Here is a 144179-nt window from a genome sequence, read left to right on the forward strand (position 1 = left end):
CCCAAAGCAATCACACGATCATCGAAATATTCATTCAGGAAATTAAAGGCGTCGGCCGTGCGATGTGGCCGGGCACCATCTTGCATAAACCACGAGGTGTTCGCAGTGTCGTCTAAGGCAGTTTGTACCGCCACAAATTCACGAAGAATGTCCAGATAGCGAGATGCAGTAATCGTTTCGGATCTGAAAAATGGGCCAATGATTCCTTTGGAAGAAATGGCGGCCCAGACCAGTACTTTTTGAGGATACAGGGACGATGGGACTGCAACATGGGGCTTTTCGGTTCCCCATATGCGCCAGTTCTGTTTATTGACGAAGCCGTCCAGGTAAAAATAAGCTTCGTCAGTAAACCAAATGCTGCCCACATGCATATCGCCGTCATCAATCCTGTGCACTATATCGTTAGCGAATGTCTCTCGTGCAGCAATGGTAGCGGTGCTGAGGGGTTGCCGCGTTTGAATTTTGTATGGATAGAGGTGTAAACTCTGGCGCATGAGACGATACGTGGACGTTGGCGTCATTTGGACCGCAGCTGCAACACGGCGAACGGAAACCTGAGGCCGCTGTTGGATCACCTGCTGCACTAGCTGCGCGTTGCCCTCTGTGGTTGCCGTACACGGTCGCCCTACCTTTCCAGCACGTTCATCCGTCACGTTCCCAGTCCGTTGAAATTTTTGAAACAGATCCTTTATTGTATCGCTTTTCGGTCCTTTGGTTACATTAAACCTCCGTTGAAAACTTCGTCTTGTTACAACAACACTGTGTTCTAGACTGTGGAATTCCAACACCAGAAAAATCCTCTGTTCTAAGGAATAAACCATGTTGTCCACAGCACACTTGCACGTTGTGAACAGCACACGCTTACAGCAGAAAGACGACGTACAGAATGGCGCACCCACAGACTGCGTTGTCTTCTATATCTTTCACATCACTTGCAGCGCCATCTGTTGTTGAAAATTGTAACTACTGTAATTTCGAAAGTTTGTCCGCCTGAAAATGTACTGTTGTCCCAAGCATATTGCAACAAACGGTGTATTTCTATCGCTGCTCGTTTAGTTTTTATTGCCGTTTCAAATATACCGGTCATTTTTGAAACACCCTGTATTTCTCCAAGTGTACGAAGACTCATTACAAATGATGCAGCAAGAGATAAAAACAACTAATACAACAGCAACAACTATGACTCTCTCTGAACTAAGCGTGAATGATGGCATCACAGTGAAGTGCAAATGGGGTGAGCGGCTGCCGCCGGCCATCCTGTATCGCGGCAGCAGAGGGCGCTTGTAGACCAGGGCCACTGAAGGCGTGGCTCATCTGGAGTGCACCATTGGGTCTTCCAGATCCTGTGTGACCGCTATTGGCATCACACAGAAACTTGCAGTTCCGTTGCCAGCTTCGAGATGCCTGTGGCTGGTATCGATACGTGATACCACATATGCCAACCGTGGTCTCCCTCTATAATTTTGACGCTACACACTTCAATACATTGCCAACTGACCATTCCTTGATGCCTCAGGATGTGTCCTATCTACCAGACCCTTCTTGAAGTCAAATTGTGCCACAAAATTATCTTTCTTCCCAATTACATTCAGTATATTCTCATTAGTTATTCAGTCTACCCACCTAAAGTTCGCCATTCTTTGGTATCACTGTTCTCTTGTTGTCTGAATGTTCCATAGTTCACATAGGAGGCTGCTGTCCAGGCAAATACCTTCAGAAAAGACTTCCTAATGCTGAAATTTGTATTCAGCGTCACGAAGTTTCTTTATTTTTTGGAAATGATTTTCTGGCTATTACCAGTCTGCGTTTATATTCTTCCAGCATCTACCATAAGTCGATTTCTTGCTGCCAAAATAATAAAGCTCATAGACCACTTTTAGTGACATTTCCTAATCTAATTTCATCATCATCCCTTGATTTAATTTGACTATATTCTATTGTCTTTGTTTTACTTTTTGTATTCATCTTGCAACTTATTCTCAAGACACCCATCCATTCCATACAATTGCTCTTCCAAGTCCTTTTCTATCACTGATAGAACTACCAGGAAACATAAGAGATTCTATTTCTTCTCTGTGAATTTTAATTCCCTTCCGAAACTCTTTCTTGGCTTTCTATACTGCTTGCTCGATGTATAGATCAATCTGTATCGAGCATAGGCTACTAACATTCTTCACTCCATTCTCAATTAATGCTCTCCTTCGCCTCTTATAGAAACATTCTGATTTCTGCACGACCTGAAAACTTTTCCCTCTTTGTATTTTTCCAACTACTTTTAGAATTACCAAGAGTGTATTCCGGTCAACATTGCCAAAAGTTTCCTTCAAATTCACAAATGCAGTTTACCTTTCTTCAACTTACCTTCTTATATACGATGTAGGATCATTATTGCTTCACGTGCCCGTACATATCTCCCGAACTGCTCTTTCCCAAGGTTAGATTCTGTCATTTTTCTCCCTTCTTCTATAGATAATTCGTGTTAGTATTTTTCAGCCACGATTTATCAGATTGTCAGCACTTAACTTCTTTGGAACTGTAATTATTTCATTCATCTTGAAATCTGAGCGTATTTTGCTATTTCACATATCTTGTATACCAGGTAGGATAGTTCTGTCATGTGTAGGGTGTTCTCTTTAAGACCTCAGTAACACTAAGGGAATTACGTCTGTTCCGCGTCCACGGGACTTCTTAGGTGTTTCAGTCCATGTCAAATTCTTCCCACAATATTCTATCTCACGTCTGATCTTCAACTGTTTTCCCTCCCCTTAGTGTAATATTGCCCTCAAGCTCCTTTTCCTTGTACAGCCATTCTCCATATAAATCATTCCCTTCAGCTTTACCTTCATCGCTTAGTAGAGGTTTGACAGCCGAGCTCCTAATATTTACACAACTTTTCTTGTCTCCAAGGTTCCCTTTAATTTTCCTTTCCCACTGTCATGCATGGTTTTACAACCTTGCATTTCTCTTCCAGCGATTCCTATCTTGCTGTTTTGCATTTTGTGTCAAACTTCGTTCTAGACGTCTGTATTTTCTTTTGCTTGATTCATTGCTCTGTGTTTATAGTTTCACTTTTCGTCATTTAAATGCAGTGTATCCTGCATTACCCAAGTGTGTCTATGGGGCTTTGTCTTTATGTCTATTTGATCATCTGCTCCCTTAACTATTTAATGCCTCAAAGATACCCATTCGTCTTCTGTTGTATTCCATTCCCCTCCTTGAGTCCATTGTTGCCTATTGTTCCCTTTGAAACTCATTAATTCTCCAGTTCTTTCACTTTGTCCAGATCATGTCTCCTTATTTTCCTACTTTCCTGCAATTTATTCAGTTTTAATTTGTAGTTCGTCACAGATAAATTACTATCAGAGTCATATCCGTCCCTAAAAATATTTTTCAGTTTAGTATCTGGTTCCGAAATCTCTGTCTAACCGTTATGTAATCTATCCGAAATCTTCCAATGTCCCAGATCTCTTTCACATACATAGCCTGTTTTAAGATTCTTAAACCATGTGTTAGCAATGATTGAATTCCACTCTGTGCAGTATTCTACATGACAACTTGCCCTTTCATTTCTTTCCCCATGTTTTACTATTTTTCCTTCTCCTTTGTTTCCTGCTATTGAATTCCAACTTTTTTTATCTCATCATACATTCTCTTCATCATCTATGGAGCTATCTATATATATATATATATATATATATATATATATATATATATATATATATATATATATAGCTTGTACAGCTGTGTAAATGTTAGCTTCTTGTATATGCTGGCTACGTCCACCGTGTTGTTCATAGTGGTTTACCTGCCATCGCATTTTCTTATTCATTGTTGGACGTACTCTAAATTACCCCTACTTGATTTTGTATGTATAACCTTACATTCACCTGACCAATTGTACTGTCCTTCCGGCAACCGCGGTTTACTGATTCCCACTGTAGCCTCAACGTATTTATTTTTTTAGATTCTTTAACTTATCTACTCTGTTAAGGAAAGCAAAAGTAAAAACCCCAACTCGTAGTACGCCCACCCCTTTGACAAGTACGTGGTTCTTACCGCCAGAGTAACACTTTCTAGACAGTAAGTGTTACATGTAGCAAGTTTGGTTTAAATTGATGCAGTGGCTTAGGAGATGTGGAACATACACGCATTGCTACACTTTTGCGTTAGGGCATACTGAAAAGTAGTGCCTCCTAATTTATTATGAGAAAATTCTTAAAGCTTTTTAAATACAGCAAACGTTATTAATTTTCTATATCTTTATTCCTCATGTGTAAAGCCAATTTCTCAACGGAGTCACCCTAGCGATCAACTCATTTCCTTTTGAGCCTGGCAACAACTTCCTCAACAGTCACTCTTGCCTCTCTCCCCCATCTCTGCATTCTCACAGAGGTCAGAGCGAAGGCCCATTTTACATGCTTACTTCATTAAGCCACACAGTAGAGATTCATGCCATCGGTAATAAATGGCAATGCCGTGTGGCTAGGGCCTCCCGTCGGGTAGACCGTTCACCTGGTGCAAGTTTTTCTAGTTGACGCCACTTCGGCGACTTGCGTGTCGATGGGGATGAAATGATTATGATAAGAACAACACAGCACCCAGTCCCTGAGCGGAGAAAATCTCCGACCCAGCCGGGAATCGAACCCGGGCCGTTAGGCATGACATTCCGTCGCGCTGACCACTGAGCTATCAGGAGCGGACATGCCATCGGTAAATGTAAGGAATGTAGTTTCTCGTTCCTTCCAGCCTTTAGCAGTACCAGATCGCTAGTTCAAGTTGCTACTCTTAAACTGTCAAATCAGTCAATCATCCAGATAGTTGCCTTCCCAGTTACTGAAAGGCTGCTGCCTCTTTTCAGGAACCACTTTTCCGATGGTATATTAAAGTCAATGTCACATTGTTCTATTCTCTGTCAAGAATTTTATATCCTGAGAAGAAGGCAACTATCAGGATATCCGGTGCTACAACCTCCATATTACGAGACAATGAATGAGCTGTCTAAAGCTTAACATCTAATGCTGACTTCTACGTAGCTTCTAACGAAATTTGGTGTGTTTTAAATATGACTACTTTATCGATTTTCTAGTTAGTGGTCAATGTCGGTATTGGGCATGTCAGTGCATTGTTAGTCTGGAATGGTGAAGAATGGAGAATGTATGAACATTGGTCAATTTAATACTTTACCTCAGTCAGTTTTAACAGCATTTCAACAATCAGTTTTGTATTAATATTTCGATTATTACATTAAAATTTTTATAATTAATCGTAAGGGTAGGGAGCCCGTAAAATAATTGTGGGAAAGGATTACAGAGATTTTAATAATAATTTGACTTCATCGTGATAAGACTGTCAGACTTTAACCCACAGTCACTTGAATACTTTATTAAGGAGCTTCCTAGCCCAGGATACTAGAATTACTAATATCTAATCACAAATTTCATGTTTTACATGTTAATAACGACTCATCGCCAATTACTTGATAGACAAGTGAAAATAATATGTAAATGGAAATAACTGTGGAAGAATACCAGGAACGTTGTTTTTAGGGCTCTCGGGTGTCCACAACACCCGAGAGCCCTGGAAACAACACATACTCCAAGAAAGCCTCCGATCACATATCACCAGGAATGTGTTTCCTTTTCAGTTTGATAGTCATATTGTCACAAACACTGACGGAGACCTCACAGAGTGTTACACTTGAAATTATTTCTAATCTACTCCCAAAAAGATCTTCCCTTTTGACCTGAAAAAGAAAGTTGTACAATCACATATACTTCCATTTATTGATTACAGCAATATTATCCTGCAACGCCTTTCTCCGGAAAGTCCATGGGTCTGGAACTGGTAGCTGTGTTCGTTGTATCTGTGATGTTCGACTCTTTGATCACATTTCAATATTACACGCAGAGCTATCATGGCTGCGTGCAGACAAGAGCTGAGTTCTTTGTCTTCTCTACTGTCTTAACAATGAACATTGTCTCTCATATCCCTCCTCGACGATAATACTCTTGTCTGAACAACATGGCAGCGACACAGGTTCCCATCAGAGCAAAATCCCTTCCGTCGCACTCCATCACGTAGCCACTTTGTCGAAGTCATTTTTGGTAGACGAAAGCGACTCTGGAATAACCTCCCTTATTATATCAGACAACTGAATAACATCTTCGGTTTCAGGAGACAGTTAAAGACATTATTGAAACAACAATAATGGCTACCATTGTCCCTGTATGCACTAGTTACCTCGATAATTTTTCCAACCCCTTTTTCATTTCCCAGTGCTCTTAGAAGTACTGCCAGTATTGATTTCATTAGTTCTTAGTCAGTACTGTTTATTCACATCGTCTCTACATTCACTCAGATCATTTTGTTACTATTTGTCATATTAAAATTATTACTATCTCTTAACTAACTATGACGTAAAAAATATTGTTTTGCGTGAGACCTCGACCGATGTAATAGATGGCCTGAAGGTCGTAATCTGATCAGGTTAAATACATAAATAAATAAAATAAGTGAAATACGCTGTTTATTTCTCAGTGATGGACGTGGAATATTGCCTTTATTCCGAAATTCACAATATTAGAACAAGAAATAAGACATATGGAGATAATTATTTCCTTTACAGGTGTCAGTTGGTAACCGTGCCAGTTACAACTCTCCTGTGCTTTCTCATACGTTCCGTTGGCAATCTCTGCAACTAAAGAACAGCTTAAGCGGCGCTTGTAGGGTTTCCAACCAGCACCAGACCCACGCCGGCTTCCAGGGTCACAGACTGTGGAGACACCGTTGTCCTGTAAAACAAAACAAAAACACACATTAGCCACGTGATGTCGCATAAAAGAGTGACGTGAAGAAGTCAGAGATAGTCGGTATTATGATGCGATGTAGTGTATCATCTAGATTAGTAAAGAATGTCATATCATATTGGTTACGACAGGGTGGGAAACGTTCTCATGATCAGAGTAGGTGGTTCGTGAACAGTGGAAATGTAGTGTACACACAAGAATTGAGACCAGTAGATTTTGCTTAGATGTTTAACTAGTTCATTTTAGTATGAAAGAAGTGAGTATTTGTTACGTAAAGAAATCTCTGGAGTATCAGGTTACACAGAATTAATATAATTTTTGTCATCTGTTTTTAACGTAATATTACTAAATTAAGGGGCTCCGGAACGCCCTATACTTGCAATGTGAAAATAACGCTTATAAATTACATCTTTCCTCACAAAGTATTTGCGGTAGGAAGTTGAACTTTTTACAGATTATTTATTGGAATATGGGCTACAACTTAACAAAGGGATTTTACAAAATTTTAGTTCAGTTATTAAAGATGATTTTTTAGCAATTGTAATGAAAATTCACATTTTTTTGCAATTTTTTATTTATATATTCAAAAATATACAGTTTTTTTTTCAAAAAGGCTGTGTTAAATTATGCAGAAGGTATTGTGTAACATTTACTGAAAGTTTGAAACAAATATGTTTGGAAGATCCTTAGAAAACATGTAATTAGTATGAGAAAATAAAAGTTTTGGGAATCGAGCGACAAAGATTGGATTAACTTTTTAGTGCATTCCAGGTCCATAGGATGGATTATCTTCATCCTCTGCAAACTCCTCCTCCAGCTTCCTCTTGCTCCTCCTCCTGTTTACTCTTGCTTGTATTTCTAGACTCTTTACAGCCCTGTCTGCAGCCCGAAGGCGTTCCTTGTCTAAAGCAAGCATCGCTCGTACCATGTTAGAATGTTATTATTTACAGTAATAACACATACCTTTGGCTTTCCAACATTTCTCCTTTTCTTAAAAGCCTTCAGAGGATTTCTAATAACTTTACTTTTACTCATTATTATGCTTCAACAAAACAGAGACTCAAGAAACAGAATTAATTACGAATATTTTCGAGATAACGACAGAGTAAATAAACATGAAACAATCGACAATCACACCAGCGGTATATATTGAACCATCACAGGTTAGCCACAACACATACTTTATCTCACATCACTAAAATGTACCTGATGAACACGGACGTTAATAATAACACCATTTGACAGCAGTTTAACAGCGCCACAGTGGGTCACGCCCATGTAGAACACATTTCAAAAAAAATTTAAAAATAGTTGTAGTCTTAGGAATTGAATAAATTATATATCTATTAAAAGGTAATTTCTGCAGATTCAGAAAACGCAAAAAAGTAAAAATTGAACTTTTCATGATTTTGAGCCTTTCCGGAGCCCCTTAAAAAGTTTTGTATGCATGATAGAGCCATTACAGTTATGCCCTTAATCAAAACATGGATGTAAAAAGAATTCAAGAAAATTTATTGTAAAAGAAAAGGAAATAATCGATTGAGAATTGATTTTTGTAAAATGACATAGAATTTTATGGAAGAAAGATAATTTTGTAAATCACATTCTCAGTTAAGGTGCTGAGCTGTGTGTCTGCATGAAGTAGCTCTGGCATAGAAATCATGGCGAAAAGTTTTTAGGTAAGTTCATGATAACAACACATAATGTAGAACTCATAGTAAAAATCTGTATGAATTGGGTGCTTGTAATTCGTCGAGAGCAGAACTTTGTAGAGACATTTGGATGAACTATCTGAAAACTTATTAATAAAACAAGAACAAGATTTTGAAATCGACGTATTTTATATACAAGATGAGAATGAGGCTCTTAAAATTTCAATCTTATCCGTATTCAAGCCAAACCCTGGACCATGTTGCACTAATTACAATGTTAACTACAAGAAAGCTGCAGATAAAATGAGAAATGTATTCTGTCTGTGGTACCAGAGATCGCGGTGCCACTCCAAAGTCGGCAACGCACATCGGTGTCCAGACCTTAGTGATATCTCTTTGCAGCCCGCAAGGACGAATGGGAGTGACTTAAGAAGACACACCCCTTCTCTTAACACAGTATCGCCCTCACACGGAGGTCAATATAGAGCCGATCCTGGAAGTGCTCTGCCCAGCTCGTGAGGTCAGCTGAAGCAGTCACCATCATCATGTAGTACTAAAGAGCTATTCACGTCTGAGACGCAATTGTACGTTTGTAAGGGGTGAACAGTCTACTTCAGGAGAACATTTTGTTAATTAGTGCATCAAGTGATGCTTTAATGGCCAATGACAGTTGTGAAATATCAAGCACTCCGGTGTCAAACGATTATATCATGTTCAGGAAACATTTGTATTCATTCATGTAATAACATGAACTAATATATCATATGTTGTAGATCCAATGAGCGGTCTCCCAGAGCAATCAAACAACCCACAGTTATAGCTGGACGATTGCAGTTTCGTCTGGTCATAACACTGTCATTATTTAATTGAACTTGCCTCTTCCCAATTTATGTGAGGAAATTTGCAATCTCATGTTTTCATATTTACGCATTTGTTTCAGATGAAAGAAGGCTAGTAAAAATATGGTACTAGTTTTCATAGAAATGGAGATGGAAATTGATTCGTCACATACAATCATAAATCGTAACAAGCAAAAAATTTAGTTCATTTTTTTACGGCACGAAACGTTTCACATAACAAAACGTACAAGAATTTATTTTCGCTTTTTTTCCTAAAAGAACATTCACTTAGTCGAAAGATTATGTCATTGTGGTTCAAATGGCTGTAAGCACATGGGACTTAACATCTGAGGTCATCAGTCCCCTAGAACTTAGAACTACTTAAACCTAACCAACCTAAGGACATCACACACATCCATGCCCCAAGCAGGATTCGAACCTGTCACCGTAGCGGGCGCGCGGTTCCAGACTGAAGTGCCTAGAACCGCTCGGCCACAACGGCCGGCTTATGTCATTGTGAATTTGTTATTCCACAAAACATGACAGATAGAGCACCACATACTTTACATTAGAAACTTTTTTCAGTCGATAAATTCTTTTTAAATGGCAGCACAATCCCCCACTTGGAGTGTTGAGCTGGGCAGTGATGAACCTGCCACTGCGTGTCTTCACGTAATTCCGCGTAATGTATATGTGTAGCTCGCAGGCGCAATCAGTGGGCTAATTTGTCAAATTTTCCTTGATTCTCAGTACCCACAAAATAATGAAAGGAAAATACTTCACCGCTTACTACATTTTCGCAGTTCGTGCAGTAAATGTTTAACATCGAGTGTGACGTTTTGATTAATTGCTTCTTTACTACTACTTGTATTCGCAACACATGTAGCGGATAATATTCTTATGTGGATGTATCTGCAAAATTATGTCATTGTGCGACGTGAAGTTCAGGAGATAAGACGCCATAAACATTGAGATGCGTGAAAAACTCTCTTAACAGGATAACCCATGTGCAGTCACGCGTTTTCAGCTGTGAGTTCGACTCTTTAAAGAATCAGCGTATGTGTGTGTGGGGGGGTGGGGGGGGCGGTTACTGGTATTTCAATAATACACTCCTGGAAATTGAAATAAGAACACCGTGAATTCATTGTCCCAGGAAGAGGAAAATTATTGACGCATTCCTGGGGTCAGATACATCACATGATCACACTGACAGAACCACAGGCACATAGACACAGGCAACAGAGCATGCACAATGTCGGCACTAGTACAGTGTATATCCACCTTTCGCAGCAATGCAGGCTGCTATTCTCCCATGGAGACGATCGTAGAGATGCTGGATGTAGTCCTGTGGAACGGCTTGCCATGCCATTTCCACCTGGCGCCTCAGTTGGACCAGCGTTCGTGCTGGACGTGCAGACCGCGTGAGACGACGCTTCATCCAGTCCCAAACATGCTCAATGGGGGACAGATCCGGAGATCTTGCTGGCCAGGGTAGTTGACTTACACCTTCTAGAGCACGTTGGGTGGCACGGGATACATGCGGACGTGCATTGTCCTGTTGGAACAGCAAGTTCCCTTGCCGGTCTAGGAATGGTAGAACGATGGGTTCGATGACGGTTTGGATGTACCGTGCACTATTCAGTGTCCCCTCGACGATCACCAGTGGTGTACGGCCAGTGTAGGAGATCGCTCCCCACACCATGATGCCGGGTGTTGGCCCTGTGTGCCTCGGTCGTATGCAGTCCTGATTGTGGCGCTCACCTGCACGGCGCCAAACACGCATACGACCATCATTGGCACCAAGGCAGAAGCAACTCTCATCGCTGAAGACGACACGTCTCCATTCGTCCCTCCATTCACGCCTGTCGCGACACCACTGGAGGCGGGCTGCACGATGTTGGGGCGTGAGCGGAAGACGGCCTAACGGTGTGCGGGACCGTAGCCCAGCTTCATGGAGACGGTTGCGAATGGTCCTCGCCGATACCCCAGGAGCAACAGTGTCCCTAATTTGCTGGGAAGTGGCGGTGCGCTCCCCTACGGCACTGCGTAGGATCCTACGGTCTTGGCGTGCATCCGTGCGTCGCTGCAGTCCGGTCCCAGGTCGACGGGCACGTGCACCTTCCGCCGAACACTGGCGGCAACATCGATGTACTGTGGAGACCTCACGCCCCACGTGTTGAGCAATTCGGCGGTACGTCCACCCGGCCTCCTGCATGCCCACTATACGCCCTCGCTCAAAGTCCGTCAGCTGCACATACGGTTCACGTCCACGCTGTCGCGGCATGCTACCAGTGTTAAAGACTGCGATGGAGCTCCGTATGCCACGGCAAACTGGCTGACACTGACGGCGGCGGTGCACAAATGCTGCGCAGCTAGCGCCATTCGACGGCCAACACCGCGGTTCTTGGTGTGTCCGCTGTGCCGTGCGTGTGATCATTGCTTTTACAGCCCTCTCGCAGTGTCCGGAGCAAGTATGGTGGGTCTGATACACCGGTGTCAATGTGTTCTTTTTTCCATTTCCAGGAGTGTAGAATGCATTGCACTATATTGGACGGAGTATGTTCTACAGAAAGTAAAACAATATCGAGTGAGCCCCAAGAAGGAGTAATGGGATCGCTAACAATGAATATGCTTAAATAGATTGTTGGAAATGATCAGCTGACAGTGCTATCGCCTGCAGTGAAGTATCACCATTGGACTATCGCAAGGAAATGCAGAAAGAGATGCACAGTTCCACTTGGTACAACGAAGGGCAGGTCCCTTTAAAGGTGCCTAAATGCAGTATACCATTTTAAAGAGCAAAAACAGATACTATCCCGTTACAAAAAGAGCGGTGAACAACTCGAGCACATCGTAACTGTCGTAACGACACTGCTGGAGAAAAAATGCATCGCCCTCGAGGACTTTGTTCAGAATCGCCTGGGTATAACATGTGCACAGTGAGGGGGTGTAGTGTTAGTTGTCACTGTCTTCAGTGATGGAATGGTACTCGGGAGGCCTTACTGTACACCCTCTGTTTTGATTCTACAGGCAGTAATTGTGCTACGTTTGCTGAGTTTAGAGGTGAACCGTGTTTGCAACATTCGTTCTAGGGTACAACCATGCGCCACCGCCGAGTGGGTTGTCATGTTGAACAGCTTCAGCCTTTTGAACTGGGTCACATCGTGCACCTACAAGAAGCTGTATTGACTTATTGCTGCACGTGTTGGGCACAATGTATCGGCGATGTCAATGATTTCAACAGTGGTCCGTGGAACATTCCCACACTTGTAGACCAGTTTCCGGGCGACCGCGTACTAAAGGCGCACATCAAGAGCGACGCATTATGAAAGCAGCAAGGAAGAAATCAGGGCATATGTCGCACCTGATGTTTCGCTGGGGACCGTCTGCTTGCAGCAGGACTAAGATCACGTGTGTCTCTGGACGGGTTACCATTGGCACCATGACACTACCAAGCATGGTTATTCTGCTGTTGTAAAAGAGCTGGTTGGAGAGTGGTATGGTGCCTTGTTGTTGCCAGAGATGAGAGGGGTTCTGTCAGTTTGCGAGTGATGGATGTATCCGTGTATGGCGTAGAGCTGGTTGTTGGTTGGGTTGGGGAAGGAGACCAGACAGCGTGGTCATCGGTCTCATCGGATTAGGGAAGGATTGGGAAGGAAGTCGGCCGTGCCCTTTCAGAGAAACCATCCCGGCATTTGCCTGGAGTGATTTAGGGAAATCACGGAAAACCTAAATCAGGATGGCCGGACGCGGGATTGAACCGTCGTCCTCCCGAATGCGAGTCCAGTGTCTAACCACTGCGCCACCCCGCTCGGTGTAGAGCTGGTGAGGAGCCTATTCAGGACTGCATTCGCCCATTACACACAGGACCCATCCCCATGTTATCTGGCGCCATCAGTTACAACTCGCGGTCACATTTGGTATTTCTGCTGGGTAAAGTATCCAGTGCCCGTTACATCGTCTATGACGTTATCGCCGTGCCGCTTCCTTTCATTGGACAAGAAGCTGATGTTCTTTTCAGCAGGACAGCGCACGTCTACATGCGGCTGCTGTGAGCATCATGCTCTTCGTGCTGTACCAGCTGCAAGGGCTGGCAAGATCACCCGAACTCTGGAATATTAAATAGGTGGGGGAATGATGAAGTGGGAACTTACTCTTTCTCCAGAGCCTGCATTGCCGAACTGCAACAAAAGGCACAAGATGTTTGGGACAGTCTATCGTAGGTTGCTACTCGGCACCTTTATGATCATTTACAGGTGACAAAACAAACCCGCGTTGCTACCGGAAAGGGGTATGCTCTGTATTGATGCGACTGTTTGGACGGTCTTCTCAGTGACATGTGATTTTGTTATAAGATACTGCTACAACTATGAAGTACCTGTCGCCTCACTTGTCAATAAAATGATCTTATCCTTGACTGTGTTGTATTTTTATTTTCCGGCAGTGTATTCAGGAGTAATACTAGGAGCCGATATGAAACTGAAAGATTACGTTAAATAAGTATTAGTGAAGGTGAATGGCAAGCGTTCTGAGAACGTGAGATGCATCCGTGTTTGGAGTCCTTATCAAGTACGCAATACAGTAGGTATCGGATGAATTCAGACGCTCCAAGATTCGTAGCTGGTCGGTGTAACCGACACCAAAGTGTAACAGATATGGTCGGGGAACGAAGTGGGAATCCTTTTTAAGAAAATTTAGAGAACCTGTATTCGAAGAAGACTGGGTAATAATCCTGTTGTTAGCACTGTATGTCTCGGCTAGGGATCACTAGGATAAGATAAGAGAGACTACGGCGTTTGCACAGGCGTATAGACAGTAACTCTTCCTTCGCTCAATACGCGAGTGGAACAGGATAGAAAATCGATAGACTTGGTTCAAACTACACTATACGATCCATTGTGCAGTGGCTTACAGCGTAGGTATAGGTAAGTAAGGAGAAGTTCTTTAAGCGGAGCGAAGCTAATGCACTTATGGAAGTAATCCCTGATTACAAATCTGGAAGGAGCAGTGCCGTCCCTCTGCTGCTGTAGGGTACTTTGGTCTAGTACACCATGTAACGGAACATATTAAAGGCTTTACTGTACCGAAGTATGCGATACCCTCCAAATTCAACCAGTTTAACGAGTATTTATGATTATAGAAAAGTTACTGTGTATGTTAACAATGATTGCATAACATGTCTGCATAAACAGTCAACCCATTAAATTATACTGAGTAACTGACCCACACAAAAGATTATATCACTTGATCACTGATACAGCAAATGTCATCATGTAAAAACACTAAGTTCATCTTAAATAATTAATATGAAGTACGAAAAATAGTGGCCAACTTAGGTATTTTGGATCTCCTTAAATAAAAATCACCCAGTGAAACCTATTTGTTCACTAGGAGCGTTTTCACTCAGTATTCACGTAAGCAATCCTATTTTAGACGAAAACCAATGTAATTCTTAATAATTCATGTTATTTACTTATTTATGCAAATTAGAGAAGTCAATTGACAAACTTCTAAAAAACGGCCTTTTTGTAACAAAGAATTATTCTGTCAAGTCAACAAATCTGTCTGTCATTTTAACAACATTTATAAATTATGTCACTCGATGCAAATTAATAACTTTTATGCACAAATTATGATAACAGGTGTACATGTGACTTATAAACTATATCTCTTTTTAGTAGTTCTTTGACAATGTTATAAATACAAGCAGCGAGAAGGGTCGAGAGGCAGTCGGAATGTCACTTTGGTAAAGTGTGTTTGTGTGTTATTGTTTGAGGCGGATAAACAATGCAAAGAACATGTAAAGAAAGTACTACTTTGTGTTGTGTCATGGTCTTTGGTGGACAGTGGAATTAAGATGGCCACCAGAGTAATAAATATTTGAAGTTTACATATTTGTTGGTTTCGCTCGTTCGTTATCATCAAAAGCACATAAAAAACACGGAACCTCATGTTTTTAACCCTAGACAACCAGATGTAGAGCCAGCATCAGCATCGAGAGACAGCAGCGATCCAGCAAGTAGCAGCGATTACCACAACACAATGCATTTTAATGGCACCAACCTAACATCAAGTGCTAACAAGCTCCGTAAATGGGAGTGAAATAGTGCGATTATAGCAATTAGCAATATCTACGACCAGGCGACCATTACAACCACGGACCTCAGATATTACTCTGCACCGTGAAGCAGACGAAGTAGGAATTCGAGACACCATACAATAATAAATGTGACCAAATAAATCTGGCTCGGAAAGTATTTACGATAAGACTTACGCAGGGTTGAGCCTTATTAACAAACATCACAGAAGATACTACGAATAGCTACACCTAACGCCAATGCAGCGCTGTGCTCAATTTCTAAAACTGAGACACGTTTAGCATCTCTGTCTGAGGGATAGCACCTGTAAGTAGGCTGTTTATGTTTTCTTATTGGCAACGTTACATAGCGCTCTGTATGAAAATCACTGGCTGTGCTGTGTGCAGTCTGTGGCTAGTTTGCATTGTTGTCTGCTATTGTAGTGTTAGGCAGCGGCAGCTGGATGTGAACAGCGCGTAGCGTTGCGCAGTTAGAGGTGAGCCGCCAGCAGTGGTGGATGTGAGGAGAGAGATGGCGGAGTTTTGAAATTACATATATTATGACTTGTGATGATATTAAGGTAAATACATTGTTTGTTCTCCATTAAAATCTTTCATTTGCTAACTATACCTATCAGTAGTTAGTGCCTTCTGTAGTTTGAATATTTTATTTAGCTGGCAATGGTGGCGCTCGCTGTATTGCAGTAGTTCGAGTAATGAAGATTTTTCTGAGGTAAGTTATTTGTGAAAGGTATAGTTTAATGTTAGTCAGGGCCATTCTTTTGTAGGGATTTCTGAAAGTCAGATTGCGTTGCGCTAAATAATATTGTGTGTCAGGTTAAGCACAGTCGTGTAAAATTGTTCTAAGGGGACGTTTCACACCAACAGCGTTTCAATCTTCTGGGTCAGCTCTTCCAGCCTTTGAGGACCGTTTGAGAACACCTGACACATGACTCTGCCCTTCAGGTAAAAATTATAAAAACAGAGATCTGGCCATCAAGATTCAAGGTGGCCAGGGGATTCCACTGACCCTTCTGACTGTCCTCTCTTCACCGAGCAGCTCACGCACTCGTAGCAAGATTCTCAAGCGGTGTGCGCCATTGCTTTGTCTTCCTTACAGCTGTTTGATCCACATGTGCTTTACATGGAGGACATACCGGTTAGCATTAACAGTTTGATGAAAGACTCGTGTTACGATGCGGACACCAGGTATTGCGCGCCATACACTAATCTAGGCATTATGTAACGGCTGTTCGAAATAATGACGGGGATTTTCTGATGCATAATGGCACATTTTCAGCAAGTACACACACTCTGACAGGGTAAACCGGGCCTCTTGCGAAGAAAAGAAAAATTGAGACCCCAAGAGTCCTGATTCCACTTCAGTCACAAACCAGTGATGGAACTCAACACGCAAATGTTCATCTGTATGCTTCAATCCATGCGCACCAGCAAATTTTGACGAGTTGCCCAGAAAATAATACACCGCATTTTTTTTCTCAGCCGAAAACAGCGCTACGAATGCGAAGCGTTACGTATGTATTATTTCAAATCTCCTGAGTGAGCGCGCGTAGTTTCCGTCACTTCCGAAGATAGCGTAGTTGTAGGACAGTTTCAAAATGGTATCTGTAGGTGATGTACGTTACAGGCAACATGTCGTCATTGAATTTCTCGCTGTAGAGAAAGAAACTGTGGGGAATATTCACAAATGGTTATGCAAAGTCTATGGAGCATCAGCTGTCAACAGAAACACAGCTAGTCGCTGGGCACGAAGTGTAAGGTCATCACAAGGCGGCTTGGCGGAGCTCCACGATTTGCAGCAGTCGGGGAGAACATCGACGGCTGTCATACCTGACCCCTCGCACTTCCACGTGTTTGGGCCATTACAGTATGCCATTCGTGGAAGACGTTTTGAGGATGATGGGGAGGTAATTCATACAGTGAAGCACTGGCTAAGCCACCAGAATAAGGGCTGCTGCCGACAGGGCACACACATCCTTGTTTCGCGGTGGAGGAAGGCCACAGGACGGGATGGAGATTACGTGAAAAAATAGCGTGTGTGGATAAAACACCATTCTTTCATGTGTTTAATTTTCATTATGTTCAATAAAGAATTGTTGAAGAAAATAAATGCGGTGCATTACTTTCTGGGCAACCCTCACACATACACAGACGGAATTCGTTTTTGATATGTTACGATCTGACATCTCTCAATTCCCACTTAAACAAATAAACGGCGTTGAGATTCAAAATGCTTTATGCATTTAGATTGAAGGAGGAAAGGGGGGGGGGGAAGGAAAGAGAAGGGAAGGAGCTAATGATATCAGTTGCATAGCGACTTTATGCGAAATCAATGGCGTCGAGTGAAAAATGTGTCTCCGACCGGGACTCGAATCCAGGACTATCTCAGCACACTCCGCTACTGATCCCCATTCCCATCTAGCGGCACCTATCCGCAGGTCCCGTTCATGTCCTCCATGGTAGCTAATTTTGGATTCCCGCCGGTGGTCGAACGTTGTTGTGCATCCACACTGAAAGTTGTGGATTCATTGCCCATCGAGACGAATCAGTTACATGAATACGTAGTGTCTGTTCTTTGCGACATGTCTGAAAAAACAGACACCATGCATTCATATAATTAACGAATGTTGTTCCAATCTTTCCTTCACTTGAGCAATGTCTGCTTGTGTAAGAACTCTTTTTAGGATAGTTGGGTTTTTTTCCGTTTCGTACCGTCTTGTCACTAAGTTTTGTGCTGCAGACTTCGCTGGAGGTTTTGCCAAAACTCTTCCAATATTAATTCTTCCGTAAACAGCTCTGCACAAGTTTTCACGAATTGTGGTTGGCATAATAGTTTGCTATCAAAACACACTGTTTTATCGTAAACACCATTTTGTGTTGCATTCAGTTGGTCAGTAAATACGTCTTCTCCTCTCACTCATTCAAAGGTAATCACGCAGTGTAATACCCGAGACACACCATGCAGAAGATGTACAAGTGCAAACATGTGCACCGAAATCACGGTTCCCAGCATTTTCGGTGATGGTCAGTTATCACGTCCAATAAGAAGTGTCAGTTTCGCCTCAATCTTATAATTTTATGGGCCAGCTGTATTTGGTCCACCCTGTGCATGCGGTCGTGGATTAAAGTGTACCTAAACAATTCTTGTGTAGTGGTGAGATTCCCTGTGTAATGATGAATCATACTATGTCCCTGCTAATATTATTTTTCACCCTAAGTAACTCTTAAGAACCCTTGTGAACGGTGTTAACCAACTGAAGCTCCTACATTGATGCCTCCACAGTTAGATAGACTCTTATCTCTGTCTATTACAAAAACCAACATAAGTGCCCCACTGCTTTAAGCTTCATACGTTGTCTTATCTACTGTGGGGGACTGATAGATTCTCCAGACCTTCACATTGGCAGCAATTCTATTGCGAGACGGCCTAACATGTCCTTAATCTTGTACAAAGAGCACGCGATTCTCAACGGAGATACGACCTCTTATCTGCACACAAGGAACAAAGAAACACGGGCACATCTGTGAAGATATCATACGTCTGTAGCAAACAAGCTGAAGGCTAGTAACACACACTCTTCCGCTTGTTGTCATACACGCCAATTCTACAATAATGACGACAACTCTACCCTCCTAACAAATTCCAAATTATTTTCGTAATGACGTGTTAGTCACAAGTATTGGTTCAAATGGCTCTGAGCACTATAGGACTTTAACCTGTGAGATCATCAGTCCCCTAGAATTTAACTTAAACCTAACTAAGCTAAGGACATCACACACGTCCATGCCCGAGGCAGGATTCGAACCTGCGACCGTAGCGGTCGCGCGGTTCCAGACAATAGCGCCTAGAAGCGCTCGGCCACCCCGGCCGGCAGTCACATGTATTCGCGAAGTTCAAAAAACTACAATGAATTCTTCACGATCGACGAATGATTTCCAACGACTCATCGAAAACTACATAACATTAATTATTTTCAATCCATGCCACAGAGAGGGGTATCTGCGACTTGGACAGAAGTTAAGGATGTTCATTCACGTAAGTGCAAGACAATGAAATTACATCACGAAATTTTGCTGTATTCAGTAGCAATATTAGTTACAAAATAACGTAAAACATTAATTTTAAGAGATTGTGTGAAGATACCCTTCGATGGAGTAAAAAGTAACTCAGCTTTAATATCCACCACATCAGCTACAAGACATTTATCATGCTGCAGCAAGTTGCTGAATACATATGTATTCATGTATCTCATTGCAAAATGTATTGATGTTAAATCCTGGAAGATTTTGCAGTTACTGGTTTGGTATTGCATTCATGCTTTTCTCTATTTTTTGGGGAAAAGTGAACGGTAGAGTCTACATGTTTAGTAAAATGGATAAACAGGAGGTGCTCTCATTTCTCTTACGGGAGAAATAATCAATAGATCCTGGCAGTAAACATTTAGCGTAACTGTTGCTCAAGTCAGACAACATAATCGACTAATTACTAGAAAAATATGTTTCTAACGGAGTAGTTAAACTAGGTACAAAACAGAAAATTTTTATTTAATTACATTTCATCATTCTGTGCTTCATGTGGGTCATTTAATATGAATGAAGTTTCAAACAAATGGTTCAAATGGCTCTGAGCACTATGGGACTCAACATCTGTGGTCATCAGTCCCCTAGAACGTAGAACTACTTAAACCTAACTAACCTAAGGACATCACACACATCCATGCCCGAGGCAGGATTCGAACCTGCGACCGATGAAGTTTCACACTGAGTGGTGACTTTATACACTGATTTTCTGACACATTGAATGCTTATGCTGATTTTCTGATACAATGAATGCAGAACCAGAAACAAAAACACTTTACCTTTAGACAAGCTTCTGCGATGGAGTGTCTGTACTGGTCAGATGGTATTAGACGTTTAAGGTACCATATTGGCCAACAGATATTATCTACATGCAGTGTGGCCAGAAATATTCAGCAAAGCTTGTAAAGGTGTTGAAGGGTAGGTTGTGCTGTAAAATAAGAGGTAAGAAGAAATTTGATTTAGTTAGCGTTGAAGTTAGCTAATCAGGCATTTGCGAGCGCAAATTCGAGGGCCCCGCTATATACAACTAGGATCAATTGTCCTCTAGCACAGATGATAGCGCACAAGGCCGCTCAGCCTTAGCCTCGGGTTCGATGCTTACTACCGTTGCACGGCCAATTTTTGTATCGCTCTCTTGTTCAGTTTTAGGAAACCAAACAAAGAACATGTTTGGCGATACCGTCTCTGGCGGGCAGCTTGAATTTGCAGTGACAACAGCCTGATTGCCTAATTTCAATGCTAATTAACTCAGTAACGGCGCAGCATATCGAATTTTTTTCTTGACAGTAAACTCACAGCGCAATGAACCCTGCAACATCCTTACAAGCTTTTCAGACTGTTTCTGGCATCCGGCATATTCCATTCTGACAGATCTTGTTAAAAAACTTCTTCCTCTTAACGGAAGAAGCATAACTTATGTTTCTCTTTCTGTGCGCAGTGTGCCACAAACGTATTCCACACTGTCGCAATTCATAGTTTAATGCAGTAAATGTATCATAGAGCATAGAGCATTGTAATTAAAAGCAAAAGCTGAAATTTTCTCAAAGAAATTTAACAGAGAGTTAACAGAGGTTTTTCAAAGAGTCTACGTAATACGTTGCCATTAATTCATATGGTATTATTTTTGTGGTTTGTGTAGCGAATGTGAAGTCCTTACTTTTTGTACTACAGTAGACTCTGAAGGATGGAATAAAAACCACACACTTCGCATTCGTCTTGTTCATCGAGTAGTGCGTCAGTTTTGCTCCTCTTGGTAATAAAAATTTCCATTTATTGAAGTGTGTACAGGGTGGCCAAGGAGAAACGGTGAACATTTAGGGATTGACAGGACGGATCATTCGAAGCAAAAGAAGTCTAGTAAACGTGGTCCCTAAAATGCATACATTAAGATCTATCAGCACTTCCTTCTTAGTCTTCGCTACTATGAAACACGTCTCTTCTGCTGAACAAGTGCTCATAGCTCTGAAGGTATACATTTTAGAGCCCTTGTTTACTAGATTTCAAATGACCGTTCCTGCCATAACCCTGAATATTGACCATTCCCCTTTGACACGGTTTAATATAAAATGTTACTATATGTAAGGTGGCAGAATAAATGGTCAGATTCGCACCTTACATGAGACCTCAACAAATCGCAATGAGCAGGTGAAGATGACATCTAATGTAAATCGACAGTTATGAGAACATTTGCCTATCAATATGTAATGCAAAAAGGGATGACAGTCAGACGGTAATTAACACACCATTCCTATGCAATGCATGTCTTTGAGCGGAAGGTAGAACAGGGAATGCGAGTCGAATCACTTTTAGTTTTGAAAAGCCAGCTCCACAACGGCGTAGCGAAACAACATTGTGGGAGTTACGCCGGCGACCACTTAAAGGGGTGGCAGGAAAGAGAACAGCGACCCTGGGCCAGGTGATACAAGCTGGAGCGCCGCCTGTAGCGAGGTTTGGTTGGTTGGTTGGTTTGAGGAAGGAGACCAGACAGCGTGGTCATCGGTCTCATCGGATTAGGGAAGGATTGGGAAGGAAGTCGGCCGTGCCCTTTCAGAGGAACCATCCCGGCATTTGCCTGGAGTGATTTAGGGAAATCACGGAAAACCTAAATCAGGATGGCCGGACGCGGGGTTGAACCGTCGTCCCCCCGAATGCGAGTCCAGTGTCTAACCACTGCGCCACCCCACTCGGTCTGTAGCGAGGGCATCGGTGCAAGAGCAGAGAAGGAGTTTTAGAAAACTGCGTTTCGAAATTCCAACAGGATACGAACAAAAGCAAGTGACGCATTTTCATCCACAGAGTGCGACACATGGAAAGGTCAATGTACTTTAGGCGTCTAGAACGGGCACAAAACGTCCGATTAGCGAAAACTCACTAGGAAGGAGAAAACTACTGAAGTTTCGATGCAGTTTGATAGAAGGACCGTTGCGAGTGGTAGAGGGTGCATCAACAAAATGAGAGGAACGCTCCTATTGGTCTAAAAAAGCCATGATGTGAAAAAGGAACCCAAGTGGAGGGAGGCAGTTCTGCCACGAGTAGGGAAAGAGAGAAATTTGGTGTAGAGGACTCTTCTCTGAACTGGTGTCAAGTGCATAACGGAGTGCATAACGCTCCATACGACACAGAGAAGAAATTGGTGTGGACACTGCATTCACAGCAGCTGCACTCCAGCTAAAATTAGCTGTAACAACGTTTAGCTCCAACTGTGGAGAAACGAACCAGCCAAATTAATTAATTGTTCTTGTGAGAACTGAGAGGGCACTATAATATGCACGCTGCTCCAACCATGCGTGTGTATATCGCCACATAATAAGAAAAGGGCTGAGTACATGTTTTCTCGCATAACGAGAAACATAGGGAAAGTTTCTGCTGGAAAGTTCAGCAAAGGCCAGATTAGTTTCGTAGGAATTTCAGTGGGAGAGAGCGGCCTTGCAGACAGCAACACGTCGCAGCTTAAGGTAAATAGCACATACAGAGGCGTAAACTTCATTGGTTCACCAGCTTGCGTCCACTGTAAACTCGAGCGGCCTTGGGTACTCTTGCGCTCAAATTTGTCACTTGACTATCCATCCACCGTATACTTGATTGTCATCCTAAATAGTACCGAACTTTGAACCGGAATCGGACGATTTTCGTAGTACTGACCAACATCATAACATATGTGTAGAAGCAATTTTGTAAAGAAACATCCAATTAAACTTTCACATTATTGTGCTTAGGATTAATGTAAAGAAACTTCCGATTTAACTTTCATAATATTGTGCTTCTTTCACAGAGTTAATATTTAATATTGTTGTGTATAAACTTATTTCACTTTTTGATGTTGGCAAAATGCATTATCCGTTGCGGTGTTTTTATGTCGGTGAGTTGAAAACTGTGTGAAAAGCTGTAATTTGGTGAGAAATATTGCGACATTAAACTTGTCAATTCATCTCACACAGGGTTCTCAATTCAATAATAAGCAAGCAAAAAAAATCATAAACCCCCTGCAACCTTACAAATTACTATAAATTCCTTGGAAAACCTCTCCAATTCTTTCTAAGACCTCTGACAAACCAATGACATCTTCACTATCTGCAGGTATTTTACCAAACAGATTATATAAGCAAATTTGGTCTATAAATTTAATTTGAACATTGTCATTTACCTAATTTTTTTTACAGAACTTGATAATCAACGCTTGCCATTCATAACCGTCAGTAAATTATAAAGTGCTAGAGAGGTTGTATACAACTTACTATCTTCTGACCACTTGCTGTTGCTCTGTGTGAGCGTGGAAAGTATTCTCAAAGTTGCAATAAAGCCATCTCTGAATTTCGCCAACACACACATTCTACTTTCTTCTTGATTTCATTATTTCTCAATTTGTATTGTGTATCTCTGAAAGATACACACATAAAAGGCACATATAAATCCTCACCTATAGACGAAGTGAGCCTTGAATTCAGAGGCCGTGGCGCCACTTACCCGCTCTGCGTGCTGGAGGAGATGCTGGCGGCGTGGACAGTCAGCTGGTCAGGCAGACCAGCGAAGGTGGCCGACAGGTCTACAGTCTCCACGTCGGTTCCCAGGTTACCCACCACCACCACCGTCGGTTCCCCATCCAGCGTCCTGCACAGACATCACACAATTGACAGACCGCTCCACAAATTATCTTCATCTCCCAGAACACTTGAACTCAAATGGCTCTGAACACTATGGGACTTAACATCTATGGTCATCAGCCCCGTAGAAGTTAGACCTACTTAAACCTAACTAACCTAAGGACATCACACACATCCATGCCCGAGGCAGGATTCGAACCTGCGACCGTAGCAGTATCGCGGTTCCAGACTGTAGCGCCTAGAACCGCTAGACCACCGCGGCCGGCAACACTTGAATTTCGGCTCATCAAACATTACAGTTTATCGCGTTATTTGGACCACTTAACCTTATAGGACAGATGGCTACCTAATTCTGTTTCATCTTTATTTATTCATTTTGTAAATCAACTGACTGCGTAGAAGCAACATCATCTTTGTACTTTAGCTGAAAATAGTTTCTTTCTTGCTGTTTTTACATAGGTATACTACAAGCTTGTATCGGCATTTGTGCCATTTTCAAGTGTTCCTGTCGACATTACATTTACGAGGGTTGGAACTTAAATAGTGGCAACTATTTATTCACAACTGATACAAAAGGGTTATATGTTTGCACCTGTTACTGCCCTTCAAAATAGGAAAGCATAGTATACCGTTAGCAGAGCCTGTTGATGGTGCGAATGGAGCGATCTAAAGTTATGGTGATTCAGTGTACTACTGTGATAGTGTTATCCTAACGCACTACGTTCCTCCAAGGCAGACCGTCAGTGCACAGTATTACAGTTCGTTTTTGGAGTATCACCTGCGACCAGCTTTGCAAAAGAAGCGGCGACACTTTCTGCACAACCCACCCATCATTTTGCACGACAATGCGCGGGCGCATTCGACGCAAGTTGTGGCTGCTCTGTTCGGTCGATGAGACTGGGAAGTACTGTAACATCCATCATACTCCCCGGATTTAAGTCCTTGTGACTTTGATTTGATTCCGAAGATGAAGGAACCACTTCGCGGCATTCGCTTCAGAACTGTTCCAGAGATTCGCCGGCCAGTAGATCGCTCCATTCGCACCATCAACAGAACAGGCTCTGCTAACGTATACTACGCCTTCCACATCGCTGGCAACGGGTTCTACAAAACACTGGTGACTACTTTGAAGGACAGTAACAGGTGCAAACATGTAACTCTTTTGTATCGGTTGTGAATAAATAGTTGCCACTAGTTAAGTTCCAGCCCTCTAATAAAACATTTTATTCCACATTTCTGTAACGCTACTATGAGACCTTTATCTTTTAAACTGAAGCGCCTAAGAAACTGATATAGGCAATCATATTCAAATACAGTGATACGTAAACAGGCAGTATACGGCGCTTCGGTTGGCAACGTCTATATAAGACAACAATTGCCTAGCGCATTCATTATTAGCTACCGCTGCTACCATGGCAAGTTATCAATATTAAAGTGAGTCTCAACGTGTTGTTATAGTCGGCGCACGACACAGCATCTCCGAAGTAGCGATCAAGTGAGTGTACCGTGAATAGCACGAATTCGGTAAAACATCAAATCTCCGACATTGCTGAGGCAGGAAAAAGATCCTGCAAGAACGGGAACAACGCCGACTGAAAAGAATCGCTCAACGTGACAGAAGAGCAACTTTCCGCAAATTGCTGCATGTTTCAATGCTGAGTCATCGACAAGTGTCAGCGTGCGAACCATTCAACAAAACGTCATCGATATGGGTTGTCGGAGCCGACAATCAACACGTGTAGCCTTCAAGACTGCACGACACAAAGCTTTACGCCTCGCCTGGGTCCGTCAACACCGACATTGGACTGTTGATGACCGGAAACATGTTGTCTGATCAGACAGGTCTCGTTTCAAACCGTAACGAGCGGATGAACGTGTACGGCTATGGAGACAGCCTCATAAATCCATGGACTCTGCTTGTGAGGAGGGGACTGTTCAAGTTGTTGGAGACTCTGTAATGATGTGGGTCGTGTGCTGTTGGAGTGGTATGGGACCCCTGATACGTCTAGATACGACTCTGACAGGTGACACGTACGTGACCATCCTGTCTGATCACCTGCATCCATTCATGTCCATTGTGCATTCCGACGGACTTGGGCAATTCGAGCTTGACAATGTGAAACCGTACGCACGTCCAGAATTGCTACAGAGTGGCTCCAGGAACACTCTTCTGAGTTTAAACACTTCCAATGGCCACCAATTTCCCCAGACATGAAAATTATTGAGTATATCTGGGATGCCTTGCAACTTGCTATTCAGAAGAGACCTGCACGCCCTCGTACTCTTACAGATTTATGGACAGCCCTGCAGTATTCATTGTGTCAGTTCCCTCTACCACGACTTCAGTCATTAGTCGAGTCCATGCCACGTCGTATTGCGGCACTTCTGCGTGGTCACTTGGGCCCTACACGGTATTAGGCAGGTCTAACAGTTTCTTTCGCTCTTAACTTTACTATGCTTACGTCTAGATGAAGTGACATCCATAAAACATCTTGAAATATAATTTCTTTCATTTACTGCATTATTAATATAGATCATGTACTCGTATTTTTACCTTCTATAGAAATTTCATATAATTTTTTGACAGTCGTCAAATGACAGGCCGTTCCATTTACGCCTTATGTTAACAAGTACATTATATCATATGTAATCACAGATTTTTTCCCAGAGGTAATTTTGCATTATCTTAATGCTGTCTATTGCTGTCTATTGTGTTGTGTTTTCCCTTTATCTATCACGTCAATACAGTTATCCAGACAATTTTTATGTTTGAGGTCCATTTTATGTCATCCGGATATCTATTATTTGTTTTTGTAGTTCTTTCAAAATGTTCATAGTTTGACCTTTTCGCACCCTACGTAAAATTTTCTAAAGTGCAAAGAAGATGTCATATTATGACATTATGCAACCTGCGGACCCAGTAGAGAAGAAGTTATTTAATATGACGCTCAGAAGAGAGACCATGGTAAAATACGGAAACAAATTTGAAATTTGTCAGGTGTAGAAAGCACCACTGTGGAATACCTTCACAGATATTTTGTTGTATCTATTCATGTTAGGAAATACACACATCAAAAAAAGTTTGGCCTCGGTTCCGAGAGTTCCGGAACCTGTACAGAAAATTGGAATAGAGAGCAACATAAACATCATTTCCGACCTTTTTATTGCTCATGAAAACCACACATTGCATGTTGTACCACCATACAGCGAGACCTTCTGAGGTGATGGTGCAGATTGCTGTACACAGCAGTACTTCTAACACCCAGTAGAACGTTCTGTTGCATTGATGCATGCCTGTATCCGTCGTGACATACTATCCACGAGTTCAAGGCACTGTTGGTCCAGATTATCCCACTCCTCAACGGCGATTAGGCGTAGATCAGAGTGGTTGGTGGGTCACGTTGTCCTTAAACAGCCCTTTTCAATCTCTCCCAAGCATGTTCGATAGGGTTGATGTCTGGAGAAGATGCTGGCCACTCTAGTCGAGCGATGTCGTTATCCTGAATGAAGTCATTCACAAGATGTGGACGAAGGGAGCGCGAATTGTCGTCCATGAAGACGAAAGCCACGCCAATATGCTGCCGATATGGTTACACTATCGGTCGGAGGATGGCATTCACGTAGCGTACAGCCGTTACGGCACCTTCCAGGACCACCAGCGGCGTACGTCGGCCCCACATAATGCCACCCCATAACAGCAGGGAACCTCTACCTTGCTGCACTCTCTGGACAGTGTGTCTAAGGCGTTCAGCCTGACCGAGTTGCCTCCAAACACGTCTCCGACGATTGTCTGGTTGAAGGCATATGTGACATTCATCGGTGAAGATAACGTGATGCCAATACTGAGCGGTCCATTCGGCTTGTTGAGCCCATCTGTACCGCGCTGCGTGGTGTTGTGGTTGCAAAGACGGACCTCGCCATGGACGTCGGGAGTGAAGTTGCGCATCATGCAGCCTATTGCGCAAAGTTTGGATCGTAACACGACCTCCTGTGGCTGCACGAAAAGCATTATTCAACATGGTGGCTTTGCTGCCAATTTTCCTCCGAGCCATAATCCGCAGGTAGCTGTCATCCACTGCTGTAGTAGTTGAAAATTAAACCTGCAGAATAGTGTACACCTTTCTGCGCAGTGCTTAAAGGACTCCTGTTGAAATGCATATGGTTTTTTGCCTAGTGTTCAGTGAAAATGCTGCAAGGTTTTCTGAATGAGTCAATATTGTCAAAAACAAAACCCATGATGGAATATTTGTACAGTGGTAACAGAGAGAGTTCATTTCATGGCTGTTCGATCACCTTGAGACAGTGCAATTTTGCTTTTACGGGAGTTCCGTGTCAGAACGTTTTACATTGCGTTTTGTTGCAGTTAAGTGTTAATCTGTTTTCTGCAAGTCACACGCTAATATTCCTGAGTAGCCTTTTAGCTACATGTTTTATATTACATTACATGTCTTTCGCAACACCACTTGTCTCATATGCCACGAGAAAATTTTTGAGCTATCTTTTATCATATTTGGCCGCGCGGAGTGGCCGAGCGGTTTAAGGCGCCATATCACGGACTGCGCGGCCCCTCCCAACGGAGGTTCGAGTCCTGCCTCGGGCATGGGTGTGTGTGTTGTTGTTAGCATAAGTTAGTTTAAGTAGTGTGTAAGACTAGGGACCGATGTTCTCAGCATTTTGATACCTTGGAAATTCACACACGTTTACCATATTTACTGACATACCTCTGACACACAGGATTTAATGCACATAGGTGCAAATATTTGCTGGTGACTGAGTTATTACATCAGTACTTACGTCATTAGCAGACTGATAAGTATAGCTATTGTAAGTAATATGTTTTTAGGTTGGTTAGTACCACCAAATATGCGTGGCAAGAGCAAACCCTTAATACTTATTCACCTCTGGGTAGCAGATCAGATACTCAAATATGGACGTGCGGACGCAAAGCAGTTAGGCTATACTGACAGGCATACCCCTCTTAGTGGTGCAGTTACGACCATGTAGAAAACACCAGGTCATAAAGTTTTTGATGTCTTTGTGGGAAGAACAACGAACACGCTGATGTTTGTACATGTTAACGTACCACATATAAAAATATCTGCACCTTACCCGTTATAACCAGTGCATCAAGATACGCAGTGGGCCTAGACGCTTAAGAACGGCTACACAACTGAGTCTGTATGGTAGAGGAGAATCGAAAATAAATGGATATTTTAATCCAACAAATGACAGCCAGTGCAGCAGACTGTTGAAATTCAGAAAAATTGTTTTGCCTGTTGACGCCACTACAACTAAAGTGTGAGAGGCAGACAGCATTGACTGACCTGGTGAAGGCGAAGACCCACTCTGAGATGATGGCGGTGTCGAGCGCTCCCCGCTGAGCGACGCGCCAGCCTCGGGCGTCCACCAGCTTCCTGTAGACCTTGATGTGGCTCAGGTCCGCCTCCAGCTCAGACTCAACGTTGATGCCCTGCCAACAGGCACACAATCACGTATATTAATGGCTACGTAAGTCAGATCATTCCTTTGCAATTTCTAAAATCGTTATGGGAAGTGGTAACCAAACGACTATTCAAATTAGTTTGTAGAATCTACGAGTGTGGAGATATACCATCAGACTGTCCCCAAAATACCATTCACACACTCCCGAAGATATGAAGGGCAGATAAGTGCCACGACTGTTCCACAATCAGCTTAACATCTCGTACTTCTAAGTTGGTAACATGAACGATTGATAGGAAAGAAAATTGAGAAACTCTTCGACGATGATAAGTTTGGATTAAGCAATGCGCTATAAATCATCAATAGGCTTCAAACCAATAAATAAATGTGCCTCTACTCTCCAAACGGTGTCTAGTTTAAAATGGAGAGTGGGTAAAAGAAAAGAGCCAACAAAATATTTGTACTATTGACGCGGAACTGACCCTTGTCAAGAAACAGGAGAACTGCCCATTACAGAAAATACTGGAAACCGCGATGCATCAATCGGTGGTGTCATGTGTCTGCGCGTGCACATCATCCGCATTCTCTGTCAGTACTTCGTTGTGTCCTGCACGATATCACCATTTTACAAAAAGCCGCGTGAGAAAATTCGATTTTTCAGGTGATCATATCTCAGGTTCTATTCATCACAGAGAGAGCGGTTTAAGTGTTTTGGATATCACTTGGCCTAGCGACTATTTGTCTACCTATCGGAAGAACGAACATACTGTAGCTATCCTATAATACTTTATGAAAATTTAAACATTACACATTTACTACAGCCCAGGCAAAATTAGCAAATTGGGTGATCTTCCTAATTAGGTGTGCTCTAGGACGAACCTATGGAGGCTTATGAAAGCACCAATTGTTCATGGGCGATTCCTGAGGAAACCACGAAAAAAACGTTATTTTTGGGTACCACAAGTAGCAATTGTGGAGATAGATACTTCTATAATTCCTGTTTATGGAAAATCATCGAAATTTTTATCACACATTGTTAGGTTTGTAATATTGAGAATCTTGAAGTCTTTTTTTAAATCATTATCCATTGCCTAGATCCAGATGCACATAATATCCGGTTTTAACTGACATAGTGAACACATAGAGAGGGTTCTGGGGTCAGCACATGAGTTAAAAGGTCATCTAACTGTTTTAATCCAGAATAATCTGCCAGGAAGTTTCATATGTTTTAATCGTCATTTTTCACCGACAAAACTCTATGACGCGCTGTCTCTTTATAATTAACATTCCACGCCTATACAGGCTGAATGGACCTGGAAATTATTCGACGGTGCGACGTGATGGCGGAAGTACCTTACAAAAAATTGTTGTTTTATAAGAAATTCTTTCTACTTGTACATCAAATACTGCATTTTTTGTTGTACTGTGGGTGCAGCCTAAAATGCTGAGCGTTTTTATGTGAAGTAATGTAAAGCGATTTGCGGTGGACGGAAGACCATTTTGTGTTAAACTTATATTAAGCACATTTGTTTTTTGTTTACATGTGTCAAAATATGTAAATGTCTCGAAGTGTATACCGTTAAAACTTTACTGACCTTAAGAATTCGTTTTACATAAGCAACACGCTCTGCTGTAAGAGAGAAAAGAAGTGAACCAGCTGAAAATGCTCCGGTCAGAGCACAAAAAAGGGCGTACATGTTCCTCCTTAAAAAGACTCTGATAGAAAAGCGGTGAACCAGTTGCATCAGTTTTCATTCCATCTTCCTAACCAAAAATTTTGACAAGCGAATATATTCGCCTTTTTTTCTGTTGAAAGAGAGTATCATGGAGACAGTGTCAGTGGAAGAGAGAGGAGACAGTGCCAGTGGAATGGAACACGAGAAGAGACATTGATGGTGAGAGGCAGAAAGTGGCAGTGAAGAAGAAAGAGGGATGGACGAAGACAATGGCAATGGGAGCCAAAAAGAGAGGAGGTTGTGATGGTCAGTGAGAGGCAGTGAAAGAGGAACGGAGGTGGATAGAGAAAGAAACAGTGTGAGCAAAAGAGAAAGGAGACAGTGGAAATGAAAAAGAGAGACTATTGGAACCTCTACAGAGGCTTAGGAGTGGCAAAGGTGTCTGGACCCCCAAAACTGGCCGGTGTCCTGCATCCATTACACTCAAGTGCTATAGTTTCCCGTTGTAAGAATGAAGCCGCCAAGTAAACCATCTTCAAGGACACATATGGAGAGGAGATATCGGTAGCTGAAGAGAAAGACAGCAGATTATAAGCAAAAAAAGAAAGTGAAAGTGGCAACGGAAGAGAAAAAGAATAGGACAGCGACAATGGCAGTGGGACAAGGAGATAGTGAAACTGGCAGAGTACGAGACAGTGGTACACAAAAGCGAGAGAAAGAGATGAAGGCAGTGACTGTGGGAGAAATGGAAAGTAGAAATTGCCAGTGGGATTGAAGGAGACAGTGGAAAAGAGACATATATAGACAGTGGCAGTGAGAGGCAGATGCTGAATATGAATGCTTCAGTACAAAGACAGGCTAGGAAAAAGGATTTGGAATGTTTTATGTTAAAAGGCCGAGAACATGCTCGCATACCAAAATTTTTGGTGCGGAAGGCGGAATGAGGGTTGAGACAGCTGGTTCCCCACTTCCCTGTCAGAATCTTTTAAGGAGGAGCATATTTACCTTTTTTGTGCTCCAACATGAACATTTTGCCGCTGGTTACGTTTGAGTGAGTGAGAGCAGAAGATGTGTTTAGTGGACCAATTGAATGCAATGTAAAATGGTGCTCACGATAAAACAGAGCGTGTTTATTATCGTCTGTATGCGGAACAGAATTCGTGGAAAACTTGCTGGGACTGTATTCACGGAGTTTAAGACTGGAAGATTTTGGCAAAACATCAAGCGAAGTCAGCCATGTGAATCTTAATTATAAAATGCTACGAAACGGACCGAATAGCTAATAAAAACCGTAACTATCCAAAAGGAGTCGGAACACTAGAAAACGTTCCTGAAGTGAAGGAAAGCCTGGAACAAAGTCCGACCAAATTTTAACGCCGTTTCTCTGTACAAGTGAGGATTAAAAGATCGTCGTGTCGAAACATTTTCAGAAAGTATTTGCATCTTAATCGGTACAAATTTGCTGTTATGCATAAATTCATGCGTCCAGACTAACCTCCGCGAATTGAGTTCTGCCAGTTCATTTTGAGGAAAGTAGAATCAGGAGTTTTCGGTTTCTCAGTTTTTCATTGCTTCAAATGAGGCACTGTTCAAACTGTCAGAGTACGTGAACTTACAACCATTTGCCAGTATGCAGCGCAAAATCCCCATCAGCATTCTGGAGAGTCGCTGAATAATCTCAAGACTACTTTTTGGTGCTCACCGTTTGGTGTTCCCACCGTAACTCGATTCTTTCACCAAACTGTTAATTTCAATCGGGAAGTCTAGAAATTGTTTAAATATTGTGTGGATAAAATCAGAGAAGACGAACGGATGTACGGATATTTTGAGTAATGTGGAGCAGCAGCACACACCGCTTGATAATCTTGACATCTATCAGATGTTCAGCGAGGAGAGGACAATTAGCAGATGCTGTGCAATCTCCTGGCCACCTTACCCCTTGCTCGCCTAATATCTCTCCTTGTGATTTTCACTTGTACGACAAACTGAAGGGTCAAGTGTATTCAAAAAATGTTCACACGCTGGGAGAGCTACAGTAAAACACTGAAAATGAGATAGCTGTTATCCCACAGGAGTAGTTGTCTCTCAGTTTGATAAATCGAGATGAGCACTGCATTGCATCAACTGCAGCCATTTCCAACATCTTCTGGGACTTTCGTTAACAGGGATCAATCCCATGCCAGTCTTATTCCAAATATTTTCCGAGACAGTTTTATTTTGTACATGTGTTCTGAGACATCGAGGGATCACCAATTTAGTATTGGAGGGCAGCGTGGAGGGTAAAAGTCGTAGAGGGAGACCAAGAGATGAATACACTAAGCAGATTCAGAAGGATGTAGGCTGCAGTAGGTACTGGGAGATGAAGAAGCTTGCACAGGATAGAGTAGCATGGAGAGCTGCATCAAACCAGTCTCAGGACTGAAGACCACAACAACAACAACCCTGTACATATTGTTATTGTTGTTGTTGCTGCTACTGTTGTTGATGTTGTTGTGGTCCTCAGTCCTAAGACTGGTTTGACGCAGCTCTCCACGCTACTGCATCCTGTGCAAGCCTCTTCATCTCCGAATAACTACTGCATCCTACATTCTTTTGAACCTACTTGCGGTATTCTTGATCTCCCCCTACAATTTTTACCTCACATACTTCCCTCAAATGCTAAACTGGTGATTCCTTGATGTCTCAGAATGAATCCTACCAACCGATCTCTTCTTTTCGTCAAGTTATGCCAGAAATTTCTCTTTTCCTCAATTCGATCACCTCATTGGTTACATGACCTACCCATGTAATCCTCAGAATTCTCCTGTAGTACAATATTTCAAAAGCTTCTCTTCTTGTCTGAACTGTTTATCCTCTACGTTTTACTTACATAAAAGGCCACAAAGATCTTCAGAAGAAACTTTCTAACTCTTAAACCTATATCCGGTATTAACAAATATCTCTTCTGCTGAAATGGATTCCTTGCCGTTGCTAGTCTACATTTTATATCCTGTCTACTTCAGCCATCACCAGTTATTTTGCTGCCCAAATAGCTAAACTTACCGCAACTCTCACTGTCACTAGTGTATTTCCCTCAACAACGCCGGATTTAATTCGACTACATTCCATTGCGATTGTTTTGCTTTTGTTAATGTCCATGTTACATCCTCCTTTCAAGACATTGTTCATCCCATGAAACTGCTCTTCCAAGTCCTTTGTTGTCTCTGACAGAATTGTAATATCACTGCAAAAACCAAAGTTTTTATTTATTCCAGCTGAACTTAAACCCCCTCTCCAAATTTTTCTCTGGTTTCCTTCATTGCTTGCTCATTTCACAGATTGAAAAACATCGAGGATAGACTGCAACCCCATCTCACTCCCCTCGCAACTACTACTCCCCTTTAATGTCCCCTGACTCTTATAACTGCCGTCTGGTTTCTGTACAAGTTGTATATAACTTTTCGCTCCGTGTACTTTACTCCTGCTACCTCCATGCTACCTGTATATAGAGATGTTTTTAAAAAAGTACAGTATTCCATATTTTGCCACATGTGGTATGGACCAAAAAAATAAAACGGTCCTAAAATGCAAACCTTAAGAGCTATGAACTCATGTTCATCTTCACTACTGCGAAACACATATCTTCCACGGTAAGCCCTTTGCTATTACGGACGACGTACAGAACGCTGTGAACAAACGAGTAGAACAATCAGAACACATTATTCTGTTACTGTGAAACAGCAGAGCTTCTAATGTAATCTGCTAACTGTTACATATGACCTGCACTTGCGATTCTTCGCTGAAAGAGTTGCCCAATTTGTAGTTCATTCATAGTAAGGAACCTTTTCTCCGCCTTCTCATGAAATCACAAACTATAAGTTTAACTTCAGGTTGGTCACAGATGCGCTAGTGCCCACTGATGACGCATCCCCATATTTGTTAGTCCATCACTAAGGGAGCTCACAAATACCCACGATTTCAAGTGTCCCCACACCCAAACATCCAAGTGAGTAACATCGATGCGACGAGCTGACCAACGTACTGGTCCTCCCCCACCAATTTACTACCCATTAGATGTGTGTACGGAGTTCTCGGGAATTTCGGAGATTATTCACTGTCCAGCCATCCATATTTAGGTTTTCTGTTTCTTAAATCTGTTAACCCAGATGCCAGGATGGTTCATCATAAATTTTCAAAACGGGTCATCGAACAGACGCACAAAACTATAGGCCTGTATCTCTGACATCGGGCTGTCGTAGAATTTATGTTATTTCTGGAGAACGAATATGTTCTCTGTAGGAATCAACTGGGTTGCGAAAACAACGATCGTGTGAAACTCAGATCGCTCCGTTCATCCACCATAAAGCAGTAGATATCAGCGCCCATATTGATGCTGTGTTCCTTGGCTTCCGAAAGGCTTTCGATACTATTGAGCATTGCCGACTAATGAACAAAATACAAATGTACGAAATATCAGATCAACTCTGTGATTGGACTGAAGAGTTTCCAGCTAACAAAACACAGCATCTCATTGTCAACAGACAGAACTCTCGAGGCTCGAAAGTAACTCCGGGAGTACTCCTTGGTAGTTTTATAGGACCACTACTTTTCTCAGTATATACAAGGTGGTCCATTGATCGTGATCGGGCCAAATATCTCAGGAAATAAGCGTCAAACGAAAAAACTACAGAGAAAGAAACTTGTCTAGCTTGAAGGGGGAAACCAGATGGTGCCATGGTTGGCCCGATAGATGGCGCTGCCATAGGTCAAACGGATATCAACTGCGTTTTTTTTTAAATAGGAACCCCCATTTTTATTACATATTCGTGTAGTACGTAAAGAAATATGAATGTTTTAGTTGGACCACTTTTTTCGCTTTGTGATAGATGGCGCTGTAATAGTCACAAACATATGGCTCACAATTGAAAGAAAATCAGCTCTCGGTCACTATTTTTGGTTTCGACACTGCTAGGAGTGTCTTCCACAGAATTTAAAAGAAAGAATGATCTATATTCTATAACATGCTCACAGAATTATGACTAAAAACGTATGATAGAGAATAAGTACGGAATCGTCGTGAAAGACTGGCAGTACTTACATGTCATTTATAAAATAATAAATATGCCAAAAGGGCATTAGTCACAAAGGTATTTAAGATAAAGAAAACTGTGATGGCGAGCCACTAAGAGCTGCTCGTTACTTGGGTGGTGCAAGGATCACTTACAATCAGCACCCAAAGATTTTTCAGGAACTGCTTTCCCACTCTAGTCATTATATGGGAACCCGTGAACTGTAACCTCATTGATTCTCTTCCTCATGTGCTCACTTCCATTTCGCTTGCGTTTGGGAAACATTTCGAAAGATAGCATTCAATGAAAACCACTCCGCATTGCGAACCGTGTATAAATGACCTAGTGGATAACGACGTAAGTTGCATCAGACATGATGCTGTTATACACAGAGAAGTCGCAACACAAGAGAATTATAACGAAATGCAAGGAGACCTGCAGATTATCGACGGTTGGTGTGGGGAGTGACAACTGATCCTCAACACTAGCAGATGTGACGTTTTGCAGATAAATAGGCATCCTCTCACATACTAACCCACTAACATAGCTGTTGCAGCATTTCGCTCAGTGACTGAAGGCTTGAGAAGTGAATTATGTATGCTGCTGGGTATTTGGAGGAGTAACGAACTGTAGTAACATGAGGTAGTTTTAAAAATGGTTCAAATGGCTCTGAGCACTATGGGACTTAACTTCTGAGGTCATCAGTCCCCTAGAACTTAGAACTACTTAAACCTAACTAACATAAAGACATCACACACATCCATGCCCGAGGCAGGATTCAAACCTGCGACCGTAGCGGTCGCACTGTTCCAGACTGTAACGCCTAGAACCGCCCGGCCACCCCGGCTGGCCAGGTAGTTTTGAAATGTTTCCTTATGCGGCTATTGTCGTCAGTTGTGCAGATACAGATATTCTAACTTGGACACTTGTTGCTCAGCAAGTGGTAAAATGGCTGTGAATGCGAGTTGGGGATGCAGAGCACTGACCTGCAGGTAGTTCTCGTTGACGGGCAGCCAGGGCTTGACGCCCTCGTCGGTGAAGCCTGCGTTGGCGCTGGTGTTCCACTGGAAGGGCGTGCGCTCCGGGTCCCTGGTGACCGACTCGTAGAGGTCGGGCCCCGCGTTGAGCGCCCAGGGGTCGACCGTGTCCTCCCACGAGACGTGCGTGTTCTCCATGCCGATCTCCTCCCCCATGAAGGTGATGGCCGTGCCCGGCAGCAGCAGCGAGATCATGTTGAACAGGTCCTTGCGCGCCACGCCCAGGCGGGTGCCAACGCGGGGCTGGTCGTGGTTGCCCAGCTGTGGACCACACGGTTCTGCTCACCCAACGTCGTTGCTTTCTCTCACTGTACTTACTCTTTAGTGCGGTGCAGGCTGTTAGAAACATATTAATGACCTTATAAAGTGTGATCCAGCTGCCCCTACCACTGAGTTTTATGCAATCTGCTTAGCCTTCAAATACCACATACCAGATTTTCGCCTTCTCTCGCTCGCCAGGAGCAAACTATTAATCCCATAGCAAAAGTGAATACAGCCAGTTTGTAGGAAATTTAATGCAATTAAATTTTGTGCTGGAACACATTTTCGTTAAGGCGAAATATTATTCAAGAAAAATGTACAAAAGTGACATTCAAACTCGAAAACCGTTGGCTCCAGTGAATACATACCCAAGTACATATTTTAATGACATTACACTTCCTACAAAAATGTCCCACTCATGTTTTCTGTAGGACTAATACACTACTGCTCATTAAAATTGCTACACCACGAAGATGACGTGCTACAGACGCGAAATTTAACCGAAAGGAAAAACATACTGTGATATGCAAATGTTTAGCTTTTCAGAGCATTCACACAAGTTTGGCGCAGCATTCACACCTACAACGTGCTGACATGAGGAAAGTTTCCAACCGATTTCTCATACACAAACAGCAGTTGACCGGCGTTGCCTGGTGAAACGTTGTTTTGATGCCACGTGTAAGGAGCAGAAATGCGTAACATCACGTTTCCGACTTTGATAAAGGTCGGATTGTAGGCTATCACCATTGCGGTTTGTCGTATCGCGACAATGACTGTTAGCACAATATGGAATCGGTAGGTTCAGGAGGGTAATACGGAACGCCGTGCTGGATCCCAACGGCCTCGTATCACTAGCAGTCGAGATGAGAGGCATCTTATCCGCATGGCTGTAACGGATCGTGCAGCCACGTCTCGATCCCTGAGTCAACAGATGGGGACGTTTGCAAGACAACAACCATCTGCACGAACAGTTCGACGACGTTTGCAGCAGAATTGATATTGGTGCAACACTTACCTATTACTCTGGTTGTGATACTGGCGTCATATTCTACAGTGTTCATCACCTTTCAAGTGGTTGTACCTCCCTTTGCACGTACTTCCGGCTAAATTTCTACACGACCTTACTGCTTCTTATCCTCTCATGGATAGTTCCTTACAGTTTATCACTATTTAACAAAACCACTCTCTATATATATCTATGAGACCATGGCTCCGGTTACCCTTGACGCTGCATCACAGACAGGAGCGCCTGCGGTGGTGTACTCAACGACGAACCTGGGTGCACGAATGGGAAAACGTCTTTTTTTCGGATGAATCCAGGTTCTGTTTACAGCATCGTGATAGTCGCATCCGTGTTTGGCGACATCGCGGTGAACGCACATTGGAAGCGTGCATTCGTCATCGCCATACTGGCGTATCACCCGGCGTGATGGTATGGGGTGGCACTGGTTACACGTCTCGGTCACCTCTTGTTCGCATTTACGGTGCTTTGAACAGTGGACGTTATATTTCAGATGTGTTACGACCCGTGGCTCTACCCTTCATTCGATCCCTGCGAAACCCTACATTTCAGCAGGATAATGCACGACCGCATGTTGCAGGTCCTGTACGGGCCTTTCTGGATACAGAAAATGTTCGACTGCTGCCCTGGCCAGCACATTCTCCAGATCTCTCACCCTGAAAACGTCTGGTCAATGGTGGCCGAGCAACCGGCTCGTCACAATACGCCAGTCACTACTCTTGATGAACTGTGGTATCGTGTTGAAGCTGCATGGGAAGCTGTACCTGTACACGTCATCCAAGCTCTGTTTGACTCAATGCCCAGGCGTATCAAGACCGTTATTACGGCCAGAGGTTGTTGTTCTGGGTACTGATTTGTCAGGATCTATGCACCCAAATTGCGTGAATATGTAATCACATGTCAGTTCTAGTATAATATATTAGTCCAATGAATACCCGTTTATCATCTGCATTTCTTCTTGATGTAGCAATTTTAATGGCTTCTAGTGTAGTTTTGGTTAGTGAGCGAGAGAATGTAAGAACGCTGTGTGTGGTTTAAAAGGTGTTGCTGGTTGCATAAAACCCAGAGACAGGTGCAGCCGAATCATTCTGAGTATACTGTTTCTTCTCCGTATATACTGGGTGATTTTGCTAAATGAGGGCAAACTGTAGGAAATTATCCATGAGACATAAGGAGCGAAAAAGCTCATTTGGACATATTGCCGGAAACATTTTCCAAGGGAGGTCCACCCACTTGAAGGTAGAGATAAAACATTTTTGACAGTGTGGGTTTAAATGATGAAAAGCACACATGACAACACACAGACAAGTGGGAATGTTCCATCTGTACTAGAGCTTTAGCTTTCCGTTCATGAGGGTCGTGAGCTGGAGCACCATAATGCAGTAGCCACATTACGCTTTGTACCATCAGTGGCACATCTTCCAGCAGGAAAGTAGGGCCACCTGCAGGAAGTGCAGACATGCCTCACCTGTGAGACGTTGTCAGAGGATGACTGGTTCCACCTGGCCGTCAGCCAATAATCCTCGGCCACGCATTGAGGCTTCACCATTACTGATGGTTAACTGCCAACATGTCATGGGGATTATCCGTAACGCACAGGTGGGTGTTGTGAATGTTCAAGGTAGTGCCCCTCGTAATGGTAGCCTCGTCTATGTATAGGGTTGATGACAGAAATCCCAGCACCGTAGTCACCTGTGCTACGAACCAGTGATCAAAGCGTCTCTGCAGAGGCAACAAGGCCTGCATGCATTATAACCTATACAGATAGACACAGTTGTCGTGGAAAATCTTCCATACGGTCGTCTGGTTTACTTGATATTGGCGCAACACTTACCTACTACTCTGGTTGTGATACTGGCGTCATATTCTACAGTGTTCATCACCTTTCAAGTGGGTGTAACTCCCTTTGCACGTACTTCCGGCTAAATTTCTACACGACCTTACTGCTTCTTATCCTCTCAGGGATAGTTCCTTACAGTTTGTCACCATTTAACAAAACCACTCTGTATATATATCTATGAAAACAGAGCGTCACATTACTACTCTTCATTATGAGATTACTACATGGATGTCATTACGAAATAATTTCGTTAAAGTCATGAAGCTCCTTAACTTTTACGAGGCTTCTTTAAGCGCTATATTCATACTACACTAACGCGAGTGAACTTTAAGATAATTTTATTATTAGATTAAAACATATAAGTTAATCTACTGTTCAACAAAGTACCACAAAATTTAAGGAATTTATCATAACGAACAACCGACATTTTAATTTTATTCCCATAATATTCTGCTTCCTAATTTTCCGACCATCGCTGAACAACTGTTTTGGTATCGCTGTCTTTTTCCTGTGTTGACAACCTAAATATTTTTTCCCCTCTTGTTCGCTTTTTTTCAGACCCAGGAACCAAGTGGTAAACACTAGGCACTAGATCAGACCTATACAGAGAGTATTGATCCTATTTCTAGTTTTAAGAAATGATGAGGTCTTGTGTTCGTTGAGCCCTTTGTGGACAGGTGTAATCATGAAACAAAAATAACCCCTATATTAAGTTGTCACACCTTATGTTTTGGATTACTCGAAGTAGATCTGACAATGTCTCAGACACTGCCTGGGGCAAAAAATCCAAAACCAGTGCCATCTGGCTATCCCAAGATACAGTGCACACGATTTTTCAAGTTGACATTGTTTGCCTGAACTTCTTTTTCATTTGTGGTATAAAATACCTCCATTCCATGGCTTCTTACTTCGGTTCTTGTGTATCATGAGTCACCCATTTTTCTTCTGCTGCGACAATGCTGCTTCGAAGTTCGTCACCTTCATTACTGTTACAACACTGGCTGCACGACTGGTTTTGTGTACCTCAGACAGCATTTTAGTACGTAGGGCGAGCACAGCTTCATGTAGTTAATGCCTTCTCTAAAAATTTCACAAAGAATTTTTCTTGAAGCTTATGGGAACACTTTAATGTTTGTATGAACTTCCTGCACCAGTCTTCAGTGACGGCAGATGTTGGCGCACTTCGCAGTTTATCATGAACATTAGTACGGCTGTCTGTAAATGCACTAACTCACTTTGTTACCATTAAATCTCTCATGGTACTTTATTCGTAGACTTTGGTTACCTGCCAACGAATTTCGACTCCTTCCATGTCCTTCGCACACATAAAACGAATCACTGCGTGTATTTCACATTCGGTGGAATTTCGAATCTTCTGGGATATTTTAAACTCGAACGAATGCACCCATCATGGCGAATGTCGCTAGAGAATAGATGTACATGCTCAGAGCGCATACGCTAATAATCAACTGCAGCGCTCCAGTGACCACATTTTAAAAAGACAATCACTTAAAAAAATAGTGCCTTGTATTTTCCAGCCATGAAAACTGCTGATAATAGGTATAAACCGAAACATACTTATTAGGAAAAAAGGAAGTTTACGGTGGACCTATTTTCCATCCATTAAAGCTATTGAAAATAGGTGTCAGTCCGAAATGTATTCGTTACGAAAAACAAACGTGTACAGTAGAGCTGAAGTTGTTGAAGAGAAAATTCATGTTGGCTGCTGTTGCTTAAACCATAGAAAATAATTATTCGTAAATAACTGAAAGTCTATGTTAGTCCGTATGTTGCTGAAGACACATTGCAACGTAAATAACAACACCGATATACCTTTAGGTGAGTTTATATTTGTAACAAAATGTTGTTGATGTGGTCTTCAGTCCGAACACTGCTGTGATGCAGCTCTCTATACTACTCTATCCTGCGCAAGCCTCTTCATCTCCTACATCCATTTGAACCTGCTTACTGTCTTCAATCAACCTTTGGACTCCCTCTACAGTTTCACCACCAGCACCTTCTTCCATCGCTATATTGGCAGTGACTCAGGATTTGCCCTACCAATCTATCCCTTCTTTTAATAAGTTGTGCCATAAATGTTTCCCCATTTCAATTCGGTACCACTTTCTTTGTTATTCCACCTACCTAACTAATTTTCAGCTTTCTTGTATAACACTATATTTCAAAAGCTTCTATACTTTTCTTTTCTGAACTGCTTATCATCCACGTTTCACTTGCATACAAGGCTTCTTTCTACATAAAGACCTCCACAAAAGACTTCCTAACACTTAAATTAATGATATTAGATGTTAATAACTTACTCTTTTCCAAAAATCCTTTTCATGCTAATACCAGTCTGCATTTTACATCCTCACTATTTCGACTTTCATCAGTTCTTCTACTGCCCAAATAGCAAAACTTATAAATTTCGTTTGGTGTCTCATTTCATAATTTAATTCCCTCAGCATCACCTAATTTAATCCAAGTACACTCCATTGCCCTTGTTCCACATGACACTCTCCATTCCATTAAACTGCTCTTCCAAGTCTTCTACTGTCACTGACAGAATTACAATGTCATCGGCAAATCTCAGAGTTTTTATTTTGTCTCTCGATGAATATTAATTCCCTTTCCCAATTCTTGCTTAGTTTCCTTCACAACTCGCTCAGTGTGCAGACTGATCTGGGGCACGCTAAAACCGTGCCTCATTCCTTTCCCAACTGCGGCTACCCTTTCATGTCGTTCGACTTTTGTTGGAGACTTCGCGCAAAGTAAATAATTGCACTAAACTGCCTTAAGATGAAATTATATTGGTAACAGACTGTTGTTGTTTTTGTGGTCTTCAGTCCTGAGCCTGGTTTGATGCAGCTCTCCATGCTACTCCATCCTGTGCAAGCTTCTTCATCTCCCAGTACCTACTGCAGCCTACATCCTTCTGAATCTGCTTAGTGTATTCATCTCTTGGTCTCCCTCTACGATTTTTACCCTCCACGCTGCCCTCCAATACTAAATTGGTGATCCCTCGATGTCTCAGAACATGTCCTACCAACCGATCCCTTCTTCTAGTCAAATTGTGCCACAAGCTCCTCTTCTCTCCAATTCTATTCAATAACTCCTCATTAGTTATGTGATCTATCCATCTAATCTTCAGCATTCTTCTGTAGCACCACATTTCGAAAGCTTCTATTCTCTTCTTGTCTAAACTATTTATCGTCCACGTTTCACTTCCATACATGGCTACACCCCATACAAATACTTTCAGAAACGACTTCCTGACATTTAAATCTATACTCGATGTTAACAATTTTTTCTTCTTCAGAAACGCTTTCCTTGCCATTGCCGGTCTACATTTTACATCCTCTCTACTTCGACCATCATCAGTTATTTTGCTCCCCAAATAGCAAAACTCCTTTACTACTTTAACCGTCTCATTTCCTAATCTAATTCCCTCAGCATCACCCGACTTAATTCGACTACATTCCATTACCCTTGTTTTGCTTTTGTTGATGTTCATCTTATACCCTCCTTTCAAGACACTGTCCATTCCGTTCAACGGCTCTTACAAGTCTTTTGCTGTCTCTGACAGAATTACAATGTCATCGGCGAACCTCAAAGTTTTTATTTCTTCTCCATGGATTTTAATACCTACTCCAAACTTTTCTTTCGTTTCCTTTATTGCTTGCTCAATATACAGATTGAATAACATCGGGGATAGGCTACAACCCTGTCTCACTCCTTTCCCAACCACTGCTTCCCTTTCATACCCCTCGACTCTTATAACTGCCATCTGCTTTCTGTACAAATTGTAAATAGCCTTTCGCTCCCTGTATTTCACCCCTGCCACCTTCAGAATTTGAAAGAGAGTATTCCAATCAACATTGTCAAAAGCTTTTTCTAAGTCTACAAATGCTAGAAACGTAGGTTTGCCTTTTTGCCTTTCCTTAATCTTTCTTCTGAGATAAGTCGTAGGGTCAGTATTGCCTCACGTGTTCCAACATTTCTACAGAATCCAAACTGATCTTCCCCGAGATCGGCTTCCATCAGTTTTTCCATTCGTCTGTAAAGAATTCGCGTTAGTATTTTGCAGCTGTGACTTATTAAACTGATAGTTCGGTAATTTTCACATCTGTCAACACCTGCTTTCCATGGGATTGGAATTATTATATTCTTCTTGAAGTCTGAGTGTATTTCGCCTGTCTCATACATCTTGCTCACCAGATGGTAGAGTTTTGTCAGGACTGGCTCTCCCAAGGCTGTCAGTAGTTCTAATGGAATGTTGTCTACTCCGGGGGCCTTGTTTCGACTTAGGTCTTTCAGTGCTCTGTCAAACTCTTCACGCAGTATCATATCTTCCATTTCATCTTCATCTACATCCTCTTCCATTTCCATAATATTGTCCTTAAGTACATCGCCCTTGTATAGACCCTCTATATACTCCTTCCACCCTTCTGCTTTCCCTTCTTTGCTTAGAACTGGGTTTCCATCAAAGCTCTTGATATTCATGCAAATGGTTCTCTTTTCTCCAAAGGTCTCTTTAATTTTCCTGTAGGCAGTATGTATCTTACCCCTAGTGAGATAAGCCTCTACATCCTTACATTTGTCCGCTAGCCATTCCTGCTTAACCATTTTGCACTTCCTGTCGATATCATTTTTGAGACGTTCATATTCCTTTTTGCCTGCTTCATTTACTGCAGTTTTATATTTTCTCCTTTCATCAATTAAATTCAGTATTTTTTCTGTTACCCAAGGGTTTCTACTAGCCCTCGTCTTTGTACCTAATTGTTCCTCTGCTGCCTTCACTATTTCTTTCCCCCATTCCTGTCAATTGTTCCCTTATGCTCTCTCTGAAACTCTGTACAACCTCTGGTTCTTTCAGTTTATCCAGGTCCCATTCCCACCTTTTTGCAGTTTCTACAGTTTTAACCTGCAGTTCATAACCAATAGATTGTGGTCAGAGTCCACATCTGACCGACTAGAATACATAAAACAAAAATTGTACTACTTACTTTGATCTGACACACTAATGTTCATTTATAGGAAAAAAGAGAGATGGCTTACCACCCAGTTGGGCCAGTTGCCCTCGGGCATGTTGTCCATCCACAGGTGGACTGCCCTGTTGACGTCGGAGGCGTTGCTCTGGGCGTTGAGCTGGCTGATGAAGTAGAAGTTGAAGGGGAACTGCGCTCCCGGCTCTTCTGGCGTGCCGTAGTACGGCATCACGATCTCCGGGTCGTCGTACACCTCCAGCATCATCGCCCTGGAACACAGGACCACCAGTTACATAACGCTACATCCTACCCCTCTGAGACAGTAGCACAGCACGACCACCAGTTACATAATGCTGCATCCTACCCCTCTGGGACTGTAGCACAGACTCTGGGCACTATTTTTTAGCACACAAGAAACATTGTTTTGAAAGTATGGAACTGTGAAGCACCTACTTCTTCGTTTTTGGAAGTATGGGACTGTGAAGAACCTACTTCTTCTTTTTAATTGACTTGACTGAATTACTGGTAAAACAGTGTGATTATTACCCAGGAAAACAACCCTTTTTCTTGTGTTCCACGCACTTTTTATTTTATACTACCCAGGTTTTCGGCTGCAATTCCAGTTTTTGTGTTACTGTCTCAACTATGTTATTCACGCCTTCTTGTGCACTGTGAACATTGATCTATATAGAAATCACGGCTTGTGGTGTACTACGTATAAAGAATCTACGAGCGCTGTGAAAGTAAAGATGGTAATTCGTAATACATCCATATCTTGGAATATACAGTAAAAATACTAACCCTTAGCCCCCGACCGACGTTAGGTTAGTGTTGTTTTAATGTCCCGTCGACAACGAGGTCATTACACACGGAGCACAAGCTCGGGTTAGGGAAGGATGGGGAAGGAAATCCCGGCATTTGCCTGAAACGATTTTAGGGAAATCACGGAAAACCTAAATCACGATGGCTGCAGACGGGATTGAACCGTCGTCCTCCCGAATGTGAGTCCAGTGTGCTAACCACTGTGCCACCTCGCTCGGTCCGACCGACGTGGCAGCCCCGGCCGCGTAAATATAGACTCGCATGTCGGGCGTCGCCTGATACGAAATTCAATTCTCCAGAAGTCATATGTCGCGGCTCTCAGCACCGTATTTCTTATATTGAAGTGTTCTGACATCTTTCGGCAAGCGATGAAATACGAAGAAACACATCTGTCAAACGCATACCGTTAATGTTTTGTTTTCACGTTTCTATATATTTCACTCCGAAGGCGGTGTTTGTAACCATATCAACCAAAATTGGCGAATTTAGTTAATAATCGTAAAGCAATATTGGATTTATTGGATGGAAGAGTGAGTGATATGAGCGATTTTAGTGATGACAACAGTAATTATAGTTCACAAAACAGTGACAGTAACGGTGAGAATACAGAAATTGATAAAGATGAACACGTAGAGTCTAATAGTGGTAGTGACCCTTACAACCACCCTGTTTCTGAGAGATGTCGAAAATACGGAAATTAATCGGACTTTGTAAAAACCAATTTCGTTGTTGTAAATGGATTCAAACCCTCTCTTCAGCGTCCTAATGGATTCTGTATGTTATTTTTTATGCATGAACTGATAAATGAGACAACAAAAAACACAAACGAGTGTGCTAAGGTTCAAGTAAAAAATCAGCCACTGAAGCACAGATCGGTGTGCAAAGATAGGTAAGAAACTATTTTCGATGCAATGAAAGTGTTCTTAGGTGTAATTCTGAATATGGGCTTATATCCTAAGCCCGACGTTCAGAATCACTACGCTGAAGAATAGACACAAAAGTGTTCATTTTATAAATACGTATTCAATGGAGAAAGATTTTTTCAGATTTTTTTGATGTTCCATGCAAGACGATATCCAGTTGGAACTGTTGCAAGGATGCCTACAATGAAAAGCATAGCGCAGAACTATGACAACAAATTCAGAGCATTTTATATTCTAGGAAGGTACAGAAGCATTGATGAGAGGACTGTCGGGTTGAAGGGGCGTGTCATTTTCAAGTGCTGCAATCCGAACAAGACAACGAAATGAAGCTTGAAGGTGTACGTTTTAACTGACAGCCGAGCAGCACATATTGCAGGAGTTAAACCATACTTTGATGCGATTGCTACACAGGCATTGCTAAGGCCAGCGACCACATTTACAAGTAGGATAGTTACTCATTTGTATGACAAACGTACAAAAAATGGTTCAAATGGCTCTGAGCACTATGGGACTCAACATCTGAGGTCATCAGTCCCCTAGAACTTAGAACTACTAAAACCTAACTAACCTAAGGTCATCACACACATCCATGCCCGAGGCAGGATTCGAACCTGCGACCGTAGCAGTCACGCGGTTCCGGACTGAAGTGCCTAGAACCGCAGGGCCACCGAGGCCGGCTGACAAACGTACAAATGCTACTGGTAATGCCAGCGGTTACCATCTCTTTGTGAACAGATTCTATGTTGGTTGTGATCTTACTAGGCAGCAGCTGGACATAGGCTGTTGCATAACTGGTACGATTCAGCATAACAGGAGAGGTTTACCAGTTGAACTGACGAAGGAGAAATTGAAACTGAGATAGCACGAAGTTGCTGTCCAAAGGAAACATGATAAAATAATGGCATTGGCGTGGAAATCCAACGCAATATTATTATACAAAGTACTTGTGCGAATAATAAAACTATGCCGATGACAATAAGGGCCAAAAACAACAGAGAGCCTAAACTCATTTTTGCCCTTAATTAAAAACATGGGTGGAGAGGATATATCCAACCAGTATTGTGCATTCTACAGCTTCATCTGGAAATCAAAACAGTGGTGACGTAGGACGTTTTTCTGGCTGTTGGAGATAGCATTAGTCACTAGCTTCATCCTGAACAAACTGGACGCTTCTTCCACCCGGAGACCCGAGATGATCCACCAGAGGTACAGTGTGGCACTTTTGGAAGCTCTGGTTGGAAATGTACGAAACATAAACGGAAGAAAGAGGAGAATACCATCTACTGTCGATGGCGAAGAGAGACTGTCAGAGCAGTCACACTTCATTTACTCCAATGAAAAGAGTAACAGTAACTATTGTGCTGTTTGTAGTAACAGGAAGGTAAAATATTGTAGAAGGAAACTGTTTACTACAGCAACACATGTTCCACAAAACCACGACTACATCAGAGTAAAAATTTCGGAAAGTACCACATCTTGTAGAAATATAGGGCCGAAGTGACGAAATGCATGAAATGAAAGACAAAACATGCAAATTTTGGGAGTGCAGTGGACAAACTAAGGAGTCCTGTTATGGAAAGGAACGGCAGCCCAGTCCTGCTTCTCGGGCCGCACTGTGGGCGATATTCATCGCTGTCCAGGGCGTCTCCAGAGACGTCTTAGCGGGGCATCGGGGATCATTTCCAAGTGGGGTCCATTACTGAAGACAATTCTCCTCCATTCAATGATATTATAGGCCGAAGACCTGTCTGGGCACGCCCTGGACAGTGGTGGGTTACCAGTCCCAATACGCGGGAGCACACGATTAATCAGTCACGCCGAGAAAACCTGAGAGATCACAGCTGGGCTGCATATCCGAAATCGTGTCATTAAGGTAACGTGTTGATAAGCCTTATACGTAAGAACATGACCCAACACTTGTCGACATTAACAGATGCAGATATGACGTGTACCGGTACGTACTTGGCTTTGCCGTCGGCGGCCTGGTACTCGTCCAAGATGGCCCTCCACTGCTTGATCATCTCGTAGGTCTCGGGGCGGTTCTGCGTCTGCACGTGCTGGAGGTAGTTGTTGGCCTCCGTATCATTGGTGAGACCAGATGGAAGCTCGTCTGGGAAGCCCTCCGCCTCGTACATCTGGGACACGGCGTCCACGCGGAACCCGTCCACCTTCTTGTCCAGCCAGAAGCGCAGCACGTCCTACCACAAAACGATTCATCACATTATTTATTCTGAAATTTCATTCCTGTTCCACTAAAGTACGGAAGAATCTTACAAGGAGAATGGTCGTAAAAGTCTGGAAACCTTGTAAGGATGTTGCGGGGTAGCTGTGCAAAAAAATAATTGTTGAGAAAAAAATTCGAATTCGTTCCGTCATTTCCTAATTAATTGGCATTAAAGATAGCCAATCAAGCCGTGGTGCACGCAGTTTCAAGTGGCCCACCACATACAGTTAAGGCCACTTGTTCTCTAACGTAGATTAAAACGTACGGGTCTCCTCAGCCTTTGGCTCGGGTTCGATTCTTAATACCGTCCCATGTACAGTTATGTCTCTCCCAGCAGCTTGGACAAACTCATCTCGACCCTCTCCCCGCGAGGAGATCATTTTAAGTAGGTTTCGTATTGGGCACTGTCTTTTTAGCCATCGCCATTTGTTAATTGGTGCTCCCCCACCACTTTGTGTGCATTGAGCTCAACTTTTGACGGTCCACCATTTCCTGACGGAATGAACTTTTTTTAACCGCTTACGTTCTCGTTTGTGTTTGCCAAAAAGAGGTTCAAATGTGTGTGAATTCCTAAGGGACAAAACTGCATAGGACATCGGTCCCTAGAATTACACTACCTCAACTAAGTTAAACTAACTTATGCTAAGAACAATACACACATCCATGCCCGACGGAGGACTCGAACCTCCGCCGGGACTGGCCTTGTGTTTGCCGTCTGACTTATCACCTTTTTAGCAAACGACACGCGTACACGTGAGCTTTCGACCCCGTTTCACTTTTTAACCGTCGTAGCAATATGGCGAAGGCCATTTAATTTTTAGTTCTGGACCTCCGATTCTCTATGGCGTATTTTATAAACCTTTCTCTACGTCCCTGTTTTCAGCTCTCTTCTCTTCCGTCGATTGGGATTTACGTGTAGTCGTTTTTAATTCCTCTCTTTGTCTTCGTGTACAACAATTTTGACATGGGTGCGTATGACTCTAGTTGTTTTTGCGCCCTAAAACAAAACAAAACAAAACGTTTGGCGACACCACCTCTGGCGGGCCGCTTGAATTTCTGCTCGACGACCTGACTGGATAACTTCAAAGCTAATTAACTCGAAAACGGCGCAACATATCGAATTTTTTTTCTTAACAATTACTTCTTAGCACAACCTACCCTGAGACAGACTTACAAGCCTTAGAAATTGTTTGTATCATATTGATAGAAACTTCTGTATAGCGATTTGTGATGTTTCTTGTAGTAATCGGGTCATTTTACTTTTAATTTAACTGAAGACGCGCAATTGTCTTAGAACGGCCACCCTGTCATCGTGTAACATGTGGCGCCATTCGGATGCGGTATGGAGGACATGGGTTGAGCACACCGCTCTCCTCGCCGTTGTCGGCTTTGTAGAGCTTTCACGTAGTTCCTCAACTGGCATTACGAGGCTCATTGCACCCCGTTACGGTCGTCCGACCAAGTAAACATACCTGGCAGTACTGGGAACTGAACCCGGATCCTCCAAAAGGCAGTCATTCACACTGACCTCACAGCTGCGGTGTAGAGTTTTATTTAAATAGATTTTTAATCATTGTGTGCACGTATGTTTGTGGTTGTGTGTGTGTCCATCAGCGCATCACGGTGTGTTTGAAAGTAATTAATCTGGAATATTGAACAATACGCTATTAATATGAAATTTAATACACTATGCTCATAAAATGTTAAAGAAAATGTATCTGGCTGTAAAAAATTTCGCTCATAGTGCATAAGATAAAAAAGAAGAGCTGGATTACCGTTTGGCAGGCTAGTCTCTGAAATAATACCGTAACAAAGTATTCCTGAATTACGATATGGCAAATTCCAATAAGGTCAGTTGTGCGTCTGTGGGTGTGTGTGTGTGTGTGTGGATGGATGTGTGTTTGCGTATCGATACTTGCAGGCTGGTTCCTAAACACCACAGTGCGTTAAATGTAGTAAAAAGAACATATTAAGCTTTGACATTATTCAGGTTACCAGTGAAACAACAGTAAATGTTTTTGTCTTCTGTTCTGTAAGTGCTACTAGTTTTAAATAAAAATTCTCTTATAAAATACAAGTTCTCTAGGAGTAACGATTTTGGCTTAGATTTAAAATATGAGTTGATTCATCTTAGACATTTCATGCAAATGGATGAATGATCAGAGATCGAACACTGTTGTCACTACTACTACTACTGCTGCTGCTACTGTTATTCTCATTATTATGCATATCGTTACTCTACAAATGTGACTCACATTACATGTTGGATGAATATAGTTGGTTGTCATGTGTTGGTGGAACGAGAAACATATCCCGCGTTACGAACTGCAGAGGAGGAGGGGGTTGCGTTGTTTGGGGGAAGAGATGAAACAGCGTGCTCATCGGTCTCATCGGATTTGGGAAGGACGGGGAAGGAAGTCGGCCGTGCCCTTTCAAAGGAACCATCCCGGCATTTGCCCGGAGCGATTTAGCGAAATCATGGAGAACCTAAATCAGTATAGCCGGACGCGGGATTGAACCGTCGCCCTCCCGAATGCGAGTCCAGTGTGCTAATCATTGCGCCACCTCGCTCGCTAACTATAGAGCTCGTATCTATCACCATTCCGTATCACTTTTATCTCTGACTATCAACATAGCACGAAATATTCTTCCTTACACTTTGGAATTGAACATTAAGTTGTGTTCTTATGGGAATGAAGTTCGTTGCGACAGTACACTTTTATGAGGTATTGTCCACATTTTTGCCAAGTTTACAGATAATAGAAATTCTTATTTACTTTTAAGGGCTTCTCCACTCTTCAGAAGTTGTCCTATATTCCTATTCGCCGGCTTTCACAATCATGGCAGTCTTACTCTTTCAGATCTCTCTTCCGCATCATTCCAATTACCCCCTGTCTCCATGTTAGTACTGGCCGTCCACGCTTCCTCCTTCCTGGTGGCGACCATTCCATGGTTGCTTTTGGCCATCGTCCTTGCTCCATTCGCCGTACGTGGCCATACCACTGAAGAGCTCCATTCTCAGTGCTTTGCACCACTGGTTGTTCCATATCCTTCATCTTCCTTCATTTTCTCACTTCTTCTCCGCTCTGTCCTGGATATCCTGGCTGCCTTCCTTGTTCCATCCATCTCTACTGCCTGTACTCTGCTTCTCTGCTGCTCCCGCGGGATCCATCCTCCTGCTCAGTATGTTAGTATACTTTCCACTAATGTTTACAGAATCATCTTTTCTGTTTCTTTTGATATTTCCCGGCTCCACAGAACTCCATTTAGTATTTTCATTGCTCCTCTTGCCTGCTGCATCCTGCGATCCACATCTGCTTCACAGCTTCCCGAGGAATGGATAATCGATCCTAAATATTTAAACTACTTTACAAGTTTTTAGAGTTCCTTGCGACAGTGTTATATCCCCTCCATCTCCTCCCACAACTAGATATTCTGCTTTGCTTGTATTTATTCTAAGCCCGACTCGTTCAAATGCTTCCATCAATTTCTTGATCATAAATTTGACGTCCTTGACCTTAGTGCTATCAGTACCTGATCATCAGCAAATAATAATGAGCAATAGTAAAATACTGGAAAGGAAACCCCATAACCCCGCATGACTGATTCCACAGTTCCAATACATACTACATATATATTTTAAAGGGGGTCGGTTACATATTGCTGCCCTGTGTAAGTCCTTTCGACGCTTGGAATGTCTCGCTCAACTTTCTACCTACTTTAACTGCTGCGTAAGATTGGTAGGTAGCACATACTATGAATTAGGGATATCTGTTGTGCTTCTAAATGTATCTCCTCCATCGCTTCCCATAGTCCCTCCCCCCTCCTCCCCCCCCCCCCCGAATCGCCCGCTTTTTCTAGATCCAAAAAAATTAGGGGTATTTCAAATGGTTCAAATGGCTCTGAGCACTATGGGACTTAACTTCTAAGGTCATCAGTCCCCTAGAACTTAGAACTACTTAAACCTAACTAACCTAAGGACATCACACACATCCATGCCCGAGGCAGGATTCGAACCTGCGACCGTAGCGGTCGCGCGGTTCCAGACTGTAGCGCCTTTAACCGCGTGGCCACACCGGCCGGCAGGGGTATTTCCTAACCCCTAGAATACACATTCCCACTTATTTGTTTAATGCTAAAAGAATGATCCACAGCTAAAAGTACGATCCACACAAGATCGTCCACTATAAAACCTGCCTGCTCCTCTCGCACATTTCCATCTCATTCTCAAACCTGTCTTTCAGTACAGGGCTAAAAAGTCTGCTGATAGAAGCCATAACACTAAATGCTCTAGATAGCAGATATGTATGACTCACACAACTTTCTTGGTACGTATTTCCTCTCCAGTTTATACATAAGTCTCACCACTTCAGGGGTCCGATATTCTCACAATTCAATCACAACTCCTCAAGGTCCACTTGCCTTTCCATTTCTTGCCTTTTTCAGCATCTCCTTTACCTCTTCCTCTAATATAGGTTTTATATTGCCTAATGCACTGCTTTTGTTGTAGATTTCTATCACGTGGTCTCTTATTTTTTCCTTCCAGAAGTTCTTCAAAGTGCTTTTTTCAATGTCCAATAGATATAGGCTGTATTGTGGGTGCGAGATTGCTAGCCATTTTCATCTTCCTTATTATTCTCCATCCCATTTCTCCTGTTTACACTTCGTGTTAATTTCTTAGCGATCTTTTTGTATACCTTGTACCTATCCCAGTCCTCTTTAATGCCAGAGCTTAACTATACTTGATACAGTTTATTCGTTTCCTCATCCACGTCCAACAAGTCCGTAGTCACCCATTCATTTCTTACACTTCCCTCCCTTTCCCTTCGTAAAGCCTACTCCACTGCTTCCTTGATTGTCTGTTTCAGGACACTGTATAGCTCATTAGCACTCTAGTCCTTCTCCACTGCATCCAGTCTTAGATTTAATCTTTCCTGCTACAAACTTTTCACACTTCTTTCATGTAGCAGATGAATCGTTTGTTTTGAATCCTTTATAGTTCTACTTCCAGGATCTTCCCCTTTCCCCTTCTGCTTCATATTGGTCTAAATCGGAAAATCAGTTTCTGAAGTAACTATAAAATGATCAGAGACACACTCTCTTTTTACGCTTACATCTTGGACCTTAATTATCAGCTGCCTCCGCATTATTACGTACTCTATAATTGATTTTAGGTTCCTTGACAGATTAGCCCAAGTGCACTTATGTATTTCTTTATACTGGAATTGGCCATTCGTATCAACACACTTCTGAACCATGCAGAAGTTCATCAGCCTCCTTCCGTTATCATTTTCTACATTCTCTCCTCACGATCCTACAACGTCCTCATTTAATCTAATCCAATTCGTCCTTTTAAGTCCCTCATTATTAACAATGCACGTCCATCTGGACATTCGTCTACCGCTTCTTGTAAGTCATCGAGAAAATCCTCCTTCTTCTCGTCAGACGCATCTTCTTTGGGCCGTACACCCCAACTAATTTCAGTTTTACTTCGCGAATTTTTATTGTTACATTGATTATCTTTTCATTCACTTCTTTCCAGTTAATTATTCCTTGGTTAGATTTTCTTTTTATAAGAACTGCTACTCCATATCTTGGTCTTTTAGCTTTTTCCACTCCACTCCAAAACAAAATGTAATCTCCAATTACTTCTTGTCCAGATCGCATTTCTTTCGCTTCTGTCATTAACAGGAGACCTATTTTCACTACTTCCATTTCTCTAATTACATTCTCAATTTTTCCTCATAACCCCAGCACATTCCATGTTCTACATAGCGGAGTCCTTATTCTCAACCAGTTTCATTGCCTTTTGATTCATCCAAGTGTTTTATTTTGTCTGGAAAAGGTAGCAAAACCCTTTTACCGGTGTGGGATGCCGACCTCCGCCGAACCCCCAGCGTGGAGAACTGGGATTTTTCCTCAGGGTTTATCGCCCTAGGGCGGCTGCTTTCACTATGGGTAAGAATCCCGTCCCACCCTATGTTACAAATTCAAGAAAGGAAAACTCAGGTCTGGATTTTGTGAGACGCCGCCTCAAAGTAGCACTACCCGTGCGGGCGAGAAGGATATAGTAGACGGCTATCCGGCGGTAGTGCAGCTACTGACAGCGTCTCCAACGCCGGAAGGGCCTCTTGCAGAGCATACAAGCTAAGAGCGTCTCACAACGTCCCATCAATAAAACTTCTTTGCAGAAACAAATGACTGTTGTCATTAAGTCAGTAGCTGCAATGCTAATGATGCTCGTTGATACGTAAATTGCTGAGAGGGTGTAGAGAAATATGCTGAGTTATTTATGCATCAAGTGCGCCACTAGCTTTGCAGACATCGACACAATCTTTGTCAGCATGAAGAATGACGACAGCCAGTTTTTCCTGACGAAAAGGCAGGAGATTTTCACCCGAAGCTTGAATCTTTATTGTAATTTTCAGGGGAAAGAAATCCTAGAATACTATATACATGTTTATGTTGTCAGTCACCCTTCAACTTTGTTTTATATTTAATTGTAGCTTTCTATATCCATAAGAAAACAAATAATTTAGTTATTTCGTCAATATCTGTCGCGTTGAGATTATTGTGGCTATATGGTAACATAAACAAACTGTGAAACAGCTACCAACCACTGAACTGACGGCACTCTATGCTTACTTACCGTCATGAGATTGCTACAGTACATTAATGAGACGAATTACTGGTATTCTGTTGCAAGTTTTGTAGCTCTATTGCGCTGGTAAAGATTTAAGATGTAATTGAAGATAATAGCTGAATTAAAGGTAAAAGGAACAGTGTAAATATTTGCTCCACGAACTTAAAGCATTTCCCCAATACTTTGCGTTTTTCCTTAACAAAAAACGTGATTTTAGGTCGGTTTGCAATGTACCAGATACTCTTAGCGGCACAGTCGTACAATGTTTTAACTCCAGGGGCCACGGTTCGCAAACAGAAGCTGATGAGAATGGTATCACTTTGTCACCAGTTATTTGTCATTTCATCCCGTATAGCCTCTTATTTCATGTTGTGCGTCGTATAACTTATATCCAACATCATCCATAAGACGGCAGAAACTGAACAGAAATGTAGTAATAAATAAATAATAATAACAAAAAGACTTCATTTAACGGAAGACTGATACTGAAGAATGTATGGACGAAAGTTTTATGGGCAGCTGCCCTCGTACATAAGTTACGTTTACTAATATCCCTTGCAACAAATCTTACTCCAGAAACGTTTATCACAACTATTGGATTGATTTCTGCGTCAGCATTTAATACTGGTAAAAGTTAGCTCGCTCTGTATATCAAGCACGCGGGTCGTTCACAAGACAATGTAGTGCTTACCTTCATCTGAAGGACGACTCCGTCGTCGCGGTAGTTGAGGTCCGGCTGGTTGACGGTGAAGGAGTGCAGGTAGAACTGCTGGCGCTCCTCGCTCCACTCCCACGCAGACCCACGGAACAGGCTCAGCTGTGAACAGCACAGAAGATTCTCACTCAGATGCCACTGACGAGAGACTTACGTTCTACTTAACGCTACTTGGTACACATTATCTTACAGATATGCAGCAGTGTTACTGAAGGGAAAAAGATAAAACAAGGAAATAAAACGTCTTAAATCCACTATCTGATCAAAAGTATCCGGACACTCTTTAGTAACGCGGAATTGATCGACAGACGTGACGAGAGCTGGACCGGCCCGTATAAAAATTAGGCATGGAGTATTGTGTTGTCGGTATGCAGTCAAGACCCAAAGAAACTGGTACACCTGCCTAATATCATGTAGGGACTTCGCGAGTACGCAGTAGTGCCGCAACATGACGTGGAATGGACTCGACTAATACACTCCTGGAAATTGAAATAAGAACACCGTGAATTGATTGTCCCAGGAAGGGGAAACTTTATTGACACATTCCTGGGGTCAGATACATCACATGATCACACTGACAGAACCACAGGCACATAGACACAGGCAACAGAGCATGCACAATGTCGCCACTAGTACAGTGTATATCCACCTTTCGCAGCAATGCAGGCTGCTATTCTCCCATGGAGACGATCGTAGAGATGCTGGATGTAGTCCTGTGGAACGGCTTGCCATGCCATTTCCACCTGGCGCCTCAGTTGGACCAGTGTTCGTGCTGGACGTGCAGACCGCGTGAGACGACGCTTCATCCAGTCCCAAACATGCTCAATGGGGGACAGATCCGGAGATCTTGCTGGCCAGGGTAGTTGACTTACACCTTCTAGAGCACGTTGGGTGGCACGGGATACATGCGGACGTGCATTGTCCTGTTGGAACAGCAAGTTCCCTTGCCGGTCTAGGAATGGTAGAACGATGGGTTCGATGACGGTTTGGATGTACCGTGCACTATTCAGTGTCCCCTCGACGATCACCAGTGGTGTACGGCCAGTGTAGGAGATCGCTCCCCACACCGTGATGCCGGGTGTTGGCCCTGTGTGCCTCGGTCGTATGCAGTCCTGATTGTGGCGCTCACCTGCACGGCGCCAAACACGCATACGACCATCATTGGCACCAAGGCAGAAGCGACTCTCATCGCTGAAGACGACACGTCTCCATTCGTCCCTCCATTCACGCCTGTCGCGACACCACTGGAGGCGGGCTGCACGATGTTGGGGCGTGAGCGGAAGACGGCCTAACGGTGTGCGGGACCGTAGCCCAGCTTCATGGAGACGGTTGCGAATGGTCCTCGCCGATACCCCAGGAGCAACAGTGTCCCTAATTTGCTGGGAAGTGGCGGTGCGGTCCCCTACGGCACTGCGTAGGATCCTACGGTCTTGGCGTGCATCCGTGCGTCGCTGCGGTCCGGTCCCAGGTCGACGGGCACGTGCACCTTCCGCCGACCACTGGCGACAACATCGATGTACTGTGGAGACATCACGCCCCACGTGTTGAGCAATTCGGCGGTACGTCCACCCGGCCTCCCGCATGCCCACTATGCGCCCTCGCTCAAAGTCCGTCAACTGCACATACGGTTCACGTCCACGCTGTCGCGGCATGCTACCAGTGTTAAAGACTGCGATGGAGCTCCGTATGCCACGGCAAACTGGCTGACACTGACGGCGGCGGTGCACAAATGCTGCGCAGCTAGCGCCATTCGACGGCCAACACCGCGGTTCCTGGTGTGTCCGCTGTGCCGTGCGTGTGATCATTGCTTGTACAGCCCTCTCGCAGTGTCCGGAGCAAGTATGGTGGGTCTGACACACCGGTGTCAATGTGTTCTTTTTTCCATTTCCAGGAGTGTATCTTAAGTAGCCCGCCCGGCTAGCCGCGCGGTCTTACGTGCTGCTTCCCGAGTGGGAGGCGTGCCGGTCCCGAGCATGAATCTGCTCAGCGGATTAGTGTCGGGGTCCAGTGTGCCGGCCAGCCTCTGGACGGTTTTTAAGGCAGATTTTCCATCTGCCTCGGCAATGCGGGCTGGTTCCCCTTATTCCGCCTCAGTTACACTATCTCGGTGAATGTTGCACAAATACTGTCTCCACGTACGTGTACACCATAATTACTCTACCACACAAACATTTGGGGTTACACTCGTCTGATATGACACGTTCCCGAGAGGATCCACTGGGGGCCGAACGCACAATAGCCCTGGGTTCGGTGTGGGGCGGCGGTGGGGTGGGTGGACTGCTGTGGCCTGTTGTGGGGTTGTGAACCACTGAGGGCTACGGGGGGACGAAGCCTCTCCGTCGTTTCTAGGTCCCAGGTGCAGTACACAATGTCTTAAGTAGTGCTGGAGGAAATTGATACCATAAATCCTGCAGGGCGGTCCTTAAATCCGTAAGAGTATGAGCGGTTGGAGATATCTTCTGAACATCACGTTGCAAGGTATCCCAGATATGCTCAATAATGTTTATATCTGTGGAGTTTGGTGCCAGCGGACGTGTTTAAACTCAGAAGAGTGTTCCTGAAGCCACTCTGCAGAAATTCTGCACTTATGGGGTGTCGCATTTTCCTGCTGGAATTGCCGTCGAAATTCACACTGGACATGAATTGATGCAGATGATCAGACAGGATGCTTGTGTACGTGTCACCTGTCAGAGTCACATCTAAGCGTATCAGCGGTCCCATATCACTCCAACTGCGCACGCCTCACATCATCACAGACCCTTTACCAGCTTGAAAAGTCCTCTGCTGACATAAATTCATGAAGTTGTCTCCATACCCGTACACGTCTATCCGCTCCATACAATTTGAAACGAAAATCGTCCGACCAGTCAATATGTTTCAAGAAGCACAGAAGAGCGTCTGTGAAATTTGGAAGGTAGGAGACAAGGTACTGGCAGAAATGAATCTGTGAGGACGGGCCGTGAGTCGTTCTTGGATGGCCTCAGATGGTAGAGCACTTGCCCGCGAAAGGCAAAGGTCCCGAGTTAGAGTCCCGGTCCGGCACACAGTTTTAATCTGCCAGGAAGTTTAATAACACTCAAGTGTATTGTGCTACCCTCAGGAAATCGAAGAATCGACTTGACGTGTTCGTGGCCACAAAAATGCAAACGAACGTCTCCTCCTCCACGACTACGCAAGGCGTCACCCAAGTCCGCGCACTCGAGAAGAGTTCACAAAACTTTGATAAATTGTTATTCCTCAGTGACCCTACAGCTCGGATCTCACAACTTCCAGCTCCCAAATATTTGGCCCAATGAAAAGGATGCACACTCCGCGGAAAGCAGTACGTGGATGGGGGGGGGGGGGGGTGTTATTGATGCAGAAAGGCGCTGGCTCTGACGATCAGTAGAGTGGTACCATGCGGGCATATATATTGGAAAATAATGTTTTGTAGCCAAAAGATTGAGGAATAATATAATGTCTTGGATTCCTGAATAAATCCAACTTACTTTCAGAAAAAAAATGTGTTGCTTTACTTATTGAACCACCCTTGTATTTGTGCCTGAAAATGACATAGCAGCCGGCCGTGGTACCCGAGCGGTTCTAGGCGCTTCAGTCTACATCTTCATCTACATGCATACTCCGCAAGCCACCTGACGGTGTGTGGCGCAGGGTACTTTGAGTACCTCTATTGGTTCTCCCTTGTATTCCAGTCTCGTATTGTTCGTGGAAAGAAAGATTGTCGGTATGCCTCTGATTTTATCCTCATGGTCTCTTCGCGAGATATACGTAGGAGGGAGCAATATACTGCTTGACTCCTCCGTGAAGGTATGTTCTCGAAACTTCAACAAAAGCCCGTACCGAGCTACTGAGCGTCTCTCCTGCAGAGTCTTTCACTGGAGTTTATCTATCATCTCCGTAACGCTTTCGCGCTTACTAAATGATCCTGTAACGAACCGCGCTGCTCTCCGTTGGATCTTCTCTATCTCTTCTATCAACCCTATCTGGTACGGATCCCACACCAGTGAGCAGTATTCAAACAGTGGGCGAACAAGTGTACTGTAACCTACTTCCTTTGTTTTCTGACTGCATTTCCATAGGATTCTTCCAATGAATCTCAGTCTGCCATCCGCTTTATCGACGATCAACGTTATATGATCATTCCATTTTAAATCGCTGTTAATGCCTACTCCCAGATAGTTTATGGAATTAACTGCTTCCAGTTGCTGACCCGCTATATTGTAGCTAAATGATGAAGGATCTTTCTTTCCATGTATTCGCAGCACATTACACTTGTCTACATTGAGATTCAATTGCCATTCCCTGCATCATGCGTCAATTCGTTGCAGATCCTCCTGCATTTCAGTCCAATTTTCCATCGTTACAACCTCTCGATATACCACAGCATCATCCGCAAAAAGCCTCAGTGAACTGCCGATGTTACCCACAAGGCTGCTACGGTCGCAGATTCGAATCCAGCCTCGGGCATGGATGTGTGTGATGTCCATAGGTAAGTTCTAGGGGACTGATGACCTCAGATGTTAAGTCCCATAGTGCTCAGAGCCATCTGAACCATTTGAATGACATAGCGACAAAACTTCAATAGCACATATTAAAATACTAACGGCGAAAAGTGGGAATGACATACGTCACCAACAGTGATGTCATCTAACAAAACTCCATGCCATTTCCTAAATGTTTATTGTGTTGTGGGTTGGCAGGAGAGCCAACACAGGGTACTAGAGGAAGCCGAAAGGCACGCGTTTTAGCTCACGCAGGCTAGCGTGAGGTCTGGAACAGGACAAGGAAATTAGACTTTAGAAAAACGGACATAGCTGGTGGAATACTTAACTTTAATCCATTAATGATGAGCGTCGCTCTTGACGATACATGTTTTACAGTATCAATAGTAACTGGTAATGGCGCCTTGCTAGGTCGTAGCAAATGACGTAGCTGAAGGCTATGCTAACTATCGTCTCGGCAAATGAGAGCGTATTTTGTCAGCGAACCATCGCTAGCAAAGTCGGCTGTACAACTGGGGCGATTGCTAGGAAGTCTCTCTAGACCTGCCGTGTGGCGGCGCTCGGTCTGCAATCACTGATAGTGGCGACACGCGGGTCCGACGTATACTAACGGACCGCGGCCGATTTAAAGGCTACCACCTAGCAAGTGTGGTGTCTGGCGGTGACACCACATATTGGGCTTAACAAACGAACGTTTTGCACGAGTGTCTAGAGAGCACTGACAGAATGAGACGCTAGTGAATCAGTAACGTGAGACTGTGTTTGGTGACGTACCCAGTTGGAAGGCACGTTGTAGCCGTGCGGGGCCGACTCGTTGCGCTCTCCCACGGCCCACACGTACCACTCGTCGTAGCCGTCCTCCCTCCTCAAGGACTTCTGGAACCACTCGATCTGGTCGCTCGTGTAGCTCACCACGTAGTCCATCATCACCTGCAGGCCTGCACACACATTGTAAGTAGGCTGTTTAGGTTTTTTTATTGGTAACGCCAGGTAGCGCTCTGTATGAAAATCACTGGCTGTGCTGTCTGCAGTCTGTGGCTGGTTTGCATTGTTGGCTGTGGTAGTGTTGGGCAGTTGGCTGTTAACAGCGCGTAGCGTTGCGCAGTTGGAGGTGAGCCGCCAGCAGTGGTGGATATGAGGAGAGAAATGGCGGAATTTTGAGAGCGGATGATCTGGACGTGTGTCCATCAGAGACAGTAAATTTATAAGACTGGATGCCATGAACTGCTATATACAGGGCTATTATAAATGATTGAAGCGATTTCATAAATTCACTGTAGCTCCATTCATTGACATATCGTCACGACACACTACAGATACGTAGAAAAACTCATAAAGTTTTGTTCGGCTGAAGCCGCACTTCAGGTTTCTGCTGCCAGAGCGCAGTGAGACAAAATGGCGACAGGAGCCGAGAAAGCGTATGTCGTGCTTGAAATGCACTCACATCAGTCAGTCATAACAGTGCAACGACACTTCAGGACGAAGTTCAACAAAGATCCACCAAATGCTAACTCCATTCGGCGATGGTATGCGCAGTTTAAAGCTTCTGGATGCATCTGTAAGGGGAAATCAACGGGTCGGCCTGCAGTGAGCAAAGAAACGGTTGAACGCGTGCGGGCAAGTTTCACGCGTAGCCCGCGGAAGTCGACGAATAAAGCAAGCAGGGAGCTAAACGAACCACAGCCGACGGTTTGGAAAATCTTACGGAAAAGGCTAAAGCAGAAGCCTTACCGTTTACAATTGCTACAAGCCCTGACACCCGATGACGAAGTCAAACGCTTTGAATTTTCGGCGCGGTTGCAACAGCTCACGGAAGAGGATGCGTTCAGTGCGAAACTTGCTTTCAGTGATGAAGCAACATTTTTTCTTAATGCTGAAGTGAACAGACACAATGTGCGAATCTGGGCGGTAGAGAATCCTCACGCATTCGTGCAGCAAATTCGCAATTCACCAAAAGTTAACGTGTTTTGTGCAATCTCACGGTTTAAAGTTTACGGCCCCTTTTTCTTCTGCGAAAGAAACGTTACAGGACACATGTATCTGGACATGCTGGAAAATTGGCTCATGCCACAACTGGAGACCGACAGCGCCGACTTCATCTTTCAACAGGATGGTGCTCCACCGCACTTCCATCATGATGTTCGGCATTTCTTAAACAGGAGATTGGAAAACCGATGGATCGGTCGTGGTGGAGATCATGATCAGCAATTCATGTCATGGCCTCCACCCTCTCCCGACTTAACCCCATGCGATTTCTTTCTGTGGGGTTATGTGAAAGATTCAGTGTTTAAACCTCTTCTACCAAGAAACGTGTCAGAACTGCAAGCTCGCATCAACGATGATTTCGAACTCATTGATGGGGACATGCTGCGCCGAGTGTGGGAGGAACTTGATTATCGGCTTGATGTCCGCCGAATCACAAATGTCTGCACATATCGAACATTTGTGAATGCCTAAAAAAACTTTTTGAGTTTTTGTATGTGTGTGCAAAGCATTGTGAAAATATCTCAAATAATAAAGTTATTGTAGAGCTGTGAAATCGCTTCAATCATTTGTAATAACCCTGTATATATTATGACTTTTGAACACTATTAAGGTAAATACATTGTTTGCTCTCTATCAAAATCTTTCATTTGCTAACTATGCCTATCAATAGTTAGAATCTTTTATTCAGCTGGCAGTATTGGCGCTTGCTTCACTGTATTGCAGTAGTTCGAGTAACGAAGATTTTTGTGAGGTAAGTGATTCATGAAAGGTATAGGTTGTTGTTAATCAGGGCCATTTTTTTGTAAGGATTATTGAAAGTCAGATTGCGTTGCGCTAAAAATATTGTGTGTCAGTTTAGTGTTGATCAGAATAAGTAAAGAGCGAAATGTCTGAGTACGTTCAGTTTTGTTCAGCTGTTTGAAAATCAAATAATGTAAGAGGTTTATCAGCACAGTCATTTATAAATTTTTCCAAGGAGACGTTCCAACATCTCCCTGTAGCCACCGCTGAAGAATCTAAGAGCATGTCAGTTGATTCTGCCGTGATTTTCCGTAGAACTATTTTTAAGTTCGGAAACACAAAACTGTGGCCTGCCTGTCGCAGGCTTACGTGCCAACTTCCCATACAACATCCCTGGACAAAATATTAGTCACCCCCTTAAGGGAGTGTTGTGGTCGCTTTGGAGCGCTGTACATGGTACATCACTGGGCGAAATATTAGTCACCCTCTTAAAAGAGTGTTGGGGTCGCTTTGGAGCGCTGTACATGGTGCAAAACTGGTACCAGAACTTAACGGGGGTACCATCCCTGGACAAAATATTAGTCACCCCCTTAAAAGAGTGTTGTGGTCGCTTTGGAGCGCTGTACATGGTACATCACTGGACGAAATATTAGTCGCTCTCTTAAAAGAGTGTTGTGGTCGCTTTGGAGCGCTATACATGGTGAAAAACTGGTACCAGAACTTAAGGGGGGTAGGACGTCAAACGGGCTGACTTGGAGTAGGAGAGGCACCACTGAACATTTTAATTTCCACTGTCTATACTTTTACAAATAAATTCATAAAACTTTGTCAGCATGACCAGGAAGGATTCAGAATTCACACTCTTAGCAGTGGAAGTTCGAAAACATACGAAATAATTTTTTTTACATGTGAAATTTCTTCACTTTTTTCATTTGCTAATGGGAGCATTTGTTGCTGTAGGTACACTTTTCTTCATAAGTAAGAGAGATTCTTCGATGATTTTTGCACAGCATACAAACCATACATAAAGGTGTATGAAACTCTAGAATTTTCCAAATCTATTAAAAACTGTGGTAAAAATTGAGGTAATTAAGTATAAAATTTGTGTTTTTTCTAAACATGAAGTTTAAAATATAATAGTTCATTCGTTTTTTCATAAATTAAATAAATTCTAGAGTTTCGTACACCTGTGAGTATGGTATGTATGCTGTGCGAAATTCATCGAAGAATCTCTCTAACTTATGAACAAAAGTGTACCTATAGCAACAAATGCAGCCATTAGTAAGTGAAAAATTGATGAAATTTCGCACGTAAAAAAATTTATTTTGTTATGTTTTCTAACTTCCACTGCAATGGGTGTGAATCCTGAATCCTTCCTGGTGATGCTGACAAAGTGTGATGAATTTATTTGTAAAAGTATAGACACTGGAAATTAAAATGTCCTGTTATGCCTCTCCTGCTCCAAGTCGGCCCGTTTGACGTCCTACCCCCCTTAATGTGACACTACACTGCTGATCAGTCATGCCACTGAAGAAGTGTGTATCTAGCAGTCGACTATATAGAGTCGCTGCTGTAAGATGGGTTGTCTCGGAGACGTAAAAAACTAGTACACGGGAGTTCTCGTGTATGGACGTGCTCCGGATCACACGGTGAATGAAATTGGACGATTTGTTGCTGTGTCAAAGCAGACTACAAAGAACATTGTACTATTCGCAGCCCGTTAATACGACCTAAGAACAGTGGATGTAACCAACAGGGACTTGAGACGAATGTTCCGGCTTGTCAATCAAATTGGTTTCAAACCCTTCAGAAACTTTTGCCGTCAATGAAAGCAGATCCAACTCAACCAGTTTTTGAGCGAGCATTGGAATGGGAACTCGCTGCATTGGACATTTCGAGTCGAGCTTGTGACACAAGGCCCTTTCTCATATTGACAGATAAAGCTGGACTGTAAAACTACACAGAAAATGGACAGCAACTGATCGGAGGCTTGTAGTGTGATCTGAAAAGTCGTTATTTTTCCTCTTTTCAAATGATGCAAAGCGTCAAGTGCACTGGCGAACCAATGAGTGTTTTAACCCACTGTGTAGTTCAGACCGGAGATCACTATGCAATTTTTTCTGACACGCTTTTCGTGCCATGCTTGGGCTCACTCATTCAGAGTACAGTGAACATCAACCAGATTCTGTATTTCAGTATTCTAGGTGACCCAGACTTGTCCTTTCTTCTCCATCTTCATAATGAGTATGCTGTGGTCACTTCAGTTTTACAAGATGAGAACAGTGATGTTCACAGGGTAACAAGCATACACGAACACTCTGACACCATATCGCACTTCAACTTGACCGCTAAATCCCGGATCTTAATCTCACAGATATTCTCTGAGACTACACTCTGAGACAAAAAAAAAGCACAACACACCACGAATGAAGTATCAAAATGGGACGGAAATGAATGATTACAATTTCGGAAAGTTGGATGAGTTATTCAAGAGAAAGAGCTTCGCAAATTCAGCAAGTCAATAACACGTTGTTCCACTTGTGACGCTTATGCAAGCAGTTATTTGGCTTGGCATTAATTCACAAGGATCTTGTTTGCTTCCTCAGGGATATCGTGCCGAGTTCTGTCCAATTGGCGACTTAGATCGTAAAAATCTTGAGCTGGTTGGACGGCCCTGCCCATAATGCTCCAAGCGTTTTCAACTTGGGAGAGGTTCGGCAACCCTGCTGGCCAAGGTAGGATTTGGCAAGCACCAGGAAAAGCAGTTGAAACTCTTGCCAAGTTTTCAACTTGGGAGAGATTCAACAACCCTGCTGGCCAAGGTAGGATTTGGCAAGCACCAGGAGAAGCAGTTGAAACTCTTGCCAAGTTTTCAACTTGGGAGAGATTCAGCAACCCTGCTGGCCAAGGTAGGATTTGGCAAGCACCAGGAGAAGCAGCAGAAACTCTTGCCGTGCGCGGGCGGACATTATCTTGCTGAAATGTAAGCCTATCATAGCTTGCCATGAAGGAAACAAAACCGGGCGTAGAGTACCGTCGACCACTGTGCTGTAAGGGTGCCGAGAACGACAACCAAAGCGGTTCTGCTATAAAATGAAATGGTGAACCCAGACCATCACTCCTGGCTGTAGGGTCACATGTCAGGCGACAATCAGACGGCATCTCACCGCTGTCTGGGTGTCTCCAGACACGTCTTTGCCGGTCATCGGTGCTCATTTCGAAGCCTGACGCATCGCCGAAGACAACTCTACTCCATTCAAAGAGATTCAAGGCCGGACAGCGGTGGGACACCAGTCTGAATGTCGCCCGCCATACGGCACGACAACCAGAAGTGAAGGTCTTGAGTGATATTTCTTTTCATAGCAGGACCCTTTTGGTTGTCATTCGCGGCACCCACACAATACAGTGGTACGTCATTCTACTCCCGTTTTGTTGCCCTTCATGGCAAGCCATCCTCGGCTTGCATTTCATCATAATAACGGCCACCCGTATACGGCAAGGGTTTTTATTGTTTTTCTTTGTGCTTGCCAATCCAAACCTTGGCCTGCAAGGTCAATGGATCTCCACTCAACTGCGAACGTTTGGAGTATTATAGGCAGAGCCCTTCGACTACCTCGGTATTTTGACGATCTAAAGCTTCAATTGGATAGATTTTGGCACGATATCCCTCAGGAGGACATACAACTCTGTTAACAAATGCCAACTCCAATCACTGCTTGCATAAAGGCCAGAGGTGGACGAACACGTTATTGGCTGGCTCAGTTTGTGACGCTCAGTCTCTTGACAAATTCATCCAATTTTCCAGAAACTGTAATAATTCGGTTGTTTGTACATATACGAGGGTAATCCCAATAGTAAGGTCTCCTATCTTTTTTTATAAGTACAGAACTCTGTTTGTGTGGCAGTTGATCACACTGTCATGAATGCTTCACGCGCTGTGTGTAAACATGCGCACGCCGCGCTGAGGGTCTCAGTCTTGGCTTGGCAGCCGTTGAGAACGGATCTCCCGTTGATGTTACCGCCAAGTGCGAATTGCGCACAATTATTTGGTTTTTGAACGCAAACGGCACTCCGCCGATTGAAATCCATCGCCAATTGACGGAAGTGTATGGTGAGTCGTGCATGGAAGTCATAAATGTTCGTAAGTGGTGTAGAGAGTTTGCAGCTGGTCGGACCGAAATTCACGACGAACAAAGGAGCGAGAGACCGTCAATTTCTGAGGAGACAGTATTGAAGGTTGAGTAAACGATGCGTGAAGATCGGCGGATCACCCTGGATAATCTCTGCACGTTGGTTCCTGAGGTTTCCTGAAGCACCGCTCACAGAATTTTAACGGTAACACTGAACTACCGGAAGGTGTGCGCGAGATGGGTGCCACGCATACTGACTGAGGACCACATACGGCAACGAGTTGATGCTTCCCGCGCATTTCTTCACTGTCTTGCAGCCGAACAGGACAACTTTCTGCACTCAATGGTCACGGGTGACGAAACCTGGGCATACCACTTTACACCTGAGATCCAGCAACAGTCACGCCAGTGGCGGCATCCTTCGTCGCCAAAGCCGTGGAAATTCAAACAAACACATTCTGCCAGTAAAATCATGACAACCGTTTTTTGGGATCGGAAAGGGGTATTGTTGGTCGACTTTATGCCCACTGGGACCACAATTAACGCTGATTGGTACTGTGAGACTCTGAAAAAACTCAAACGGGCAATTCAGAACCGGAGAAGAGGAACGTTGAGCAAGGGCGTACACATTCTCCATGACAACGCTCGCCCACACATCGCTCGGCAAACCGTTGCTGCAACAGTTTCACTGGAACATAATCACCCACCCACCCTATAGTCCTGACTTGACGCCCAGTGACTATCACCTGTTCCCTAGAACATTTGGCTGGAAAGCGATTCAGCTCCGACCACGAGGTGAAAGAAGAGGTTCATAACCCTCCGAACAGCATGGCGGCGACCTGGTATGACATGGGCATGCAAAAACTGTCACAGCGTCTACAAAAATGCATCGACAGAAATGGTGATTATGTCCAAAAATAGCTAAATGTTCAAGCTGTAAACTGATGTAAACCATTGTAGAAATAAACAGGTCTATGTACTTATAAAAAATAGGAGACCTCGCTTTTGGGATTACCCTCGTACACATCTACCAATTTAAGTACCATTCAGATAACTCCTACATGGTGCCTCGTCGCTCTTTTTCCATTAGAGTGGCATGAGCTGGATATGGTGCACCTAAATAAATTTATGAACATTCTTCCTCGCCGAAGTGAGACAATTATACAGGATTAGTGGCGGTGTAACATGGAATTAACGTGATTTTTCCTGAGGGTAACTAATTCTTCGTCCACTGTGCTTAAATACATAAATAAATAATTTAATTAATAGATATAGCCACTGTTTAAGAACATAACATCAGATAACGATTGTGGTGATTACAGCGTAAGCAGAACGTAAATGTACAGGATTTCCCAGAAATGAGTCGACTGCTTACCCAGACTATGGGCTTTGTCCCTGAACTCATTGAAGTCGTCCATCGTGCCGAAGACTGGGTCAATCTCGAAGTAGTTGGAGATGTCGTAGCCGAGGTCCACCATGGGCGACTGGTAGATGGGCGACAGCCACACGGCACCAACGCCCAACTCCTGCAGGTACTCCAGCTGGTTGATGATTCCTGAAGCAGAGGCAGCTGTTGTAAGCATTTTGGCACTTTTCCATAGGCAGCTTCTGTCAGTTTTTATTAGTGTCGTGTTTCGTTGCGGACTAGTCATCATGACGGACGGACATCAATAGTACACGTTCTGTACCGTTACCCAAATCCAGATGCCTGTCTTTCGCAGACTTGTTTTTTTTCCTGTTGAACTACCCTTGAACGCTTTAAGTGCCTACTCATATTCCACCGCCAACCTTTCCTCGATTTTTTCGCTAATCGTAAATATAGTTTCACATTACCGCAGCACAGGACTGTTACTGGATTAAAAACTATTACTCGTCAAAAATAATGTTAGGTTTAAGTGGGTCAGTAGAGTATTGACCTAAGTAAGCAAGTGTCCAGGTTTCATCGCCTTTCGCCCAAACAATACCCTAACACGAGTGGTTTAGTTTTTCTTTTGCTTCCATATCTTCATCTGTCGTATACTCGATACAGCTAGTGCCCTACTTTTCACCTGAGATGCGAGAAACAACATCTTGTAGAAATTTTCTGGCACGACTTGGTGTTCGTCAAATCCAACACTACGAACTTCTGCTCAAAAAGAGAGAAATGGTTCAAATGGCCACAAGCACTGTGGGACTTAACATATGAGGTCATCAGTCCCCTAGACTTAGAACTACTTAAACCATCTAACCTAAGGACATCACACACATCCATGCCCGAGGAAGGATTCGAACCTGCGATTGTAGTTGCAGCGCAGTTCCGGACTGAAGCGCCTAGAACCACTCGGCCACAGCGGCGGCGAACTTCTGCTCTTGGAATTGTATAGGGGAGAATCATGCAGTATCGGCTGTCTTCCAGTACTGCCCATTACTGTGATTTCCCTTTCCGCATGCAAATGGTAGTAGTGTACAGTAAACAAAAGTGCATTGGGTCGAATATCTTCTTTCCCCCCCCCCCACCCCCCACCCGCCGCTTTAGCTCTTTTTCTGCTCTAAGTGCTTCATGATGTTGCTGTAACTCTCAGCGCACAGACGGTGTTTTGAAGCCAGTGGTAACCCTTTTTAAGGCAAGTAATTAATTTAGTTGTTATATTTCGGTTGTCTATGTTATGTCAGATATTACATCTACCAAACGTTTCATGGTAATTTCTATAAAATAAGGTTAAATATTACTAGATCCTGTTGGATGCTTGTCCTTCAGTACCGATCGCCAGATTGTCTCTCTATACCGGCCAGAAGTAATTTCAATTTTTAAATTATATTTTCTTCTTCTCACTCCTTTCCAGATTGAAATGGAGGAAAATAAGAAAAATTAAAAGGAAAATTGAATGGAGTGTGCATGAAAATGGCTGTGAGTAATGTTGTGTCTAACAAAATGATGCATGAGGGAGGCAGCTGAAGCGTTCTCAACAACTAGACGAGAAATACATCGCCACCAAAGAGAAGAGATTAAAAGCAATAAAAATAGTTTGAAAGAGAGTCGAAGAAAGCTGAACTTAGGTCAGGTGTTCCAAAATAAAATAAGACGCAAATGATGACCATGGAAAGCCAATTGCAAAGCGTCGAAGAAAACTGGAATTTGTTGGAAATAATGGGTCAGTAGAAGAGACTGAAAGGTACACTGTGTGCCTGAAGTCATCTGAAGAAGACTGGGTGCTGTGTACCAAGTCTAGAGGCTGTATGTGTAGATCAGGAGAACATTTTGTATATTACTTGCGATTTCTGTAAAACAATGATCTAAATATTGGGGATCTGAGATGAAACAGTGATAATAATTTCCCATGGTTATGTGCTCTATTATTATATAGCAATATCAGTGAAGTGTATCATTAACAACTGCTATTACCACAGAAGAGACAATGGCCCATACTGCAAGACACATTCTACAAGCCTTGTAATTGTATCTGTTTTACTTTTGATGTAATTAAATACTACAAATAAAAAACAAAAATTATTACACCGTGCTATTCATGGAACATGTTTGGATGTAAGAGAATAGTATATTAATATTCCGACTGATCACAACAGTTACTTAGTAAAATCAAAAAACTTAATCCGGCTTACACAGTAAACCCTATGGTAATCTTGTATCGGGGATACTATACAACTCTCCCTTACTCTGTGCGGTCTCTATCAACATACGCGTCGATATCCTGCTGTCATCACAGGAACAATCAAGAACACTCCGACTTTGTGATCGACTATTCCCAGCCATATAGCTCCCCCATTTACGCAGCGAGAATCTGCTCTCAGGCGGGAGTTCACAATAATAGCAGGCGATCCTTACCTTCCTGTATGTGACGGCTTTCCTGCATTCAATAAAGCACAAATGGCGCAGTGGATTAGAATCCAACACTCTTAAGGCGTTGTATTTCTTGAAGCAAAGTTTGTCCTGTACAAGATTACCGTTGGGTTTACTGTGTAATCTGAGCGGGAATTGCACACATTTAGTGGCATACCCAAATACAGGCAGTTCTAATAACCATTGTTCGGAAATTCACCCTTTTGGAGCTGCGGACATAAAATGGCAGCCAATCAGCAACGATTGCGCGGGAATCAGCACCGGTAAAGAGCTCTTAACAACAATTTTTGAAGCTCAACAGTCATTCACAATACAATAAGAAATTTTTGGTATGCAGCTTAATCATTCTTTCGACCATGTGGACTTTCTGCCGTAGTTAGAAGCAAAAATTGCGAGCATATGCAATAAAAAATGAGTTCCTAGAACAAAAATGTTTAAATTTAGTTTTCATTTTTCTTTTTCATCTAAGGCTAAGTATACAGTCACTGACTGAATACTTGTTAGAATAAAGTTCATTCTTGCATCATGCATCTGCAGAGCAAATACGAAGATCACACATCTCTTCAGGCGTCTTCCTTATAGATAAAAATAATCTGATTTTATAAATGGTCATTGAAGCTTCAATTTCCAAGATAACTAATTCCTATAGAATTAATTTATGCTAAAGAGATCCAATTAATTCACTGATATGGCTGTCAGGTCAATTACTACAAGTTAAGCAAAATATGCTACAGTGCGCATACAATTCTGAAAGAGATTTTTTGGAATGTGGTATGTGGACTTGGTTTTTCAGGCAATGAAACATTATTGTTTCCAAGTACGTGTATTGAACGACTAGAACTAGTAATACATGTTCTATGGAATCAGAAGATCTTTTCGACTGTGGAAGAAGGCCTAATAAAAACAGAGAATTGTCGTCGGGAACCGGTCAACAGCGAGTTGTTAGACATCGCCCAGACTTCCATTTCGAAGCAGCTGCGGCTAGTGGTGCATCTTGACAACTCCAAGACTCCAGCATAGTACTACTCTATGTCAAAGAGTTCTCCTGTCCTTACCCTTCTGTTCCGATATTCTTTTAATGATAAGTCCGAGAAGATGTGATTCAGTGTGCCGGTAGCCCTTCACGCTGTCATCTCACAATCAGTGTCGGATAGAGTGATCATGTGCGAGTGGGAATACGAGTGACTGGTAGTGGTAAACAAAAAGCTGAGATCAATAAAGTCAACCACCGAGGCGCATCGAACCTCACACCTGTCACGCCGATGGGAGGAAGTGTTGCTCACCAAGTGCAGAAAAGGACGTAGTCCATTGACATACACTATCATCTTCCAGAGTGACGATCCATCAACATGTAAATCCTGTGGAATACCACTTTCGTTGCTACGTATTTTTACTATTTTCCTGGCAAATTAAACCGTGTGCCGGACCGAGACTCCAATTAGGGACCTTTGCTTTACGTGGGGAAGAGCTCTCGTCCTCACAGCTTTAATTCCCCCAGCACCTCATCTCCTACCTTCCAAACGTCACAGAAGTTTCGCAGGAGAACTTCTGAGAAGTTTGGAAGGTAGGAGATGAGCTACTTGTGGAAGTAAAGCTGTGAGGTGGGGTCGTGTGTCACGCTTGGGTAGCTCAGTTTGCCCAGTATCTTTGGCACTGTCCTGTAGACATACACAACTGAGTTCCATACACTTTATTTGAAAACAACGCCGTAATGGCTTTATGAGGATTTATGTCTTTGAATGAAATGGATTTGGTGGCAGCCGTTTAGTGATGAACAAAACCTGTTGATGAACACTGTTAACGTTCATAATGAAAGTAGTAGACTCTTCTGTGATGTACTACACCTTACTTCCTTGAAAATGATGAACACTGTTAAAGTCCATAAGGAATGTAGTAGGCCATTCTGTGATGTACTGTACCTTACTTCCTTGAAAACTGAGCTCATAATGACAGTATTATGAGATGACTTGGAAGGGTCCACTGTACGAGGGTCACTCCAAAAGAAATGCACACTACTTTTTTTAAAAATCCGCCTTTTAATCTACATGTTTGGAAGTTTTACAGTGCGTAGATACTTCCTTTAGGAACAATATTTTCATTTCTCCACATAATTTCATCCCTCTCAACTGCCTTACGCCATCTTGGAACCAGCGACTGTATACCTGCAGGGTAAAATTCTGGACCAACCTGTTGGAGCCACTGTTTGGTAGCGTGCACAAGGGAGTCATCATCTTCAAACCTTGTTCCACGAAGAGAGCCTTTTAGTTTCCCAGAGAGATGAAAGTCACATGGAGCCAGGTCAGGACTGTAAGGCGGGTGTTTCAGTGTTATCATCCGAGTTTTGTGATCGCTTCTATGGTTTTTTGAATGGCTCTGAGCACTATGGGACTTAACATCTATGGTCATCAGTCCCCTAGAACTTAGAACTACTTAAACCTAACTAACCTAAGGACATCACACAACACCTAGTCATCACGAGGCAGAGAAAATCCCTGACCCCACCGGGAATCGAACCCGGGAACCCGGGCGCGGGAAGCGAGAACGCTACCGCACGACCACGCGCTGCCGACATGGTTTTTTGACTGACATGTGGCCGTGCATTCTCGTGCAAGAGCAAAACATCCTGCTTTTGCCAATTTTGTCTAACACGACTCAGTCGAGCTGTGTTTCTCCAGTGACGTCACATATGCACCAGAATTTATGGTGGTTCCACTTGGCATGATGTCCACAAGCAAGAGTCCTTCGGAATCGAAAAACACCGTGGCCTTAACTTTTCCAGCAGAAGGTTTTTTTTCTTTGGTGAATTTGCATGATGCCACTCCATTGATTGCCTCTTCGTCTCTGGTAAAAAATTATGGAACCATGTTTCATCGCCTGTCACAATTCTTCCAAGAAATTCATCTCCACCATTCTTGTACTGTTCCAAAAGCGCGCATACCGTTTTACTTGTTTCTTTGTGAGCCACTGTCAAAATCCTGGGAACCCACCTGGCACAAACCTTTTTTAGCGCCAACACTTTCAGTATTCTGCAAACACTTCGTTCCTCTATCCCAACTTAGCGTGACAATTCGTTCACTGTGATGCGTCTGTCAGCAGTCACCAATTCGTTAACTCTCTGCACATTGTCTGGAGTGTGTGCAGTACGAGGCCTGCCGCTGCGAGGACAATCCTCAATACTACCGTGCCCGCTTTCGTCACGTAACCTGCTTGCCCACCGACTAACTGTACTGCAATCGGCAGCAGCATTTCCATACACCATTTTCAACCTTTTGTGGATGTTTCCCACTGTCTCGTTTTCACAACACAGGAATTCTATGACAGCACGTTGCTTCTGACGAACGTCAAGTGTAGCAGCCATCTTAAGACATGCTGTGTAGGCGCCACTCACGGAAATAGGTTGAACTAAGTTTGAAAACAACCGGGAAGGATGTATTTACACACTGTAAAATTTTCACACATGTAGAATGAAAACTGTATTTTTAAAAAATAGTGTGCATTTCTTTTGGAGTGACCGTCGTATTAACAACTGCACGACTTCGCTCAGTGCCGAACCATAACACAGTAAATCATTTCTTCCAGTAACTTAGTTAATGCATGGGCATCATTTAAGCTATAATGGTGTTGACAATGACCGTAGTTTTGCAATTACATTCATACTGCGCAAGCCACCGTACAGCGCGATTAGGAGGGTACTCTGTACCCCTCCTAGTCATTCCCTCTCCTGTTCCACTCCAAATGAAGGGAGGGTAAAGCGATTTTCTTTATACCTCTGTACTAGCCCCAATCTCTCTAATCTTGTCATTGCCGTCCTTGTTCGGAACGTCCGCTGGAGACAGTAAACTTGTTCCGGCGCAGATGGTGCGTCTCTGAATGTCCTGAGTTGCATCTGGAGAAAACATGCCGTCTTCCCTCCAAGGATTCCCATTTGTTCAAAGAGAGTGTCCGCAACACTGGTGCTGATCGAATGGACCACTAATAAATTTAACATCGTACTTCTGAATTGCTTCGATGCCTTCATTTAATCCGATCAGACAGTAATTTTATCACCTCTGGTAATGTCTTCTTTTCTATGTAATTTACACACGTTGTTGGGACGATTTCTGTTTATATATATACCTTGTGAAAGCCAAGATCGCTAGATTTTAAGAGCCTTATTCCAGTTATTAGTTACGACAGAATCGATCTGTCATCTTCAGACTGGCATTACACTGCACGAAAAGAAAATAGGTACTCGGTAATCCGCACAAATACAATCATTTTTCGGATGACCCAAATTTTACAGAAACTTTTACATATATTTGCTTATATGTTTACATACACGTGTCGTCGACATTAAAAGAATAAAATGTAAATACATAAAAAAATCCACATGGTTTGTCATTTATAAAGTAGAATGCTTCCAGACGCGTTGTCAAATGAATAAAAGTTAAAAGTACAACATCCATAGCAACAATAGAGTTAAAGCTACACGCCACGTCAATGACCTCACGTGGACTAAACACTTTTCTCTAGTGAGGACTCGGATCAAAAAGTGGAGATTTTCTAAGGTGAAGAACTCACATGGGAAGAAATAAAAAAACACCTAGCAGTTAGAAAAGACTTGAAGAATGGTTAAATTAATGATTTAGTCGGCTGAAATCAGTTCGAAATTTTAAATTTATCATGGTTGTGTAGCCGAACGTTGCTTGAAGGCTCTGTAAAAGAACACGTCACAAATTCTCTGCTTGCTGCCGACTACTCCGATTGCTGAAGATCTAATTCAGACTGAGTTCCAAATGTAACAGGTTCTGTAGTGAATACACCGGTTCCCGTCAGATCATCGAAGTTAAGCGCTGTCGGGCGTGGCCGGCACTTGGATGGGTGACCACCCGGGCGACCATGCGCTGTTACCATTTTTCGGAGTGCACTCAGCCTCGTGATGCCAATTGAGGAGCTATTCCACCGAATAGTTGCGGCTCCGGTCAAAGAAAACCATCATAACGACCGGGAGAGCGGTGTGCTGACCACACGCCCCTCCTATCCGCGTCCTCAGTTGAGGATGATACGGCGGTCGGATGGTCCTGATGGGCCACTTGTGGCCTGAAGACGGAGTGCTTTATTTTGGTGGGGAATTTTTGTGGCACTCTATGCATTAGTTGAGAGCAGACATCCTCTGAAGTGTACTCGGAGTTAACACGACGGAGCTTCATTACCGCTTTTTGTCTGCGACACGCAAATTTTCGGCAGATTATGCCAAACGTAACTTCGAGGACACCTAGCGTGTGAAAATACTGCTTGTGTGACGCAGCGCGACTTTGGCCCGACTGTGTCGCGTAATCTACGAAACTTATCACGATTGCTGTCTTCCTGTATGAATGCGGAAGGAGCTGCCAGCTTATGTAAAGGACAGGTGTCACGGCTGGAGTGTAGCTGCGTATATCGCATACAAGAGAAATCGCACGAAGCCAACAAAAAGTATTTTCGGATCATCTTCTGTGTCTGTTATTTACTAGCTCCTTCCTGCCTCGCGTTGCTGGAGATAAGTCTGATTAAATTGAAAAGAAATAAAAGAGAAAGCACACAATTCTAATATGTATGGGGATTGGATGTAAGCTCTAGTGTCCCTCTACCCTGTCTCTGTCCGTCTCTCTCTCCTCCTCCCACTCTCTTTGTGCATCTCCTCCTGCTTTCCCTTCTCTCTGTCCATCACTTCCTCCCCCTCTCTCTGTCCATCTTCTCCTCGCCCCATCTATCCAGCTCCTCCTGCTACCTCTCCCTCTCCATCTACCTCTCCCTGTCTCTATGCATCGCCTACTCCCCATTTTCTCTATCCAAGTCCTCCTCTCTCCCCCCCTCTCCATCGCATCTTGCCCTCTCTCTCTCTCCCTGTCTCCGTCCATCACCTCTTCCTCCCTTTAGATGTCTATCTTCTACCATCTCGCTATGTTCTCCTGCCCATTGTCCCTACCCACATTCTCCTTTCCGCTTTCTATGTATCTCTTCTTCCCTCCTCTCTCTGAACTGAGTATGGTTTATTGTTATTGTAAAATCAGATTCTATAGTAGTATTCTGATCATAGCCAGTAACCATTAAATACAACTGTTCTGTTTGCTAACAACATTTTGCTTACTCCTGGAAATTGAAATAAGAACACCGTGAATTCATTGTCCCAGGAAGGGGAAACTTTATTGATACATTCCTGGGGTCAGATACATCACATGATCACACTGACAGAACCACAGGCACGTAGACACAGGCAACAGAGCATGCACAATGTCGGCACTAGTACAGTGTATATCCACCTTTCGCAGCAATGCAGGCTGCTATTCTCCCATGGAGACGATCGTAGAGATGCTGGATGTAGTCCTGTGGAACGGCTTGCCATGCCATTTCCACCTGGCGCCTCAGTTGGACCAGTGTTCGTGCTGGACGTGCAGACCGCGTGAGACGACGCTTCATCCAGTCCCAAACATGCTCAATGGGGGACAGATCCGGAGATCTTGCTGGCCAGGGTAATTCACTTACACCTTCTAGAGCACGTTGGGTGGCACGGGATACATGCGGACGTGCATTGTCCTGTTGGAACAGCAAGTTCCCTTGCCGGTCTAGGAATGGTAGAACGATGGGTTCGATGACGGTTTGGATGTACCGTGCACTATTCAGTGTCCCCTCGACGATCACCAGTGGTGTACGGCTAGTGTAGGAGATCGCTCCCCACACCATGATGCCGGGTGTTGGCCCTGTGTGCCTCGGTCGTATGCAGTCCTGATTGTGGCGCTCACCTGCACGGCGCCAAACACGCATACGACCATCATTGGCACCAAGGCAGAAGCGACTCTCATCGCTGAAGACGACACGTCTCCATTCGTCCCTCCATTCACGCCTGTCGCGACACCACTGGAGGCGGGCTGCACGATGTTGGGGCGTGAGCGGAAGACGGCCTAACGGTGTGCGGGACCGTAGCCCAGCTTCGTGGAGACGGTTGCGAATGGTCCTCGCCGATACCCCAGGAGCAACAGTGTCCCTAATTTGCTGGGAAGTGGCGGAGCGGTCCCCTACGGCACTGCGTAGGATCCTACGGTCTAGGCCTGCATCCGTGCGTCGCTGCGGTCCGGTCCCAGGTCGACGGGCACTTGCACCTTCCGCCGACCACTGGCGACAACATCGATGTACTGTGGAGACCTCACGCCCCACGTGTTGAGCAATTCGGCGGTACGTCCACCCGGCCTCCCGCATGCCCACTATACGCCCTCGCTCAAAGTCCGTCAACTGCACATACGGTTCACGTCCACGCTGTCGCGACATGCTACCAGTGTTAAAGACTGCGATGGAGCTCCGTATGCCACGGCAAACTGGCTGACACTGACGGCGGCGGTGCACAAATGCTGCGCAGCTAGCGCCATTCGACGGCCAACACCGCGGTTCCTGGTGTGTCCGCTGTGCCGTGCGTGTGATCATTGCTTGTACAGCCCTCTCGCAGTGTCCGGAGCAAGTATGGTGGGTCTGACACACCGGTGTCATTGTGTTCTTTTTTCCATTTCCAGGAGTGTATATATGTGTGTGTGTGTGTGTGTGTGTGTGTGTGTGTGTGTGTGTGTTTGTCTCCAAACGTTTATTACCATAACATGTAAAAATTAGAAGTAAGTTGGTCGAATAATTTTTTATATTTTTCGTAATAATGTTTCCACTTTATATATTACACACACACATACATACAGGGTGTTTCAAAAATGACCGGTATATTTGAAACAGCAATAAAAACTAAACGAGCAGCGATAGAAATACACCGTTTGTTGCAATATGCTTGGGACAACAGTACATTTTCAGGCGGACAAACTTTCGAAATTACAGTAGTTACAATTTTCAACAACAGATGGCGCTGCAAGTGATGTGAAAGATATAGAAGACAATGCAGTCTGTGGGTGCGCCATTCTGTACGTCGTCTTTCTGCTGTAAGCGTGTGCTGTGGACAACATGGTTTATTCCTTAGAACAGAGGATTTTTCTGGTGTTGGAATTCCACCGCCTAGAACACAGTGTTGTTGCAACAAGACGATGTTTTCAACGGAAGTTTAATGTAACCAAAGGACCGAAAAGCGATACAATAAAGGATCTGTTTGAAAAATTTCAACGGACTGGGAACGTGACGGATGAACGTGCTGGAAAGGTAGGGCGACCGCGTACGGCCACCACAGAGGGCAACGCGCAGCTAGTGCAGCAGGAGATCCAACAGCGGCCTCGGGTTTCCGTTCGCCGTGTTGCAGCTGCGGTCCAAATGACGCCAACGTCCACGTATGCGCCAGAGTTTACACCTCTATCCATACAAAATTCAAACGCGGCAACCCCTCAGCGCCGCTACAATTGCTGCACGAGAGACATTCGCTAACGATATAGTGCACAGGATTGATGACGGCGATATGCGTGTGGGCAGCATTTGGTTTACTGACGAAGCTTATTTTTACCTGGACGGCTTCGTCAATAAACAGAACTGGCGCATACGGGGAACCGAAAAGCCCCATGTTGCAGTCCCCTCGTCCCTGCATCCTCAAAAAGTGCTGGTCTGGGCCGCCATTACTTCCAAAGGAATCATTGGCCCATTTTTCAGATCCGAAACGATTACTGCATCACGCTATCTGGACATTCTTCGTGAATTTGTGGCGGTACAAACTGCCTTAGACGACACTGCGAACACCTCGTGGTTTATGCAAGATGGTGCCCGGCCACATCGCACGGCCGACGTCTTTAATTTCCTGAATGAATATTTCGATGATCGTGTGATTGCTTTGGGCTATCCGAAACATACAGGAGGCGGCGTGGATTGGCCTCCCTATTCGCCAGACATGAACTCCTGTGACTTCTTTCTGTGGGGACACTTGAAAGACCAGGTGTACCGCCAGAATCCAGAAACAATTGAACAGCTGAAGCAGTACATCTCATCTGCATGTGAAGCCATTCCGCCAGACACGTTGTCAAAGGTTTCGGGTAATTTCATTCAGAGACTACGCCATATTATTGCTACGCATGGTGGATATGTGGAAAATATCGTACTATAGAGTTTCCCAGACCGCAGCGCCATCTGTTGTTGACAATTGTAACTACTGTAATTTCGAAAGTTTGTCTGCCTGAAAATGTACTGTTGTCCCAAGCGTATTGCAACAAACGGTGTATTTCTATCGCTGCTCGTTTACTTTGTATTGCCGTTTCAAATATACCGGTCATTTTTGAAACACCCTGTATATAGTAATTATCTTAAAAACGTATAGCCTATGTCCGTCTGGATGTTCATTTGAGTATCGTGTAAAAATCTGAAGTAAATCGGTGAAGAACTTTCCGAGATTTTTGGTAATAACGTTTCTACTTTTTATATTACCCAGTTGGTTCAAAAATGGCTCTGAGCACTTTGGGACTTAACATCTGAGGTCATCAGTCCCCTACAACTTAGAACTACTTAAACCTAACTAACCTAAGGACATCACACACATCCATGCCCGAGGCAGAATGCGAACCTACGACCGTAGCCGTCACGCGGTTCCAGACTGAAGCGCCTAGAACCTCAGGCCACACCGGCCGGCTTACCTAGTTGTTTATATATTACAAATATTAAAAATAGACATATAAAAAGCACATGTATTTAAGTGCAACGTTGTGTCAAAATTTCAAAGCAATCGCTGAAGTACTTTTGGAGATACATGATTTTGAACAAACGAACATTTACATTTTTATTTATACAGATCATTTTTCCCTGTTTCACAGGTAGTAATTTTACTGTTCGGACAGTACTTTTGAGTCACTAATGAAACACCATAAGCGCACTTTGTCTCATTGTCATAATATATAACATTCAACTATTAGACAGTGTGTGCGAACAGCTCAAACGCCAACGATATTGTGAGCCTCAATAAACCGTTGCGCTGCCAGCACAAGGAAATACGTCATTCAAATCAAATCTCACCACTGTTGAATGCTATACTTCGTTACTGCTTTGTGCAGAACGTAATCATCACTTATATCACGAAAATTCGGAACATATCTACACATACGGTGTTACTAAATAGATTTGCGTGAGCACTGAACGATATATTCAAAATAAAATCAGATTTATTGGTACAAGATACCTTATAATCACGTGACTTGTTTGCAGGGACGATTTTACGAGGGTTCTTCGGAAAGTAAGGTCCGATCGCTTGCGAAATTAAAACCACAGTGAAAATCCAATGAAGCTTTACATAGTTGAATTGGACAGCGTCTCCAGTATGCCCGGCGATCGAGTCGCGCCCCTCTGTTCAGTTCTAACAAGGGAACCTCCCCATCGCTCCCCCCTCAGATTTAGTTATAAGTTGGCACAGTGGATAGGCCTCGAAAAGCTGAACACGGATCAATCGAGAAAGCACGAAGAAGTTGTGTGGAACTATAAAAAAATAAGCAAAATATACAAACTGAGTAGTCCATTTGCAAGACAGGCAACATAAAGCATAAAGGATAATGTGAGCTCAGGGCGCCTTGGTCCCGTGGTTAGTGTGAGCAGCTGCGAAACGAGAAGTCCTTGGTTCAAGTCTTACCTCCAGTGAAAAGTTTACTTTCTTTATTTTCGCAAAGGTATGATCTGTCCGTTCGTTCATTGACGTCTCTGTTCACTGTAATAAATTTAGTGTCTTTGTTTTGCGACCACACCGCAAAACCGTGCGATTAGTAGACGAAAGAACGAGCCTCTCCAATGGGAACCGAAAACATTTGACCGCAAGGTCATAGGTCAACCGATTTCTCCACAGGAAAACACGTCTGATGTATTCCATACGACACTGGTGACGGCTTGTGCGTCACATGACAGGAATATGTTGTCGACCCACCTAACTTGTACACTTGGCGAATGGGTAAAAGGATTCTTCTACCTTTCCCGATTTAGGTTTCTTGTGCATGTGATAATCACTCCCAAAAAAGTGATCGCATCGGACGAACGGACGGACAGATAATCATTGTCTGAAAATAAAAAATTAAACTTTTCAGACGAGGGAAGACTTGAGCCAAGGACCTCTAGGTCCGCAGCTACTCATGCTAACCACGGGACCACGGCGCTCCTGAGCTGACACTCTCCTTGATGTTGCATATCTTGCACATGGACTACTCAGTTTGTATATTTTCCTTTTTTTTTATAGTTCCACACAACTTCTTCCTGTTTTCTCGATTGATCCGTGTTTAGTTATTCAAGGCCTATCCACTGTGCCAACTTATAACTAAATCTGAGGGGCGTGCGATGGGGAGGTTCCCTTGTAAGAGCTCAGTGAATAGTGAGTAAAGAAGGCTAGAACAATAGTGTCTCCCGCCATGTATGAGCGCCTGTGAGAGACTTAGCCTAATTTCAAGCAGCCCACACAACTTAATTGTCTTGCATTTCCTTCTGAATGACAGTTCTCGGCCGCACCTTGAAGCGACAGTTAGAACGGACCTGCAGCGTTTTCGATGGGAAGATCACCTACCATACATCCCGGACTGGGCTCCCTCTGATTTTCATCTCTGCTCGCATGAACCATTAGTTACGAAGACAACATTTTGGCGCAGACGAAAAGCTGTACATCAGCCTAGAGAACTGGCAGAAAACTCTGGCGGCTGACATCTATTACTAGGTAGAGATGGGGGATCCGCTCTTGAACTAATTCATAGAGTTCAATCTTTCAAAGGAGTGAACAATCAGTGATTCAGAAAAAAAGAACGGTAGCTCCAAACGTTTCCCACGGCAGAGAGAGAGAGAGAGAGAGAGAGAGACGGAGCATATCAGCAGCGCCTCTACTGGTCAGAGCACAGTGCACGCCACACAACACAGCCAGCGCCGGCCTCTGCCCTGCTTCTACCTTGGCTGCCTGCATTGTGCAGTGCCCCATTGGATTTTGTGTTTCACATATGCCGTGCCGTCTCTGTGCGTCGTCTGCCGCCTGCAGTGTCTGGCGCAGCGTAACTTCGCATCGCTCTCTGTCGGCGATCGTTTCAGTCGCACGTCCTGCCCTCTGGGCAGTTGATGCGAGCAACAGGACAGAGAGCCACCTAGCGGATAACATAGGAACTACTTGCAAAAACCCGCTCGCAAGGGAACGAACTATTTGTCTCGGAGCGGGTGAGTTCACCGCTACCTCCACCCTCGGAACTCGCCCGCTCAACGCTCGCCCCACCGTCTCGACTCTAGCCAGAGCGTTGAGCAAAGCTACTCAGGTGTCACGGCTGGTCTCTGCGGTCTCAGCTCACGCAGTAATACAGCTCGCGGATCGACCTACTCGACTCAGCGCCTCTGCATCGGAGTCCGTCTCTACTGGATATTGTTCTTCGTAGTAATACCGCTATGTATATTACATTATTATGTTATGTATACATCATTTGTTTTTATTTTATTTTTATTTGTTTAAACTGATTAGATTAGGTTCCTGATGACTCCTCTTACTATAGGATTTTTATTATGGACACTCGAATTTACGCTTTAATTACGAGCGAACCGATAAACGTATCGCAAAATGTGATACAACAATATTTTCCTTGTTTTATTCTGCGTAAGGCTATATGCAGCACTTTCGTTTTACAGTCAAATTTATATTTTTTTTATTCTGGTACGGATTTTGCGATTTTAGGTGTCTTCGGAAGGAAACGTTCACTTTAAAAATATATGGCTTGTGATTTATTTGTATGAGGTTAATGAAATTTTAATACATTATAGCCAAATATATTGTTAATGTAAATCTCAAGTTACAACATTTTCCGATCACCCAAAAAACCACGATAGTGCAAAATAAATCAATAATCAAAAACTTTGTCATATCGTGGAAATTTCAATAAACAATACAAAACTCTTACTCATTATCTGTGTTACTTCAAAATAGGATCAAATAAGATCAAAATACAGGTATAGTACTGGAATAAACCAAGTTTAAAGGGCAATGTGCCTTCCATTTATTTTCTATTGTAAATGAGTGGTGAGTCATGAAAAAGACCTAATTCATTTCAGGGAGTGAACAGTTCTGATCCAATCTCTGAAAAGAACAGTTTTGCCCATCTCTATTACTAGGTACTGGGAAGTTGGTACAATGCTACGACAAATGCCTCGGTCGGAGCAGCGACTACATAGAATAGTAGCTGGTACGTGTAGCTAACTGTTGCAAATAAAACATTTATGATTTTCACTGTGATTTCCATTTCTGGGGGCCGTACCGCACAATAACCCTGAGTTCGGTGTGGGGCGGCGTTGAAGTGGGTGGACTGCTGCGGCCTGTTGTGGGGTTGTGAACCACTGAGGGCTACGGCAGGACGAAGCCTCTCCTTCGCTTCTACGTCCCCGGTTCAATACAAAATACGTGAATAAAAATTAATTCATAGTTCTTGGTTCGATAGCAAATGCATTAAGAAGAAAGAAACACATATGTAGTGTAGGGACTTTAGAGCAAGTCTGGGCTGCTATGAGCCAGCTTCCAGGACCAGAGACCTATAAAACGACAAATAATGCACAGTGACAATAGCAGATACACCTCCCGGTATTGTGTCTAGCGTGGGGCCTCCGTCACACGACTGCCAGTAGCTTTTATTTTTATTTCTAACTTAAAATATCTGTATAGTGTACGGGGTACTTAAGGTTTCTCAAACAACTGTAACAACTGCCAGCTAACTTCCTTACACTGTCTCTCTTATCTAGCGCAGACAACCAAAACTTCATAACATTTTATCTTCGTGGCATCCGTAAATAACAGACAGTCTGTGAGTTCATCCCCACTGATGGTTCCAGTTTCCGGCGGTGCTTTGTAATTCGATGTTTTGAACGTAGTAATGCCTGCTCGTAAATCATAGTGACAACAGAATTGTACGTTGCCTTGTCTAATGATCTATCGCTTACGGTAAGTCTGATCCTGACCATTTCTCTCGAGGTCTTTACGGTGGCAAGATTGTTGGTGTCTTTTATTTCTGCAATCGTTTATATAGACCACGGTCTTCTCTTCAAAGAGATGGTTGTATTGAAAAATGTTATCATATTCCACTTCCATATGTTCGCATGTTCTCAGAACATACGGCACTGGCTTCTGAAATATATTTCGATATTTGTCCTATGACATTAGCTGCTTAATGCCATACGTATACTTCCAAATCTCTTCCTTTATTCTTCAAACTGCTCATTTCACAGGATAGTTCACGGGTGATTATTTATAAATCTTATCCCACACGATCCAACACCTTATCCACAAATTCTGCCGTGCCAGCAACTCTTTATCAAGAACCATTTTCAGCACAGTATGGTTAGAAAGACGCGATTTCTATCAAGGAAATCCTTCCCTCGGAAGAAATTTCTACCAGGTATAATGACGCTTATAATGCAGCTTTTGTTTGTACATTCGTTCGGTTATTCGGGCACTACTTACCGCTGCACCTACCAATGGACATTAATGTGGGTTGAGTCCCCCATTCGCGCTTATGACTACTTGAACTCTGCTGGGAACACTTTCAGTAATGTGTCTGAATGTCTGTCGAGGAATGGAAGACCATCCTTCCACAACAGCCGAAACCAGAGAAGGTAATGATGGCTCTGAGTACTATGGGACTTAACATCTGAGGTCATCAGTCCCCAAGAACTTAGAACTACTTAAACCTAACTAACCTAAGCACATCACACACATCCATGCCCGAGGCAGGATTCGAACCTGCGACCGTAGCAGTCCCGCGGTCCGGACTGTAGCGCCTAGAACCGCACGGCCACCGCGGCCGGCTGAAGGTAATAATGTTAGAAGCTGGGGTCTAGAGCGAAGTCGACGTCCGAACTCATCCAAAAATCGTTCCATATGGATCAGATCGGGACAATGAGCAAGCAGTAAATTTCAAAAACGTTACCTCACACATGCAGCGTTATGAACGAGTGCATCCTCATGCTGATACAATCATCGTCTCCGAGCTGTTCCTCTACTGTATGCATTATACAGTGCTATAAAATGTGTCCACATCCTTTTGCATTTTGTGTTCTCTTGAGCACCGTAAGAGGACCACACCCCAATCACGAAAATTGCGCCAATAGTGTATAGCTATATCCTTCGTACTTCACAATTGGTGCTATCTACTGAAGCGCCAGAGAAACTGGTATAGCCATGCCTATTCAAATACAGAGATATGTAAACAGGCAAAATATGGCGTTGCGGTCGGCAACGCCTGTGTAAGACAACAAGTATATGGCTCACTTGTTAGCTCGGTTACTGCTGCTACAATGGCAGGTTATCAAGATTTAAGTGAGATTGAAAGTGGTGTTGTAGTCGGCCCACGAGCAATGGGACACAGCATTTCCGAGGTAGTGATGAAGTGAAGATTTCCCGTACGACCATTTCACGAGTGTACTGCGAATATCAGAAATCCTGTAAAACATCAGATCCTGCAAGAACTGGACCAATGATGGCTGAAGAGAATCGTTCAACGTGACGGAAGTGCAATCCTTCCGCAAATTGCTACAGATTTCAATGCTGGGCCACCAACAAACGTCAGCGTCCGAACCATTCAACGAAACATCATCGATATGGGCTTTCGGAGCCGAAGGCCCACTCATGTATCCTTGATTACTGCACGACACAAAGCTTTACGCCTCGTCTGGGCCCGGCAACACCGAGATTAGACTGTTGATGACTCGAAACGTGTTGTGTGGTCGTACGAGTCTCGGTTCAAATTGTATCGAGCGGATGGACATGTACGGGTATGGAGTCAGCCTCATGAATCTGTGGACCCTGCAGGTCAGCAAGGAATTATTCAAGCTGGTGGAGGCTCTATAATGGTGCGGAGCGTGTACAGTTGGAGTAATATTGGTCCCCTGATACGTCTACATACGACTCTGACAGGTGACACGTGCGTAAGCGTCCTGTCTGGTCACCTGTATCCGTTCATGTCCATTCTACATTCCAACGGACCTGGGCAGCAGGACAATGCGACACCCCACAATTCCAGAATTGCTACAGAGTGGCTCCAGGAACACTCTTCTGAGTTTAAACACTTCCACTGGCCACCAGACTCCCCACACATGAACATTATTGAGCATATGTGAGATGCACTGCAACGTGCTGTTCAGAAAAGATCTCCATCCCCTTACGGATTTATGGACAGCCCTGCAGGATTCATGGTGTCAGTTCCCTCCAGCCCCATTTCAGACATTAGTCGAGTCCATGCTACGTCATGTTGCGGCGCTTCTGCAGGATCGCGGGGGCCCTACACGATATTAGGGAGGTGTACCACTTTCTTTGGCTCTTCAGTGTATATGAGGGCGGGCAACTTTCTTCAGGAGTTCGCCAAACCCAAAGCCTTCCTTCGGACTGTCGCTGGGTATTCATCACTCCGAATCACCCATTTCCAGTCATACGCTGTCCAGTACCTTCGCTCTTTACTCCAACTCAAGCTTCGCTTAACGGTGACTACAGAAATTTTTCGTTTATGAGGAGCTGCTCAATCATTGTACCCCAACATTTTTAACTCCCTATTCACAGACATGTGCTAGCTGAACTGTTGGTACCACTTTGGAACTCATGAGAGATGTCTTTCGATTATTTCACGTAATTTTTTTTTCCAACCATCCTCCGCAGTGCTAGATCGTCCCTGTCCTACGAGAGGTATGAGTGGTCTTTGTTTAGCTGTGGTTGTTTTTTCGCGTTTCCACTTCACAGTCACATCATCAATAGTCGAAATGGGCAGCTTCAGAAGCAATGAAGTGTCACTGAAGGATTTCTCGTTCAGATGACTTCCAATGATTAATCCATGTTCGAAGTATACCACTGGCCATTAAAATTGCTACACCATGAAGATGACGTTCTACAGACGCGAAATTTAACCGAGAGGAAGAACATGCTGTGATATGTAAATGATTAGTTTTTCAGAGCATTCACACAAGGTTGGGCCGCCGGTGCGACACCTACAACGTGACGACATGAGGAAAGTTTCCAACCGATTTCTCATACACAAACAGCAGTTGACCGGCGTTGCCTGGTGAAATGCTGTTGTGATGCCTCGTGTAAGGAGGAGAAATGCGTACCATCACGTGCCTGACTTTGATAAAGGTCGGATTGTAGCCTATCGCGATTGCGGTTTATCGTATCGCGACACTGCTGATCGCGTTGGTAGAGATCCAATGACTGTTAGCAGAATATGGAATCGGTGGGTTCAGGAGGGTAATACGGAATTCCGTGCTGGATCCCAACGGCCTCGGATCACTAGCAGTCGAGATGACAGGTATCTTATCCGCATGGCTGTAACGGATCGTGCAGCCACGTCTCGATCCCTGAGTCAACAGATGGGGACGTTTCCAAGACAACAACCATCTGCACGAACAGTTCGACGACGTTTGAAGCACCATGGACTATCAGCTCGGAGACCATGTCTGCGGTTACCCTTGACGCTGCATCACAGACAGGAGCGCCTGCGATGGTGTACTCAACGACGAACCTGGGTGCACGAATGGCAAAACGTCATTTTTTCGGATGAATTCAGGTTTTGTTTACAGCATCATGATGGTTGGCTACATCGCGGTGAATTCACATTGGAAGCGTGTATTCGTCATCGCCATACTGGCGTATCACCCGGCGTGATTGGTTCCACGTCTCGGACACCTCTTGTTCGCACTGACGTCAATTTGAACAGCGGACATTACATTTCAGTGTGTTACGACCCGTGGCTCTACCCTTCATTCGATCCCTGCGAAACCCTACATTTCAGCAGGGTAATGCACGACCGTATTTTGCAGGTCCTGTACGGGTCTTTCTGGATACAGAAAATGTTCGACTGCTGCCCTGGCCAGCACATTCTCCAGATCTCTCACCAATTGAAAACGTCTAGTCAATGGTGGCCGAACAACTGGTTCGTCACAATACGCCAGTCACTACTCTTGATGAACTGTGGTATTGTGCTGAAGCTGCATGGGCAACTGTACCTGTACACGCCATCCAAGCTCTGTTTGACTCAATGCCCTGGCGTATCAAGGCCGTTACTACGGCCAGAGGTGGTTGTTCTGGGTACTGATTTCTCAGGATCTATGCAACCAAATTGCGTGAAAATGTAATCACATGTCAGTTCTAGTATAATATATCTGTCCAATGAATACCCGTTTATCATCTGCATTTCTTCTTGGTGTAGCAATTTTAATGGCCAGTAGTGTTACTTACCTCCCCTGTTCGATCCCGCCACCTTCTATACTGACCGGTTAGCCTCTCGTAGCGACTAGTGGTCAATTCCGCTTTACTTAGGGGTGTCGGAATATTTTTCATCGGATAGTTACTTCCTAATTTCCGACTGTATTCTTCTAAGTGTTCATTCTACGGGTAAGTCGATGGGTGATTATTTATGATTCTTCTCCTACACAATCCAGCACCATTTCCACAAATCCTGCTGTTTCTCTAACTCTTTATCGAGAACATTCGTCGGCTATGGCTAGAACGATCCAGTTTCTGTACCTCTCTTGAGAGCATTTTCTTCCACTTCGGATGACGCCTACATTATAATGTAGCTTTCTCTGTACTTTAGTTCAGCTGTCGAGGCATTGTATACTGCTGCACTAGACATGCATTAGATGCATATCTTCTTGTTCCTGTAATGAGTAATGCTCCATCTTCAACAACCAGTCATGTACTTCAAACAGTGGTAAAGTCCAATTACTGTTTTTCAATGACGTGTCTTCAGCATCAGCCAGGCAAGTAGTCTTTTGCTGTGAAACAGTTTAGAAATTAATGTTGCGTGCGCATTGCTCAGTCAGGAGCTCACACCCCCAGAAAATTTACTTCGGACAATTGATTTGCTATCCCAAAATTCTCCGAGTCCTCTACAGTCTGTGTTATATTGATCCTAAATGTTTTGGGTACACTGTAAACTGTAAGGTATTTATGTACATTCAGACTCTGTGTATTCCGTAGTAGGATTAGACAGACGAATTGGGAGGCTTAGCGTGTATGAAGATGCTATTATCTTGTGCAGTATCCACAGTAACGCGATAACAACACCGAGCGCTGAGAAATAAAAAAAAAGGATGTCTGTGTGATATATTGACTTATATTCGCATCTTATCACGGTGATAAGCAACTAAAGGCACTCGTAATTCTTCCGATTAATGTCTCATAAAATATTAAGCGATGAGCTAGTAACTCATATAAATTTCTGATATCTTTTGAGAGAACGCTTGATCACATAAAATAAGAACCGTGCGAAGAAAAATGAACCGTTTCCGTGGGCAGAAGTACAGACGATATAATTTCGTTGGAAACTTGTCGAAAAGCGGACACCACTCTCCAAAATAAATTTGCTTCAGTTCAGTAGTACTATTTTATATTATTAGCAAAGATTGTCTCGTGGTTTCCAAAGCTTCAGAAACAAAGAAAATGCTTCAAATTGGGCAGGTATTATGACGTAACTAGGTACAGTATATCTAACGTCCCTCCAGTCTTTCTTTATATTAATATAGTACAGATATGCCATTTTTCGACACATTCGATACATTTAAGCAACGTGAATATTGCCAGCAACAGAATCTAATATATTTTGCCATTGCAGCCGAAAGTTATTCATTAAGACGATTAAAATCTCAGCAAGATTCTGGAGATATATTTTGATGCAACAGCCAAATTCAGAAGTAATAGAAGCGCAACGGAGAGGGTGAATTTCATGATGGCCTCATCCAGATGATAGTTAATACTCAAAATTCTTACTGTATTCTGCGAGGCTATTACTTAAAAAAGACCGTCTAGTTGTTCTTAGTCGATATAAAATGATGAAATACGAGAGCGTGCTGAAAAGTAATGCCTCCAAGATTTTTTATGTGAAAACTCTTAAACCTTTTTAAATAAAACCAACGTTATTAACATTCTACATCTTTAATCTTCATGTCTAGATATTTATTTCTCAACATAGTCACACTTGCGACGAACGTACTTCTCCCAACGAGAGACCAGTTTGCTGATATCGTCACTGTAGAATGTTTGACAGTTTACTGAGCCACAACCTCTCCTCTGTCTCACCGTCCCATCGCTTTCAATGTGAAGTGCACAGTGGCGTTCTTCACGTTTTGTAAATCGATGAAAACCAGACGGAGCCAAGTGCGGACCGCATGGAGGATGATTGGTGGTAGGAAACACAAAGCAACTGATTGTTGCAGATGTCGCAGCGCTCTTGTGTGGTCTCGTATTCTCATGCTGAACAGAAGGGCGCTCCACGTCTGGACGAACTCTTCCAATTCGAATCTCGATTACAGCACGCTGTTTCTCACGCACCGGCGCGCTTACTTTACACACTGCCGTGCTACACGCTGCAGTTCGGAGCCCTCTAGCGGGAGAGGGGTACAAATAGGTAGACAAGGCAAATAAAGATTGAAATTACACGTAAGGACCACAACGATATAGAGTGATAAAAAGCTTCATAATTTCCTTGCTACTGAAATGTCATCCACGATCAAAAAAGGGTCTTGACAACAATCGGAAGATCGCTGTCTATAATATTTATGTCTGTCCACGTAGTACGCGTATTCACGTGCTGTTTCTGTGGTTTACTAAATATTTACATCACAGGAAGAGAAAAAACTTGGCATTAAGCAATTTATACACTCCTGGAAATTGAAATAAGAACACCGTGAATTCATTGTCCCAGGAAGGGGAAACTTTATTGACACATTCCTGGGGTCAGATACATCACATGATCACACTGACAGAACCACAGGCACATAGACACAGGCAACAGAGCATGCACAATGTCGGCACTAGTACAGTGTATATCCACCTTTCGCAGCAATGCAGGCTGCTATTCTCCCATGGAGACGATCGTAGAGATGCTGGATGTAGTCCTGTGGAACGGCTTGCCATGCCATTTCCACCTGGCGCCTCAGTTGGACCAGCGTTCGTGCTGGACGTGCAGACCGCGTGAGACGACGCTTCATCCAGTCCCAAACATGCTCAATGGGGGACAGATCCGGAGATCTTGCTGGCCAGGGTAGTTGACTTACACCTTCTAGAGCACGTTGGGTGGCACGGGATACATGTGGACGTGCATTGTCCTGTTGGAACAGCAAGTTCCCTTGCCGGTCTAGGAATGGTAGAACGATGGGTTCGATGACGGTTTGGATGTACCGTGCACTATTCAGTGTCCCCTCGACGATCACCAGTGGTGTACGGCCAGTGTAGGAGATCGCTCCCCACACCATGATGCCGGGTGTTGGCCCTGTGTGCCTCGGTCGTATGCAGTCCTGATTGTGGCGCTCACCTGCACGGCGCCAAACACGCATACGACCATCATTGGCACCAAGGCAGAAGCGACTCTCATCGCTGAAGACGACACGTCTCCATTCGTCCCTCCATTCACGCCTGTCGCGACACCACTGGAGGCGGGCTGCACGATGTTGGGGCGTGAGCGGAAGACGGCCTAACGGTGTGCGGGACCGTAGCCCAGCTTCATGGAGACGGTTGCGAATGGTCCTCGTCGATACCCCAGGAGCAACAGTGTCCCTAATTTGCTGGGAAGTGGCGGTGCGGTCCGCTACGGCACTGCGTAGGATCCTACGGTCTTGGCGTGCATCCGTGCGTCGCTGCGGTCCGGTCCCAGGTCGACGGGCACGTGCACCTTCCGCCGACCACTGGCGACAACATCGATGTACTGTGGAGACCTCACGCCCCACGTGTTGAGCAATTCGGCGGTACGTCCACCCGGCCTCCCGCATGCCCACTATACGCCCTCGCTCGAAGTCCGTCAACTGCACATACGGTTCACGTCCACGCTGTCGCGGCATGCTACCAGTGTTAAAGACTGCGATGAAGCTCCGTATGCCACGGCAAACTGGCTGACACTGACGGCGGCGGTGCACAAATGCTGCGCAGCTAGCGCCATTCGACGGCCAACACCGCGGTTCCTGGTGTGTCCGCTGTGCCGTGCGTGTGATCATTGCTTGTACAGCCCTCTCGCAGTGTCCGGAGCAAGTATGGTGGGTCTGACACACCGGTGTCAATGTGTTCTTTTTTCCATTTCCAGGAGTGTACGAACAAGAATTGCAGTAACTACAAACAGTAACTTCCGTACACGATTTTATAACCACTCCTCGCTGAACAGACGTGTGTCTCGTTGGATTCCAAATTTCGGATGAAATGGATGTTAGGGCCCCACAAAAAGACTCCTAATCGACCTCATACATTGAAGTAGGTAATAGGAAGTATCAGAGTTATGTGAGTAATAAGAAAGAATTCGAGAAAGTGGGCTACTGGCAAATTAAATTTGGAAGAGTCAACCATGTGGCATATCTTAGAAAGTATTGTTGATTCGGTCTTTAGCCCGAAGACTGGTTTGATACAGGGTGACAATTATTGAACTATTTGAAAAAAACCTAAATTAGTTACAAACTACGGCGTGCACACATTTTATTGAACATGTAAACGTCACTACAGATATTCAGATTTAGTTTATGATGCATTCGATATGCCTGCCATCATTGACGATGGTGTGGCGCAGACGAATAGCGAAATTCTGCATGACCCGCTGAAGTGTCGGAGCATCGATCCTGTCGATGACCTCCTGAATGGCTGTTTTCTGCTCAGAAATGGTTTTCGGGCTATTGCTGTACACCTTGTGTTTAATACAGTCCCACAAAAAGGAGTCGTATGCGTTTAGAATCGGAGAATATGGTGGCCAATCGCCGGCCGCGGTGGCCTAGCGGTTCTAGGCGCTTCAGTCTGGAACCGCGCGACTGCTACGGTCGCAGGTTCGAATCCTGCCTCGGGCATGGATGTGTGTGATGTCCTTAGGTTCAAGTAGTTGGAAGTTCTAGGGGACTGATGACCTAAGATGTTAAGTCCCGTAGTGCTAAGAGCCATCTTAACCATTTTTTTGGTGGCCAATCGAGGCTCTTGCCAGTGGCCTGTGGGTACCCCAGAGCCAGAATGTGGACCCCAAAGTGCTCCTCTAGAACATTAAACACTCTCCTGCTTCGATGAGGTCGAGCTCCGTTTTGCATGAACCACATCTCGTCGAAATCAGGGTCGCTTTGGATAATGGGGAAGAAATCGTCTTCCAAAACCTTCACGTACCGTTCGGTAGTTACCGTGCCATCAAGGAATGTCGCATAGATTATTCCGTGACTGGACACTGCACACCACACAGTCACCCATCGACGATGAAGAGACTTCTCGATGGCGAAATGCGAATTCTCATCCCCCAAATGCGCCAGTTCCGCTTATTGACGAACCCACCAAATGAAAGCAGACCATGCTAATTTCCATCATGTCCCACGGCCAACCGTGCAGTTTCAACGTCCTAGCGCAAACCATTCAGAAAGTATGAAAATTTTATTTCGTATAGTTCAATAACTGTCACCCGGTATGTGTCCACGTTACTCTAACCTGTGCAAACATCAGCATCTCCTGATAACTACTGCAACCTACATCCATTTGAACCTGCTTGCTGTATTCATCCTTCGGTCTCCCTCTAAAATTATAATCCCTACTCGTTCCTCCTTATCAAACTCTTTCCTTGATACCTACGGATGTCTCCTATCAACTGTAAATTATTTTTCCCCAGATCGATTCTGTACTTCCTCGTTAGCTACTCGATCTATCTATCAATCTTCAGCGTTCTCCTGTAACACCACATTTCAAAAGCTTCTATTCTCTTCTTGTCTGAACTGCTTATCGCCTATATTTCACTTCGATACAAGCCTACACTGCAGGTAAATGTCTCCAAAATAGAATTCCTAAGTATCAAATTTATATCAGACGTTAACAAATTTCGCCTTCTTTGAAATATTTTCCTTGCTGTAGGCAGTCTGCATTTTTTATCTTTTTCACTTCGATCATCGCAATTTATTTCGCTGTCGAAACAGCAAAACTCATACCCTACTTTTAGTGACTCATTTACTAATCTTGTTCTTTCAGCATCACCTGATTTAATTCGACTACATTCCATTACCCTTGTTTCACTTTTGTTGATGTTCATCTTACGAGCTCTTTTCAAGATACTACCTATTCCATTCAACTGTTCCTCCGATCCTTTATTGGCTCGGACAGAATTACAATGTCATCGGCGAACCTCAAAGTTTTTATTCCTTCTCTCCAAATTCCGGTTCCCTCTTCAAATTTTTCCTTGGTTTCCTTTACTGCTTAGTCAGTGTAGGGATTGAATAGCATCAGGTGTAGGATACAACCCTGACACAGTCCCTTCTCAACCACTCCTTCCCTTCATGTCCTTCGCTTTGGTTTCTGTACAAGTTGTAAATAATCTTTTGGTATTTCATTTCATTTCATCTCCACTATCTCCAGGATTTCAAAGAGTATAGTCCAATCACAATAGTCAAAAGCTTTCTTTATATCTACAAATGCTATAAATGTAGGTTTGCCTTTGTTTATCATATCTTAGAGTCAGTATTTCCTTGCACCATTTCCCAAACTGATCTTCCCCGAAGACGGCTTCTACCAGTTTTTCCATTCTTCTGTAAATAATTCGTGTCAGTATTTTGACACTAGACTTATTAAACTCACAGTTCGTTAATATTGACACCTGATAGCTAATGCCATTTAAGAATATGAATTATTACATTCTTCTAAAAGTCTAAAAGTGTTTCGCATGTCTGGTATATCTTGCACAGCTGTTGGAATGATTTTGTCATGGCTGGCTCTCCCAAGGATCCCATTACTCCCGAGGGAATGCTGTTTACTCCAGAGGCCTTGATTTCACAGTATCTTATTACCCATCTTATCTTCCCCTGCCTCCTTTTCTCTGTCTATAATGTCGTCCTCGACTTCTTTTTCCCGTTATGGAAACCCACTATGTATTCCTTCCACCTTTCAGTTTTCCTTTCTTCCCTTGGTATTAGATTGTCATGTGAGTTCTTGACACCATACTGCTGCTTCTCTTTGTCCGAAGGTCTCTTTAATTTTGCTAAAGGCGGCATCTGTCTTTCCCATAGTTATGCTTTCTTCTGCATTGTTATATTACTCATCCAGCCATTGTCCTTTTTCATTATTTTTCACTTCCGTCCAACTGATTTTTAAACGTCTATATTCCCTTTCGCCCGTTTCATTTGTTGCATTTTTATATTTTCTCTTTTCGTCACTTCGCTTCATTTAGACGTCTGTAGTCTCTTTCACCTACTTCATTTGTTGCATTTTTATATTTTCTCCTTTCGTCAATCAAATTCAATATCTCGTGCGTTATTCATACCTGTTTGTAAGCCACACTAACTGCAAATCGCCCTAAGGAGGCTATATAGAGAGCTGTTCAGACCAGTGCACAAACCAAAGTGTACTATTTCCTGCAATGAACATGAAGATTGGTTTGCTGACAGAGTAGAGTTCATTGATTTCCCTTCATTCAAAGGAACAGATCTTTGACGGCCTGAGTGGCCGAGCGGTTCTAGCCGCTTCAGTCTGGAACTGCGCGACTGCTACGGTCGCAGGTTCGAATCCTGCCTCGGGCATGGACGTGTGTGATACCCTTAGGTTAAGTAGGTTTAAGTAGTTCTAAGTTCTAGGGGACTGATAACCTCAGATGTTAAGTCCCATAGTGCTCAGAGCCATTTTTTTGAACAGATCTTTCAAGTGCAGTGGTAAGGTATCATTACAATTTAATGAAAGGTTTAGTAACCAAAGTCTGACTCTGTCGCACAGAAAAATATCTGCGCTTTTGTGAATGTGTTCCGTGTGATAATCAAATGCTAAGCAGGTGAGCCTTTCTTTTACTACAAATGTCATTTTATTCGCCCCTATAATATAAAGACTTGTTAATGGAATCTATCGATCAGGGAATGAGGGAATGAGAACTGGCGTTGCCAGCGTTCAGTTTATTTGTTGTGCCAAACATATATTTCTCTCTGCTGTGTTGTTCATTCTACTGCTCAGTATATGCTACGATCGACATCAGAAAGGTAGGATTCTAACTTCAAGCGTCTGTAAATGGCACTCTGAGTTACCGAGAATCCACCTATACTATTCTGTCAAGAAACCAAGAACACACCAAATATACAATACTTTATTTTACTGTGACAGTTTCAGTAGTTATATAGGCTACTGTGTTATTCCACTCCATGTAATCTCTTCTTCTACTTCATGTATATCTATTTTGTTGAATGTAATTATTTCTACATACATATACAAAATTGCCATTTAGATAGTACTTACAACTAGTAAAAACTTAGATTCGGGTGTGGCAAGAGTTTTGTTCATTTTGTTCTTCTCCTCTTCTTCCTCATTTCTCTCTCTCCCACTCCCTCCCCTCCCTCCCCCCCCCCCCCTCCACCCCATTCTCTCTCTTTCTCTGTCTCTTGCACATACATACACACACGTTTCTCTGACTTCAGTCGTAATGTTTTCTGGTAAGTCTCTTCATATTTATTTAATGTTTAGTTTAAATATTGTAATTATGTTGTAGTTGCCCTGTCAAAGATGGCATTTGCTTTGATTTTGCATGTTGCTCTCCAAGTTTTTCACGAAAACCGTATCCCCTTTGATGATGACAGTCAGCTGTAGTCTAATCTGATGATGGTCTTGTGAGCCGAAAGCCGTTCAACTAAATAAATTAGTACTGACGTTCTTTCCATTCACCAATATGAAGTTGTTCTGTCAAGCAGCGAAGGAAGAATCAGTAAACGCGACAAACTGGCGACGATACTGAAACACCACTGAATTTGTTGTACTCAATGTACTCCAATGTTTGGTACATTTTTCTTTGGTCAGAGCTCTTGTACAATCGCCCACGCCACATTTAGATTCCATACCTATAACCTCGCATACAGTAAGTCGACTATATCTGTACATAGACCGACTGCACTGTACATTCGCGACGCTTAATTATTTTAATATAATATTCCTGTTAATTTTTGTAGCACCGACATATGCAGCTGACCCTACCTATGGGTTTTATGCAACCCGCAACACCTTCAAAAACCACGTGCATTATTTTCATATGCCCTCGCTCTCTACGTGCAAACTATTAATCCCACAGACAAAATGATCAGAACCTTTTTGAAGAAAGTTTAATGTAATTGAATTTTGTACTGGGATACGTCTTCGCTGGAGGTCATGGTGTTTGAGTTAACCAAGAAAAACGTATTTGAAGGTTTGAAGGTCACTTCCGTACGCTTTACTTGAACAATTCGAAAACTGCGGCCGCTAGCGGAAACGTATCCCAGTACAAAATTTAACTACATTAAGTTTTTTACAAAAAGGTCCTGTACATTTTTTCTGTTGGTCTAATAGTTTGCATACAGCGAGGGACAGACTATGATGATCGTGCGCCTGGTATTTGAACACATTGTAGGTGCAAAAAACCCAGAGGTAAGAGCAGCCAATTCAGCCTGTACAACAGACAATCACTAACTATAGGGGCATCCCCTGATTCTCTCTCTCTCTCTCTCTCTCTCTCTCTCTCAGCAGTCTTTTTCCCGCATGTGTCAGGTTCATATTGATACCAACGATTGTACAAGACAAATGTTGCAGTTTACCTAAAATACTTGAACATTAACTTCCACCAATAACTCAGAAACGAATGATTTTCGGCAAATGTTGTTGCGGATAGTTTTTCTTCATTTGGTATGAGTTAGCCGTTGCCCTTTAAGATTTCAAAAAAAATGGCTCTGAGTACTATGGGACTCAACTGCTGTGGTCATAAGTCCCCTAGAACTTAGAACTACTTAAACCTAACTAACCTAAGGACAGCACACAACACCCAGCCATCACGAGGCAGAGAAAATCCCTGACCCCGCCGGGAATCGAACCCGGGAACCCGGGCGTGGGAAGCGAGAACGCTACCGCACTTTAAGATTTCGTTCGGTAACTGTAAAGAAAAATGTAGTCTTTGATCTTGCACAGTATCAAATCATAGAATAATTACTTCTCGCCCACAGAGGCCACGCCCTGATTCGTATTTGGCCGGCCGGTGTGGCCGAGCGGTTCTAGGCGCTTCAGTCTGGAACCACGCGACCGCTACGGTCGCAGGTTCGAATCCTGTCTCGGGCATGGCTGTGTATGATGTCCTTAGGTTAGTTAGGTTCAAGTAGTTCTAAGTTCTAGGGGACTAACGACCTCAGATGTTGAGTCCCATAGTGCTCAGAGCCATTTGATTCGTATTTGTTTACTCCGTGAGCCGAATTCGCAGAGTGACTGCCTTCGCGCTTATTCTGCAGGTCCCAAAACGAATGTCTACCGTATATCAGAACACTGACAATCTCTGTAAGAGGTTTTTCTTTCAGGTCTACAAAGAAATATTCTTGATTTCTTCCACGCCAAGGGAAATCTTGACCAAAATCTAGTTATCTGACTTTTAAAGCGTACTGTACAATTTGAACGGCTTAGAAACTGTCATCATATTACACGACTGTGATCTTTAGACAGATAGTATCACGATCGGCAAGAGTCACTCGGTATCTCCATGTACTGCCAGACAGCTGTTTCAGCCTGCTTATCTTGGACAAACAGATCTGATAATGTGGGTCACCTTGACCGGAGATCTTGTCAATACTTGTACCGGTATATGACTTAACTACAAGAATTCCCCAAGCTATCCGTTTCTTGCTGTGTTCGATTAATTTTCTGCTATCATATATTTAAGTCTGTCCTTATTTAACAGTGGCAATAGAACCCCATCTAACAAATGTTTGTGAATGGAAGGAATACGACTGAATGTATTTTTTAGTATTTTAATGTGATGGGCGGAATGGGCGCGTCCTAGCTGTGTTGCAGGCGGAACGGCGCCTTTTTTTCAGCTCTCAATATTGTCCTAGAGCCTAGCTTTCCTCAGTCCGGATATTGGTTTCAGTACCGCAGGACTTTACTAAAGGTATGCCTTTGCTTTGTTTCGACGTTGGAATAGACATACCCTTCCACTTATAGGGGGTATTACACCTTAACGTGGCTTCTGGACCATAGAACAACTGGACAGATTTCGAATATACAGATCATAGTCAGAGGTGAGAGAAGCTGTGAGTCAAAAACATTCCGAGAACCTAGGAATGAACCCTGTACTTCCGGATTTGCAGTCCTGCTCTTTCTAAGATTTTATAAGTGACTTAGCGCACTAACGATACACGTCCGGCCTACGTTTTACGTTATTTTATTCCATTGTTGAAACTTATGTTTCGTGGTTTGAAACATTTTGATTTGAAAAGCTGAAGAAGATCCCGCAATGTCAATTAAACCGGCAATGCAACAAAATCATTTCGTCTGTGGTTATTCTGATTTTCTTCCGGATAAAGCGGTCTATACTGCTTAACACATGATGTCCAGTCACATTAATGCGACCATCTGTCTGAAGCCTCAATAGTGGGCCGCTGCGGGATGCCGAGCAAGAGAGTCAGTGAGTTTCTGGAAGGTACCGACAGGGACGTGGAGACGTGTCGACTCCAGTTTCGTGGCCAGCTGCGCTGAGCATCTCTGTTGAGGATCTTTGGTGCTAACAGCACGACCGAGGTGGTCTCACAGACTCTCGACTGAGTTTAAATTCGGGGAGTTTGGTGGCCACGGGAGTAGGGAAAACTCATCCTGCTGCTCTCAGAACCACACACGTACACTGCGAGCTGCTTAACAAGTTACATTGTCATGCTGGTAGATTCCATCGTGCCGAGGAAAAGGAAACTGCATGTAGGGTGGACATGGTCCCCAAGGATAGATGCATGCTTCTGTTGATCCATTGTGCCTCCCAGAATGACGATATCACCCTGGTAATGCCACGAAATCATTCCCCAGACTACAACGCTCCCCGCACCGACCTGGACCCTTGCGAATATTGTTGCAGCATGTTCGATTTCAAAAGTTTCACGCCGTACAAGCCGCCTGTCTGATAGAGCATAAAATGGATTCATCTGGAAAGGCCACCTGTCGCCACTCAGTGGATGTCCTGTTCCGTTATTGGTGCGCAAATTCCAGCCTTCGTCACCGATCAACAGGAGTCATCATGGGTGCATGACCATACACCTGCTGCGGAGGCCCATACATAGCAACAGTCGTTGATAGGTCGTCGAGGAGACACTGTTAGTAGCCACACCCATCCGAGCGGTCAGTCGCTCAACAGCTGCACGTCTATTCGCCCGTACACATCTGCACAGCTGTCGTTTACCCCTATCATCTACGGCCCGTGAAGCACCACAGCTACCTCGGCGCCGGTTTTGGATAGCGCCATTTTGCCATGCGGTGTGTACTTTAACGACGGCGGCAAGTGAACAGTTTACACTCTTAGCTGTTTGCTTCCATCCTTGGCCCAAATGCCAGTGAATGATCACGCCCTTTTAGATTCAAATAAATCGCTCCGTTTCCGCATTACAACAACAACTGCACTGATTTCCGTATCTCCCACCCCCGCCCTCATTCCCCACTGACATGCTTTATTATATCCTCCACTGTTAGTGCTGTCACTGTGGTCTAGTGAGTGGTTGTTGCACACTGACGTCGAACAAAGGCGGTGGTCACATCAACGTGACTGGACGGTGTAGTATGTGTTCTTTATATTTGTTGTCCGGAAGCAGTACATCTTCTTGGACTACTTTGTGGGTGGTATCCTCATTATAACTGCATGTTTATCTTTGTTCAGTTTAATACTGCCAGACTTTTCGCTTCTTAACAGTCAATTAACCTCTTTAGCATCATCTAAGGCCTGAAGATGGTGCACTAAAGCACCGAAACTTGTAGCCACACAATAAATGAGATCATAAGGACGGCTGTAGATGTTTCATTTTCTTACATAAGTGAACGACCGAAGTCCTCCAAACCTCCGATCACAAGGCTGGACATACAGGAACTTATCAGTCAGTGTTCTACTGTGTATTGCAGGCTGCATGTCAGTTTAAGTTGCCCAATCATTTGGACAGTTTTGTGGACTGCTACTTTTGTTCTGCTAGACAAGCTCAAGTATTGTGGCATGAGTGGGACAGTGCACAAATGGTTTAATTCGTACCTAAGTGGTAGAGTGCAGAAAGTTGAAAAAAGCAGTTCTCATAATATGCAAAGATCAGCACATGCCTCAAACTGGGGAACTATCAAGAATGGGGTTCCACAAGGGTCGGTCTTGGGTCCTTCGTTGTTCTTAATATATATTAATGACTTGCCATTCTATATTCATAAAGAGGCAAAGTTAGTTCTCTTTGCTGATGATACAAGAATAGTAATCACACCTGACAAACAAGAATTAACTGATGAAATAGTCAATAATGTCTTTCAGAAAATTATTAAGTGGTTCCTTGTAAATGGACTCTCACCGAATTTTGATAAGACACAGTACATACAGTTCCATACAGTAAATGGTATGACGCCATTAGTAAATATAGACCTTAATCAGAAGCATATAGCTAATGTAGAATATTCAAAATTTTTAGGTGTGTCCATTGATGAGGGATTAAATTGGAAGAAACACATTGATGATCTGCTGAAACGTTTGAGTTCAGCTCCTTATGCAATAAGGGTCATTGCAAAGTTTGGTGATAAACATCTTAGTAAATTAGCTTACTACGCCTATTTTCACTCATTGCTTGCATATGGCATCATATTTTGGGGTAATTCATCACTGAGAAATAAAGTATTTATTGCACAAAAGCGTGTAATCAGAATAATAGCTGGAGTCCAACCAAGATCATCCTGCAGACATTTATTTAAGGATCTAGGGATATTCACAGTAGCTTCTCAGTATATATACTTTCTTATGAAATTTGTTATTAACAACCAAACCCAATTCAAAAGTAATAGCAGTGTGCATAACTACAATACTAGGAGAAAGGATGATCTTCACTATTCAAGATTGAACCTAACTTTGGCACAGAAAGGGGTGAATTATACTGCCACTAAAGTCTTTGGTCACTTACCAAATAGTATCAAAAGTCTGACAGATAACCAACAAGTATTTAAGAAGAAATTAAAAGAATTTCTGAATGACAACTCCTTCTACTCCATAGAGGAATTTTTAGATATAAATTAAGAAAAAAAGAAAAAACCAAACAAAGAAATTATAAAAAAAATTTAAAAAAAAATAAAAAATAAAAATGTTGTTATATTAACTTAATTATGTTCTTAAATTAAATTAATTATGTCATGTATTGGAAAATTTGACTCGTTCCACATCATTACGAAATATCGTATTCATGATCCATGGAACTAGTATTAATCTAATCTAATCTAATCTAATCCAGTTGTTTGCTGCCGTACTGGTTCTGTATCGGAACTATTTCTGAACAGCGTTGCCGGCTAGCTTATTCCCGAGGTAAACGTGTCACTATAACATCCATAACAGTGTGCCTACGTGGCACAATTCCTCTCAGTGTGGTACTTCCACTCTTCAATAAAGGTGATTCATTAAACATGACATGTTGAAAAAATATATATTGAAATTTGACAGTTTATGGCTAACACTCAAGTTACTATATCTTAAGGTTCATGAAAATCTCCTTACATCGATCTAAAGTCCACTCACATTATTCGCATTTTGCACATTATTAGCCGTTGCCCGTTATGATTCCGTTCGGTCACCGTAAAGAAAAATGTAGTCTTTCATCTTGCACAGTATCAAATCACAGAATAATTACTTCTCACCCACGGAGGCCACGCTCCGAATCGTACTTGATTACTCCGAGAGCCGATTTCGCGGAGTGACTGCCTTCGCGTTTATTCTGCAGGTCCTTAAAAACGCACTCATCTCCCTTATTGATGGGGTATCCCCGCGCCTCCTGTGAACTTGGGTCCAGCGGAAGTGGGTAATTGTACAATTCGGTTCACTGTAGAAGTATCGACGTCTGAAGACAACGTACTCACCGGGAACTACTATTGTGTGTTTCAATTTAGGATTGACTCCTACTAAGGAAGTAGTACAGGTCTCACAAGGAAAGCAAGGAACATATTCAGCCAACCCGATGAGACATCAAGCCCTAACATGCGGTTGTAACACCATCACCACACAGCTCGCTTCCAATACTGTTCACAAAACTCAGAACTGAGGAATGCGACATGAGCAGTCGAGGGGCATACTAGAGACATTGTACAACACATCCGCGCAAGCTTCATTGGATTTTCACTGCAGTTTCCATTTCGAGACCGATCGTAGCTTGAAAAAAAAAATAGCTTTCGCACTTCTCCATAAACCACGGCTTACGACACAAAATTGACGAGCTAGCAAAAACACATCGACACATAGTTATTAGACTACCACCTTATCATCGCCAGTTCAACCCGACACAGTTGTTATGGGCCCAAATTAAAGGTTGCGATACTGAAGTAGTTTACTTTGTATCTCCATTCTTCTTTATTCCACACAGAAAAGACAAGTTTCTTCACCTCTGTTAACAGGATTAATTTTTTGTTACCTTACTAATGTGTAGTAGGTTTGATCAGAAATGTAATAAGAGGTTAATTATAAATGTAATGTTATGTTTCCTACAATTGAACCAAACCTGCGACGCTGAGGTTTCGAATGCGAGTACAATATCATGTTTCACATTTATTTCAAATTATCTTGTGCTAGAGATCTCCGGCAGAATTATGGTTTGCAGCAGATGAAAATATAATGCGTTCTTAAGATTTCGTTAGCATAATGTTCTCATTTAAATTCAGTAACAAAAAAGTTCGCCATATATCAAAAATTCTGTAACGTCTTCAGGAAAAGTTTTGGAAACTTTCCGTTTGTGATATTAACAACGTGCTTGAATGATACGTGGTATTACACATGTGTCAAATCAGCTCTGCTCTTCGTGTGAGCCGACCGGTGTGGCCAAGCGGTTCTAGGCGCTTCAGTCTGAAACCGCGCGACCGCTACTGTCGCAGGTTCGAATCCTGCCTCGGGCATGGATGTCTGTGATGTCCTTAGGTTAGTTAGGTTTAAGTAGTTCCAAGTTCTAGGGGACTGATGACCTCATATGTTAAGTCCCATAGTGGTTAAAGCCATCTGAACCATTTGAGCCTTCGTGTGATCCTGCAAAAGTACCATTCCTGCCTGAATTTTCAACAGAATATTATCGGTAACCCTCCATCCGCTGGCCGACTCTGCTCTGGTCAAACGACCGCCTTCTTGGTTTGAGGTGCAGACGTAGGGTACGGTTCGAGGTAGGGTATTCGGTCGGGAGTGCAAGTAACAGTTTTTCAATGTAAACCCAACCCCCGTCCTCAACCAACCGCCAAATTATAGTTTTCCTTAATTTTTTACTGTCAACCCTCCACCCCGCGGTAACCGCCGAAGCATAACTTTCTGTAAATGTCCCAGAATGTTCTAGAATGTTTAAGAATACAAAATAGTCTAGAATCTTACAGAAGGTTCGAGAATGTTCCAGAATATCCTAGAATTTTCGAGAATGTTCTAGAATGTTCCAGGATATTCTCAGATATTCAGTTATCCTGTTGAGGTAGGCTATGTTCCAGTTCAGAAGGGTATATACATACCAGCGGTAAAATGCTCCTGTTTTAGCACAAAAAAGACGAATGTGTTCCTTTTCAAAAGAATTTGACAGAAATGTGGGGCAGCAGCTTCCTGAGTCCTTATTCTACCTTCCTCACCAGAAATTTTACCTTGCGAACATATTCGCACCCTTTTTAACTCAGAACATTCTGAATCCTTTTACCCACTCTCTCTTTGTACGAGGGTTGCTCAGACAGTAACACACCGCATTTTTTTCTCAGCCGACAACAATGCAATTAAAGGATGCCATTCGTAGAAGACATTTTGAGGGCGATGAAGAGGTGATTCATACAGCGAAGCACTGGTTCCATCACCAGAAAAAGCGTTGGTACCGACAGGGCATACACGCTCTTGTTTCGAGCTGGAGGAAGGCCATAGAACGGAATGGAGATAACGTGGAAAAATAGGGTGCGTGGATAAAACACCATTCTTTCGTGTGTGTGTAATTCTCATTATGTTCAATAAAGAAATGTCGAAGAAAAAAATGCAGTATTCACACTCAGCATCTAACTCTCACTGCCACTATGTCTCTCTCTCACTATATTCTTTCCCTCCTATAGATTTACAGTATATCCCACTGCCTCTATCTCCTCTCTCACTCACACTGTCTCCTTTCGTTTTTCTTTCCCACTGCCACTGTATCCTCCATACTTCGGCAGGTCAAACAGTCTGGGAGATCCAACTTATTTTTACTCCTACACCTACAGGTTGAAAATTTATGTCTAAAAGGAGCCCTCCCCTATGCCTACGTGTTAAAAGTTCGTCGGTCCAGGAGGTTCCCGACGCTAAGACTATGTATGGTGTTCAATCATCTGTCTCCTCTCTCTTTCGATCCCATTTTTTATTTCTAGGTCCACCTCTCTTTCCTTTTTACTGCCACTGCCTCTCACTGACCACCAGTATCTCCTCTCTTTTTGGCTCTCACTACTATTGTACTGCCACTTTTCCTCTCTCATATCACTGTCCCCCATTTCCTTCTCTTTCACTGACACTCCCTCTTCCACTGTCACTATCGCTTTGCTACTCTCTTTTAGTACAGAAAATGGCAAATATATTGGCGTCCCATAATTTTTGGTGAGTAAGGATCAATGAGGACTGAGTCAGCTGGTAAAGAGGAACATATTCGTCGGTTTTGTGCTCCGACAGGAGCATTTCCTACTGGTTCCTTTCTTTTCCGTGCTACATCAGATATGCTGCTTACACAGGATGAATCACCTAACACTTGCAACGCAAATACACCAATCAAAAAAAGTTTTGCATCACCTCCGTACCGAGAGTTCCGGAACCTGTACTGAAAATTGGAATAGAGATTAATATAAACATCATTTCCGCTCTTTTTATTGTTCATGAAAACCACACACTGCATGTTGTACCATCATACAGCGAGACTTTCAGAGGTGGTGGTCCAGATTCCTGTACACACCGGTACCTCTAATACCCAGTTGCACTGATGCATGCCTGTATTCGTCGTGGCGTGGCATACTATACACAAGTTCATCAAGGCACTGTTGGTCCACATTTTCCCACTCGTCAACGGCGGTTCGGCATAGGTCCCTCAGAGTGGTTGGTGGGTCACGTCGCTGGCCGCATGGTCTAAGGCGTCTTGTCACGGTCAGCTAGACCCTCCAGCTAGACCCTCCTCCCCCCCTCCTCCGTCGGAGGTTCGAGTCCTCCCTCGTGTGTGTGTGTGTGTGTGTGTGTGTGTGTGTGTGTGTGTGCATGTGTGTGGGTGTGTGGGTGTGTATGTGTGTGTGTGTGTGTATGTGTGTCGTCCTTAGCGTAAGTTAGTTTAAGTTAGGTTAAGTAGTGTGTAAGCTTAGGGACCGATGACCTCGACAGTTTCGACCCATAAGAACTTACCACAAATTTCCTAAATTGCTAAATTTCCAAATTTGCATATTAAAAAAAGCCATCAGAAATATTTTACTCAACTTTCAGTCTTTCCATTATGTAAAAACATAATTTTGGCTGCCATTTTAAGTCATTTTCAGTCATGTTAAGAAGCTTTTTGGCCCATTTTTGTCACTGCAGTATCACTATGGGCATATCTGTTTAGGCGTGAAGTGCCTATTATACAGAGACAGCGCGTCATATAATCTTATTGGTGAAACAAATGCTGACTAAAAGCATTGTTTGGTGACATCAGAAATCTTGCGATGACCCATAAATCTTGCCGTGTCTTCACTACGTCAGTTAAAACGTCATTTACACCTCAGAAAGGATATTACGTGCATATTTTACATGCATAAGATCCTTAGGAACTCGGTAATGATATCAATAAATGTTTCAAGGTTCCCCAGAACGTCATATTAAGAACATATGGGAAAAATTTCGACTATTATTCATGAATAGAAATTACAGAAGTGGCCATATCCACAACTGGTACTTTTGGCACGCAAAATCATGGCTTTTTGGATGTATCTTGATAGTGGATACAGATTTTCGAACGTGGTGTTTCTAGATGAATGTCTAAAGAATATACAGTTAAAATTTGAGTCATGTGGTTTGGTTAGTCATTTAGATAATTGCGGCCCACGGTGCAAAGACAGCTAAAACCCAACTCTTGCAATTTTCTGCCTAAGTTCGGCAACTTTAATCCTCTGGATCTCGTAACAGATAATGAAATCGAAAAAATTTTCGAAGTTCTCTGAGGATATCATCTTTAGAATATAAAGCAGAAATTTCGACGATCTGCTATGAATAGAAATTGTAGAAGTGGCCATCTCAACATTTGGTACTTTCTCTACTCAAAAGTCCTAGCTTTTCGGGTTTTCTCAGGAATCACCCATGAAGAAATGGGTCTTTACACTATGTGATCAAAAGTATCCGGACACCCCCCAAAACATACGTTTTTCATATCAGGTGCATGTGCTGCCACCTACTGCCAGGTGCTTCATATCAGCGACCACGTTAGTCATTAAACATCGTGAGAGAGCAGAATGGGGCTCTCCGCCGAACTCACGGATTTCGAACGTGGTCTGGTGCTTAGGTGTCACTTGTGCCATACGTTTGTACGTGAGATTTCCACATTCCTAAACATCCCTAGGCCCACTGTTTCCGATGTTATAGTGAAGTCGAAACGTGAAGGGACACGTACAGCACAAAATCGTACAGGCCGACCTCGTCTGTTGACTGACAGAGACCGCCGACAGTTGAAGATGGTCGTAATGTGTAACAAGTAGACATCTATTCAGATCATCACACAGGAATTCCAAACTGCGTCAGGATCCACTGCAAGTACTATGACAGTTAGGCGGGAGGTGAGAAAACTTGGATTTCACAGTCGAGCGGCTGCTCAGAAGGTAAACATCGCGCCGGTAAATGCTAAACGACGCCTCGCTTGGTGTAAGGAGCGTAAACATTGAACGATTGAACAGTGGAAAAATGTTGTGTGGAGTGACGAATCACGGTACACAATGTGGCAATGCGATGGCAGGGTGTGGGTATGGCGAATGCCTGGTGAACGTCATCTGCCAGCGTGTGTAGTGCCAACAGTAAAATTCGAAGTCGGTGGTGTTATGGTTTGGTTATGTTTTTCATGTAGGAGGCTTGCACCCCTTGTTGTTTTGCGTGGCACTCTCACAGCACAGGAATACATCAATGTTTTAAGCACCTTCTTGCTTCCCACTGTTGAGCAATTCGGGGATGGCGACTGCATCTTTCAACACTATCGAGCACCTGTTCATAATGCACGGGCTCTGGCGGAGTGTTTACACGACAGTAACATCCCTGTAATGGACTGACCTACACCGAGTTCTGACCTGAATTCTATAGAACAACTTTGGGATGTTTTGGAACGCTGACTTCGTGTCAGGCCTCACAGAGCGACATCGATACCTCTCCTCAATGTACCACTCCGTGAATAATGGCTGCCATTCCCCAACAAACCTTCCAGCACTTGATTGAATGTATGCCTGCGAGAGTAGAAGCTGTCATCAAGACTAAGGGTGGGCAAACGCCATATTAAATTCCAGCATTACCGCTGGAGGGCGCCACGAACTTGTAAGTAATTTTCAGCCAGTTGTCCGGATATTTTTGATCACATAGTGTATATGCCGCCTAAGTTTCACCGCAGACCTCTCCTAGAGTAATAGATCCAATCGATTCGCCCGATTTGTCTGAGCTGGAATAAGTGTGTAATGTTTAAATTTTGACTCTGTACTGTAGGACAAATAAAAAATGCCCGTTATTCCGAGAAGTATGTAAATTGTCAGTAGGGCAAGTGCTATCTCTTCTCTGTGATCAGTAGAACTCGAGATATAACCGCCTGAAAAACAGCATTTTAATTCGCCGCTTTTTGGGACGTACGGACGTCAGTCAGCATTGTTTTGAAAATCAATTGAATTCGATCGAGGAAAAGTGAAAGCGATAGATCGTGAAATTAAATTCATGAATTTCTAGAATCTTCCAGAATGTTTTAAAATGTTTTGGAATGTTCCATTATCCTGTTGTGATGGGGATACGTTCCAGTTAAGAAAGGTATATATAGACTATGGCAAGATTATGCGTCAGCTTACTTGCGGAAATCGATTAGAGCGGATCAGGCAAAAGTGAAAGTGACAGAAAGTGAAATAAATTAAGTGAAAGTGAATTGGTTTAGGTAACGAACATTGCATTAACTGACATACTATTGAACATGATGCCTAAATGTGAAAGAAGAGGCCGGCCGAAGTGGCCGAGCGGTTCTAGGCGCTTCAGTCTGGAACAGCGCGACCGCTACGGTCGAAGATTCGAATCCTGATTGGGACATGGATGTGTGTGATGTCCTTAGGTTTGTTAGGTTTAAGTAGTTCTAAGTTCTAGGGGACTGATGACATCAGATGTTAAGTCCCATAGAGCTCAGAGCCATTTGAACCATCTCACCGTTCCGGATTATTTTTGACAGTGAAATACTAAGATTTTTAAGATATTTTTTCAATGTTCATACCATGCGAAGTTGGTCTTTCTCAGTTTGTGTAAAATATTACACTGCTCTCCCAGCCGTTGACGGCATTTCAGGTCTTGAAACCGCTACTTCTCATTGAAGTGGCTCCTCAGTTGGCATTACGAGGTTGCAAGCATCCCATTCCAGTCCTTCGACCAAGGAAAAATGCCTGGCAGTACCGGGAACTGAAGCCAGGTACTTCGCTTCAGAGTGCGCTATATATCTTCGTTTTCTTTCATTCGATCTTTCTTTTTTTTTTTCTACAGTGGGTGACGAGTCACTTGGTCGAACAGCCTCTGAGCTACCATGCCGGCAACTACCGGCTCTACAAAGGTGAACGAATTCTTTATTTAGACGTTAGTGTCCTTAGAGTTTCGTAAAAAAAATAATGCTCTCCTCAACCTGCAGGCTGGTTGGAACACCACACTGCTTAACCAGGCGTCGGTCTAATGGGGGTGCCTTTCAACGTCTTCTGGGCTGAATTATTAAACCATTTATTGGGGAACTTATAGTTTAACGTGGACTCCGAAACACTGCAAAACTTAGCATTGTTACTACTAACAAATCGGGGACTAATGACATCAGCTGTTGAGTCCTATACTGCTCAGAGCCATTACTAACAAATCATTACCATAAATGAAAGAACAAGTTCTGGGACCGATGGAGTATTTAACCGTTAGATTTCTAGTCCGGCCCTCTTCCACTTACTCAGCAAGATCATTTTTGGTTTTGCAGTTACATATCAAGTCTTATCACAAGGAACATGAAATGTAGGCAGTGTCTGAGAAGGAAATGAGACTTGGTTGTAGCCCGTCCCCGAAGTTATTCAACCTGTACATTTAGCAAGTAGTAAAGAAAACCAAAGAGAAACATGGAAAGACAAATAAAGCTCGTAGGGAACAAATGAAACTTTAAAGGATAACCGATGACACTGTAATTCTGTCAGAGACAGCAAAGGACTAGAAAGAACAGTTGAAGGGAATTTATAGTGTCTTGAAACTACACTGCATAAGTGAATTAAAGCATCTTTTTCGAAACTGCATAATTGCCTTCTATTGCAACATGTAAATTTGAAATTTGGCTCAAAGGTGCCTCCAACCTTCCTCTGTAACGGTGCAAAATCTTAGCGCCCTGCTTCAAACAGCAATGTGTCATCAAATGCGATAAAAAGGCCTCATTTCGGAAGTTCATGTGACGTGTAATGTGGGTTAATGATGTCACATTGGCACCAAATTTCGTCACAATGCTGCCCAACGCCACCTTGAACTTCTCGCACGATTAGAAAGTCGTCGCAGCCCCTGTTACCCACATTTCACTCCTTCTTTTGACGTCTCTCCGATGGAGGTCAGAACTGTGACAACCAGCGTTTAAATCACTCGCTTTTCTTGCAGGTGGCCGAGGAAAACATTTCAGACACACTATCGCTCAGAATCGACACGAAAAGCAGTCAAGTGGTGGCACAAAGGGCATTGATTCCCTCACATTTCGCTGTCAAAAATGACAGTTCGCATTGTATCAGCAACATGAATATCTTCGTGACAACATTTTCCTCTACTGTCACCCTCGGACGTATTAACCATTCTTGAAGAACATTGAGGGGTTTCATTCATACTGAACTTGATCGCACCCCGTTGGAGTGCAACATCTACAGACGTTAAAGTAACCTCTGGCGTGCCACAGGGGAGTGTTATGGGACCATTGCTTTTCACAATATATATAAATGACCTAGTAGATAGTGTCGGAAGTTCCATGCGGCTTTTCGCGGATGATGCTGTAGTATACAGAGAAGTTGCAGCATTAGAAAATTGTAGCGAAATGCAGGAAGATCTGCAGCTGATAGGCACTTGGTGCGGGGAGTGGCAACTTACCCTTAACATAGACAAATGTAATGTATTGCGAATACATAGAAAGAAGGATCCTTTATTGTATGATTATATGATAGCGGAACAAACACTGGTAGCAGTTACTTCTGTAAAATATCTGGGAGTATGCGTGCGGAACGATTTGAAGTGGAATGATCATATAAAATTAATTGTTGGTAAGGCGGGTACCAGGTTGAGATTCATTGGGAGAGTCCTTAGAAAATGTAGTCCATCAACAAAGGAGGTGGCTTACAAAACACTCGTTCGACCTATACTTGAGTATTGCTCATCAGTGTGGGACCCGTACCAGATCGGGTTGACGGAGGAGACAGAGAAGATCCAAAGAAGAGCGGCGCGTTTCGTCACAGGGTTATTTGGTAACCGTGATAGCGTTACGGAGATGTTTAACAAACTCAAGTGGCAGACTCTGCAAGAGAGGCGCTCTGCATCGCGGTGTAGCTTGCTCGTCAGGTTTCGAGAGGGTGCGTTTCTGGATGAGGTATCGAATATATTGCTTCCCCCTACTTATACCTCCCGAGGAGGTCACGAATGTAAAATTCGAGAGATTAGAGCACGCACGGAGGCTTTCAGACAGTCGTTCTTCCCGCGAACCATACGCGACTGGAACAGGAAAGGGAGGTAATGACAGTGGCACGTAAAGTGCCCTCCGCCACACACCGTTGGGTGGCTTGCGGAGTATGAATTTAGATGTAGATGTAGATGTAGACCGCAATGTTTGTCCTTGTGTACAACATGGAGCCACTAGCGACCGTTCAAAACCATTCGATAAAATTTCGACGTGATCCAGAACCAGGAAGGGCACTCCTGTTTTCCACCCTTCCGTGGCATCATCACACGAGAGTGCAACATTCACGTGTTTGTGAATAAAACGGCAAAGGGTCCCGCCAAGATACCCGGGTTCGGCACGTCCTTCGGTGCAAGTCAGAAATGTACATTCAGAAATTTCTCCACCAAATCAGCTTGGCAGCTGCTCTAACGCCTGAGGGTTAGGCAGGCCCATTTGACACCCCTTGAGTGGGATTTGTCTAACTTGAAGGGTAGAAACCTCCGACTGGCAGCAGTGTCACAGGTAGTCAAGAACATATTCCTGTTGCTAATCGCACTGCGAACTGTCGTTTTCAGCCATGAAATGTGTGGGGAGTCAACGTCCCACGGAAAGGAGTGGATTCATGGACGCCTGATATGCAACCCACTGAGGCCTTTTGGTGTCGCTTGTGAGAGGCGTTTTGTTTCAGATGTTTTCCTCAGCCACTGATAGGAAAACCGCGATTTCAAGGCTGGGTATCGCGTTTCTTTACTCCTCCGCAGAGACGTCAAAAGAAGGAGTTGAATGTGGGTAAGAGAAACTGTGACGACCTTCTCACCGTATGACACGTCCACGTTGGCATTGGTCAGAATTTTGGTGAAATTTGGTGCCAATGAGACGTCATTAATCGACCTTACAGTTCACATAAACTTAAGAGTAGCGGCCTTTTTTCGTATGTGTCGACGTCTTGCTGTTTGAAGTGTCGTCGAACCCGAGGATGACGACACAATGGCCCACGCTTTTGCACCATCACAGAGAAGAGGCGAAGGAGCATTTGAGTCAAATTTCAAACTTAAACCTCGTAAACGGAGACAATTACAGAGTTTCGAAGAAGTGATACTTTCATCTTGTTGCACAGTGTAGCTTACAATGTGAACATCAACAAAAGAAAAAGAAGGTAAAAGAAGTGCAGTCGAATTAAACACGTTGTTCTGAGTCCATTAGATTAGGAAAGGAGACACTGAAAGTAGTAGATGAGTTTTGCTATTTGGGGAGTAACATAACTGACGATGCCCAAATTAGAGGGGGTATAAAATACACACTGGTAGTAGCAAGAAAAGCATTTCTGAAAAGGGGAAGTAATCGACCAGAACTGTGGCAAAACCACTCTTGGAAACATCATCACGGTAATGCTCTCGCTCACACCTCACTGCTTTTTCGTTATTTTTGGGCAAAAAATAAAAGTATTATGTTGCCTCAGCCACCTTATTCGCTGGACATCCCCCCCTACGACTTCTTTCTATTCCCGAGGCTGAAGAAAACAATCAAACGACGTCGTTTTCGCACGATTGATGAGAGAAAAGCAGAATCGCTGAAGGACCTCAACATCTTAACGAAAAGTGAGATCCAGAAGTGCTTCCAGGATTGAAAAAAAGCGCTGGCACAAGTGTATTATATCTGAGGAGGATGACTTTGAAGGGAACAAAGCTGATGCTGATGAATACACTGGAGAGCCAAAACATTATGGCCACCTGCTTAATAGCAAGTTTGTTCATCTTTGGAGCGAAATACATCACTGATTCTGGGTATCGGGGTTCCGACAGTTTCCCTTTCGGTTTGTGGATGTATGTGACATTATATATCTATGCACATGTCATGTAATTCGCGTAAATAACGATCCGCTGGTTTAAGTACACGGTTATGGGACCCGATGGCGACCCAGGTGGGTTCAAAAAATGGTTCAAATGGCTCTGAGCACTATGCGACTTAACTTCTGAGGTCATCAGTCGCCTAGAACTTAGAACTAATTAAACCTAAATCACACACATCCATGCCCGAGGCAGGATTCGAACCTGCGACCGTAGCGGTCGCTCGGCTCCAGACTGTAGCGCCTAGAACCGCACGGCTACTCCGGCCGGCCCAGGTGGGTTCCATAGCATTTATATCAGGCGAGTTTGGTCGCCGAGACATCAACGTGAATTCGCCAAAATGCTCCTGACACCACTGCAGCACGCTTCTGGCTCCGAGACGCGGATAATTATACCGCAGGAAGATGATATCGCCGTCAGGGAAGACATAAAGCATGAAGGAATGCAAGTGGTTCGCACTGTCAGCGTGTCCTCCATTCCTTCCACAGGTCCAATGCAAGCGCAGGAGAACGTCTCCTGACGCATAATACTGCTCCCATCAACGTGCGACCGTGGCGCGCTACACATTTCGAGCAGTCGTTCGCCTAGATGACGGTGTTTATGGAGACGACGATCGACCTAATGTGGCAAAAAATGTGATTCATCCGAACATCCGACACGTTCCCATTGATCATCGGTTAAATTCCGAAGGTCCCGTGCCCACTGCAGTCGTAACTAACGATATCGTTGGGTGCCGGCCGCGGTGGCCGAGTGGTTCTAGGCGCTTCAGTCCGGAACCGAGCGACGGCCACGGTCGCAAGTTCGAATCCTGCCTCTGGCATGAATGTGTGTGATGTCCTTAGGTTAGTTAGGTTTAAGTAGTTCTAAGTTCTACGGGACTGATGACCTCAGAAGTTAAGTCCCATAGTGAGCAGAGCCATTTGAACCATATCGTTAGGTAAACATTTGAACACGTAGGGCTCCATGTTCAGCAATGTACGATGAGCGGTGTACTCCGAAATTCTTGTGCGTGCACCAGTACTGTGCTCTGTCGGCAGAGATGGCACAGATCACCGTCTATCAGACAAAACTCTGACCTCCACGTTCTGTGAAGAGTCGTGGACCTCCACTCACTTAGCGCCTAATGGTACGTTTCTTCTCCCTCTTTTCACAGATGCTCACGACAGTAGCACGTGAATACTAGACCAGCTCCGCCGCTTTCGAGATACACGTTCACAGGTTCTCCATAATAATAATCTGCCGTTTGCCAAAGTCACTTATCTCAATGGATTTTCCCATTTGCAGCCCATACCTTCGCTAGGGTGAGTCCCCGTCCGCGTCTTATCAGTGTAACTAAAGATACTTAAAGAAAAACGAAAATCCCCATTGGTTTTTGATCAAACCTCGTATGTAGCATTAGTTTCTCTCCTTCTATGATCTCTTCGCAACGAATATACGTCTACTCACTGTGGTGGAACGCCACATATATTTATTAAATAAAACAAATGGAGTTTTCGTATTCTGATGAATAATGCGTCACGTGACACTGTAAGTGCTAAAGTGTGATATGTTTTGTGTAAGGAACATTAACATTTCGAAGAAAAATCTGGAGAACTAAAGATAATGATATCGAACCCTCTTTGTTTTATCTGTGTTGGTTAATAAAAAAAAAAGACCAGAGACATTGTATGATGTGACTCACACTCACTTGTCTTCGATTCTGGTATGGATGATAGACGCCACTGCACGCTGGATATGATTGTGTGTAAGTTCTGTAAAACTATTCATAATATGAATAGTTTTAATAACATTTACTTTTTGTACAGCTCGCACCTCTCATATTAGTGCATCAATATTTTGTGCAAATTTGTTGTTTTGGCGTGTGTCCCGGAGGGGACCCCCATTTCTCTTGCAGCCTAGATCGGCCATTACGCCGGCAAAACAATTACTCTTCTTAAATCATTTATTAAATGTAAATGTAAATGCAGGAGAGTTCTCTGAGTTTCTCATTCAATGTTCTAAATCCAATAAAATTAAATTAAAGCTTTAATCATTAATATTTTCGTTGCATTGAGTTAAGTAAATTTTCGATTAGCCGCTTAACGGCAGATGACGAGAGTCTCCTTAGCTTTGCCTTGCGAATGAAAAATAATCTGAGCAATTTTTTGCTTTTCATGAAAACAGTAATATCTCGGGTATTAATTGTCGTTTTAAAATTGGTACATAATTAAATCATTTGCCATCAGGCCTCCTCAGAACTAATTTTTTATTACAACATTCCGCGTAGTATACGCAGATTTTTATTAATAATAGCAGCCATTGACGCAAACTTGTGAGTGTCGAAGTTCCATGCGGCTTTTCGCGGATGATGCTGTAGTATACAGAGAAGTTGCAGCATTAGAAAATTGCGCCGAAATGCAGGAAGATCTGCAGCGGATAGGCACTTGGTACAGGGAGTGGCAACTCACCCTTAACATAGACAAATGTAATGTATTACGAATACGTAGAAAGAAGGATCCTTTATTGTATGATTATATGATAGCGGAACAAACACTGGTAGCAGTTCTGTAAAATATCTGGGAATATGCGTACGGAACGATTTGAAGTGGAATGATCATATAAAATTAATTGTGGGTAAGGCGGGTGCCAGGTTGAGATTCATTGGGAGAGGCCTTAGAAAAATGTAGTCCATCAACAAAGGATGTGGCTTACAAAACACTCGTTCAACCTATACTTGAGTATTGCTCATCAGTGTGGGACCCGTACCAAGTCGGGTTGACAGAGGACATGGAGAAGAGCCAAAGAAGAGCGGCGCGTTTCGTCACAGGGTTATTAGGTAAGCGTGATAGCGTTACGGAGATGCTTAGCAAACTCAAGTGGCAGACTCTGCGAGAGAGGCGCTCTGCATCGCGGTGTAGCTTACTCTCCAGGTTTCGAGAGGGTGCATTTCTGGATGAGGTATCGAATATATTGCTTCCCTCTTCTTACACCTCCCGAGGAGATCACGAATGTAAAATTAGAGATTCGAGCGCGCACTGAGACTTCTGGCAGTCGTTCTTCCTGCGAACCATAAGCGACTGGAACAGGAAAGGAAGATAATGACAGTAGCACGTGGCACACCGTTGGGTGGCTTGCGGAGTATAAATGTAGATGTAGATGTAGAAACTTAGCCGTGGAAGGTTGTGAGTCGTGCGTTGTGTTTCAAAAATTGTTACGTACGCACCGCGGAACATCCAAGGTTTACGTAAATGGTTGTGATGGTATTGAGTTTGATGAACAGTCTCATGCTAGCCAAAATCAAAACCCAGTGCTAATGATGACCATTTCTCTTTAAATCAAATACCACAACAGAAATAATAAATTACAATTTTACGTAATATTATCACCCGAACCAAAATAAAAAATATTAATTTTTTTATATACCACCGCACCACTCACCTCTGAGGTCACCAACGCCATCGCCGTTGGAGTCCTTGAAGGAGCGCGGGTATATCTGGTATATGACGGACGTCTGCCACCAGGCCAACTCCTCGTCGTCCGCCTTGGGCTGCTTGACCCTCACGGGGTCGGCAGACACAGCCGCCGCCACAAGGCAGAGCACCGCCGTAATTCCAAGTACCCTCATCTCGCTACTTCTACACGCTGACCACTCACTCCGAAGCCCACGCGTCTCCTTTTATGAGCCAACGCAACTGCTCCATCGCTCTCACGAACTTTCCACCAATTACTCGCGATAGATAGTGCGTTGTTGTCAACAGCCTCAAGTGGGTTCGCCAAGCAGGCCTCGGCTATCTACTGCCGAATCGTCGCTGTGCGGTAATTATTCTGCTGTGGAAGATCAGCGTAATTACACGTTCGGGCAGAAGAACACAATTTCAGCGAAACCTTCATTTTGCCTGCTTTCACCACTTTTTACTTTTCAGCAACGTAAAAACTTACAGAGGCTGGACAAAAATATGAAAACAACGCGAGATACACTATTGGCCATTATAATTGCTACACCACGAAGATGACGTGCTACAGACGCGAAATTTAACCGACAGGAAGAAGATGCTGTGATATGCAAATGATTAGCTTTTCAGAGCATTCACCCAAGGTTGGCGCAGGTGGCGACACCTACAACGTGCTGACATGAAGAAAGTTTCTAACCGATTTCTCTTACACAAACAGCAGTTGACCGGCGTTGCCTGGTGAAACGTTGTTGTGATGCCTCGTGTAAGGAGGAGAAATGCGTACCATCACGTTTCCGACTTTGATAAAGGTCGGATTGTAGCCTATCGCGATTGCGGTTTATCGTATCGCGACATTGCTGCTCGCGTTGGTCGAGATCCAATGACTGTTAGCAGAATATGGACTCGGTGGGCTTAGGAGAGTAATACGGAACGCCGTGCTGGATCCCAACGGCCACGTATCACTAGCAGTCGAGATGACAGGCATCTTATCCGCATGGCTGTAACGGAACGTGCAGCCACGTCTCGATCCCTGAGCCAACAGATGGGGACATTTGCTAGACAACAACCATCTGCACGAACAGTTCGACGACGTTTGCAGCAGCATGGGCTATCGGCTCGAAGACCATGGCTGCGGTTACACGTGACGCTGCATCACAGACGGGAGCGCCTGCGGTGGTGTACTCAACGACGAACCTGGGTGCACGAATGGCAAAACGTCATTTTTTCGGACGAATCCAGGTTCTGTTTACAGTATCATGATGGTCGCATCCGTGTTTGGCGACATCGTGGTGAACGCACATTGGAAGCATGTATTCGTCATCGCCATACTGGCGTATCACCCGGCGTGATGGTATGGGGTGGCATTGGTTACACGTCTCTTTCACCTCTTGTTCGTATGAACGGCACTTTGAACAGTGGACATTACATTTCAGATGTGTTAGGACCCGTGGCTCTACCCTTCATTCGATCCTTGCGAAACCCTACATTTCAGCAGGATAATGCACGGCCGCAGGTTGCAGGGTCTGTACGGGCCTTTCTGAGTACTGAAAATGTTCGACTGCTGCCCTGGCCATCACATTCTCCAGATCTCTCATCAATTGAAAACGTCTGGTCAATGGTGGCCGAGCAACTGGCTCGTCACAATACGCCAGTCACTACTCTTGATGAACTGTGGTATCGTGTTGAAGCTGCACGGGCAGCTGTACCTGTACGCGCCACCAAGTTCTGTTTGACTCAATGCCCAGGTGTATCATGGCCGTTATTACGGCCAGAGGTAGTTGTTCTGTATACTGATTTCTCAGGATCTATACAGCCAAATTGCGTGAAAATGTAATCACATGTCAGTTCTAGTATAATATATTTGTCCAATGAATACCCGTTTATCATCTGCATTTCTTCTTGGTATAGCAATTTTAATGGCCACTAGTGTATGTATGCTTGAACTTAAATGCAGATACTAGGTTGCGCTATTGTATTTGACCACGAACGACCCTTGTGCTATGTGCGCAATACGTTGCACGTGTCAGCCGCAATCACAACACTGTTCTGCTTAGTTGAGAGTGCATTACAATAGAACCTCGCTAGTCCAATCTCGAATGGTCCGACTCCCCGCTTAGTCCGGCCATTCCATTCCTGGTATTTGTTTGGACTTGTCAATCAATCATCATCTACGATATGGATCAGTAGGCAGCTGACCGATGCTAGGCCTGCTAGTTCGATCAGTTTTAGTATGAGATATGTTGTTTGTAACTCGATCAATAAGTGACAGTGTTCAGAAAATGGTTCAAATGGCTCTGAGCACTATGGGACTTAACATCTGTGGTCATCAGTCCCCTAGAACTTAGAACTACTTCAACCTAACTAACCTTAGGACATCACACACATCCATGCCCGAGGCAGGATTCGAACCTGCGACCGTAGCGGTCACGCGGTTCCAGACTGAAGCGCCTAGAACCGCACGGCCACACCGGCAAGCAAGTGACAGTGTTCTTTTTACGTATTAAGGTGTAGAAATCTAAATTATGGCATCAATTAAACTTAAATATGTGTCGTTGTTTTTAGTGGAGGTTAGACAAAGGCGAGTCTTTTCAAAACATTGCAAGTAAGATAGTGTTTGGTGTAACATTCATTAAAGAATGGACTAAAATTAGGAAAACTATTGAAAGTTACACAATGACGATTAACGATAAGAAAGAACTGAAAATATGCAAGATTTGGAAGCAGTCTAAAAGCGAAAATCTAGACAGTGCTTTGTGGGTGTGACTTGAGCAGGAGGGAAGAAAAAGAACTCCGTCATCTGGACCAGTGTGGCAACGGCCTTGCCGCAGTGGATACACCGGTACCCGTCAGATCACCGAAATTCAGCGCTGTCGGGCGTGGCCGGCAGTTGGATGGGTGACCATCGGGGCCGCCATGCGCTGTTGCCATTTTTCGGAGTGCACTCAGCCTCATGATACCAACTGAGGAGCTACTCGTCCGAATAGTAGCGGCTCCGGTCAAAGAAAGCCATTATCACGACTGGGAGTGCGGTGTACTGACCACACGCCCCTCCTCTCCGCATACTCAGTGAGGTTGACACGGCGGTCGGATGGTCCCGATGGGCCACTTGTGGTCTGAAGACGGAGTGCATCTGGACCAGTCGTAAAAGGAAAGCTACTAATTTTTTATGAAAAATCAAATGGAGACAACAAACATGAGATGTTTCCAGCGAATGAAAGCTGGCTATGTCGGTGGAAAACACGACATAGCATTCGAAATATAATTAACTCCAGCTGTCTGCTGGCGGAAGCCAATGAATTTGTTCCAAAATTTGAAAACTTTCTTAAAGAGCTTAAACTGTTCCCTGATCAAGGCTGTAACATTTCTGAGTCTGACTTTAACCACAAAATGCTCCTTACAAGAACTCCTGCTGCGCAAAATGAGTCAGTTTCGTGTCGGTGCTGCACTGTATTGAGCTATATGGACTTAGTAAACTCTCACTCACACTAACAATATCGTACCGTATGATACAGATGCGTTTTACAGTACAGGCAGTACAGTACATTACACTTTCGTACAAGATTTTTTACTGCGTCGACGTCTTGTTTTCTTTCCGTTACTGTTTTAACATGGATCAACATTTCAGACAGTATTTCTAATTGAAAAGTACTGTACTGTATTGTGATGTTACAGGTCAACATAAGTGTTCTTCTACTAATCCGACCTGTTTTGCTTTCCGACCATCCTCTCGATCCCGCAGGGGATGGATTAGCAAGGTTCTATTACGAGGGTCGTTCAATAAATAATACCCCACATTCTTTTTCCCTGAAAGTATTTATTGTTAAGAGTCAGAATTTGGTGACAATATAGATATAATAATAATGTCGTGTGACTTGGACCTCCCGTCGGGTAGACCGTTCGCCGGGTGCAAGTATTTCGATTGGACGCCACTTCGGCGACTTGCTCGTTGATGGGGATGAAATGATGATGATTAGGACAACACAGCACCCCGTCCCTGAGCGGAGAAAATCTCCGACCCTGCCGGAAATCGAACCCGGGCCCTTAGGATTGACATTCTGTCGCGCTGACCACTCAGCTACCGGGGGCGGAAACACTATACATCAACATGTCCTATTTTTCTACGTAATCTCCATCATGTTCCACGGCCGTACGCCAATGTTGTGGAAGAGCATGTATTCCCTGCTGGTAAAAGCTCTAGTCCTGTAGACGTAGCCATGTTTTCACTGCATGACTGACACTCTCGTCATCTTCAAAGTGTGTTCCCCGTAGAGAATCCTTAAGCTCCAACAATTCAGATAACATGGCCTTTCTTTGAATCTTGTGGTCTGCCGTGAACATTTGTAGCACCCATCGTAAGCACCTCTTTCAATATCCAAGAGTCTCGGTCATTACAGACGCACTGTCAACGCCGACCGACAACCGTAGAGCCTATTGTCGAGTTGTGATGCGCCGGTCGACACGAATAATGGCATCCGCACGATTCAGCATGTCTGGAGCAGTGGCTGTGACAGGACGTCCCGAGCGTGGCTGATCGTGGAGCTCTTGTTTCTGCATTTCCTGAGGCTGTAATTTTCTTTACCCGTCGCCCAACTGTACTCCTATCAACTGCAGCATCGCCACACACTGCACACAAACGTTTATAGATGTTCACCACGGTTTCTTTTTCTGCACACAAGAATTCAAGAACAGCACGCTGCTTGTAAAGTGAGTCGTATGTAGACGCCATTTTGACGTTGTACTACGACTCTGACATCTACCTGAACGGTTCGAAACTTATCCTGCGCACAGAACGAACATCAAATGTGAAGCACCAACAAGGACGTTTGTGTATGTATATTAATGTCTTTTTTAAAAAATGTGGGGCGTTACTTATTGAAAGACCCTCGTAGATGTCGAAGCTAAGTGAATTCGAACGTGGGCAGGCTGTTGCCTTTCGTAAGATGGATGCTTCCGTAATCAAGATAGACGAAGTGTTTGATATTTCAAGAGCAGCCTTATCGAAGCTTTACTTCGCATACAGGGAAAGTGGATAAACATCATCTGCCAAGTCACGACGCCAACGAAGGTGTTTGTTCAGTGACAGTAACAAACGGTCATTGAAGAGGATTGCGAGCAAAGAAAGGAGGACAACTTCGCTGCAGAAAGGAATGTCGGATTCACCCACCTTGTCACCAGTAGAACAACACGAAAGGAGCTCCAGAAGCAGGGAAATGCAGGGCGAGTTGGTACTCCAGAGCCACTCATCAGTGATGCAAATGCTAGAACAAGAAAATTTGGTGACAGAACCATGAAACTTGGGCTGTGGACCAATGGAAGATAGTCATTTGGTCGAAAGAGTCTCGTTTCACACTGTTTCCAACTTCTATCCGAGTTTACGTCCCAAGACTGAGACACAGCTGGGGTATGATGATGATTTGGGCAGCCATATCGTGTTATTCTATGGGTCACTCTGCAAGGTCATACTACACCCAAGGGTTATGTGACCATTTTGGCTCACGAGTTCCATCTCATGCCACAAATTTTGTTCCCCAATGAAGATACTGTATACCAAGGTGACAGGAGAACCGTTCACACAGCTCGCATCGTCCAGGATTGGTTTTCTGAGCACGAGGATGAATTGTCGAATCTTCCCTGGACACCACAGTCGCCAGATCTCAATATTATTGAGCTTTTGTGGTATACTTTCGAGAGAAGGTTGCGTAATCGCTATCCACTTCCATCACAATTATCTGGACTCGCCATTATTTTGCAGGAAGAATGGTATAAAATCATCTTCATAAGAGTCCGCCGCTCGTGGTCTCGCGGTAGCGTTCTCGCTTCCCGAGCACGGGGTCCCGGGTTCGATTCCCGGCGGGGTCAGGGATTTTCACCTGCCTCGAGATGACTGGGTGTTTGTGTTGTCCTCATCATTTCATCATCATCCAGGAAAGTGGCAAAATTGGACTGAGCAAAGATTGGGTAATTGTACGGGCGCTGATAACCACGCAGTTGAGCGCCCCACAAACCAAACATCATCATCTTCATAAGACTCCCTTGAAAACCATACGGAACCTCTATTTATCCATTCCGAGGCGACTGGAAGGTGTTTTGTAAGCCAGCGAATTTCCTATTAGGCATGATAGTGTGTTGTATTTTTGGCTTATCCATGTTTTTGTTATCTCCCAATACATCTACACGCGTACTTTGCAATCCACTGTGAAGTACACTGAAGCGCCAAAGAACCTGGTTTAGGCATGCGTATTCAAATACAGAAATATGTAAACAGGCAGAATACAGCGCTGTTGAAAGATCGGTTACTGCTGCTACAGTCTCAGGTTATCAAGATTTAAGAGAGTTCGAACGTGGAATTATAGTCGGCGCACGAGCGATGGGGCACAGCATCTCCGCGGCAGTGATGAAGTGGGGATTTTCCCGTACGACCATTTCACGAGTGTACCGTGAATATCAATAATACGGTAAAACATCAAATATCCGACATCGCTGCGCCAGGAAAAAGATCCTGCAAGAACGGCAACAACGATGACTGAAGGGACTTGTTCAGCGTGACAGAACTGCAACCCTTCCGCAAATTGCTGCAGATTTCAATGCTGGGCCATTAACAAGTGTCGGCGTGTGAGAAATTCAACGAAACATCATCGATATGGACTTCCGGAGCCGAAGGCCCACTCGTGTAACCTTGATGACAGCACGACGCGAAGCTTTACGTTTCGCCTGGGCCAGTCAACACTGACATTGGACTGTTGATGATGGAAACATGTTGCCTGGTCGGACGAATCTCGTTTCAAACAGTATCGAGCGGATGGACGTGTACGGGTATGGAAACAACCTCATGAACCTAAGGTCCCTGCATGTCAGCAGCGGACTGTTCAAGGTGGTGGAGGCTCTGTAATGGTGTGGGGCGGGTACAGTTGTAGTGATATTGGACCCATGATACGTCTAGATACGATTCTGGCAGGTGACACGTACATAAGCATCCTGTCTGGTCGTGTACATCCGTTCCTGTCCACTGTGAATTCAAACGGACCCGAGCAATCCCAGCAGGACAATACGACACCCCACAATTCCAGAATTGCTACAGAGTGGCTCCAGGAACAATCTTCTGAGTTTAAACACTTCCACTGGCCACCAGACTCCCCATACATGAACATTATTGAGCATATTTGGGATCCCTTGAAACGTGCTGTTCAGAAAAGATCTCCATCCCCTCGTAGTCTTACGGAATTATGGGCAGCCCTGCAGGATTCATGGTGTCCTTTCCCTCCAGCATTACATCAGACATTAGTCGAGTCCATTCCAAGTCGTGTTCCGGCACTTCTGCGTGCTCGCGGGGGGCCCTACACGATATTTGGCAGGTGTACCAGACTCTTTCGCTCTTCAGTGTAACTGGCAGGAGGATCTTCCAATTTGGCGGATATTACGGCTTCTTCCCGTTCCATACACGTATGGGACATGGGAAAAACGGATGTTTAAGCACCTTAGTAGGTGCTGTAATTAGCACAATTCGAAATGTGTGTGAATTCCAAAGGGACCAAATTGCTGTGTCATCGGTCCCTAGACTTACACACTATTTCAATTAACTTATGCTAAGAACAACAGACACACCCATGCCCGAGGGAGGACTCGAACCTCCGGCCACACAATCCGTGACATGGCGCCTCTAAGCGCGAGGCCACTTAATCCAATGTACAGATTGAATAACATCGGGGATAGGTTAAAACCCTGTCTCATTCACTTCCCAACGACTGCTTCCCTTTCGTGCCCCTCGACTCTTATAACAGCCATTTGGTTTCTATACAAATTGTAAATAGACTTTAGCTCCCTGTATTTTACCTCTGCTATCTTTAAAACTTGAAAGAATGCATTCTAAGGGTATTTCGCCTGTTTCATACAACTCACTCACAAGATGGAAAAGTTTTGTCATGGCTGGCTCTCCCAACTCTATCAGTAGTTCAAACGGAATGTTGTCTACTCCCAGGACCTTGTTCCGATTTAGGCCTTCCCTAAGTCTAAATATGTTATAAACGTAGGTTTGCCTCTCCTTGACCTATCTTCAATGAGACGTCACAGGGTCAGTATTGCCTCGCGTGTCCCTTCATTTCTCCAGAATCCAAACTAATCTTCCCTGAGGTCGCCTTCTACGAGTTTTTCCAATCCGTATTAGTATTTTGTAACCATGACTTATTGAACTGATAGTTCGGTAATTTTCACAGTTGTCAGCACATGCTTTCTATGGAATTGAAATTATTATATTCTTCTTGAAGTCTAAGGGTATTTCGCCTGCCTCATACAACTCACTCACAAGATGGAAAAGTTTTGTCAACTCCCAACTCTATTAGTAGTTCAAACGAAATGTTGTCTACTCCCAGGACCTTGTTCCGATTTAGGTCTTTCAGTGCTCTTTCAAATTCTTCATGCAGTATCATGTCTCCCATCTCATCTTCATCTAAATCCTTTTCCATTTCCATAATATTGCCCTCGAGTACATCGCCCATGTACAGACCCTATATACAGGGTGTTACAAAAAGGTACGGCCAGACTTTCAGGAAACATTCCTCACACACAAATAAAGAAAAGATGTTATGTGGACATGTGTCCGGAAACGCTTAATTTCCATGTTAGAGCTCATTTTAGTTTCGTCAGTATGTACTGTACTTCCTCGATTCACCGCCAGTTGGCACAATTGAAGGAAGGTAATGTTGACTTCGGTGCTTGTGTTGACATGCGACTTATTGCTCTACAGTACTAGCATCAAGCACATCAGTACGTAGCATCAACAGGTTAGTGTTCATCACGAACGTGATTTTGCAGTCAGTGCAATGTTTACAAATGCGGAGTTGGCAGATGCCCATTTGATGTATGGATTAGCACGGGGCAATAGCCGTGGCGCGGTACGTTTGTATCGAGACAGATTTCCAGAACGAAGGTGTCCCGACAGGAAGACGTTCGAAGCAATTGATCGGCGTCTTAGGGAGCAAGGAACATTCCAGCCTATGACTCACGACTGGGGAAGACCTAGAACGACGAGGACACCTGCAATGGACGAGGCAATTCTTCGCGCAGTTGACGATAACCCTAATGTCACCGTCAGAGAAGTTGCTGCTGTACAAGGTAACGTTGACCACGTCACTGTATGGAGAGTGCTACGGGAGAACCAGTTGTTTCCGTACCATGTACAGCGTGTGCAGGCACTATCAGCAGCTGATTGGCCTCCACGGGTACACTTCTGCGAACGGTTCATCCAACAATGTGTCAATCCTCATTTCAGTCCAAATGTTCTCTTTACGGATGAGGCTTCATTCCAAGGTGATCAAATTGTAAATTTTCACAATCAACATGTGTGGGCTGTCGAGAATCCGCACGCAATTGTGCAATCACGTCATCAACACAGATTATCTGTGAACGTTTGGGCAGGCATTGTTGGTAATGTCTTGATTGGGTCCCATGTTCTTCCACCTACGCTCAACGAAGGACGTTATCATGATTTCATACGGGATACTCTACCTGTGCTGCTAGAACATGTGCCTTTACAAGTACGACACAACATGTGGTTCATGCACGATGGAGCTCCTGCACATTACAGTCGAAGTGTTGGTACGCTTCTCAACAACAGATTCGGTGACCGATGGATTGGTAGAGGAGGACCAATTCCATGGCCTCCGCGCTCTCCTGACCTCAACCCTCTTGACTTTCATTTATGGGGGCATTTGACAGATCTTGTCTACGCAACCCCGGTACCAAACGTAGAGACTCTTCGTGCTCATATTGTGGACGGCTGTGATACAATACGCCATTCTCCAGGGCTGCATCAGCGCATCAGGGATTCCATGCGACGGAGGGTGGATGCATGTATCCTCGCTAACGGAGGACATTTTGAACACTTCCTGTAACAAAGTGTTTGAAGTCACGCTGGTACGTTCTGTTGCTGTGTGTTTCCATTCCATGATTAATGTGATTTGAAGAGAAGTAATAAAATGAGCTCTAACATAGAAAGTAAGCGTTTCCAGACACATGTCCACATAACATATTTTCTTTCTTTGTGTGTGAGGAATGTTTCCTGAAAGTTCGGCCGTACCTTTTTGTAACACCCTGTATACTCCTTCCACGTTTCTGCTTTCCCTTCTTTGCTTAGGATTCGTTACCCATCTGAGCTCTTTACATTCTAGTGATATATGCTTTACATTCTAGTGATATATGCTTCTACATCCATGTAGATGTAGATGTAGACGTAGATCCTTACATTTGTCCTCTTGTCATTCCTGCTTAACCATTTTGCACTACCTGTCGGTCTCATTTTTGAGACACTTGTATTCCTTTTCGCCTGCTTCATTTACTGCATTTCAATGAGAAGTCACAGGGTCAGTATTGCCTCGCGTGTCCCTACATATCTCCAGAATGCAAGCTAATCTTCCCTGAGGTCGGCTTCTACCAGTTTTTACATTCTTCTGTAATGAATCCGTATTAGTATTTTGCAACCAGTATCTCTTGTGTTACCCAAGGATTTCTACTGGCCCTCGTCTTTTTACCTACTTGATCCTCTGTTGCCTCACTAATCACTCAAAGCTACCCATTCTTCTTCTGCTGTAATGTTCTCAAGTGTTCTTGTCAATTGTTCCCTAATGCACCCTCTGAAACTTTATACAACCTCTGGTTCTTTCAGTTTATCTAGGTCCCATCTCCTTAAATTTCTACATTTTTGAAGGTTCTTCAATTTTAATCTACAGTTCACAACCAACAAATTGTGGTCAGAGTCTACATCTGCCCCTGGAAATTTCTTACAATTTAAAACCCGGTTCCTAAGTCGCTGTCTTACCGTTATATAATCAATCTGAAACCTTTTGGTGTCTCCAGATCTCTTCCGGGTATACAGTCTTGTTTCATGAATGGTTCAAATGGCTCTGAGCACTATGGGACTCAACTGCTGTGGTCATAAGTCCCCTAGAACTTAGAACTACTTAAACCTAACTAACCTAAGGACAGCACACAACACCCAGCCATCACGAGGCAGAGAAAATCCCTGACCCCGCCGGGAATCGAACCCGGGAACCCGGGCGTGGGAAGCGAGAACGCTACCGCACGACCACGAGATGCGGGCTCTTGTTTCATGACTTGTAAACCAAGTACGAGTAAATGTAAATGCCGTATGACTAGGGCCTCCCGTCGGGTAGACCGTTCGCCGGGTGCAAGTCTTTCAATTTGACGCCACTTCGGCGACTTGCGCGTCGATGGGGATGAAACGATGATGATTAAGACAACACAACACCCAGTCCCTGAGCGGAGAAAATTTCCGATCCAGCCGGGAATCGAACCCGGGCCCTTAGGATTGACAGCCTGTCGCGCTGACCACTCAGCTCCCGGGGCGGACTACCAAGTGTTCAAGTGTTAGATATGACTAAATTATGCTATGAGCAAAACTCTATCAGGCGGCTTCTTCTTTCATTCCTTTCCCCCAGTCCATGTTCACCTCCTACTTTTCCTTCTCTTCCTTTTCCTACTATCGAATTCCAGTCCCCATGACTATTAAATTTTCGTCTCCAAATAATTTCTTTTATCTCATCATACATTTCTCCAGTCTCTTCCTCATCTGCGGAGCTAGTTGGCATATAAACTTTTACTACTGTGGTGCGCGTGGGCTTCATGTCTATCTTGGCTACAATAACGCGTTCACTATGATGTTCATGGCGGCTTATCTGCGATTCTATTTCTTATTCATTATTAAACATACTCCTGCATTACACCTATTTGATTCTGTATTTATAGCTCTGTCTTCACTTGACCAGAAATCCTGTTCCTCCTGCCACCGAAATTCACTAATTCCTACTACACTCCTGGAAATGGAAAAAAGAATACATTGACACCGGTGTGTCAGACCCACCATACTTGCTTCGGACACTGCTTGAGGGCTGTACAAGCAATGATCACACGCACGGCACAGCGGACACACCAGGAACCGCGGTGTTGGCCGTCGAATGGCGCTAGCTGCGCAGCATTTGTGCACCGCCGCCGTCAGTGTCAGCCAGTTTGCCGTGGCATACGGAGCTCCATCGCAGTCTTTAACACTGGTAGCATGCCGCGACAGCGTGGACGTGAACCGTATGTGCAGTTGACGGACTTTGAGCGAGGGCGTATAGTGGGCATGCGGGAGGCCGGGTGGACGTACCGCCGAATTGCTCAACACGTGGGGCGTGAGGTCTCCACAGTACATCGATGTTGTCGCCAGTGGTCGGCGGAAGGTGCACGTGCCCGTCGACCTGGGACCGGACCGCAGCGACGCACGGATGCACGCCAAGACCGTAGGATCCTACGCAGTGCCGTAGGGGACCGCACCGCCACTTCCCAGAAAATTAGGGACACTGTTGCTCCTGGGGTATCGGCGAGGACCATTCGCAACCGTCTCCATGAAGCTGGGCTACGGTCCCGCACACCGTTAGGCCGTCTTCCGCTCACGCCCCAACATCGTGCAGCCCGCCTCAAGTGGTGTCGCGACAGGCGTGAATGGAGGGACGAATGGAGACGTGTCGTCTTCAGCGATGAGAGTCGCTTCTGCCTTGGTGGCGCCACAATCAGGACTGCATACGACCGAGGCACACAGGGCCAACACCCGGCATCATGGTGTGGGGAGCGATCTCCTACACTGGCCGTACACCACTGGTGATCGTCGAGGGGACACTGAATAGTGCACGGTACATCCAAACCGTCATCGAACCCATCGTTCTACCATTCCTAGACCGGCAAGGGAACTTGCTGTTCCAACAGGACAATGCACGTCCGCATGTATCCCGTACCACACAACGTGTTCTAGAAGGTGTAAGTCAACTACCCTGGCCAGCAAGATCTTCGGATCTGTCCCCCATTGAGCATGTTTGGGACTGGATGAAGCGTCGTCTCACGCGGTCTGCACGTCCAGCACGAACGCTGGTCCAACTGAGGCGCCAGGTGGAAATGGCATGGCAAGCCGTTCCACAGGACTACATCCAGCATCTCTACGATTGTCTCCATGGGAGAATAGCAGCCTGCATTGCTGCGAAAGGTGGATATACACTGTACTTGTGCCGACATTGTGCATGCTCTGTTGCCTGTGTCTATGTGCCTGTGGTTCTGTCAGTGTGATCATGTGATGTATCTGACCCCAGGAATGTGTCAATAAAGTTTCCCCTTCCTGGGACAATGAATTCACGGTGTTCTTATTTCAATTTCCAGGAGTGTATATCTAAGTTCAGCCTAACCATTTCTCTTTTTAAATTTTCTAACCTACCTGCCCGATTAAGGGATCTGACATTCCACTCTCCGATCCGTATAACGCCAGTTTTGTTTCTCCTGATGACGACTTCCTCCTGGGTAGTCCGCGCCCGGAGATCCGAATTGGGGACACTACTTTACCTCTGGAATATTTTACCCAAGAGGATGCCATCATCATTTACGCATACACTAGACCTGCATGCCCTCGGGAAGAATAATGGCTGTAGTTTCCTCTTGCTTTCAGCCTTTCACGGTCCAGCACAGCAACACCGTTTCGGTTGATGTTACAAGGCCAGACCAGTCAATCATCCAGACTGTTGCCACTGCAACTACTGGAAAGGTTGCTGCCCCTCTTCAGGGACCACACGCTTGTCTGGCCTCTCAACAGATACGCCTCCGTTGTGGTTGCACCTGCTATCTCTATCCCAGAGGCACGCAAGCCTCTCAACCAACGGCAAGGTCCGTGATTCACGTGGGAAAAGAATATAATTATTTTCTTTTTATTTTCACGGAAAAGAATATAATATGAAAATAAACGAATCATAAATAAATGTTATGGTTTCTGGCAAATAAGAGCAAGCCATCGCCTGAGTGACAACTATTGAAAAGATGACTCATTTTCTTTTAGAAAGCAAGATCACTAGAGATGAAACAACAAAGTAAAAGCAGAACTGCCCATGCAAAAAGTGCCTGCAAACAATTTTTTAAAATGTTAACCTCAAGAAGTAACAATCTGCAAATCGGAAAAGGTTTCTTTAAGCACACGCTTTGAGTATGGCATTGTATGGCTGCGAGACCTGCACTCTGGCAACTGAGAAAAGGAAAGGATTGGATTCTTTCAAGATGTGATGTTACATGAGCAACCCGAAAATCAAATGGACTGATAAGATCACGAATCACGATGTCCTTAAAAGAGTGAGAGAGGAGAGGAATTCAGCGAAAATATCAGATTATTAGCCATCTGTTGAGACATGATGGGTTCTTAAAAAGAATAACAGAGGGACATGTCAATGGAAAAATAACTAGAGGAAGTCCACGAGTGAAATACATAGGCAGAAAGACGTGAAGACCGCAGAGTATTGTCACGGTCCGCTCGGCTTCCCTCGTGGAGGTTCGAGTCCTCCCTCGGGCATGAGTGTATGTGTCGTCCTTAGCATAAGTTAGTTTGATTTAGATTAATTAGTGTGTAAGCTTATGGACCGTTGGCCTCAGCAGTTTGACCCCATAAGACCTGACCACAAACTTCCAAACTGTAGAGTACCTCACAATAATACAGCTGCCAACCAATTCTCGGATTCCGATATAGTCAAGACGAGACATCAATCAGAGATTTTCGCTTTGTATTAAGAGAATGGAAGAAGTATTGAGAGAAAGGAAGAACTGTGTTCAAATCTCCGTTCCGGCTCAATCTCTCAGACTTTCCATGCTTTCCCTAAAAGGCTTGAGCAGAACATTTGTTCAACTAGAGCTTATCAATCCTATATCCTTGTTCAGGTGAGTTGTTGCTCCGTCCACAACGGGCACGAAAAGCATTGTGCGTTAAACTATAATGCTCCATGTTCCCAGGACTCCTTTCTCACTTACTTACTACAACTGAAACTTGTCCTTCCTTTTTACACTGAGATGACAAAAGTCATGGGATGCCTCCTAATATCGTGTCGGACCTCCTTTTGCTCGGTGTTGTGGAGGAGCTGCACGTGGAATGAACTCAACGACTCTTTGGAAGTCCCCTGCAGAAATACTGAGCCTTGTTGCTTCTACAGCCGTCCATAACTGCGAAAGTGTTGCGTGTGCAGGATTTTGTGCACAAACTGATCTCTCCATTATGTCCCATAAATGTTCAATGGAATTCATGTAGGGCGAACTGAGTGGGCAAATCATTCGCTCAAATTGCCCAGAATCTTCTACAACCAATCGTGAAGAACTGTGACCTAGTGACATGGCATACTGTCATCCATAAAAATTCTGTTGTTGTTTGGGAACATGAAGTTCACTAAAGGCTGAAAATGCTCTCCAAGTAGCCAAACATAAATATTTCCAATGAATGGTCGGTTCAGTTTGACCAGAGGATCCAGTCTATGTAGCCATCACCAGCTTGCACAGTGCCTTGTTGACAACCTACGTCTATGGCTTCAGGAGGTCTGGGCCACACTCTAACCCTATCATCAGCTCTTACCACCTGAAATCGTGACTCATCTGACCAGGCCACGGTTTTCCAGTCGTCTAGGGTCCAATCCCAGGAAGGTCGCTGCAGGCAGCGTCGTGCTGTTACCAGAGGAACTCCGGTTGGTCATCTGCTGCCGTAGCCCATTAACGCCCGCCACACTGTTCTAACGGGAACGTTCGTCGTATGTCCCACATTGATTTCTGTTGTTATTTCACGCAGTGCTGCTTGTCTGTCAGCACTGACAGCCCTACGCAAACGTCGCTGCTCTCGGTCGTTAAGTGAAGGCTGTCGGCCAGTGCGTTCGCCATGACGAGACGTAATCCCTTAAATCTAGTATTCTCCGCACACTCTTGATACAGTGGGTCTCAGAATACTGAATTCACTTTCGATTTCCGAAGTGGAACATCCCTAGCCCAAGAGTCTAGCTCCAACTATTATTCCGTGTTCAAAGTCTGTTAATTTCTGCCGTGCGTCCGTAATCATGGCGGAAACCTATTCACATAAACCGCTTGACTACGAATGAAGCTCCACAACTGCCCTTTTATACCTTGTGTACACGATGCTACCACCATCTGTATTCGTGCATGTCGCTAATCCACGCCTTTTGTCACCTCACTGTTTATGATCACATTCATAACTCAACATGCGACTCCTGCAGCAAACTGAATTCTACAAGGTGACCCAGTAGGAATGGTGAATATCATGGATATGACAGTAAAGATCATTCGAACCAAAAGAGTCTAGTAAATATAGGCTGTGAAATGCTGACCTTAAGAGCCATGAGCACCTGTTATCTTCGCTTCTCTGAAACACATGTCTTCTATTGAATAAGTACTCATGGCTCTTAAAGTGTGCATTTTAGAGTCCATGTTTACTAGCCAATTTTCGGTTTTTCTAATTTTGTCCTCCAATATTTCTTTTCACAGCAATTAAAAACAATGAAAAGGCAGATATACAATATTATGTTATCTGTTTTGTTAGTATATCTTCTCTTCCACAGTCGTTGTTTTACTATTCATATTGAGATATATTCTTTTGCGACAGTATTAAAAGTATTATTTAGAGCAGAATTTCGGCTCGTACGTTGCCGAGCTGCTTGACTGTCTGACGCAATTCTTTGCTTCGCTGCTTTGGCAACATCATTTTCAATGTTTTCGTCAACTGATGTATGTTTTGGCAAGTATTTGCTGTCCGTTGTGACAAACACAAATTTTTTTGCGTATTGCGCCTCACTGACAATATATTTTAGTTTCTATGTTTTATTACTTCCACAATTCATTTTTGTGTACTTCACCAATTTTGTTTTAATCAGAACTTTTTAGAAAAAAAGCGAAATGCTCTGGTATAAATAAAACGTTTATTACAGTCGCGAAAGATGGAATATTTCTCAATATTACATACGACACCTATCTGCTACTTAAATTAAATGAGATATTGTTATGCAGTAAATTTTATATGAAATTTAGGTATATTGTCCACATTTCATTATCAGCATTGTGGCAACTAAAATCGACCATACGGAAAGTATACGCTATGAATTTTTACCTCTGCAAACTCTTCAAATTTTCGTGCAATGGTTTACTACATTTAATGCTGCACAATAACTGCGTTGAACATCGAAACAAAATTAAGTCATTTATGGGGGGGGGGGGGGGGGGGGGGGGGGGGGGAAGGTATCAGTCAAGAAGATGTGTAAAAATCACATTTTTGAGCCTAATAGTTTTTGTGAAATCGAATGATAAGTGTGTCAAAGCAATCGGAACACTATGAGTCTGCACAGGCGAGCAGTGCAGTGATGACAAAATCGGGGAGCACGTTTCTGTACCAGCGAAAGGGTTAATGCGGCCGTGGTGGCTTTACTTCATCAACTGCGCGCTCCACCCTAAACGTAAGTTTGCGAACCATACTATACTATACTATGGCGCTGCTTCTTTTGGCGCGTGCGTCGTTTGCAACTGGCAACGCAGCAATCTCCCGCGTCTGGGCGGGCATGCGCGAGCCGCCAAAATAAAAGAATTCAACTATAGCAGGGTCCGTTGGCAGCCAACAACCGAGACGGAAACGGGACAATGTGGACCGTGGAGCGACCTGGGACAGTCAACGCGGGCTAAGGCTAAGCTGTACGTGTACATCGCCTACTCGGAGGGTGGGCAGTGTCTCATCCTGGTGTCCAAAAGTCGGCGGTAATCACAGCCACAGACGAGGAATGGTGAACATTAGTTACTGCTGTGCTGTACAGCGCAATAAGGTTGTGCTCTTATCATCCATAGTAATTGATGTGGATCTGACAGGTTGTCTGGTTGTTGTTCAGGGTCGGCTACGGTGTGCCAAACTTCACGTGGGCCAGTTGGGGAGGCCCAGTGCGGGCAGAGGCTCGGCCTGCCTTGGCTTTGCTCGCTCCTTCACAGAAATACTCGTTACACTGCGACATTTCATTTAGTACTGTCGAGTAGCATTTTTAGGTCAGCACAACCGTAGTTCGGCAGAAGTGCAGTGTTTACCTTTTGATATTTGTTCGTGGTATGAAGGACATTCACAGTTCCAGTGGCTTCTTGCACCAAAAGAGGCAGTCTAGCGTTCTATCTTCACAAGTCTTTAAAAATGAATGGAATTAAAAGAAGAGAGGGATGAGAATTCTCATTATATACACTGAAGCGCCAAAGAAAGTGGTATAGGCATGTGTATTCAAATACAGAGAAATGTAAACAACCAGAATATGGCACTGCAATCGACAATGCCCATAAAAGACAAGTGTCTGGAGCAATTGTTAGATCGGTTACTGCGGCTACAATGGGAGGTTGTCAAGATTTAAGTGAGTTTGAACGTGGTGTTATACTCAGGGCGCGAGCGATGGGACACATCGTCTCTGAGGTAGTGGTGAACTCCCATATGACCATTTCTCGAATGTACCGTGAATATCAGGAAGCTGGTAAAACATCAAATCTCCGACATCGCTACGGCCAGAAAAAGATCCTGCAAGAACAGGACCAACGACGACTGAAGGGAGTCTTTCAACGTGACAGAAGTGCAACTCTTCCGCTAATTGATGCAGATTTCAATGCTGGGCCACCGACAAGTGTCGGCGTGTGAACAATTCAACGAAACATCATCGATATGGGATTTTGGAGCCGAATGCCCACGCATGTACCTTTGATGACAGCACGACATGAAGCTTTACGCCTCGCCTGGACCCGTCAACACTGACATTGGACTGTTGATGACTGGAAACATGTTGCCTCGTTTCAAATTGTATCGAGTGGATGGACGTGTACGGGTATGGAGACAACCTCATCAATCCATGGACCTGCATGTCAACAGTGGACTGTTAAAGCTGGTAGAGGCTCTGTAATGGTGTAGGGCGACTGCAGTTGGAGTGATATGGAAACCCTAAGACGTCTAGATACGACTCTGACAGGCGATCCGTTCATGTCCACTGTGTATTCCGAAGGACATGGGCAATTCTAGCAGGACCATGCGACATCCCACACGTCCAGAATTGCTAAAGAGTGGCTCTAGGGACACTCTTCTGAGTTTAAACACTTCCTCTGGCCATCAAACTTCCCAAACATGACCATTATTGGGCATATCTGGGATACCTTGCAACATGCTGTTCAGAAGAGGTCTCCATCTCCTCGTAATCTTACGCATTTATGTACAGCCCTGCAGGATTGATGGTGTCAGTAGCCTCCAGCACTACTTCAGACATTAGTCGAGTCGATGCCACGTCGTGTTGCGGCACTTCTGCGTACTCGCTGGCGCCCTACACGACATTAGGCGTGTGTACCAGTTTCTTTGGATCTTCCGTGTATAATGCACTTGTATGAGCGATGGGTACTACAAATTTGCTATGAACCGATATTACAATACCATTTGAATTTAAACATTTACTTGACAGAGAAAGAGCAATAAATTACAACGATCGACAGACGGGATTCATTGTTCCGTACACTTTGTGCTGAATTTGCAAGCTTGCAGCACGTGAAGAAACTAGTGGTGTGAATGGTGAAGTTTCTGAGGACACACGCAGTTGCGACAGCAGGAGCGGAAATTAGAACATCCGAAATGGATTGCAGAGCTCGCATTTTAAGTGAACTTGACCACACACCGCTCACAGTAAGATGCAGCAGACTGAGAAACAATTTCTTTCTGGTGTGATGGGGATGCATGTAATAAGAAAATAGCATCCATGGAAGGCTGACATTCTGACACTTACAGTCCAGTTCCCTAAGCACACTGCCGTTAAGCAAAACGCGAGGTTTGAAGAATTGTTTGTGACCTTGAAAGAATTATAGAAATTGTTACCTAACCATTTTGAGGAGCTTTACCAATCTTACATCTATTTTCGAGATCGTTTTGCCTTGAGTTGAAAATCCCTCTGTGCATCTGCAGATGTAACTGATTGATTTGCAATGTAATCCCCGTATTAACGACAAATACTCTTGCATTAAGACTGTGCGGGACGTCTACATTGGTTTCCTCAGATAAACTTTTAACATCTCCATAAGGACGTTGCAAAAGCGCTACAATATTTTGACCAACATATATGAGTGTGAAAGAAATGTTTTCGATTATGAAACCAAACAAGTCCCGATTACGTGGGAACCCGAGTGCGAAATATTTAGTATTGTCTGCATCTGTCCATATGATTATACACTCCCGGAAATGGAAAAAAGAACACATTGACACTGGTGTGTCAGACCCACCATACTTGCTCCGGACACTGCGAGAGGGCTGTACAAGCAATGATCACACGCACGGCACAGCGGACACACCAGGAACCGCGGTGTTGGCCGTCGAATGGCGCTAGCTGCGCAGCATTTGTGCACCGCCGCCGTCAGTGTCAGCCAGTTTGCCGTGGCATACGGAGCTCCATCGCAGTCTTTAACACTGGTAGCATGCCGTGACAGCGTGGACGTGAACCGTATGTGCAGTTGACGGACTTTGAGCGAGGGCGTATAGTGGGCATGCGGGAGGCCGGGTGGACGTACCGCCGAATTGCTCAACACGTGGGGCGTGAGGTCTCCACAGTACATCGATGTTGTCGCCAGTGGTCGGCGGAAGATGCACGTGCCCGTCGACCTGGGACCGGACCGCAGCGACGCACGGATGCACGCCAAGACCGTAGGATCCTACGCAGTGCCGTAGGGGACCGCACCGCCACTTCCCAGCAAATTAGGGACACTGTTGCTCCTGGGGTATCGGCGAGGACCATTCGCAACCGTCTCCATGAAGCTGGGCTACGGTCCCGCACACCGTTAGGCCGTCTTCCGCTCACGCCCCAACATCGTGCAGCCCTCCTCCAGTGGTGTCGCGACAGGCGTGAATGGAGGGACGAATGGAGACGTGTCGTCTTCAGCGATGAGAGTCGCTTCTGCCTTGGTGCCAATGATGGTCGTATGAGTGTTTGGCGCCGTGCAGGTGAGCGCCACAATCAGGACTGCATACGACCGAGGCACACAGGGCCAACACCCGGCATCATGGTGTGGGGAGCGATCTCCTACACTGGCCATACACCACTGGTGATCGTCGAGGGGACACTGAATAGTGCACGGTACATCCAAACCGTCTTCGAACCCATCGTTCTACCATTCCTAGACCGGCAAGGGAACTTGCTGTTCCAACAGGACAATGCACTTCCGCATGTATCCCGTGCCACCCAACGTGCTCTAGAAGGTGTAAGTCAACTACTGGCCAGCAAGATCTCCGGATCTGTCCCCCATTGAGCATGTTTGGGACTGGATGAAGCGTCGTCTCACGCGGTCTGCACGTCCAGCACGAACGCTGGTCCAACTGAGGCGCCAGGTGGAAATGGCATGGCAAGCCGTTCCACAGGACTACATCCAGCATCTCTATGATCGTCTCCATGGGAGAATAGCAGCCTGCATTGCTGCGAAAGGTGGATATACACTGTACTAGTGCCGACATTGTGCATGCTCTGTTGCCTGTGTCTATGTGCCTGTGGTTCTGTCAGTGTGATCATGTGATGTATCTGACCCCAGGAATGTGTCAATCAAGTTTCCCCTTCCTGGGACAATGAATTCACGGTGTTCTTATTTCAATTTCCAGAAGTGTAGTTTGCACCAGATAAAAATTATATTATGCCTTGAGCGCACCAATAATAATAAAATAATACTGACTTTTTTGTTTGTTATCTATGTCATTGAGAAATGTATGCAGTTCGTATCCAGTTCGACTGCGGTGTGTTCGCAATCTCCCCCCAACCCTTCCCACTCCTCACGCTGAGACAGCGTGCCGTGGCGGTGGGGACAATCCGCAACATGGCTGAGCGCTATAGCACTCGTACCAGGGCACGGCTATCGAGCCGAATTTCTGGTCGCTCCTGTTCTAGTCAGTGTGTAGAGGGTAGTGAGCGCAGTGGAGCCAGTGACTGCTGCTGTGTTTCTGAACACGGTATGACCATTATAACGAACACAAAATAGCAGAGCCAGTGTTATTAAAAGTACGAGGCAATGTTCCTACTGACATACAATCATGTCCGAAAGAACAGGCACTGCAGCGACTGCACTCAAGAAAAAGTAAGGAAATGTACTCGCAGTTGCATACATGAACCATCTTCAGCTGTTTGTTGGAATGACGACAGTCAAAATTTTTGCCAGACCAGGACTCGAACCCAGATTTCCCGTCTTTCGCAAGCGGTCACCTTAACAGCTTCAGCTGTCTGGGTACAAATCACAGCCACGCCCAAACATCGCCGTCCATTTGTTACAATCTGCACTCGTACTTTACACATATTCCCACACATGCATGTCTGAAGGAACAATGCGTCGTACTTCTAAATAACACAGGTCCTGCTACTTCGTATTCATTCTCCAGTAGTGTCAATTCCTCTCACAGTAAATATGTCCATCCTGGGTGGAAATATACGTAACAAATGAGTGCGAGTTCTGATACATGGACGACGACATGTGGAAGTTTGGGTGTGTCTGTGATCCGTGCTCAGCTGGCTGAAGCAGTAGTCCAGTTTTAGCACCTGAGCAGAGCAGGCAAAATGCGTGTTTCTGGCTGCAGCATGAGCATGCGCGCCTTGTTTACTTCCTTCGATTGACGCTAATGTGTGACAGTAGTGCGACAAGATAATAGACAATCAATATCGAAAATCGACATTGAAATTTGCTTTTAGAAACGACTTTGCTAGACCAAAAGCCGTCGATGTCAAGGCCAAGATTTTGGCTGCCGACATCACTGGCACCCACTTTTCGATCGTAGCACAGTCTATATGAACTTATTAACGATGCTAGATGCTACAGCGTTCTTCGAGAGATGAAACAAGGACTCCACATCTGACACAGAGATGGAAATGTTGGCAACATGGAGGTGGACCATGCCGGACTGTGACTGCAGATTATACGCAAATTCGAACTACCTTCCAAACTCCCATTGGCAGATGTCGTGGCATGTGCTCCACACCTACGGTACAGTACAGGAAGATGTGGCAGAAAAGTGGACTCAATTTAAGATGTATAGAGCCCTCAACAGTAACTCTAATGAAATACCATCCCACCTCCAAGGAGGAGGTTGGTGGGCCATAGTTATTTATGATGGTCAACTTAAAACATGTAACAGATGCAGCAAGGAAGGTCACCTATTCGAGTGCCTCCAACGTTGGATCACACAGCTTCCACTGTAGGGCATGGCACCTCCACCAATGCCGACAACACCCCCCCCCCCCTCCCCCAGAAACTTATTTGCAGATGATCTTGCAGTCTGTATAACTGCAGAAACAGCACAGAAGGTGAAATATGAAGCAGACCAGTGCACTGTCAAAGTTGAAAATTGGTGTAAAGCTAATTCCCTTTGTGTCAACCGAAAAAAATACAAGACCTGTATGTATCGTGGAATAATAACACTGAACTTGAGCAGAGATCAAATGCTGTTAATTTCCTTGGAATCTCAATTTGTTCAAAATTATCCTGGGGTAGCCATATAGAAAAAGTGGGAAGCAGCATTAGCAAAGGAATATTTGCTCTAAGGAAGCTGCATCTTTGTCTAAACATGCCAGTACTTAAAGTGGTTTATTTAGCTTTAATACAGAGTCACATTTCCTATGGTACAATACTGTGGGGACATCAAAGCAAGGCAGCTAATGTCTTCAAACTACAATAGAAGGCAATAAGACTGATGTAGCTTGGCACCCAGAGCTCACTGTAGGCCAAGCTTTAAAAAATTACAGATTATGACCCTGCCGTCAATATTTATACTACAGTGTGTAATGCATATTAAGGAAAACTATCTGAGTTATCAACAGTATGACATGCGACATAATTATAACACAAGAAACAAGCAGGAGCTTTCCGATGTAACCATAAAAAAACACAAAAGTGCTCCTTATACAAGTCCATAAAATTTTTAATGCCATACCCCAACATATCAGGGATCTTCCAATTCAAAAAAAAAGTAAAAGAATTTCTTCTTGAGCTCAGCATTTATGAAACCGATGAATTTTTAAGGGAGGCAAAGAATATGGTATGACTACACTTTGTGATCAGTTTTTATATGCTTCTATCTATGAGTAAGTCTGTAATTGGCTAAATTTACTATGCAATATCATTTTGTACCAGAAGTTTCTCTATTTGTGTAATATTTATATTGTGTAATATTTTTCTTGTTTTTGTAATTATTTGTGTAACATTTATACTATGTAATATTGACTTTTGTAATGCCTCAGATGATCTCTGAGGTCTCTACAACAACAAAAATCAATCAATCAATCAATCAACAATGGCACTCATGATGTCTCCGTGAATCCAGATGCAACAGACTGGTGATGCAGTTCCAGAACCACACTGTGCAGACCAATACCTGGCCTGTCAATCAGCCTTGCCAGTGGCAGAATTCTGTGTAATGCCATCAATACCACCGAACACTACAGGCACTGCTGATAGCAGGATGGCAGTCGATACACTGATCATACCAACAGAAGCCTTTGTGCCAGTGAGGCATGAGTCAATACCAGTGTCCAACACCGAAGGCCATACACAAAAACAGCATTCACGAAAATGCTGAAAGTGACACCACAGGAACATGTTGGAACACAGCATCTCCCACTTGCAGGAGGAAGAAGCTATTGCCACTGACTTAACACCTGCAGAACAGACAGCAGGAAAGGTGCAGTCCATTTGCCAGTCCTCTGCAGTGAATAGTGATCAACAGGATGGTTCCAGTGCAGGCTGTGAAGCTGCTCAGGCCCTTCCTATCAACCACCATGACATGAACAGACTTTCATGCCCTCTCTGTGGGCTGAGGATGTCAAGACCGGGCAGGACCCCAATCCAGGACTCACTGAGACCTGAACAACAGTGGGAGGACCGTGGTCAGAAGGGTGTGATGTCACTCACGAAGTCCACGTCTCTCCACCACCACCATGGGTTACCCTGCACAGCCACTGCACTGCCAGATGTACTGCTTGGTCACGATGAATATTAACATGGTTAACTCTCCTGCGAAGATCCAACTTCTGAGGGAAACAATACTAGCCACAGAAGTCGACTTCATATTCCTGCAATGAATGCACTCCCAAACTTTTATGGTTATACAACACACATGACACCAGGCGGTGCCACAAACAAAATCATGCCAAATTTAGAGCATGACACTATCAAAGCCACCAGCATCATGTATCTCCCCTACAAACGATGGTTAATTGTCATGGCATTCAACATACAATTCATTAATGTTTATGCACCATTGGGCATCACCTGACATTGTGAATGGGCCAGGTTCTACACTACTGACATCACCCCCCTTTCCCTAGGATGATATGAACACAGCATCTCTACACAGCAATTTTAATTGCAACCTCCATCCCATGGGCCAAATCCTGCATCACATGCCTTTTCTAGAACTGGGTATGGTGATTCATGTTCTCCACGCACTATCG

At 44.0% G+C, this 144179-nt stretch overlaps 1 protein-coding gene across 1 annotated transcript; it reads right to left on the reverse strand.

Annotated features, from left to right (window-relative positions):
* Nucleotides 1–6531: 6531 nt before the first annotated feature.
* Nucleotides 6532–119103, reverse strand: LOC126169258 (maltase 2-like). Its single transcript, XM_049920626.1, has 10 exons — nt 118865–119103; nt 69450–69629; nt 61992–62155; nt 56692–56817; nt 49096–49331; nt 45459–45657; nt 37228–37539; nt 29400–29545; nt 23939–24082; nt 6532–6791 (listed from the first exon to the last, which is right to left on the reverse strand). The coding sequence occupies exons 1-10, from the start codon at nt 119049–119051 to the stop codon at nt 6710–6712; spliced, it is 1776 nt and encodes a 591-aa protein (XP_049776583.1). The 5' UTR covers nt 119052–119103; the 3' UTR covers nt 6532–6709.
* Between the last annotated feature and the right edge of the window lie 25076 nt (nt 119104–144179).

This window comes from Schistocerca cancellata, chromosome 1, assembly GCF_023864275.1.
Source record: "Schistocerca cancellata isolate TAMUIC-IGC-003103 chromosome 1, iqSchCanc2.1, whole genome shotgun sequence".
Lineage (NCBI taxonomy): Eukaryota > Metazoa > Arthropoda > Insecta > Orthoptera > Acrididae > Schistocerca > Schistocerca cancellata.

Coding starts and splice junctions, on each gene's coding strand:
- LOC126169258 (XM_049920626.1), bottom strand. CDS start 119,051: ATGAGGGTACTTGGAATTACGGCGGTGCTCTGCCTTGTGGCGGCGGCT. Junction 49,332..56,691: donor GAGTCGTCCTTCAGATGAAG/GTAAGCACTACA, acceptor GTTTTGTGGTAG/GACGTGCTGCGCTTCTGGCT. Junction 6,792..23,938: donor TCCTCCAGCACGCAGAGCGG/GTAAGTGGCGCC, acceptor TTTGTTTTACAG/GACAACGGTGTCTCCACAGT.